Below are 138,958 nucleotides of genomic sequence, written 5' to 3'. Positions count from 1 at the left end.
GGTGGGCTGCGGAAACCGCTGAGCTGGCCGCCCGCCCTGCGGCTGGCAGGACAGATTCCTCACAAGTTGCTGAGTTGGGAGAGCTGGGGAAGACTCAGGGAGGGGGAGAAACTAAAGGGCATCTCTGGGGGACAGTTCTCTGGCCTGGCCTGGAAGCCTCTCTGGCCCAGTGACACCTACCACCTCTACCAGGCTCCCCACTTCCTTTCTGTGTGTCCAACTGGTGAGGACCTGGGGGGCCAGGTCAGCCGCCGCATGCGTGGAGGCTCACAGGGCTTCAGTCCTTCTATGGCCTGGCTGGCTCAGCATGTCTCCAGAGGGAGAGGGGGTCACAGGCCGCAGGTGTAGGCCACAGTGTCTGGAGCTGTCCTGGAGCGGCTCTTGCGGGTTTGATGGCAGGACCACTGGAGGAGTGAAGGGTGGCTGACTGGGGTACGATTGGGGCTAAGCACTGACTGTAGACTGAGGTGCCCCCTCCTCACCCCATGGCAGCTGCTGCCTCCCAGGGGCCAGGACACAAGGCACAGTGAAGACCCACGCAGGAAGAGGCAGAAACCAGGCTTCCAATTGGAGCCCAGGTGGGAGACAGACCCTTGCAGTATTGTGTCAAGGAGAAGCCCTTCCATGCAGCTCCAGAAGGCTCTCTTGGTTTGTTTTGTGTGGAGAATTCAAACCCAGGGCCCTCTGCATGCTAGGCCAGGACTCTACACTGGAGCTACACCTCTAGCCCTTTTTTGTTTTGTTTTGGAGACGGAGTCTTCCCTCTACTACATTTGCCCAGAACTCCCTCTTCCTGCCTTTGCCTCCTGCCTCTGGGTTCCCAGGCTAAGGCAGACAATTGTCCCCAGGTGTGTCCTGACCGGGAGTTAGAATGACAAACATATTGCATCATGCCTTCCTGTTTCACTGGGTGGGCCAATGGCTCACTCCTATAATCCTAGGCACTCAGGAGGCTGAGATCTGAGGATCACAGTTCAAAGTCAGCCCAGACAGGAAAGTCCGTGAGACTCCTATTTCCAAGTAACCACCAAAAAGCTGGAAGTGGAACTGTGGCTCAAGTGGTAGAGTGCTAGCTTTGAGGGGGAAAAAAAAAGCTCATGAATAGCACCCAGGCCTTGAGTTCAAGTCCTCAGGACCAGCACAAAGAAAGAAAAAGAATTGCCTTGCTTAGTGGCTCACAACTTTGGGTTGTATGCATCAAACAAATGACAAAAATAGAGACTAGGGCGGAGTGCTTGCCTAGCATGGGCAAGGCCCTAGGTTTCATCTCAGTACGGGAGGAAAAAAAGACAAAAATAAATGGAGGCGGAGGAGGTGTCTGATGAGAAACCATATCCTGGCCTGTTGTTCATAGAAAACCTGGCAATCTCAAATGCCAATTCTGCAAGAGGCTAGGGGCATGATCCTCTGTTGATGGGCAGAGCATTCTGGAGAACCCTGGGTTTTCCAGAACCCCAATGTTGGCAATAAAACTCTTACCATCCATGAGCCCCAGCGGGCAGCATGGCGCTTGAATGCTGTCGCATGCTGAGTGAATGGCAAATGGGTTGGAGGTCTGGTCTGTGGACCCCATGTCCAGGGCTATTTCTTGGACATCTAGGGTCCCTGGGAGAGATGAGGCCATCCTTGCTGGTGGCTGCAGGACTGTGGCTGGGACTGAAGGCTTCCTGCCTGAGGGGACAAGGATCTGGAGCTGTCTTCTTCCTCAGTTTCCCCAGTCCCTCCAAGCCCCCTCTAGAGTCAGGCTCCAGGCTGTTATTTCAAATGCTGCCTCCTGCCTGACTGCCAGTTCCCTCTGGGAACGCTCTGTACCCCGGGCTGCCAGCAACCCTGCATGACAATTCTCTGGTGCCAGGAGGGAGGGGGGCCACATGTTCCCCATATGCCACCAGGGGGGAGGCTGCTCACTGAGCAGCTGAGCTGGCCTCTCTGCCTCTTCCTCCTTCTCTCACAGCACACACTTCCCTGTCTTCCTCTTTGTCCTCCATTCCCAATCAAGCAGGAGGCAAGGGGTGTGTGTGTGTGTGTGTGTGTGTGTGTGTGTGTGTGTGTAGGGGGGGTTCTGGCATGTGCAGAACGCTCCAAACACACATGCCCCAGAATCAAATGAACAGAACAGGTTCCACCCTCTTCCAGGAACCCCAGGGATAGGTAAAAGGAGTGTCTGGCCCTCTGTCTCTCCATTCTATCAGCTGTTCACCATCTCTCCCTGCTGCCCCTTCCTTCCAGTCTTTCCTCATCTCTCCATCTGCTCTGATCTCCTTGTGAACTGAGGTCTATGTGTTGGTCACTTCATCCCAATGCGACAGTGGTGAGGGGGCCAGCAGGAAGCAGTCAGCCCCCCTGGAAGGACTGCTGTCCTGAGTGGGGCTGAGTCTGAGGGAGCCCAGCCCTCTCTCGCTCTCCTTGCCTAGGTTAATTCCCACCATGTCACAAAACAGCAAGAAGGCTTCCATCTGAGTTGCCGTGGGCAATATCTCCCCCCTCACACACAGCCCAACACCAGAACATAGACAGTGGCTGTGCATTGAGGGTCGAGCCAGGTTTATGACCGCAGAGGAGACTACAAATAGTAACCAACCAGCCCAGCATGGACAGGGACCCACACACAAGTGAGAACCAACAAGGAGTCTCCCCTATCTGTAAGCTCTAAAGAGTGTCCTGCTTTCACCCAGCCTCTCCTGACCCGATCTCCACCTGAGCCTGGAAAAGAGCTTGGAGGTGTTCAGAATCTGGGGAGGTCAGGGGTGGAGGGGAGCATGACTGTGATCTCAGTGTGATCAGATCAGACCTGAAGCCTGCTTTCCTTGTCCCAGGCCATGGAGGAATCTGAGAAAGGAGAAGGAAAACTGAGGGGCCGACTAATGAGAACTAATGTCTAAGGAGTGCAAGGATCTAGTCGTACTCTCTAGGGTGGGTGCACTGTTACCCCCATTTTGTGGATAGGGAAGGTGATTTGGGAGGCTGAACATTTTCCCCAGAGTTTCTAGCTGGCAAGCACCAGGCTGAGGCTGGAGTTGAGGCAGTGGGATTCCGGGCACCTAGCACTGAAGAGACAGCACGCCCTACCGATTTTCTACCTACATTTCACTAGGCCCAGGGGAGCCTGACCCCCCCCCCCCGGGGTGGATGGGGTGGGAACCTCTGGGGATGGGGAAAGGTTGGAGCTGTGGGCACCAGGCCTGGCCTATTGTCTCTGAGCCTGGAGGAATTGTTTGAAAATGAAGCTCCTCACTGCACAGAAAGCCTGGCTCTGCCACCAGCATGTCCAGGTGACCTGTGACACAGGAAGGGATTGTTTTGCTCTTAGAGACTTGCTTTCTACCTGTAAAGTGGGTACAATGATACCTAGAATGGCTTCCTTTCTGGGAGGTGAGGGGCAGGAATAAGCCAGGACCAAGGTTGTGTGTGCAGAGCCTCCTCTAAGAAGTGCAAGAAGTTTGCAAGAAGCATCTGGATGAGGGGGAGGGCAGGAATGCAGCGAGAGAGAAGGAAATGGGAGAGCCCTATTTCCCATGGTCATGTGGGGGACTGGACCCCTGAACTTTGTCATAGGGTTGCCCATACTAGCAGCCCCAGAAAACAAAAGCCCAGCTTGGGGTTTCCCTGCCCACCGCTGTGTCCCTGCGGTGGGTGTAGGGACAGAAGAGGATCACTTGTGTGGCAGCTAACCATTATGTGACAAGTCCCATGTTGCAATGGGCCCCTTCTCCAGGTGGGAAGATGGAGGCTCAGAGAGAGGACCCAGCTGGGATGGGTGGGTTGGAACCTGAGCTTCAATGTGTATGCTTCAGAGTGTGTGTGTGTGTGTGTGTGTGTGTGTGTGTGTGTGCACGTGCGTGTGTATGCACATGCCAGATTGTTTTCTGCCTTTTGCTTTCCAAGTGCACCTTACTCGGGATCACCTATGAGGAGCCCCCTTTGCCCAGTGAGGGCTGGTGAATCTAATCACTCTGAATGGCCCCATCTCACACGATGTGAGTGTCCTCACACACAGAAGTGCCTAGGATGTGGTTTAGTTTAGAATAGATGACACAATTGGCCTAAGTGGAGGCATTGGAATCCAGCTCCTAGTAATCCAGAACTAGTAATGACGGGCACAACTCAGGGGCCGTGGTCACTGGCAGAAAGTGACCCCCACGGATGCCCAGGCTCTATGACACAGCCTGGGATGGATGGATGGAGGAGCAGGAAGACACTGACACTATAGGAGAGGTACCAGGATACTGGAGTCAGCAGACATGGCTGGAGCAATGTCCTTTCCACCGCCATATGAGGAAATTTGTGCCAGTGTCTCTAGAAGGTGTGATTGCTTTGATGGCTAGAGGGTGCCCCAAATCGCCAAGCCTTCTCACCACCACCCCATATTTTTTTTATTAATTGAACATACATTTTTTTACAAGGTGTTGTGCAAAAAGGGTACAATTACATAGTAGGGCAGTGTGTACATTTCTTGTATATCTTACGTCCTGCTTTTCTATCCCTTGTCTAGGTCAGGTAGACATATATACAATATACAATGTATCAAGAACATATACAGTATTCACAGACTTGGTCTCTATTGTCTCTCCGTCTCCCTTTGTTAACAGTCATATATAAGGGAGATCATGCCCCTTTGTTTTCTGTGTTCTAGGCTTGTCTCACTCAACATTATTTGTTCGAGTTCTGACCATTTCCCTGCGAATAACAATATTTCACCATTCCTAATCGCTATGTAGTATTCCATCGTGTATAAGTACCATATTTTTTGGATCCATTCGTCTGTGGAGGGGCATCTGGGTTGTTTCCATATTTTGGCTATTGTGAATTGTGCCGTGATAAACATGGAAGTACAAATATCTTTTTGATATCTTGGGTTTTGCTGTTTAGGATAGATGCCTAGGAGACCACCAGCCCATATTTGTCTTCACAAGGAACCAGGGAAATGGGAAGCTGGGCTCCCCACATACCTCCCAGCCTGGTGGCTTCTGTATCCTGTGCTGACCAGGTGTCCCAGGCACCTTCTGACTAAGCTGTAACTTGTGACAGATTGATGCATAGATGAGTTTGGTTAGGGCTGGATCTCGGGCCTTCCTCCACAGCATGTTCTGCCTGTGTGTGTATCAGCCGACCCATAAACCCACCTCAGAGAAAAACACCAAGTTCTTTCCTTCTGCCCTCCACCTGTTTGAGGGCAGACAATGCCCTCCAGCCATGGGGATCCACTAAGTGGACCCTTCCACAGCCTGAGTTTGGCATCAGCAGGGGTATCAGAGCCTGGGCACAGGGCAGGAGAGAGGAAAGAGCAAGAACCCCCATCCACCCCAGCTGTTCAAACATCCAGGCCCCCTTCCTGCTTCCTTCCCAAGCCCAGAGTCAGCACGGAGGCCTGGCTGCTGGCCATCCTGGCTCCCCAGCCCCTGCAGTAAACACCTTGTGGAGGCTTCCTCTCTCAGTCGGGGGGGGGTGGTGGTGGTGGTGGGGTTCCTCCTAAACTCCCACACTGGAGGGGAGGTACGGTAACAGCCATGGAGAGTCACTGTGTTTGAGAAGTGCAAGGAACAGAATGAATGCCTTTGTGGAACTCAGAGGTGCAGGCTCTGCTGTCCCTGGGACTCCTTTTCTGAGTGGCACACACTTGAAGCTCTTCCCCACCCCTGTCCTATGGAAATGACCTCTCTCTCTCTCTCTCTCTCTCTCTCTCTCTCTCTCTCTCTCTCTCTCTCTCCCCTCCTCTCTGTCTCTCTCCCCACTTCTGTCTCTGTGTGTGTGTCTCTGTCTTTGTCTCTCTGTCTGTCTGTCTGTCTCTCTCTGTGTCTGTCAGTTTTGAATTCGGAGCTTGGGCACTGTCCCTGAGCTCCTTTTGCTCAAGGCTAGCTTCCTTCCACTTTGAGCCACAGATCCACTTGCAGTTTTCTGGCAGTTAATTGGAGATAAGTTTCACGGACTTTCCTGTCCGGGGTTGATTTTGAACTGTGTTCCTTAGATGTCAGCCTTCGAGTAGCTTTGGTGACTGGTTCTTTTGGGGACACATGATCTGATTCCTGTTGGTCACCCTCATTGGCAGGCCACCCCACCCCTCTTGCTCATGTTCCCACCTGTTCCCTGCATGGCGTGGCCCCCTCTGTCTCCTAGCCAGTGCCTGAATTCTGCCCACTCTCAAGGCTCTGCCAACTGAGCCATGCCACGAACTGCTGCTTTCAGATTTTTTTGTTTGCCAGACATGAGGCTTGAACTCGGGGTCTGGGCACTCTCGCTGAGCTTCTTTTGCTCAAGGCGAGCACTCTACCACTTGAGCCCTAGCGTCATTCCCGGCCTTTTCTGTTTATATGGAATTAAGGAATCAAATCTAGGGCTTCATGCATGCTAGGCAAGCACTCTACCACTAAGCCACATTCCCAGCCCTGCTTTCATATTTTATTTATTTATTTATTTATTTTGGCCAGTCCTGGGCCTTGGACTCAGGGCCTGAGCACTGTCCCTGGCTTCTTCCCGCTCAAGGCTAGCACTCTGCCACTTGAGCCACAGCGCCGCTTCTGGCCGTTTTCTGTATATGTGGTGCTGGGGAATCGAACCTAGGGCCTCGTGTATCCGAGGCAGGCACTCTTGCCACTAGGCTATATCCCCAGCCCCTGCTTTCAGATTTTTGAGGTAATTTTTTCTCTTTTCTTTCTTTATTTTTAAATTTAATTTATTTATTAATTGAACACAAATTTTTTTAATTTATTTGTTTATTAATTGAACACAAATTTCTTGACAAGGTGTTGTACAAAAAGGGTACAGTTACATAGTAGGGCAGTGTGTACATTTCTTGTGATATCTTACGTCCTGTTTTTCTATCTCTTCTCTAGGTCCAGTAGACATATATACAATATCCAATGTATCAAGAACATATACAGTAGCCACGTGGCCACACCCAAGAAAGTTCGCCTAGGGCTTTAAATGTAATGTCGATATTAGACCATATGTCGGCAGTAGTCTTATATGAACATACATACCTAGCTTTTGAGCTATTGTATTCTGCTGAGAGGTCAATTTTTGACCTTTATATGTTGAGTAATTGTTTGGTTTTAGTTACATACTGTTGGGTCGCTGCCCCAATTCTGTGGGGAATACTATTTGACAAACAGTTTTTGGTTTCACAGACTTGGTCTCTACTGTCTCTCCGTCTCCCTTTCTTAACAGTCATATATCAGGGAGATCATGCCCCTTTGTTTTCTGTGTTCTAGGCTTGTCTCGCTCAACATTATTTGTTTGAGTTCTGACCATTTCCCTGCCAATAACAATATTTCACCATTCCTAATCGCTATGTAGTATTCCATTGTGTATAAGTACCATATTTTTTGGATCCATTCATCTGTAGAGGGGCATCTGGGTTGTTTCCATATTTTGGCTATTGAAGTAATTTTTTATAACTATTTCTATTTTAATTTCTTTCTGGTCAGATAACATTTTGTTTGTCTTAAATGCTTTCACATGTATTGTTTAGGAACCAGAGTATCTTGGTAGCTATCCTATGCACATTTGTTTTCTGGTGTTGTGGGGTAGAGTATTTCATAAGTATCAGTTAGATCACATGAGTCTGTCTTGTTCAAGATGTCAATATGTATCCTCATTTTCTGTCAACTTCTTTTTGTGAGTTCTCAAGAAAGAATCAATTAAATCTCTGATTGTAATTATGGATTTGTCTATTTCTCTTTGTGATTCTGTCACTTTTGCTTCATGTAGATGGCAAAAACATTTAGGAGCATTGAATCTTTTTATCATTATGAAATAATCCTCACTATATTTTGGCTTAATCTTTGCTCTAAAATCCATCTTTCTTTTGATTATGTTAGCCAGTGGGGGTTTGCTTTTTTTTGGTAATACTTTTACTTTTAATTTACTTGTCTTTATATTTTCAAGCAACATATAATTAGATCGTGGCTATTCAACCTAAAAACCTCTTCCTTTTAGTTGTGATGGTTATGCCACTCACATTTAGTGTGGTTATTGGTATAAATGAGTTTAAATCTAACATCTCACTGCTTATGTTTTGTGTGTATCATATGTTCTAGTTTTCTTCTTTTCCTGCTTCCTTTTCAGTTACATATTTTTATCTTATTTCTTGTCTTGTCAACTATAACCTTTTGTTGTGTTATTTTTATAGTGTTCACTTTAGGATATATAGTTACACATTTTTGGTCTTTCTGAAAGTTATATAAAACTATATTATGTGTATAAAATGTGTACAACGGTATATGCTTCTGTATCTCCTGCCTTTGTGCCATTTTTTGTTACACATTTTACTTCTACACATATTCTCACAAACCGTTATTTTTGTCTTAAATAGTAGATTATCTTTTGAACGTATTTAAATAATGATAAAATAAATTTTATGTGCTCACTCACTGTACATTTTATGCCCTTTATTACTTTGTATAGAGCTGGATTCTCATCTGCTATCATTTTCTGCCTTAGAAGGGCATCATTTAATATTTCTTGTAATTTAGACTTACCAGATTTGAAATGTGTTGGCTTTTATGTGTGTGAAAAGACTTTTCTACCTGTGTTTAAGAGATGGTTTTCCTTGGTAAAGATTTCTAGATTCCCAGACTTCAAAATTGTTTTTCCTTTGCCTTCATATTTTCGATGTGCTGTCACCTTTGCCTTATTCTCCTGTGCTGACTGGTGGTGTGTGTGTGTGTGTGTGTGTGTGTGTGTGTGTGTGTGTGTGTGTGTGTTTCTAGCTGCTTCTGAGGTTTTTGGTTTCTCTCACTGGTTTTAAGCCATTTGATCATTATTGTGGATGGGTGTCATTTTCTTCATGTTTTCTGTGCACATTTATAGTTTTCATGTATAGTTTTCTTTTCCCTGTGTCTGCCCTTTCTCACCTCAGTTTGAATTAAATGGAGTTGAACTTCACTGAAAATCGTCCTCCAAAGCGAAAACGAGCAATAAAAACAACACAAAATAATAATAACGTTAACTCTGATGTGCAGAACTCCAGGACTGGCGATGCCTTTTTGGGGTGCTTCCTTCTCTGTGGGGCTCTGCCCTGTTGGCACAGTATCTCTGTGGCTGCTTACGGACCACTCACAAAACAAGGTCTGATTCTGTGGGTGTATTGAATTTCTCTTGTCTTATTGGTGAGAAGATTTATATTTTCTATATATCCTCTTAGTTGTTCTCTTTAATAATTTATCATTCTTACTTAACAAAAGCAAGGTCAATATAATTTTACTGTCCTGCCAAATACAAGGATCTCATAATACTTTTATTCCTTTTTGCTCTCCTTCTGACATCTTGCTACCCACTGCCCATGTTAATTTCACCCTGCTGTACCTTCTCCATATTAGGTTGCCTTACTACTGTGTTAATGTAACAGGGTGTCATGTTGAGGATTTAACCCCGTATATACCATTTTCTTTGCCCAGCATTCTTTCTTGACTCTCAAGCCTTCATCTGAGCTCTTTTCCTTTCTGCCTAGAGTCCATTAAAACTCATATTTACTTAGATATAATGTATCTATTTGAATTGTTAGTCCAGTGCTTTGGCAGTTTTGCAGTTTTACAACTATGACCACAATCAGCTTTAGGACATTTTCATTAACCCAACTAGAAACTCCTTAACCATCAGTTGCTCCTTGTGGCCTCCCAAATCCACCTCCCTTCCCATATTCAACAACCACTAAATTACTTCCTGTCTGTATAGATTTTGCTATCTGGACATCTCACGTAAATAGAATTATACAATAGAGAGTGTTTGTTGACTGGCTTCCTTCACCTAACACAATGTTCGCAAGGTTCATCATGTTATGGCATGCACTTAGTACTTCATTCCTTTTGATCGCCAAGTAATATTCCATTGTGTGAATATACCACATTTTACAGCCAAAGGACATTGGGTTTTGTCCACATTTTGGTTATGATGAAGTTGCGTGTATACATTTTTATGTTTATGGATGTCTCTTTCTCATTTCTCTTGGGTATTTTTCAAGGAATGGAATTGTTGGGTGATAGGATTCCATGTTTGGGAAATTGCCAAATGGATTTCAAAGTGGTTGCGATGCTCACCAGGAATGGATGACAATTCTAATCTTTCCATAGATTTGCCACAACTTAATATTCTCTTTTCCTTCTTAGTTCTCCTTCCTCTTTTAGTTATGTCTGTCCTAAGGGGGTGTTAGGATCTCTCACAGTAGTTTTTGATTTCCATTTTCCCTATGGCTAATGATGTTGAGTGTGCTTTCCTGTGTCCATTGCCCCTTTGTTTATCTTCTTTGAAGAATTTCTCTTTAGACTGGACACCACTGGCTCAGGCCTGTAATCCTAGCTACTTAAGAGGCTGAGATCATAGTTCAAAGCCATCCTGGGCAAAAAAAAACATCCTAGATACTCCATTTCCAATTAACCAGCAAAATGCCAGACTGGAGGTGTGGCTCAAGCAGTAGAACACCAGCTATGAGGTCAAAAGCTCAGCAAGAGCACAAGGGCTTGCTTTTAAGACTCAGTATTTGTCAGGTTGCCCATGAACTCATAATCCTCCTGCCTCAGCTTCCCAAATGCTAGAATTACACGTTGAACCCAGAGCCTTACAGTCTTGCTTTTCGTTTTTGCCTAACACGGGAGCTTTCCCACTTGGCATTTTTCTGGTGCCTTGGAGATGGAGTTTCTCAGACATTTCTACTCAGGCTAGCGTCAAACCAAGATCATCAGATCTCAACCTCCTGAGTAGCTAGGATTATAGGCATGACTCACTGTGCCCAGCTAGATTGAGTTCTTTATGTATATTAGAGTTACAACTGGTAAATTATCTGCACATTCTCCCTTTTCTACAGTTGTCTTTTCACTTTCTCAATAGTGTCTTTCAAAGCACATTCTTTCCTATGTTTTCCTTCACTTCTTGTGCTTTTGGCAGGATACTTAATCAGGAATGCTCTGCCTAGCTAGGGTCGCTAGGGTCTACACCTCTGTAAGGGAGTCTTAGTTTCTTGTAAGCATATTTCTCATTTCCAGTTCTCCCATTCTGGCTTAGGATCCATTGTAAGAGAATGTCAGTATGGGTACTAGGGAAAGGTCCAACTTCATCCTTTCCCATGTTGATACGCAGTGTTCCAGCACCATTTGTGGAAAAAGAATTTTCCCCCCCCTTGAATCATCTTGACACACTTTTCCAAGGATGCCAAACTGTCGGGTTTATTTCTGGGTTCTCAGTTCTGTGCCATTGGTCTGTCTCTCTCTTTGTGTTACCACATTGTCTTCTTCGCTTCAGCTTCGTAGTGGATTTCAAAATCAGGACGTGCGACTCCGCCTTCGTGCTTTCTCACAGTTTGTCTTCAGCTTTTCCTGGGTCCTTTAAATTCCCATATAAGCTTCAGGATCAGCTTGTCCGTTTCTGTAAAACAGCCTGCTGGGATCTTGATGGGAATTGCATTCAATTTGTAAATCAATTTGGAATGTATTACCATTTTAACAATATTAACTTTTCCTATTCATGAACAGGAGAAGTTTTTCCATTTATTTAAATTGCCTTTAATTTATGCCAATTGTATTTTATGGTTGTTTTAGAGTGCAAGTGTTACCCTTCTTTTGTTAAATGTATTCCTAAGTATTTTATTTTTTTGATTTTTGTTTTTTAGCTTGATCTTGGGGCCCAACCTTGCTGGGCAGGCACTCTGTCATTTGATGCTATAACTGCAACCTTGTTTCTCACTGGTGTGTGTGTGTGTGTGTGTGTGTGTGTGTGTGTGTGTGTGTGTGCCCTTGGTCTTGAACTTAAGGCCTGGACTCTGTCCCTGAGCTTGCCCAAGGCTAGAACACTACCACTTCAGCCACAGCTCCACTTTCAGCTTTTTTGGTTCACTTTTTTATTGTTGTTGGTCAGTCATGGGGCTTGAACTTGGGGCTTAGGCACTGTGCCTGAGCTTTTGTGGTCAAGGCTAGTGGTCTACCACTTTGAGCCACAACTCCACTTCCAGTTTTCTGGTGGTTAAGTGGTAATAACAGTCTTACAGACTTTCCTGCCCAGGTGGGTTTTGAACTGAGATCCCTCAGGACACCCTCCATCTTGGACCAGCCACATTCCTTGGCTACGATGATTTTTGTGTGGATGCTGGTGGCATGGGGAGGTGTGCGCCAGTCATATGAAATCCCCTGTGACAATTCCTTGCCATCCTGGGCACATGCCTGGGAAACACTGCTTGATAGCACCTGCTGCGGTCTCCCAGGTGATGGTGCAGTAGGGACGTGGATGGAGCAGGCATAGCAGGTACAGTGGTCATGGTAGGTATGGTGATCGTGGCAGGTACTCCATCATGTTCTGGTCTCCTGAGGAATCTTGGGGCAGCCAGCCTTTGCCTTCTGCATTCTTGCGTTTCCCATCCTAGAGGCTGGGGGGACTGGTTATTTTTCAAAGCTGCCCCTGTGTGAAGACTCCATCCAGGATGTAGCTCAGGAGCCACAGGCCTTTTGAAAGGGAGAGCCATCATGCTGTCTGTGGAGACCCAGACTGTTGGCCATGCTGAGGAAAGGAGGTCCTGACATCACAGCCAGGAGGATGCTGGGAATTTCCACCTATGGTGGCCCTGGGCCCCTCCCAGGCTGCACCTCATACTGGGATTGGCCCTGCCCTGGGGGAATGGCTGTAGTGGTCCCTAGTGAACCATGTCGCTGCATCCCAAGAGCAAGAGGAGCCATCCTGTTCCTTGGCTATCACCATTGCAGCATAGAACAAACCACTTTTCTTACAAATGGCCCCGGAGGAACCAGGAGTGAATACCAAGGCAAGCAGGGGCTGCAGGTCCCTATGTAAATGAGGTAATCTAAGTTATAGCTTGTGACTCCAGCCTCACTCCGGATCCTGAGGCAGGGTCTTCTTTTTAGATGAGTTCACAGAGGTAAAGGTGCCTGTCTCTGGCCACCTAGCTGGTGAGTGGAGGAGCCCAAGGGTGCTGCTGGCCAGCTCTTTCTCCAGCAGCTCAGTCTGGGGTGCGCCAGATCAGAAGGCTGGCAGTGCACGTGTGCCGAGCTGGCTGAGAGGACCTTCTGTGAGCGTCCCAGGGGATGGATGCCCTTCCCCCTCCCAGGATGTGTCATCCTCCCAGGGTCAGCCAAGGGTGAAGGGTAAGTGGGCTAGAGAGGGTGACGTCACCACAGCGGTTAGTAATGCTTTGGCAGGATCTGGAGCGCCTACCTTGGGAGGGGGCCGGAGACAGAGAAGCGGCAGCCAGGAGGCGGCCAAATGGGGACAAGGCTGGGCTCCCTGCCAGTAGCCCCTCGGACCCCACAGGCCTCAGGAGAGGGGAGCCCCCTTAGAACCTTGGAGGGGCCTTTGAAAAGTGATGACCCTATCAGACCAATTGCTGAATATTCCTTGGACTGTCTGTCTGTCTGATTGACTGACTGGCAAGCCTGCTGCCTGATGGATGGCTGACGGTTGGACTGACTTCTAGGATCAATACTTAAGAGGCCAGGAAGGCTGGGCTGAATCCCTGCCCTCCTGAGAGCTTGGGCTCCCTTCTTCTCTGATGCCATTTCTACTGAACACCCAGGTGAAATGGAAGGCAGGGAACATGCTCTGGTGCTAATCCAGCCCACCTGGCACAGGGTCAGGAGCTCTGGAGGGTGGGGGTGGGGGGGGTAGAGCTGAATTCTAAGCTTGAGGAGACAGATTTGCCCAATCACGACTGAAACCAGTGCCCTGGGTAGACTCACAGGGGGACAAGGGCACTACTTTATTCTTGTCTCCCAATGTCATGTGCTGAGTCCTCAAGAGGCAGACCTCCCCTGCCTCCACACCCCTAAATAAAAGTTCCCAGTCCCAAGAGTTTTCTGACCCCTATAAAGTGATACAAGTTCTTACGGGGGGAGGAGGCAGTTCTAGGACAGCGCCCCTCCATCCCCTTCCCCCGCCCCCGAAAAAGTTTCAAAGCCTCCATCCTGGTGGAAGTTGCTGGGTGTGGTGGTGTAGGGGCACACACCTGTCATCCCGGCTACCAGGGGAAACAAAACGGGAGGAATACTGAGCACCAGTGGCTCACATCTGCAGTCCTAGGCCTGGAGGTCAAGACCTGACACTGGTGGGCATGCAAGTGCACACACACACACACACACACACACACACACACACACACACGGCATGTGTCCTAGGAAAAATCACCAATGCAAAGACAATTGAAGGCATGGTTCAAGAGGCAGAATGCAAGCCAAACTCCAAACTCCAGGAGGGAAGAAGGGAGGGAGGGGGAGAGAAAGAGGTCATTAAAGGTGGCAAATGTAATAATGACAGCTTTGGGCTGTTTGAGTTCCCTTTCTGCCCACTTCAGGCAGTCAGCTGAGGAAGGCTCACATTTTCCTTCCTTGGCCTGGTCCTGCTTTCCTCAGGTTATTGTTTGCTGTTTGCAACCCTAGAGGCTTCTGGGAAGTGGCAGGGGAGAAGGGATCATGGAAAAGGAAGGGTTTCTCTTTCTGGTTCTGCTGGGGGGAGGGGTGACTTTGGGTGTTCCTATATGCCCCAACTTTAAGGGCCACGTGCCTCCAGAGGGGGTGGCTTCCCCTCCCCTCTGGCTTTCCATTTGTACCCCAAGAGACAGTGGTATTATCTCTGGAAATACTTAACCATAACCTGTGGTGCTGGAGGAGGAGGAAGAGGAGGAGGAGGAGGAGGAGGAGGAGGAGGGAGGAGGAGGAGGAGGAGGAGGAGGAGGAGGAGGAGGAGGAGGAGGAGGAGGAGGAGGAGGAAGAGGAGGAGGAGGAGGAAGAGGAGGAGGAGGAGGAGGAGGAGGAAGGAGGAAGAGGAGGAGGAAGGAGGAGAAGGAGGAGGAGGGAGGAGGAGGAGGAGGGAGGAGGGAGGAGGACAATGGCAATGACACAGGGCCATAGGGAACCAACATCAACTAGACATTTTCCACCATCCCCAAGCTCTTTTGTCTCTTGGCCTTCCAGGCCTGGCCTGCCCTACACAGAGCATGGGGAAAACTTTTCTTTTTGTTTTTGTTTTTGTTGCCAGTCCTGGGGCGTGGATTCAGGGCCTGAGCACTGTCCCTGGCTTCTTTTTGCTCAAGGCTAGCACTCTACCTCTTGAGCCACAGCGCCACTTCTGGCTTTTTTCTATATATGTGGTGCTGAGGAATTGAACCCAGGGCTTCATGTATACGAGGCGAGCACTTTACCACTAGGCCATATTCCCAGCCCATGGGGAACATTTCAAAATGACTTCAGTTTTACAAGCCCCAGATGCCTGGCTGCTGCAATCCTAGCAATCACCTCTGCAACCCTACTCAGTAGGCTGAGAGCTGAGGATCATGGTTCAAAGCTAGCCAGGGCAGGAAAATCTGTGAGACTCTAAGCTCCAGTTCATCACCAGAAAGCCAGGAGGAGAACTGTGACTCAAGTGGTAGAGGCCAGTCTTGAGTGAAAAAGTTAAGAAACACTGCTCCCAGGCCCTGAGTTCAAGCCCCATCCCCGCCCAAAAGGGCAACAGCTGTGGCAACGGAAGGAAGAAATACTCTGCCCAAATGCAGCCAAACGTGGAACTGGGTCCTGGCCTGGCCACTTAAATGATGTGGCCCTCGGGGTGGCCACCTCCTGCTCTGCAGCCTGTTTTGTCACCTATGAGGAGGGGACGATCCTGGCTCCCCCACTCTGGCTGAGAGGACCACAGGGAAGTAGCAAAGGCCAGGCACACAAAAGGGAAAGAACAGCCAGGAGACAGGCATGTAACCTGCCCTCCATAAACACTCGCTGAGGAAGGCAGAGGTGAAGTTAGAAAGGAATGAATTGTCAGCCCCCATGGTCGGCAGGATGTCATGGGCGCTTCTGTCTCTCCAGAAGCAGCCGGAACAAGGCCCTGGCCGAGGTGATGGAGAGCAGGGTGAGATGTGACGTAATTCCCAGGGAGCAAAAGTAGGCTGAGAACATTCTGAATGATGTCAGCTCCCGTGTCCAGAATACATTACACCCCTTAGTGCTGCCACTGTTGCTCTGACATTAAGCATCATCTGGAAGGAGACCAGCAAGTGAACATGGGAGGAGAGACTTAGGTCCTGTCTTGTCTCTGCCTCTGGCAGCTTGCTGGTTCATACAAGGCCACCATCTCCCCTAAGCCTCCGTTTCCTGGTCTTCAAGCTGAGCATCCAATAGCAAACTTCAGGCTTCTGGAAAGATCCAATGGGTCTGTCAAGGGTTCACAGATGGGCCAGGCATACAATTGGCCCTGAGCACTTGTTGCTTGAGGCCAACTGTTGTATCAATCAGCTGCTGCTATGTAACAATCCACCCCTAAGTTTCTGGCCTAGCAGAACCTTGGTTTATGCAGCCTATGCCTCAGTGCTTTGGTGGTTAAGGTGGTCTCTCTGGGGAGGCCAGCTGTGCCTAGACTGACTGCAGGAGCAAAGGGGCCCTGTAGGCTGGCTGCAGACAGCCAGGCCTTGGTAGAGGGTGAATGACCACTGCTTCCCATCCTCTGTCAGGCCCACCTGGCTTCTTCACACTCTGCCAGGGGTGTGCGTGTGTGAGGACGACTCAGGCTCAGGATGGGCACACTGTCCCCCCACTTTCAGTGTCCAGGAGTGTGCGTGTGTGAGGACTCAGGCTCAGGACAGGCACACTGTCCCCGATTTTCAGTGTCCAGGATGTCACAAGATCAGCCAGGAATCAGTCACAGCTCACCCTCACGTGCCACATAACTGTGCAGCAGGTGAACAAGTATGACATTTGTACAAACCTCTGAGCCCTGAAGCAGCCCTGTGGCAGGGGCAAGGCATCTGACTCCTAGGAAAGGGCTCTGCCTCAGTTACCCTGTCTGCCTCTGAAAGCAGCAAGAAGCACTTCACCCACATTCCTGGAGATCCAGCTGGCCAGGGTTCCTGCCCCTGGTTCTCAGGGAAGTCCTCGAAGTGTACTGTGGCCACCTCCCCTACCTCCTCCAATGGCTCCTCCAGGGGAGGAGAGTGAGCAGTTCTTGTTTGAATTCTTTTTCTTTTTTTCCCTTCCAGTACTGTAGGCCTTGCACTCACTCAGCTTGCTTACGAGACTGGTGCTCTATCAGTTGAGACATGCCCCCAGCCCTAGTTATTATTATTTTTGCTGGCTAATTGGAATTGGAGTCTAGAGAACTTTTCTGTTTGGGCTGGCTTCAAACCTAAATCCTCTTTCTGATCTCAGCCTCCTGAGTAGTTAGCAGGCCAGCCGCCAGTACTCAGCTTGAATTCACCTGGTAATTGGTTTCTCTGTCTGTTCCTGAACTTTAACCTCCCAGCCCATAGTTCCAGTTTTGCATCCCTTGCCTTGTTATCCCAGGCCCGGGGGATATCAGGTGACAGGAGACCCATTTCTTGGTCTTCCCCTATGCACATGCTGGCTACTAGACAGAGGCTTGGTCATCTGTCCTGTTCTCTGTCCCTCGCCTGGGGTATATTTCCTGGCTTACATCTGTGTTGGATGCAGTGTCTGTAACTAGACTGTAAGTTTCATGACAGCAGGGCCCCTGTACAATGTGAGCTTACAGTGCCTGGCATAGAGGCGGTGCCTATGAAATAGGGACCATCAACCAGTGGGTGGACACTTGTACTCAAATGAGTCAGAAAGGGCCCACTTTTCTCCTTTCCTGAACCAAGGTCTTCATCCCCACTGGCCTTGAGGCCTAGTAGAAAGGACAATGACCGAGCCACACAGTCCCGGTTTCTCTACAGAAGCAGCCCTCACTATATGAAGCTATCATGCCCTGTTGTACAGGTTGCTCACTGCCAGTTTCAAGGGGAGCCAACTGTTTAGACTACAATGTGAACAGCTCCCCCTGGGTGTGTGCAGTGGCGAGGGCTTGCAGGAAGCAGCTGGGCGAGTTCAACTTTTAGTGTTCACAACCATGGGGGATAAAGGAGCCCTTATCCATCCTGCCGTCCTGCTGAGCATGGGGCTCAAGGTTGACACGAGGTAAAGGGAAGAGGATGATGGTGACAGGAAGACATGCCTGGCTGTACCTGCTGGGGACTACGGTACCCTCTCCAGGGACTCCTCCCTCTTAGCCTGGCTCACTTGGTCCTGGCTGGCTCCTGTTCACAGACCTGCTCTCTCTCCTCTGTCCTGGCCCTCCTCTTTGCTGGCTCTCTGGTTGGGAGCCTGCTCTTCTGTGAAAGCCTTCTCTCTTCCTATTATACCTGCCCGATGGGGGTCCCCAATAGCTCCAGACCCTCCCCAGAGGCCTGTGTCCTCCACGAACCAAGACTCCAAGGTTTGGCTGCTAGATCTCAGGGTCCCTGTCCCTTTGTGACCCTGAGCTGGGCCCATCCAGGTGTGCTTTGCAGGGGTTGGAGGCAGGCCCTCACTGCTGTGAGCCTCCTCTAGCACCCGCTTCATCCCACACAGCCCAGCAGGCTGTGGGGGGGGGCCTCTCCAGCTCCCTCCTTCCACTCATCACCCCCACCTGCCCACCGGCACACTGCTAGAAGCTCCTTCCTGTCCCAGAGGCTGCTGGAGCAGGTGCGGGGGGCGGGGGGGATGATGTCACATGGGCAGCAGGGGACTGCTCTCTGCTCAGATCTCTCTGACCTTCCTCTGAGCAGATTCTCACCTAGGGCCCTATCCCAGAGGCCCAAGGCCCTCCGAGATTCTCCCACAGGCCTCATGCCTGTCCAGGGAAGGTGTAGAAGATTCCACAGGCACGAGGCCCCAGGAGACAGGCTGCTCCAGGAAGCAACTCAGCATACACAGAAGCTCTCCCTGTTGTTTTCCAGAGGAGGCCAGAGGCACCCGCTTGCTGTTCATCCTTACGAGCTGGGCTGTTCTGGTCTGATCCTGCAGGGGATCAGGGATGTGGAGGGAGGGGCCGAGTGATGAGCGAGCACTTCCTCCCCTTCCTGTTTGTCCCCCTCTGGTCCATTCTTCTACTTCCTTCCCCAGGATGGGCTGGAGCTGTCCCAGGGCCCCACAACAGCACTGGACTTTAGGTTATGTGCAATCAGCAGTTGGCAGTCGTGTGCGGATGAGTACCTCTGTGTGTGTGTGTGTGCGCGCGCGCGTGTGTGTGCGTGTGTCCAGGTGTGTGGGGTTCCTTATGAGCATTAGGACCCAGGGCCATGGGCTCCTAAGAGCCTAAGACTGGTCTATTCCATTCAGCACGCATGAGCTGGATGAAGGGATGACTGAATGACCCGAACTCAGTCCCCAGGCTCCAGAGCCCAGAGGACATTGGAATTTGCCCTGTGACAGTATGACAAAGAAAGGGCCACGTAAGGAAAATGAAATCCATCCATCTTTCCTGCCCCCCCCCCCAAATACTGTTCTGGGTTGTTTTTGTTTGCTTTTCTCCTTTAGGCTGGATGTCAATTAGAATGGAATGGACTACTAATTATTTGATATAAAGAAAAAAAGGAGCTGATGGAGGGAGGCCCTGGCTGGGATACCAGAGCTGGAACCCTAGGTGAATAGTTCCTTGGAAGGACCCCACAACTAGAAACAGGCTGGGTATCACATTTGGGGTACTTTCTCAGGGCAGGCCCCCAAAAGATAGGCTGACATTGGGTCTGATGTGCCCACCATAGCCCCATCTTGGTCACCCACAGCACAGTCTATATGCAAGAGATCTGGGGTCCTTCCTAGCTAAAAGTGGACAGAGCCTGGAGGCAGGGTGTGTGTGGGGGGGGGGTTAGGGTCTCTAGCACACGGAAGGGAGAAGGGAAATGTGGACACATATGCACATCAGGCTGATACCCCCAGGACTGCCCCCCCCCGCCACCATCATGCACCAACCTAGGGGCTAAAACAGAAACTTATCCACTAGTTGATGAAATTCCCCAACTCACTCCTCAGAGCTCTGTGCCACCCAATCAGCACACAAGGATCCTGCTGTTCCCATTGGTCAGCATCTATGTCCATCAGCCTCCCCAGTGGCACTGCCATTGACTCCCCAAGCAGTCCTGAGAGCCAGCTCTGCCTGGCCCAGGGAGAGGCATAGGCACCAAAAGGAAACCTTGTGCCCACTACCCACTAATGCCCATGAGCTGCTCCTCTGCCCAGTGTGTCCCTTGGCCTGGGCTCTAGCAGAAAAGAGGGCAACCTTTAAGTCACTATGTCCCTGCCTAGAAGGCCTAGCATGGGCTCCAAGTGCCCAGCAGCCCCAAGTGCCTTGGAAGAGGGGATCCTGGAAGCTGGCTAGGGACAGGTAAAGGTAACAGACAGCAGGGCCACTTTAGTGATTAAAAAAAAAGAGGTCTAGGTCCTTCCTGCTAGAACTTTCCAGGCCCAGAGGTGAGAGGAAGCTGAAGATGAGTTGCTATGAGAGTGAGATTTCATTAAAGTATGTCACAGGGCCTCACACTGGGGAGCCGGGAGGCCTTCAAAGGCACAAGTGTGGGCTTCCAATCCCAAAGGATGTCCTCTGTCTAGAACACTGCCATCTATCTCCCCCGCCCCATCCCCAATCTAATCTATCCCAAGGCATCTCTGGAGGGTAGGAAAGCTCCATCCACTTGGACCCCTCTTACTGCCTCCAGAGTCATCCTGCCCTACACATTCCTGGGTCCCATCTCCCTTGTGGCCTCTTGTAGAGCCTCAACCCGCACCCCATTCCCATGGGGTGGAGGCCGGAAGCCAATACCTTCAGCTTCAGTTGAGACGACCAGGTGCTAGACACCTTGCTGAACAATCTGCACAGCACACATCCCAAATGAGAGCCCCACACAGCCCTGTGCATATCCCCAAGTGTTCCGCAGAGGCTCAAGGGGTCAAGAGCTCTGTCAGGGCCCCCGTGGTCACAGAGCACCTAATCTCTGCTAAACTTTGTCCCATTTGTCACCCAAGCCCTTCCTCAGCGTCACGTCATCAGGGGCCTCTCTGAGGCCTGGGGACTTGGAATCCACTCTGTTGGGGCCAGGGGCCAGGGGCCAGGACCATCTGAGCTGAATCAGCCCCCATAGTTCCACATCCAGAGGATACCCTGCCTTCTAACTGTGGATGCAGGGCCAAGCCTGCCATAGGAAGCAGGTTTTGCCCTCACTCTGCTCATCCAGCTCCCTCCCCACCGCAAAGCATCCTGGGGCAGAAGCAGCAGTCCGCTCTGTGGCACAGAGTCAGCCTGGGACAAAGCCCTCCCGCTCTCCCACAAGCACTGCTTTGGCTTGTAGGGGAGGTAGGAAGGGTAGGGGTGGATGGCCCAGCCTACGTGGCCAGCTGGCAAGGGGAGGAATCCGGCTGCCTACTTGTGTTGAAAAAGCCACCTCCCCTCAGTGTTTCACTGTCCAGATGGTGAGAAGACCCCTCTCAGGGCGCAGGGGTGCAGGAAACAACATGCTGGCCAGGCTTGTCCAGGACAATGGCTACCTAAAACCAACTGCCACACAAAATCCTGGCCCCATGACTTCCCGCTCAGTCCCTGGCTTTGCAGTTCCTCCAGAGTTAACAGTTTGGGCTTTGAGACCTCTGCCAACACAAGGCCAAGCTACTTTGTGTTTTTCTTTTCTTTTTTTTTTTTTTTTTTGGTCTAATGACTTCTGTTGCTTCCAACATGAAGGCTGTCATGGTTTGTGTTAGTACACAAGTGGGTAATGAGAGTGTCTTGAGTGAGTCCAGCTAGCCACACTTTTCAGTACCCTCTAGGGTGGCAGAGCTATATAACTATATAACTGACAAAGACATTTCTTTGTTTTGTTTTTGTTTTGTTTTTTTGCTGTGGCTAGTAGGAAGCTCAGAGGCCACAACTGTCCAACAGAACACAGAGCGCTCTTAGATGAAGACTGCTTTCACTTCACGTTCCTATAAACTGATTGATGGTGCTGAGCTGAGAAGGAGTGAAGCCACAATGAGTGATGTGGGCCATTATGTATGGCCAGGTGCGTGTGGGCTAAGAAAATGGGAACGGTGATCACTGATGTCTGCTGGGAGCACAGCCATGGGGAATGCTCTCTGTGCGCTGCAAGCATTTGCCATCCCTAAGGTGAGTTACCTTGTGGACAGCTCAGCCGTGTTGTCTTCTCCCAAGCTTGTACTTCCACATCAGTCCTGTTTCCCTGTGGTGTTTTATATGTTAATTTATGTGCTTGCTCTGTGGAGCAAGTTAAGTTATGGATCAAATAAGCTGATGGGGTTCTGCTAGGAGCCCCTTAGCTCTGGGTGAGCAGCTGGAGGGAGGAGCCCAGGCTCCTCCTCCTTCAGGGCTGGGTGGTACAGCAGGCCTGATTTCAGCCACAGAAAGATACCTGCAGAATGCCAGTTTCACGGGACTCCCCTGAAGTAAAGGGGTGCCACTCCTCTTAGCCCATGACTAGGCCCACATCTCATATCTCTTTGGGGCCAGTCTGGAGCTACATCTCAACAGGACCTGGAGATCTAAAGCCATGTGACCCAGGAATCACTTCAGAGGGCTGCTAGAAGGCAAACTCCTTGTTTCCTTCCCAGCTCTGCTGGGCCAGAGTCCTGGGGTCCTGTGTGCACTGTGGGCTCTGCACTGTGGCCCAGACTCTGTCTGAGGTGCCTGGAATAGCAGGGAAATCTCTGGGCTCCTCAGGCCTCCTTGGCTGAGGCCGTTCTGCCCCCTAGTGTTCACCATGGAAACAACTCGGTCTGCAGGGTCAGCAAAGGTGAGAGGAGACTTTGGGGTGACACTTGTCCACCTAGCTGTCCCCCACCCTGCCTTCCACCCTACTAAGTACTGGGGAAAATCTTCCTGTCGCATGTCCGAAGCCTGAGCCTATGAACCCCCCCACCCCCCAGCTTCTGCCCAGGCCCAGGCCCTGACAAGCAGGACATGTCCCAGGGAAAGCTTAGAGGAGGAAGCCCTGAGTTCTGCACAGTAGACGCAGCTTGATCTGAATGGAATGGAAACATGTCCTCCTGGGGGCTTCAGATGGGAAGAATCCACGTTTATCCTGAGGCTTTCTCCAGCCCCACCCTGGGGGCCTTCTGGACACTAACCCCTGGTGGCAGATTGACCCCTGGACGGAGACCATCAGCACCTGTCACCGCACAGCATGGCTCCAGGCACCTCAGAGCCCAGGGCCTGGTCCTTCAAGCAGGCCGGATGCAGGGGCTGCCCTGAGGGCAGGGCTAGGGCTAGCCGAAAGGCCCTCACCCCTGACATTTTACAGTAGCTGCAGCCTCTCTGCTCACACCCTCCCAGCCGTGGCCCCTCCTGGAGGCAGCACCCCTCCACCTCAGGCTGATTGTTACAAACTTTTTTAATAGCCTTCCAATGGCGAGGGTGCATACAGAGCTGAGGCGCTCTCCGCCCGCTATGTGACACAGCCTCACCCGCCACCCACAGCCCGAGAGACGGGGGACAGTTGCTGTGAATGGCCAGTCCACTTTCTTCTCCCCAGTCCCTGAACAGCTCAGAATCCTGGAGGATGCAGGGCCAGCTCTGTGCCATGCCCTGAGGGACCAGTGTCCCTCTGCCCATGTGGCACTCGCTAGGTCCTTCCCACAGTGTGGCCCCCGCGGAGCCTGGAGGGGCTGCCTCGGGCCCTGGAAAGGGATGCAGTCCACCCTCTCCGCTACCTTCCATAAAAACGTGAGAAGACAAAAGGTAGAAGCATTATGGTAGGCATAAGTTGACCCACCCAGTGGGCAGCCCCCCACTCCTACAGTCCCAGGGGCTTATCTGAGCCTCCACCCATTTTCAATACATCTTCCGCTTCCCTCCGCATGGCGTCCCGGGCAGGGGCAGAGACACCACAGGGAGCCGTTCTCGTTGCTAAGAGAGCCTTAGCGGGCAGACAGCACAGGGGCCACAGAACCACCAGGGCTCGTGGTTGGCAGCAGGGGAGAAGGGTCCAGGCCACAGAAAGCTACCCCCACATCCAGCCAGCCCAGGACAGGCAGGGAGCCTTGGCAGTGAGGTGGGAGATGGGCCTGGGGGGGGCGGGGACCCCCCTGGGAGGTCGGGGTGGGAGGTGGGGACGTAGGAGAGCAGCCTCAGTACTTGGGGACCTTGCTGTAGTCTTCCGAGTGGATGCCTCGGCATAAGCAGATGGAAAGGAACATTCCGAGGAGCTAGGAGGGAAGAGACTGAGGGTCGGGATGCTGGCTCGGCTGGCCAGCTTTACCCCCACTGGCCTCCCGCCTGGCCCCTGCCCACCATGGACACCAACCCCTGGGCCTGCATTCAGATCAAGCAGAGCCTCAACTGTGCCATGAACAAGGAGGAGCCCAGGCTGAGGGCAGATAGGCACATAGGACTCCCGGTCAAGGGACACCCCTGTTCAACAGCCTTGGGCTTCTGAGGATGGAGAAGGGGAAGGGCAGAGGGGTAGGGGGCAGTACAGACCTCAATGACCGCGATGCCTACGCACACGCCCAGGATGACGCCAAGGTTCTCCTGCAGCCATTCCTGCACCTTCTTCATGCAGCCCTGCAAGGGAGCACAGGGCTGTGTCACCCACATGGCGTGGAGATGCCCCCGAGGGCTCTGGTCCCACAGCCAGCACGGGCCGGCCACAAACATACCGTGCTGTACACAGGCCACTGGTCGGGGTCATTGCTGCTCTGTGTGCTGTTGCCCTGGAGATGGCAGAAGCCCTTCCTCACTGAGAGGTCCTTGTCCCCCGGCGTGTCCTCACAGGAGCAGGGGTAGGTGATCCCTGATTGATTCATGAGCTCCTCATTCTCTGTCCAGTTGTAGGCGCTGACCCAGCCGCAGCATTTCACCTGGAAGGGAGGAGACTGGCAGATGGGTCCACTGCCTACAGCACCTCAGCGGGCCACCCACCCAAGCCAGAGCCCTGGACCTGCCCACCCAGACCTGGCACTTCCCACCAAACTACTGGCATTAGATTGTAGGCTTCATTTTGGCTCTGTGAACAAAAAGGGACTTAAAGCAGCTTTGGGGGAAAATACCATAAACCACAAAAAGTAAAAGTAAGCTGGGCGGCTCACACCTGTAATCCTAGCTACTCGGGAGGCTGAGCTCTGAGGATCACGGTTCAAAGCCAGCCAGGGCAGGAAAGTCCATGATCTCTAGTTAACCACCAGAAAATTGGAAGTGGAGCTGTTGTTCAAAGTGGATAGAGTGCTAGCCTTAAGCAAAAGAGTTCAGGGACAGCACTCAGGCCCTGAGTTCAAGCACCATTACTGACTAGACTAATCTTTTTTTAAAGTAAAAGTAAAAATCAGGACAATGAAAGGCCAGAGGAAAGTTCAAGTTGAATGACTACACAGGTGTACAGGATAGGAGGTAAATGGCTGAGTGTGTGTTTTGGGATCAAGCTGGTGGATTTAACCCCCAGCCCTCCCACTGTGTCCAAGGTCCGAGCCTCAGCTTCCTTATCTGCAAAAACAAACAGTGACAACCACGGTTCCTAACGTGCAGGGATTGCATGAGGGTCCACTAAGAACTCAGTCTAGACTCTACACTGAGCACATGTAGGAGTTGAGATCTGGCTCTGAGCTTCCTGTTTGGCAGAGTGAAAGGGGGAGGTGTGGTCAGTTCTGCTGCTGTGCAGGGGGAAAAAGCTCTTATCCAGAGGGAATGATGCCTTTCAGGGCTGTGGTCACAGCTGCTCTCCTGGCCTGGAGGATGAGGGAGACTCAATGAGACAGCTCGGGTGAACTACCAGGGTCAGTTCCCAGCTGCTTCCTGGTCATGGAGGATGCCAATCCCCAAAAAGACCAGCAGGGGGCGTGAAAGACACATGCAGGACAGCTGAGCACCAGGCAGCTGGATCCCGGATTTAGATTCTCCTCCTGCCACTCTTGGGCTGTTTCCTCTGTCAGGAGAGTACAGCTGGCACTTCTGGGGGTGTGGTAACATAGAGGTCTGCAGAGTTCCGGGCAGGAAGAGGCTGCTGGACCTAAGTTGGGCCAGGCAGCCCTCTGCAGCTCCTCTACCTCCCCAGGGCCCCCATGGGACCTGTGGTCAGTCCCTGGCCAGCCGGCTGGGGTACCAGGGAGGGGGCTGTTGGGAGACCCCGTCCCCAGCAGGAACGCCCTCTTAATACTCGACTCTGTGTCCCCTACTCTGCCAAGTAGGGAAGAGTGGAGCACGCATGCCTGCCCCGCGGTGCCTAGCCTTACCTGGGCCTGCACGTAGTCCCAGGCCTCCTGCAGGCTGTCGGTGCTGTTGGAGTCATACTTCTGGATGAGATCTATCACCACGTTGCTCGCCTCCTGCTTCAGCTGCAGAGAGGAGCAGCAGGAGGGTCAGGGTGGGAGGTGAGCAACCCTAGCTGACCCCCCCTCCCCGCCCCGTCCCCATGCTTGGCCATCCACATGCCCAGCAACACCAGGGTTCATGAGGCTGCCCCCAGCCTCCCCCAGCCTTCCCTGCGGGACTGCCTAGAGGGACGGGAGGACCATGGCCAGTCATGGCTGCTAGGCAGTGGTTCTGAGGCTGGGAAACTGTGAGGAGGGCTTCCTCCAGCACCCATGGCGGCCTTGAGTATCCTATCTCTTCCCTTGGTTTGGCCCCTCAGCCCAGCTCAACACTGCCCTGAGTCACCCTGTAAAACCAGGGCTGGGGATAGTTCTCCTCTCAGCATCTCCCCTCTTAGGAAAGCTCCTAGTGATTTTTTGTTTTTCTTAAGGAAAAAAAAAAAAAAAAGAAGCCAGATGCTGGTCCCACACCTGTATTCCTAGCTACTTAGGAGGCTGAGATCTGGGGATCTTGGTTCAAAGTCAGCTTGGGCAGGAAAGTCTGTGAGACTCTTATCTCCAATGAGCTACCTGAAAGCCAGAAGTAGTGCTGTGGCTCAAAGTGGTAGAGCGCTAGCCTTGAGCAAAAGAGCTCAGGGACAGTGCCCAGGCCCTGAGTTCAAGCCCCATGACTAACCAACAAAACAAAACAACAAGCACACAGAGAGCTCTATTTAAAATGTGTCCTGGAGGTTGACATCAGGGCCTCACACATGCTAGGTGAGCCTCTAGCTTTATTTCTAGCCCTTCTGTTGGTACTTTACTTTTGGTCTCAACTACCTTTGGCCAGGCTGGCTTCAAACTCTAGATCATCCTGCCTCCACTTCTCATGTAGTTGGGATTAAAAGTATGACCTACAAGGCCTGGCTGAGTTCCACAATTTATATGGCTTTCTTGTCTTGTAATCACAACCCTGAAAGAGGCATTTTATTAAGTGCATGTCATACAAAGGGGCGATGGCAGGCATTATCTAGATTCTCACAGCAGACCAGTGATGTAGGACTTGACCCCATCCCCTCATTTCAGAGTTGCAGAAGACAGGGCCAGAGAGGTTAATTAAGTCAGCCAGAGTCACACAGCCAACATGGGGAAGAACAGAGGTCTGGATGAACGCTTGTCTCATCTCAGGACCCCAGTGTTCACCCAGGAAGCTTGTCAGCATCCACGTCACAAGGCCACCCCTTGAAGTAGATCGGTGAAGACTGAGGCTCAGCTCAGCCAGGTGGAGTGTAGTCACAGGGGCCTATGTGGTCCATCTGCAGCTCTTGAGTCTCAGTTGACCATCTTGGCTATACACCAGTGAGTCCTGTGAGTGGCGGACCCCTGGGGATACATTCAAAGGAGGGGTTCCCTGATGCGTTTGGGCAGAGCCGCCTCTTCGCGCCTTCTTCACCCACTGGCTCGGCACCAGCAGCCCTGGGCTTCTATTTATACCCCCGTGCCGTTGCCATGGCAGCTGGACTCCCCAGTCTCCCAGACAGGCCCCCAGACAGGAGAAGGTGAGGAGGCTGGTGGTTTCCACAGTGGTGGGTGGTTTCTGTAGAAACACCACAGCGTCTTGCAGTTCAGAATGGGGCTGAGGCACAGCAGTCAGGGCTGCTAGGACAGGGGCTCTGGGGCTGGCCTGGCTGGAGCCTCTGCTTGGGATGCCAAGTGCCCGGGGAGGTCATCTGGCAGCCAGAGAGCCTAGGAGGGAGGAGCAGGGATGGGCCTGTCACATGCCCTTCTCCCCTCCCCACCTCTGTGAGGTGGCCACCCCAGTCACCCCCTGTGGCTGGGCAGATGCTGCGGGGCTGCCTGGCACCACACTTCCTTCCACTAGGGCTGTTCATGAGGTCCTGAGCTCACCTTGGGCTCTGCTGAGACCCAAGAGGAGACCAAGAGAGGGGAGAAGGGCCCAGGGGAAGGGGAACGGAGTGCCTGCCGGGGGCTGAGGACCTAGATCTGACTAAGCCTCTAGCAAGGCCCCTCCAGCATGGCAGCCACTTCTCCAGGGTTGCCCTGTCTCATGGAATCCAGAGCCCTGCCCAGGACAGGTGCAGGAGACCCCTCCCCCATGGCCACATGAGAACCTGGGGTCGTCTTCTAGGGTCCCCTCGGCTTGCTCCTTCTGTTAGGGCCCCAAATGTGATGTCACCCATCCATGCTTTCCCAGGACATCAAATCAGACTCAGTGTAGGACCCTGTGTTGGAAGCCAGCCCTGGTCCTGGGCCCCGTCATGACTTCCAGCAGGGGAAACAGAGGCTCTGAGACCTGGAACAAGCTCTCACGGTCATAGGTCCAGCAAGGTGACCGAGGTCACTGGGGCCTCTTTGGAGGCTATTCTCAGTCCCGCCCTCCCTCTGTGCGGCCTCTGCCACTCCAACCACCATGCCACTCTGCCATGTCACAGGCCCAAGGGAGAGGGGCCGAGCCACCAAGGACAGGACCTCCAAAACCAGGAGCTGCAATGCATCCTTCCTCCTTTCCAATGGTACTGTGGCCACAGGCTAACATCCAGCCTGAACCCAAGTGTGTGCAGCCTCCGGGGCATGAATCCCTCTCCTGCCTTTCCTGCCCTTCCCACAGTACCTATTTGCAATCTCCCTGTGACCCCAGGCTTCCCCCGGGGCTTTGCTGTTTTGCCACCCAGGGGTCACAGGAACCTAGAGTCAGACCAGGAAGATCCATGGCGCAAGCGTGAGAACTTCCTGGGAACCCCAGGCTGCTTAAATGGCCCCTGGCCACAGGAAACAAAGCAGTGCTTTGCATAAGAGCGCAGCACAGGGGCTGGGGGCTTGGAGACGAGTTGTGACTTCTTCTGTCAACTGGGTTTGGTAGCGTCCACCCTCCTACCCCTCCCCCCAGCTGTGGAAAACAGGTCTCCCTTCCCCAGGATAGCCTGATGGGGCTCGGCCAGACCTCTCCCTGGCCCCTCTAGTGCTCTAGGATGGGATGCACCTCTGAATAGGGGCAACTCAAGTTCAAGGGTGGTGGGTCCACATCAGCCTGCTCTTTCCCCGCTGCTAGCTATCTGCTGGCTGGGGGCAGCTGCCAGGGCGGAGGCCTGGGCCCTGAGTTTTTCTAGAAAGCCCTCCTGCAATCTACACAAAGGGCTCCAGCAGTGTCATAGGAGCTGTGTCATGTCATGAGTTGCATCACGTCATGTCCCAGCCATTGTCACCCCCTCCCCTGGGAACCTGGACTGTGGGTCATCTGGCCCCCTACCTGGCCAGGCTGGTGAGTCAGGGCGTTCCCATCGCAGTGGCCGGCAGCACACAGAGACCTGCTCTGTGCCCCAGGGGGAACCGGGCCTATTTCCCCAGGCCACACACTGCATGTACACACATGACGGTGGGCTTTGGCAGGCGGGGGATCCCTAGTTCTCTTGACCAACCACCAGCCCCACCCTGGTGGCCACAGGAGCCCGTTCTCCTCCAGGCCATCCACCCCAGGCCCTCTGCTGGTACCCCTTGGCCACACCTGCTGGGGTGGTTCGCAAGGCTCGAATATGGCCACCATGCCACCCAGCCTGGCACCCTGCCCATCATCAGAAATGGTGCACATCCCCTGCCATCCCCTTCTGACCCTCTGCTGCCCCAAGGGGTGAGAACCCCAGGCTCACAGCTGGCAAGGGGCCTACATATACAGCTCAGAAGGGCAGGGCCACTTCTCAAAAGTTACATGGCACCATTGTCAGAGTTGTTCCACAAGCCAGGGTTCCTAAATCTCAGACCTGGGCTCTGCCTTCCCAAGGAAGGAGGGGGATAAACAACATGGAGAGGAGACAGGGATGGCTTCCTGATCCAGTGAGGGGAAGTCTGTCTCTCCAGAGGAAAAGATTGACTCTAGCTGGCCATTTCCGTTCCCACCTCTTCTGGCCACAGCAGTGTCGATGCTGCGCCTGATGCTGTGGCCACCATCTTGTGACCATGGGGTGACTGGCAAGCTGCCAGAAAACCACCACAGTGAGGGTGATGAACACGCAGCCAGAGTCAAGGTCTCAGGCCTCCCAGATCAGAGTTTTCGGTAAGTTAACAATGAATATTTTTAAGAGTTGAAGCCATAGGATTCCCGGTTTTCTGTTCCCAACACATCAACGCTTTCCTCAGAAAGGACTAAGGTTTTATTAATAGTGTCACTCCTGGGCCTCATGTGTGGCTGAGTGGCTCCAAGCTGCCTTTGTCACAACGTGACAAGGACCTACGAAGTACCTACTGTGCTATGTTAACTCCTATGACTGTCCTCAGTTTACTGATGGTGAAACAGGCTGAGAGGGAAGTGGCAAGAGCCAGGCCCGGAAGCAACTCCAACTACAGGGCTGCCTTGCCCTTGGATGGGAGGCCTGGGGGCCTGTCCCTGTCACCTGCCATGTCTGTGACCACAGAGAAGCTTCTTGCCCATCCCCCAAGCCCAGAGCCAGTGCCCAGCGGCAGGTCCAGCCAAGGCACTCAGACTTACCTTGCCCGAGTTGAAGTAGATGAGGGTCCCTGTGGTCACCTGGGCTATGAGGATCAGCAGGAGGAAGGTGAAATACTGCAAAGAGAGGGGCAGGGTCATCCAGGTTACACTTGGCAGGTGTGTGTTGTGTGTGTGTATGCATATGTGTGTGCATGGGTGTATGTGTGTGTGATAGCCTGGGGCACCCGGGCAGAGGGATTCACACTCACAAGGCCCAACAGACTCTAGGCAGAGATGTGTGTGTACATGTGTGTTTTGTGTTTGTTGTGTGTGTTCTGTGTGTGTAGTGTGTTATGTATGTGTAGTGTTATGTGTGTTATACGTATTGTGTGCATATTTTGTATGTGTTGTATGTCATATATGTGATATGTGTATGTTGAGTGTGTGATATGTGTGCTGTGTATGCTGTATGTGTTGTGTGTGCGTGTGTGTGCTATGTGTATGTGTGTGTGGTGTGTGTGTGTGCACGTGTGTGCATATGTGGCAGGCCAGGGCACCCTGGCTGGTGGACAGAGACTCACCAGGCCCAGCAGGCAGCGGACCTCGTTGACAGCGCCAATGCAGCCCAGGAAGCCCATGACCATGGTGAGGGCGCCCACGCCCAGGAAGATGTAGGCCCCCACCTGCATGGTGCTGGAGGAATTTTCTAGAAGGCAGGAGAAGGGGACATCAGGGTTATTAACAAATATCAGAGGCCACAGAGCCCTGGTGGTGAGGAGACCCAACCAACAGCCTGGGTCTGCTCTCCTCAGAGCAGTGGGGAGTTCACACCCCAGCAGGTCCCCTGACTTGGCCCTGTATGGGGTGGCAGCCCACCCCTACCCAGCCAAGGCCAGCTCTGCTGGCCTCAGGAGCCTGGACAACCTGTTGCTCATCATTGACTCTCAGCCCCCAAAACGTAAAGTTCAGGAGGCTGGAGCCTTGGCTTGTCCCTGCCAATTGCAGAGCCACCCCAGGGAGGTGCTGTAAGCACCACCGGCAGGTTGGCTCTGTGCTGGCCATAAGCCACTGACTGACATTGATTCCAGGCTGGTTTTTGCCCACTGGCCTGCTGGTTCTTTCCTGGCTCCTCACTGAGCCTAAGGACTCTGCAGCCCCCAGTTCTGACACAGCCCTGCTTAGCAGGCACCAGCAGGACTACCCCACAAAATGGAAACAGGCTCAGAGAGGCCCTCGGCAGGTGTCAGAACTGAGATCTGGAAACTGCCCTCTGATGCCAGCCCTGCCGCCTGGCCCCACACGGACGCAGGCATTGATGCCTGGTCACCCCATGAGCCGTCCCCCTTCTCTGGGGCACCCACCTTGCACTGGGCCTGGCGCCCTGGGCTGAGGATGCAGAATGAGGGGGGCACTGAGTGGATGGCAATCTTTCTGGTGAAGGGCTGTGGCCACCGTGGGGCAGGGAGGGAGGGGGCTGACAGGGTCAGGGAATGAGCATTCTGGGCAGGGGGTATTTTCAGGGGCCAGAGGGAGAAGCAAGCTTTACTTTCCCGTGTGTTTGGGGAGCGCTGCCAGCTCTGAGCATGGAATTCGGTGTTTGGAGCCTGGCCTCTGTTGGCTGCCATCTCCCTGCCGCTGCCTCCTGGACGCTCTCAGATCTGTGTCAGAGCCTGAGCGCCTGGGAACCACCTGGGGGTGTTTGAAGGCGCACTGGCATGCAGGCCCCACCCAGGCCAATGGACTAGGTTCCTGGGGGAGGGTGGTGCTTGGGCGTCCAGTAGCCTTTCAGGTCAGGCCAAGCCCGGGGTGGGGGGGGGGGAGGGCAGGGCAGGGTGCAGCTGGCATGCTGTGGGTGGGCCTCCAGACTTTGCCCAGGGCACAGTGCCTGCTGGGTGTGGTGAGCCCCGGGTCTGATGGGACTCAGGAGGGTGTATCCTGAGCTGGGAGAGCACCCGGAAGGAAAGCAGCCCCTAACCCAGAAGGCAAGGCTGTGTAGGGGGAGGGGGGAGGGGAGAGGGGATTAGCCTCCCTTGTGGCCTAGCCCAGGACCAGAGCAGCAGGTGTGACAACCACCCTCCTGCCCCCCCATTTCTGTATCCTAGCAAAGTTCCGTTTCATTTCCATTTGCAGCTGTCAGGGGCCAGGGGCCAGCAGCTGCCCGGTAGGAAGTGAGCCACAACCAGGAGAAGCGGGGTTGGGAGGAGGGGGTGTTCCCAGCTGCTCCCCAGCTTTGCAAGGGTGAGAGAAAAGGTCTTTGCAATGGGGTTCACCCTGACTGCCACAGGCTGCCTTTATGACTGAGGTCTCTGGTTTGAGTCCCATACCTGCCAGTCAGCTGCTGTGTGAACTTAGTGACTCAGCGTCTCTGAACCTGTGTGTCCAATTGTGGGGCAGGAATAAGGCAGTGTCTACCCTACAGGGCTACTGCAGGCTTAAGGCGGTGCATGGAGGTGAACTGCAGGGTGTGTGACAAGTGTGATGCATGGTGGCTGAAATCTTCCTTATCAACACACATGCCCCAAACAGCCACCAAAGCTGGGCGCTGGTGGCTCATGCCTATAATCCTAGTTACTCAGGAGCTGAGATCTGAAGATCATGGTTCAAAGCCAGCCGGGGCATGAAAGTCCATGGGACTCTCATCTCCCATTAACCACCAACAAAGCTGGAACAGCACTGTGGCTCAAGTGGCACAGTACTAGCCTTGAGCTATAAAGCTCAGGGACAGCACTTGGGCCCCAAGTTCAGGCCCTAGAATCGACACCAACACCCAGTCTACCTCCTGGCTGGCTCCGACATCTCTCTGAAATGGGGAGGGAACGAATGTCGGTCACATTTTACTGCACAAAGGCAGACGGGGAATGTGAGAGGCCTAAGGCCGGGGAAGGGAAGGCGCTGGATGAGGAGAATGAGCCCCCCCTCCCCCCGCCATTACCCAGCAATCTCTGCACAACAGTGGCTTTGTTACGGGGGAGGAGCCAGCTTCCTAGAAACCCTTGCGAGGGACTCATTTGCTGTGGTCAGCAGAAGAAGCTGGCCATGTCCCCAGGGTGGCTGGGGCAGGGACAGGCCCTGAACTGATGTCCTTATGGGAGCAGCTGTGCCTGCACTCTCCCCCTCCCCCTAGGGGCTTCGAGCATCCCAGGCTGGGGAAACAGATGTCTGCTTACGCAGGACAGAGATGAAATTGGTCCTGTCCGCCAGGATCCACACCCCGAAGCCCAGGATCACAGCACCCAGGATCTGGAAGGAGAGGGAGCAATTAGTAGGGGGAAGGCAGGAAGAGGTACAAGGGGGACACCCAGGGAGCTGCCTCCAGCCCAGGGAAGCCAAGATGGTCTCTGGTCCCAAATGTGAGCACACTGGAACACAGGAGCAGATGTGGGAGGTCCTGGCTGCTTCCCAGCCCTATGTGATCACAGGGAGCCTACCGGGGCCACTCCTGACAAGGGGAACCCTTCCTCTTTTGTCTTTTGGCCCATCCTGTACTCTTGCCCTTATTCCAGCCCAGCTCGGGGTTGGGGTTTGGGGGACCCCAGCACTTCCTTAACCTGCCCCATGTGGGGAAGACCCTGCATGAACTTGAATATCACAGTCTGGCTTGGTCTGGTCATCGGCTCTCAGCAGGGAGGCCACCCTAAGTATCTCTGTTCTGTCACCTCCACTGCAGCCTGGCCTAGAGGAACTGTCATCCCTACGGGGCCCAAGTCCTTCTGGGTTTGATTCTCTGCGGGACTGGGAACTCAGAGAGCAGGGCTGGGGGCAGGCTGTGGCCCAGAAGCCTTATGGCATCAGATCTGGAGTGGAAGGAGGAACAAGGAGCCACTCAACTATGCCAGTGCAGGGCTAGGAAGAGGGTGACTGAGGCAAAGAGGAAGGGGCCCCAGGCTCTTGCCTTCCCTCTACATCCCCAACCTGAGCTCAGTCTCTAGGTAGAACCAAGATCAGCCACTCCATCGAAGGCACAGGTTCCCTTTGAGGGTATAGTGGGCCTATGTCTTTTTCAATAACCTCTGTTATTGGGCCTGGACAGAGCCCATCTGGTGAATGAGCCACATGGAGGGCCCCACTTTCACAGCCAGCCGGTAGTTGCTGGTCAAGTCCAAGGTCAGGAGCTTCCCTGGGGCAGGGAAGGGCCAGCAATAGACCCAGGACCTCCAGCAGCCTCCTTCTGTGGTTTCTTTCTTTCTTTCTTTCTTTCTTTCTTTCTTTCTTTCTTTCTTTCTTTCTTTCTTTCTTTCTTTCTTTTTTGCCATTCCTGGGCCTTGGACTCAGGGCCTGAGCACTGTCCCTGGCTTCCTTTTGCTCAATGCTCGCACTCTGCCACTTGAGCCACAGCACCACTTCTGGCCGTTTTCCATATATGTGGTACTGGGGAATTGAACCCAGGGCTTCATGTATAGGAGGCAAGCTCTCTTGCCACTAGGCCATATTCCCAGTCCCTCCTTCTGTGGATTCTAAAGATGGCTGGGTGCCTGATCCCACTCCACAGACCCCACTCCCCTTGTGGCACAAAGGCTGGCCCGTCCTCAGACCCCTGAGGGTTGTCCTCACTCCACACTCCCAGGCAGGGCAGCAGAGAGAAGAGCACCTCCAACATGGGGTTGTGGGGAGGACAGAAAATCTCCCTCTGGGAAAAAGAATTCCAAGTAGAAACACCGGATGACTCAGCTGGGTTGCCAAGAGGAACACAGATAGGGAAGTCTCCAGCCACACTGCAGGCTGATGACCGCTGCCCGACCAAGAGGTGTGACTGGTTCAGCCACAGCCTGTGGCATAGCAGGAAGGAGGCTGGCCTGCCAGGCATGGAATGCCTTTCTCTGTGAATGGAGACTAGGCCATGGGGTACTTATTACAGTCATCAACCCCCGCCCTGCCCAAGTTCCATATGGTCCTGACTAGGAGTTGGATGCTCATGGCCAGACTCCCCTCCTCAGAGAGCCAGAGTATCTGTGCCTCTAGATTCTTTTGTGCCTAAGAGAAGCATCTAAGCTGGGTGCTGGTGGCTGATGCCTATAATCCTAGCTACTTAGGAGGCTGAGATCCAGAGGATCACCCTTCAAAGCCAGTCCAAGCAGAGAAGTCTGTGACACTCCCTCTCCCAAATAACCAGCAGAAAGCTGGGACTGGGGTGTGGCTTAGAGGGTAGAGGGCCAAGAAAAAAACAAAAAAAAAAAGAAAGCTGCCCAGCAGCCATGGGGGCTTGTGGGGTCAGGAGGGAAGGCGGAACACGCTGAGTATGTGCACACGCATGTGTGAGCATGGGAAGCCACCAGCATGAGTTTCAAAATGCAAATCCACCCAAGTGTGCATAAAGCCATTGTCCTGAGTGGCTGTGTGGCCAGTGTCCCCATGAGTCCTTTGACCTCTCCCCCGCGCTGGCCTTGTCCCCCTTCCCCCATTGCTAGAAACTCTTGTCCCACCCACATGCCAGCCTTTGTTGACCTCCCCGACAGGTCTTTGGCCTGTCCCTTGCATCCTTCTCTTGTATCCCTTCCCAGAGATCTGGCCAGCCAGAGGGGCTGCCAGGCAAGCTGAGAACTGCACGTCCCTACAAGTCCAACACTGATCTCAAGAGCTGATTTCTTCTGCTCTCAGAAATATCAGTATAAAGTCTGTGTATTGTAAAAGACAGGATTGGATGATCATAAGCATTCTATTTTATAACCAGTTTTTTCCTCCCCACTCAAGATTGGGGCTCTATCACTTGAACTGGAGTTCCACTTTCAGCTTTTTGGTGGATCATTAGAGATAAAAGTCTCATGGACTTTCCTACCTTTCAAATCACAATCCCTAGATCTCAGCCTCTTGAGTTGTTAGGGTTACCAATGTGCCCGGCTTTAAAGCCTGGTTCTTAAAGTTTAGGCTGAACAAACAATATGAAACAACCCGAGCCCCAGTGGTACTCTAGGTCCACAGAACCTGGAGAAGGCCTCTCCAGACCAATTACACCCCCAACACAGGCACACACACGCACAGAACTTACACATGCACACATGAGCATGCTCACACACATACAGCTCCTGCATGTAGGTGCACACATGCACACTCAAATCTACACATGCACCTGCACACACACCCTCATCCTCACAGCTCCAAGGCAGGGGTCAGCTATGCCAGGCCAGAGGGAAACCCACAGCCTCAGTTGTGCCACGAAGTCCACATCTGGAGAACCTATGGTCAGGTGACCTAGTGGGTGTCAGAGGGGGTTCTGGGGGAGGAGGGATGGGTCCTCACTATGCTGTGTCCAGCGGTGGGGGCTTCTCTTCTTGTCGAAGGCGGAAGGGGACGGGCTAAAGCCAGCTGTCCCTCTTAAAGGCACAGCTGTCCCCAACACCTGGCCTCGCGATCAGTCTCTGTGAGCTCAGGGGTGGATACATGGGCAGTTGAGAACCAGAATTATAGTAGGTGAGTTCTTCACATGGATGGGGGAGGGCACGCTAGAGAGAGGGGTACCCCGGCAGCCTGGGCAGAGGGCTCCAGGAATGAGCAGGCTAGGAGAAGGACAAAGTGCCTTGCCAGGACCCAGCCAGGTCAGTCTGTCCTGGGCCTCCAGCTCCCACACACTGCCACCATGTCCCTGTACCCCCATCCTGGAGGCTCTCAGGCAGGGAGGCCCTAGGAAGAAGACTTTGTTGGAGGTAGGCAGACAGCTCCAGCCATACTTACGAAGAAGAGCAAGTTGAAGAGGAAGAGGAAGTATTTGGTGACTTTGATGCAAGCTGTCCCCATTCTGCAGGTTCCAGTGCTCCCTAGAGGAAAAAAGGCGGGTAGGTCAGAGAAGTGGGGTGGAGACATGTGGGGGGGCGGGGCTGGGGGGGCAGGACAGGTAGCCAGTGCTGTGAGTCCCCCAGCCCCAAAGTCATCTCTGTTCACTTGTGAGCTAGCCAAGTGAACGCAACCATCCGTGCTTTGTGGGATGCTGAGGTCCAGAGAGGTTGGACGACTGCCCAAAGCCACATAGCTGGGAAGTTAGGTCTTCTGGGCTGTTTATGGGGTTGTGGCTGGAGGGAAGTGCTATGTGGGGAACCCCCTTGCCTGCACAAACTCAGGAGGCACTGGCTGAAGCTACAAGACCAGGAAGTTAGTGGGTGACTGATGAAAACCCAGAGGGGAGGACGAGACTTGTTCCGGCTTTGCATGCAGCTCCATAGGCCAGGGCTGAGGCTCTAAGAGCTGGTGGGGCAAAGAGACTGAGTCTTCCTCCCACCCATTATAAAAGGAGTGAGCATGCATTCTAAAACATCTAAGCAGGCAGAAAACACAAATCAAAAGCAACCATTTTTTTCTCCAAGATAAAGGTTACCAAAATTTTACCTTTTAAGTCACTAACTTCCTGAGTGTGTTTGCATAAGGAACACTTTTGAACAAAACTGAGCTGAGCTTACGCGGTAGTGAAGGCTTTGTTATTTTGTTTTGTTTTATTTTAGTGTTGGTACTGGGGTTTGAACTCAGGGCCAAGGGTACTATCTCTCTAACCCCTAAAAACCCCAGCCTCACTTCTGGCTTTCTGCTGTTCAATCAGGGATAAGAGTCGCATGGACTTTCCTGTCTTGATCCTCAGCTCCCAGCCTACTCAGTTCCTGGATTATAGCTGTGAGCCCTGGAGCTGGGCTGTAGTGAGGTTCTGTTAGCCTTCTGTTTTCATTCTTCAATATGCTGTTTACAGGGGCTGTGAACCCCTGAATCCTGTGTGCTCAGTGAGCTTTCTTCCACATCACTTGCACATTACATGGTGTCCACCCAGTTGATCACTAGTTCTTAGGAACATCTTTGCGGGGGGGGTCACAAACTTGGCTAGAAAATTTATATATAGGTAGCAGTTTGCAAATAATTTCTGGGGGTTCATGAACCCCACCAAACCTATCCCAGAACCCTAATGAATTCAGGTTAGAATTCCAGGTATAGACCAACCAACAAAGTACCTAACCAATAGTCTAAGATGGGCCCACTCTGTGTCCAAGTTTTCAGTCACCCTGATTGACAGGAGCTGTGCTTCTGAGATGGCACAGCTGTGCCTGGCCCCAGGAGTGTGGGGTGGGTGGCAGGGTACACTCACTGTCCTCATGTCCTCCGGAGCCCAGACAGGCCCTAGGGTGTACAGTGAGCCAGTTCTGGGCAGCTGGGTTGAGACAGCTGGCCTGGGACAGCTGCATGGACAGAGCTGGGGGTGAGGGGGTGGACAGGCACTAGGCCCAGTGTATCCCTCTGCCCTGTGGAAGGGAGTGGTGGGCAGTGCAGGAGGAGGGAGGGGAGGCCTGGGGGTGCTCACACCCCTTCTTCCTCTGGATTTCCCACCCTGTCCAGAGGCCTACGCCCTTTTCTAGATGTGCTCTTCCCTACTGGCCCAGAAGAGCTGGGCCCCCACCCCCACACCTCCACACCTCCCGTGACTGGGATGGGCCTGAGTTGATGGAAAGCCCTGAGGTTCACTTCAGTGCTGTCACAGATGCAAAGGGCAAGTTTGGGGGGATAGTGTGAAGTGAAGCTTCCCTAAGGAGAGAAAGGCTGCCTTTTCAGGCGGTGGTGAACCCCTCCCGTGGCGCAGACGCCAGGCCTGAATTAAGGAATGCCTGTGGAGGGTTCTAGGGATACCAGGACTGAAGCTGGGGACTGAGAACTACAGATGACAGGGACCAGGAGCCAGGGATCCTCCACCCCACTAAGGAGACAACAAGGATCCCCATGTCACAGAGGCAGGGAGCTGAGATGCCCTCCTCCAGCCTGGGGTGGGGGGCGCTGCTGGCTCCCAACAATAGCTCTCACCCCCCCCCCCCACACCCCCATGTCTCCATCACAGCATCTGACAATGCCACTGGCTCCTCATAAGCTCCAGGCCAAATCACCAAGGCAGGAAAAATGAAGAGCCAGGCCAGGCAGCTTTGCTCTCCTGCCAGGAACCAGCTTTATTTGGGCCTGGCTGGGTCTTCCAGATCCCAGAGGCCGAGAGCGAATCTCACTTCACCTAGAACTCCATCAGTCCCTTAGCTAGAACCACTTGCCCCTCTACTCTGGAAAAGGGAGGGGACAGCCTCACCTTTGGGAACCCCATTGCAGGCCTGTTGTTCAGTTCCAGAACCTTACCCGGTCGACTCTCACATCCTCTGGGCAGATGAAAGCTCCAGGGTAGGAAAAGTAGGGAGGCCCAAGAAATAACAGCTTTAGGGAAGACTGGGTTAGATATGGGGCCTGCCAAGGACCAAGACATGGCTCCTCTCAGACCTGAGCCCCTTCACTCCTCCAAGTAGCCCACAAAATGGGATAATCTCATCCTGGGGTACTTGAGGCTCAGTCAGGCTGTAGCTTGCCCACATCACGCAGCTTGAAAGTGATCTTGGACCCAGAGCCCACATTTGACCCACTACAAAGAGCTCCCTTCTGGGAGGAGCCCAGACCATAAAGGCATCTGTGAGGAGGGCCAGATTACTTCCTCTAGTTGGCAGACGGAAGCTGCAGGCCCAGCTGCCAGCCGGCAAATACAGAGAGGAAGCTGCAAACTGTGGGCAAGTGGTTAAGAGCAGAGCCCACCATGATGTTGACAAATCTGACTGAGAATGGACGCTGAGCCTCATGGTACCGTCATATAATCACACAAAATGGGCTCATTTTGAGCCCTGTGCAAAAGCGGTGCTTGCACACTCATGGCCTCTACTGGAAAAGACATGGATACTCAGCTCCCCCACCCCCCCACCCCTTTGCAATGAAAACCACACCTGGGGCTGCCTTTGGCTTGGTTTGGCTTCAGGGCTAGTCTGCATCTGATTAACAAGCCCTATGAGACAGAGGACCCCTCCCCCCAGCTGGTGACTCAGGTAATGGTGAGGCCCTAGGTGACCGCTCTGAGGAGCTCTGGTTTGGAAGGCAAGGAAGAAGCTAGGAAAGCTCAAGACTGAGGCCCCATCTTCAGTGACCTCTGCCTGCAGGCAGGTCATTCATCCTGCCCACTCACCCAATACTCCACACCTAGACTGGCCTCCAGCAGATTATACAGGAACTGGGCTAAGTAAGCCATTCTATATCCCAGGGAGGCAATAGCTGTAGATAAGGTCAGTGCCCAGGCCTCCTAGCTCCAACCACTCAATCCCATGCAAGAGGCAGAGTTCACACAGTGAAGTAAGAGCATGGTAGCTCTTGACTGGCAGGTAGCTCAGCCTATTAGGACAGGCCTGGTGCTGAGAACCAGACGGGGGTCCATGGACAGCACCAATGAAGCTGGACAAGTCCAGGACACTAAGTCAGAGTGATCAGAGTGCACTGTGACAGAGCAGGGGATGGGGGACATTTTCTTCCTAAAGCAAAAGACAGGCAGCTCCCTCAAGGGCCCCAAGCTGAGGCCTTATGGGTGATGGAGTTAAGGTACCAACTTCAGAGCACCCACACCTGCAGGAGAGTCTGAATTGCATTCCAAAGGCTTGGGGTTTTATTCAAGCCCCACCCTCCCATGCTGAAGGGGGAAGCAGCATTCCTGTCCAGGATGTGGAAATAAGAGTTAAGAGAGCAAGGACCACGGCCTGAGGACCTGTCCTGCTCACACCCACTTCCTGTACAGCTTGTGAGCTAAGAACAAATTTGTGTCTGTGTAGTCATCCTGGAAGTTGAACTCAGGGCCTGGGCACTGTCCCTGAAATGGGTTTTTTGTTTTTTGAGTTTTTTTGCTTAAGGCTAGTATTCTACTACTGAACCAAACCTCCAGTTCTGGCTTTTTGATGGTTAATTGGAGATAAGAATCTCACAGACTTTCCAGCCCAGCCTGGCTTCCAACCACAATCCTCAGATCTCAGCTTCCTGAGTAGCTAGGATTACACATACGGCCACCAGCATCATATTTTTTTTTAAATTTTTAAATAGTTCAATAAAGCCAAAGAGGAGATTTTCTAGCATATGAAAATGACATAAAAAGTCAAATTTCTGTGTCCATCCATGAAGCTGTTAGGGCACACAGCCACACCCACTGGCCTGATGAACAAGTCTCTTTACAGCTGGCCTGGCAAGGGAATCAATGGTGGAGCACACAAGAGGGACAGGACAGCCGTGGGATGGGATCCCGGGGTGAGCGTGGGAGCAGGCCTGGCAGCAGAAACTGACTGCCACCCAGAGAGGGGAGCCACGGGACCCCGGACCATGGTCCAGATCCCAATTCTGCCAACGCACGGCCACAGGGAAGACCTCATCTCACTGCCTGCCTGCCTGCCTGGAAGGGATGAGGTCAGTGCCAGGCACCTGCAAGGCTCCGCGGCCAGAGCTAGGCTTCACACGGGTACCGATTCAGATGGCACTGGTGGAAAAGTAAGAGGCAGGGGGTGAGCTGTCCCCTGTTGTCTCTCTTGTGTACTCTGTCTTCTTCAGAGGGCTATCCATGGCCTGTTAGGCCAAATAAGTTTGTATAGTGGAACTAAAGTACTAATATACTATGAACTTCTACTCATCTTTTTTAAAATTTATTTATTAATTGAACACAAATTTTTTGACAAGGTGTTGTGCAAAAAGGGCACAGTTACATAGTAGGGCAGTGTGTACATTTCTTGTGATATCTTATACCCTGTTTTTCTTTCCCTTCCCTAGGTCAGGTAGACATATATACAATACACAATGTATCAAGAACATATACAGTATCCACGTGGCCAAGCCCAAGAAAACTTGCCTAGGGCTTTAAATGTAATGTCGATATTAGACAATATGTCGACAGTAGTCTTATGTGAACTTACATACATAGCTTTTGAGCTATTGTATTCCACTGAGAGGTCAATTTTTGACCTTTATATGTTGTCTACTCATCTTTTAATATGTCAGATTTTACCTGCTCCAAGAAACTATCAACAGCCAGCCTTGTCACCAACACCACACCTCCTCCACCCCACCCCGTGGTGGCCCTAGATATGGAAGCACTCTAGCACCAGACTGCTCTCTAGCTGTGTCACCCTGGACAGTGACTCAACCTCTCTGAGCCTCATTTCTAGTGGCCCATGCCTGTAATCCTAGCTACTCAGGAAGCTGCGCTCTGAGGATCCCAGTCCAAAGCCAGTGGGGGCAGGAAAGTGTGAGACTCTTATCTCCAATAAGCTACTCAGAAAAAGTCAGAAGTGGTGCTGTTGCTCAAGTGGAAGAGCTCTAGCCTTGGGTAAAATAAGCTCAGGGACAGCTCAGGCCCTGAGTTCAAGATCCAGGACTGGCAAAAAAAAAAATAATTTAAAAATGATAATAAATAGGGCTGGGAATGTGGCTTAGCGGTAGAGTGCTTGCCTTACATGCATGAAGCCCTGGGTTCGACTCCCTCAGCACCACAGACAGAAAAAGCTGGAGTGGTGCTGTGGCTCAAGTGGCAGAGTGCTAGCCTTGACAAAAAGAAGCCAGGGACAGTGCTCAGGCTCTGCGTCAAGCCCCAGGGATGGCAAAAAAAAAAAAAAAGATAATAAATAATGAAGTAGGAACCCAACAAATGGTGTGGAACAAAATGTTAGATGAGGATAGATGTATAGATGGATACTGAGAGTGGATGGATGGATAAATGGAAGGAAAGCAGGCAGAGAGAGAGGGAAGGAGGGATAGAGGGAGGAAAGAAGGAAAAAAGAGAGAAGGAAGAAGGAAAGGACAAAAAGGAAGGAGGGAAGGAGGGGGGAAGGAAAGAGAGAAGGGAAGAGAAAAGGAAGGGAGGAATGCAAGGAAGGATGGAAGGAAAAGAAGAAAGAAGGAAGGCGGAAGGGAGGGAAAGAGGGAGGGAGGATGGCAGAAGGATGTCATCTTCCCACCTTCCCTGGGGCCCCTGGGCACAGGAGGTGGGGTTGGGAAGGGCTGGTGTCTGCCCTGCCTGTGTTGTCCCTCCCCAGTGGGTTTGCAGGATTGGGCAGCTTGCTGTGTCCCTTTCCTGGAAAGGGGGGACGTGGGGGTAGCTCCCTAGCCTGACCCAAGCACCCACATGCTTCTGAATAGTCTCAGGGGGACCAGGCATAGGAGGACCACAGTGTCTTCAGATCTAGAGTGGGACAGGCCGTCCACAGGCAGCTGCCCTCCCCGGACCTGCTCCCTTCTCACCTGTGTGATGCGGGGCTTGGACTGGAACAGTGTTTCCCCAGCAGCTTCTCAGAGATGAGTGTGGAAGCAGGAGGCTCTGTGGAGAACAAACGGCTCTGCTGTTACCTGGGCTAGGAGCAGCCAGGCTCCTCCCTGAGAGTCTCAGTGCCTCAGACCATCCCCGCCCCAGACGCCAGTGGTGTGGCCAGCGGTAAACAGAGCCTGAGTCATTCCCAAACACGTGCAAAATGCCCAGCAGCTCCAACACCACGTGAAATGCCTCTTAGGAAGCACCAAATCAAAGCATCCCCTTTGTGGGGCTCTGGCATGCACTAAGCTCTAAGTGCTGCAGGATCCAGAGAAGGAGAGGAAATGGCTCCTCCATCCATCAAGTGCTCAAAGGAAACCCCTGGGAGCCACAAGGCCTCTTCCAACCCTCTGTTCACCAACAGCCTCCTACCTAGGTTAGAACAGAGTCTGGCCGGGCCCTGCTTAGACCCCTGCCCTTGTCAATCCCTTAGCCACATGGCAGGAAGGACTGCAGAATACAACCCACAGCTTGTCCTTCTTGGCCTGCAACCCTCCAACGAGAATGCAGCTAAGCATGTGGGAGCTACACAATCCAAGCTCCTGTGTGGCTGGCAGGGCCCTGGATGGCTTGCTCTGCCCCTCTCCTGTCCTTCTTACTTGGGTCACCTCAGGCCCCTTAGCCATACTCATCAATCTCTTTTCTATTTTCCCAGTACACCTGGCCCTTGCTCACCCAAGGACCTTTGTAGTTTCCATTCTCTCCCAGAATTTCTCTCCCTAGGTACAGAACTAACCTCAGAGTTCAAATCCCTCCCTAATAGGATTCTTTAGAAAAACAAACACAGCAGATGTGCAGGCTGATGTTTCCACCCAGTATGTCGAAGGCCCGGAGAGCCGACCTAGGTCTGCCAAAGGTCTGTCTTCCCTATTGCAAGGCTCCAGGGCTCCAGGCTTCAGCTGCCCAGCGGGACCATGTGGGTACTCTCAGGGACTGGCACATGGCCCATATGACCACTGATCCTGATTTCTCTGTGCTGCAGCCTACAGGGGTGGTTGGGGGGGGGGGTCTCTAAGCTCTCCAGGGGACTGCAAGTGTTAAGACTCACTGACAAGACTCACTGTTCTACCCCACCTTCCTCAAAGCTCACTCCCTTCAGGCCATTTCCCCTAGGGCAATGTCACTAGGCCCTGGTTGAGATCACTGCAGGTTGAGGGGCCAGAGATAGCTAGTGATAGCAGGCAGTCAGCTGGGGCTGAGCATGAAAGAGAGGGCTTGGAGACTTCCGTCCACAGCTCTGCCTTCCACAGGAGGCTGTCCCTGCTCCCAGTGTCCCTGCATGAAGAGGCCACACGGGCCACATCCTGCCAGCCTGTGGCACCTCACCTCAGGAACTCAGCATCCCCTACCTGTAAAATGAGCTCCACGGTGGGTGGGTGATGACCAGGGCTACAGGAGTGGGTGTATGAGAGGTGCCTGGTATCAGCAAGTCTCAAATAAAAGAGACAGACTGGGATGTGGTGACTACGGAAGGTGGGGATGTCCTATTGAGAGTCAGATGCCCTATGAAGGTTGGCTGAATCCTCTCAGTGTCCAGCCTGGAGCCCCAGGAGACCCTACCACTCCTGGGAGAGGCTGGGCCACCTGGAGAAGAAGGCCTCTACCCTTGGCTCAGGAGGGACCTCAGGGCCACCCTGAGGTCAAAGGTACCCCAGCTCCCTAAGTACAGCAATCCTTCCACCTGGGAGAAAGCAGGAGGGATAGCCTAGGGCCTTGCTCTGGAAACCTTGCCCTGGGCACAACACCTGAGGGTGGGTGGCTGGCTGGCACTCATCTTCAGCGCCTGGACTTTGTCCTGTTCACTCACAAAAAGAGGCCACTGTGCTATTTGTTTTCAGGTTTGACAGGTGATGTGTTTCCTGAAAGCCCTGCTGACTGGGGCTGGCAGTTTAACCTCCTGCCATCTCATTTTCCAATCTCTGGTTGGATGTTTAGTTGTGGTTTAGGACAGAATGGGTTTGTCAGAAGCCCGTGTAAAAGGGCAATGGCCAGGCCAGATGCCAATGGACACTTTCCCTAGCTAGCTGAGACAGAGGCGGGCACAGGGCCAGGCTGAACTACCAGGCCCAACCAGTTTATTGCTCAGGGGCGACCTCAAAGATGACAGCATGCACCAGGCACTGGTGGCTCACGTCTATAATCCTAGCTATTCAAGAGGATCTGAGGACTGCAGTTCAAAGCTAGCCTGGGCAGGGAAGTCTGTGAGACTCTTATCTCCAATTAACCACAGAAGTGGAGCTGTGGCTTAAGTGGCAGAACATCAGCTTTGAGTGAGAAAGTTAAGGAACAGCACCTCAGGCCCTGAGTTCAAGTTCCCAGTACTGGCGAGGAGGAGGAGAAGGAGGAGAAGGAGGAGGAGGAGGAGGAGGAGGAGGAGGAGGAGGAGGAGGAGGAGGAGGAGGAGGAGGAGGAGGAGGAGGAGGAGACAGGAAAGGAGAGGAGGGGGAAAGAGACAATGCTCTCCTCAGGTGACAGGCTGAAAGGGTCAGAGGCCTTGAGGATTAGCCCTGCTAGAGCCCAGAGTGCCATCCTGAGTGACAGCCCCTCATACCTATCACGAGCTACCCCCAAGCTGGACACAGGAAATGGATGGACAGATTGCACCCAGTCCACCAGAAGCACCCAGGCTGGAACTTATGTGAAAATGAGCAATTGCACACCAGGAGTGTGGCAATGCCAGCCGCTGAGGGACAAGCTGGCCTCCAGGTTCCAGTTCCTCAGTGACAAAAGCTGCCTCTCCTCTGCACACTGTTGTCCTTGCCAGCCAGGGTGCTAAGCACTTTGGCTCCCTTCTTGGGAGCCATTTTACAGTTGAAGAAACTGAAACTAGATAGGCAAAGAAACTTGCCCAAGGTTATAGAGCCCATAGGCCAGAGTGGAATCCCAATAGTCTGACCCACAACCCATCTTGCCCAGAGCCTGCAGTTTACATGATAAGGAACTGAAATAATCCTCCAAACTTGTAGCCCAGACTGCAAACCCACCCACCAGAACATGTTCTAGGTGCATGACAGACAGCGAGGGGGCAGCTCACAGGACCCTCCCAGGACCTGGCTGGTGGGGCCATATGGCTGGGCCACAGTCGGGGTTCCCAGACTGGGTGTGGGCTCTGAGCAGGCAATAGGGAGAGAGAGGAGACTTGAATCAGGGATCCCTGGTGGCCGCAGGAGTCCTTTCAGCCAGTGTCTCTTTCCCAGGGCCTGAGCTCAGGAAGGAAGGGAGAGACAGGTATAATGCCCCTTCCTCCACACAGCCCTCCCAGACCACTCTCCTCCACAGACCTGAGGGAGCACTGCCTGTCTACCCTAAGTACTTTGGCCTGAGGGCTTAGGACAGACACACAGACAGATGTAGGTTCTGTATGCCCTTCCCCACAGCCAAGTGTCTTTGCTGAGCCTCAGCTCCCACATCTGGGGAGCAGGCCTAGCCTTCTGGCCTCCCAAGGTGCAGGTACCTGTACTTCCCTAAGTGTGAGAACTTAATTATGGCTCTTGTAGCATGGGGTAGGAGATGGACAGGCTAAGGGGGACACTGTGCTACCTGTATACACAGGCATCAAGTGCCTCCAGGACCCTCAGGTGAGCAGAGGGCTGGGCAGGGGGAGAGGACACAAATCTGTGTCACCAAGAATTTGGCAGGAGGTCTTTCTGGGTGACAGTGCCAGGCCACCAGCCCAGGCTGGGAAGAAAGAGCAGGGCAGGGCCCCCTTGCCTATCTCTGCCTTCCTGCAGTTCTGTACCTCTGCCTGTGGGGTCCTTGGAGCCTTTCCTCTTCCCTTGCTCTAAAAGCAGTGCTCCAACCTGCATAGGGTCTGTGGACGCCCAGAGCGTGGGACCCCAGGCCGGTCACCCCTCCGCAGAGCAGGTACTTGGTAGTGGCAATCTGGGCCCTCAGGTCTACGTACAAGGAGGGAGGACCATCAGCCCAGACAGTTCTCTCTTTCCACTACTCACTATCTCAACCTCAGTTTACCTATCTGTGGAGAGGGGACTAGCTCCCCACCCCCCAGCCCTCAGGCAATCAGTCCCTCTCCTGATGGAGGGTCAGCCCTCTAGGAGGCAAAGCATGCATTGGCCCAGGGTCTGGTGGTAGGGTGAAAGGTTGTGGGGATCCTGGCAGCAGGCCTTGGTGACCCCTTGCTGTAGGAGGTGTCTGAAGAGGGAGAGGCTCTTTGTACAATCAAGGGAAATGGGTTGATGACTATCAGCGTGAGAAGGTTCTGGACCTAATGGAACTGGGCAGAGGGGACCATGCAGACAGCCAGGCAGATAGGAGAGGTGCCAGGGGCTCCCAGGAGGAGTTTGCCCCCAGTGAACCCTGAGTGCCAGGCCTGAGACATGTGTTGACACCTTGGTCTCAGGGCCTCATGCCTGGGCAGCTTGGCTCTGCCTCATGGGAAGAGTGGCTTGGGTGGGAAGAAAAGAGCTGGCATTTCTGAAGGAGGAGGGATGTATTCCAGAGCTGTGCTGCAAGTGGCCAGGCTCAGGGTCCTGTGGTGGAGCCCTCAAGGCTCCTTGCATTCCCACCCTTGCTCATCCAACTTGCCAGAGACCTCTTGGGGCTGATCACCTCTGAGCCCCACAATAGCAAGTGTGAGGACCCCCCCTCCCCTGGGAGCACAGATCTGGAAACAGTCTGAGAGAGGCCCAGGCAGAGGCCCAGACTAGCATGAGAACACTGATCCCAGCCCTTGGCCCAGAACACCCCTCCTACAGCAGATAAAGTCAGGCCTGAGGCCAAGGCCCAACCAGACAGGGCCTCAGAGGCGTTGGGGTGGGTGAGGCAGGATGCAGGCTCTGCCCATTGCAGGGAAGGGAGCAATAGGCATTTCCACCAGGTGGGAGGGGCTGACCCTTGCAGGATGTTTTTTTTTTTTTTTTTTCTCTCTGCAAACCTCACAAGTCATGGGTGAAGATGAGTGCCTCACTCAAAGTCATGAGCCGGTGTGAAAGTCACTGGTCCTCCATCCCTGCAGGCCCTGTGGGCTCTGAGCCCTGTGGGCAGGCCTAGCCCAGAGCTCACTAAATGAGTTGGCCAGTATGCCCTCCACACAGCATGGCACACAAAAGAGTTGTCTGGCCCCAGGGAAGCTATGGACAGAAGGTGGCCTGGCACAGAAGAAGACAGGTCACAGAGGGGAGGAGAGAACACAAGCGTGGCTGCAGGGCGCAGACATCAATGATGTTCTCACCAAAGCCTGAGAGTCTGGAAAATTCTGCACAGGCTCCATGAGAAGGCTGAGGTGGGAGGGGCCCTGGTCTGACTTCCTCCCCCTACTCCCATCAGGGCTCTCAAACCCCAGGGTCTGGGCAGGGGTCCTGACTCAGAGTGAAGATTCCAGTTCAGCTTGTCCTGGATCCTTAGGCCCCTTACATCCACAACCCCAGAGCCTAATGTGGTCCCTGCGGCGGATGGCAGAGTTCTCCCTGCTCCTCTAGGAGGTGGTACAGAGGATAAGCAGGCTGGGATGGGACAGGTGATCTCAAAGGAGAAGTCCTGCTCTAGCACCTCCCAATTGGGAACCCAGGACAAATCCCTCGCTGCCCTATCAGCCTGTGAGATGGGGTTATGCAATGACACTCTCCAACTGGAAAGATCAAGGGGCTGAAATGGAGGAAGTCACCACTGGCAACAGCTGGACAGCACAAGGGGTCATTAGCAGAGATGGGAACAGGGGTACCTCAATGGGGACATCCTTCCCCAGGTCCATGCCAGGCAGCAGCACAGAAAGATTTGAATCTGGTCTCCAGAAGACCAGGTAGGACCCCGAGTCCAAAGAGAACCCTGCCTGTGCGGCTGCCCTGTCTGCATCATACAGGGCAGGGCACAGACTGCATGCACTCTCCTATCCCAGTCCCTTTCAGATCAAGACTAGCCTGGGAACTTGGGATTGAAAGCTCAGATCTGCCCCCCTCCTAGCAAGGGTCATAGCTCCTAGAGCCTCAGTTTTCTTGCCTGTGAAATGGGGGCGAGGGCTAATGACCACCACTTGTGGAGAGGTGACCTGGTATCATGGCTGCCTTCATAGATCTTGCCAGGGCTTGGCCCAGACTTGATGTTCCCCCTCTCTCTGCTGGACCTGCCAGGCAGGGCCCAGGCTTAACAGGAGAAAGTTTCCGGCTTCCCGGAAAACCTGTCCAGAACAATGACTGGGAACAGAAACTGACTGGAGAATACGAGACTCAGAAGATCACATTACTGAGCAGTCAGCAAGACTCTGGCTCAGAGTTGCCGTGGGGGGGGGGGGGGCTGCCTTCCCAAGCCCTCACTGAGTCTCCTGGGGTGGGCACAGTGGTTGGTATCTCTGTGTCCGGCAAACCAATGGGGTAGATACTGGGGCAGGGTGAGGGTAGGGGCTCAATGGTGCCAGGGTTCCAGAGTAAGGGCTCCAGCAGATGCCCAGAGCACTCCTGGACACAGCGGGTTGCCTGAAAGAGCCTCAGTTTACTTTCTGTAAAATGAGCTGGTGACACCCAATTGTCATCCTGTGCATTGAGTTCCCATTCATTCAAATCCCTTTCAGGGGACTGGGAGCAGAGAGGCAAGTTCAGGCTTCATGAAGTGTGCTGACATGACACAGGGCTGGCCAGGCCCCCACCCCACACCACAGCCCTGAAGCTCCTGAGATCTGGAGTTGTTAGAAATGACCCCACACCCTCAGAACCGAAACTAGGGGTGAGGCCGACACTGCCCTGCATGTCAGAACCCACCTCCTACTCCACACAGGCTTCCTCCCACGACCTCATCTCCCCTGTCCCTTGGTTTCCAGAAGCTATGGGAGGAAGGAGTCATTGTGGGGACAGGTCATTAAATAGTAAAGAGATCCCATGATTAGTTAATGATACCACAGGCCCCCAGAGAGGAGAGGAATGGGGGTGGTCAGAGGGTCAAGAGAAAAGCTCCTCCATCTATCTTTCTCTTACACATACTCATGTGCACACACGCATACCTTACTCCCATGGGTCTACTGTGCAAGGACAGATGCTTCCCCTCCCTGAAGTGGGCTAAAATTTAGAGGTGTTGGCTGCCAGATACCCAAAGCAAGCTTTTCCTTGGGAATCCGGTCCCCGGACCTTGCAGACCACCTGACTGGAAAGCCACCTGTAGGCATTCAGTTCATGGTGCTTAGGAGAATTAGGTACAAGAATAAGACCAAGTGGCTACTGATAAAACGTCAAATGGCCTCAGGTCATTTGGCGTAGCAGGCTAGACTTCAGCAGGTCACTGAGAGTTGTATTCGCTGCCGGCTGGGAAGCAGGCCGGCACGCTCCTCCCTCGGCACACCTCAGGATCCCAATCTGAGCTGCTGCTGCTTCTTGGAGTGTGTGTGTATGTGTGTGTGTGTGGGGGGGGGGGTGTTGTTGTTATTAAGCTCCAAACACCAAACTGTTGACAGTGGTGTTTATCTCTGAGTGATTATTTCCTTCTGAGTGTCTGTTCTTTGCTTGAAAAATTTTTTTTTCCCACAAAAATCTTTCTTCAATAACTAAAAGGCTTTGGCTTCAGAGTTTGTTTTGTTTAGTCGTTTTTGCCATTTGGTTCAGATGAACACGAGAGGTTTTGTTTTGTTTTGTTTTCTGGTCCTAGGGCTTGAATTCAGGGTCTGGGCACTGTCCCTGGGCTTTTTTTTTTTTTTCTCAAAGCTAACACTCTACCCCTTGAGCCACACCTCCATTTCCAACGTTTTGGTGGTTAATTGTTGATAAGAGTCCCACGGACTTGCCTGCCTGCACTGGCTTGGAACCATGATCTTCAGATCTCAGCCTCATGAGCAGCTGGGATTATAGGCATGAGCCAGCAGAGCCAGGACTCAGTGCTGTTGTTTTTGACAGAAATATCTTTTCTCTGTCAGATCCCAGCTCCATGCTGTGGCCCCAGCAGTGTGCTGTCATCTATGCAGCCTACACAATCCCAACAAGCATGGTCAGGATGAGAAAATACAGCCTGTATACCCTATTTTCTAAGAGCCAGATTTGTCCAGAGATGAAAGGGGTGAGCTCTCCGAGCCTTAGGGTAAACAAGCAGTGGCTAGGTGCTGCTCATGGGCTTAGACAGTACAGGTAGATGAGATCCTGAGACTCAAGACACAAGCTGGCCCCAGCTCTGCCCTCAACTCACCCATGTCCAGGCTGGGCTCAGACAGGCTCATCGGGAAGGATGACCACAGCAGCTGGCCACAGAACTCCAGCAGCCCAGGCAAGCCCCTTCATGCCTCATTAGGAACCTTGGCTCTGAAGAGGAAGACTCTTGGTTCCTTCTTCCAGAGCTGCAGCAGGAACAGCCGTCGTTTTCCTGCTTACCAACCTCTGGTGTTTACTGATGGCACACACCCTCCCTGCCACTAGACATTTCACCAGCATCTTTTCATTTAGCCCCCCTGGAAACCAGAGCTCTGGTTGCTGTCAAATGGGCTTCATGGGGAGCAGACACTGTGAGTAGAACTAGCTAGAGCCTAGGTCTGATGGACATGGATGCCCTGGCAGCAAGAACCCCTAGCTGCCTTGCCTACTTGTAATTTACATGAAATCTGAGAACCTCAGCACCATGCTGTGCTGGCTCCTGGCCAAAGAGGAACCCTCCGCTCACCTTGGGACAGAGAAAGGGGACCAGAGGGACTCAAAAGCCCAGAATCTGAAACACTTTCTCCCTGCCCTATTTCTCTGTGTGCAGAGGTCAGGGGTCAGGGAGGTAGACTGTCCAGGTGACAGAAGATGACCCAAGTATTGGATTTAAGACCTCAGAGAAATCACCCTGCCACCCACCCAACGAATGTCTAAGTCCTCTATAAATGGCACCGCTTTACAGAGCCCATTGCAACAGCATGCCAGTAGCCTGCCTCCTAAGACAGTAAGTGGGAGGATTTCCAACTACAGTACTATAATTAGTGGTATTATCATCAGCCACAACAAGTTAACATTTATTGAGTGCTTGCAGAATACCAGGAGTCATCTGAAGGGCCCGGTATATGTCTGCAAGGGAACACATAATCCTCTCCCCATTAATTTCCCGGGGGAGGGACCTCTAACAGGTAAACACCTCTAGCCTTGCCCCGCCCCCTTCACTCCCTGGACCCAAGGCCTTATCTGATTGGCTCCCTTGGGAGACACACTGAGCATGCTCAGCAGCCCCACCAGCTTGTCAGCAGGGAAGCTGGCTAGGCACCAGGAAAAGGCTTTTTCCAGGCCATTAGCTGTTCTGGCTACCTGTTCCTGCAGGAAGGCAGGTTCCTGTCTGGCTCTGTGTCCAGAGAGGTGACTCTGTCAGTACCAAGGCAGGCCATCCACAAGTCCTCTGGGCTCCACCTCTAAAGCCGCAACCTCCAGTGGGGCTGTTCAGCAAGAACTATCTTTAACATGCGTTAACCCACTGACGTGGCAGTGGAACCTCCTGAGTCCATGGTGGGCCCACCGAGGCTTACAGAGATGATTAAGCTGTGGGTTTCAGATACTGTGGAAAAGCTTTCTGCACCCTGAACTCGGGGTGGGTCCACCCCTGCAAGGCTGGATTAAACTTTCACTGGTATCTGAGCCACTCCCTAAAGTCTCATGAAGCTCCACAAGCTCAAGAGCACAGCAAACCAACACTGCATGCTCCTTTGAAAATGCAGGATCTATTAACACCAGAAAGCTCCAGAGAACCCCAAGTCTATACAATACACACACACACACACACACACACACACACACACACACACACACACATATTTGGCTAAAGATGAGAGTTTTTAGAACTCTGTTGTATGAGTATATTCATTTTTTCCTTAGGTATAAAAATTTGGGTTTGCCACTGAGGGTTCTAAAAACAAGGGAAAGTAAATAGATAATGAATGCTTTTGATCTCATATACATAACTGTCCATTGCAGTATGTGTATTTACCCATGCTTATCTACATTGGCACCTTGTTGAGTGGGGGAAGAGGGGGGCAGCTCTGCCATTCAGTGCCAGCAGAGCCTTTCTTGCTGGAGCTGGGACCAGCCAGCACCATCTTCCTTCTAGGCTGCAACAGGTAAAAGAGAGGCCAGCACTCAGAAGCTCTTAGCCTGGGCAAAACCCCAGAGAGGGCCCACAGTGCAAAAGCGAGAAGTGGGGGGGAGGGAAGGGGGAGGAGGAAGAGGGAGAGGGTCACTGCAGGATAGCAGTTAAGAATTTGGCAGCTCAAGAAGGGCTGTAACTTGCCCCCAGGGAAAGAATGAGCCTGGGACTTGAATCCAGGTGCTTAGTCTGTAGTCTCAAGCTCAAAAGTTTACCTAAGTCCCTGCTTCTCTCTAACAGCAATGGCCCTGAGCACTGGGGCACATAAAGCACTATGTATAGGGCACTGGCCTGGGTGCTTCACAAGCAGTGGTAACTCTTGTATCAGTGTCAAGTAGCCCTGTCAGGTAAAGACAGCTGTCCCTGGGGACCCACAGATGTTCACCCCCTTTACAGAAAATAGTATAATACTTGCACATAACTTCCATTTAACCTATGTATCTTATCATCCCTAACCAGTTACACTACCTGATACAATGTAAATGCTCTGCTAACAGTTGTTACACTGCACTGTTTAGGAAAGAAAAAGTGTGTATATGCCTTTATTGGGGCTTGAACTCAGGGCCAGAGCACTGTCCTTTAGGTTTTGGTGTGTGTGTGTGTGTGTGTGTGTGTGTGTGTGTGTGTGTGTGTTTTCTTTTTGCTCAAGGCTGGTGCTCTACCACTTGAGCCACACCTCCACTTCAGGCTTTTTGATGGTTAATTGGAGATCAGAGTGTCACAGGCTTTTCTGCATGGGCTAGCTTTGAACCTTAATCCTTAGATCTCAGCCTCCTTAGTAGCTAGGATTACAGTTGTGAGCCACAGTGTGCCCAGCAAGAATAACAACTTTAAAGCCCCCATATGCAGTATAGACAAAGTCTTTCTCCAAATCTCTTTGAGCTGTGGTTGGCTGAATCTGCAGGTACGAGACTGGATGATAACAAAGGACAATGATCCCAGCCTCCCTGCTCCTACAGCTGCTGACACTATAAAGCGGGGTTAAGCTCAGTGCCACATCCATCTGGGAAGTGGCCCCCTCAGAAAGTACCCTCCGTGTGATCTTAGAGGCCACAATCTTGCCTAGGGTCCCTTTCTCATTCTCCCTGCCCAGGTCCAGCTGGACTCCCAGACAGGATGCTAAAGCAGAGAAGAAATCAGCCTGGAGGTTACCTTACCTGGCTAAGGTCCCTCAACAGCTCTGCAATAGAGCAGGACCTGAGTCCAGGCCCCCAACACCAGACTCCAGCCCTGTCCACTCCCTTATCTGTGTTTGGCCCTAAGAGCCTAAACTCAGAGCTCTGAAAGACTCCCTTACTAGGACATCCCTTAATCAGCAGGGAAAGCCAGAAGCAGCACCTCAAGGGGGCATAGAAGCCTCACTGCTGTGTGAGATGTCAGTGGGAGCACCCCAAGCTGTCCCTAGGTGGTGTGCAAGGATGGGTCCAACAAGGGCTCCCTGAACGGCACCAGCCCATTCGCTGGGCCCAAGCCCCAGCATGCACAAGCCCTGTCCACAGAAAACTGCTGATGGAGAGATGCCTTTTCTGGCTGAGTCAGGGTTCACAGAAGGCTGTAGTGGCCCCTGGTAGGGCTGGAGGAAGGAAGTCTCATGGTTCCCCTCTCTGTAGGATAAAGGCCAGGCATCACAGGGCAAGTAGAAGCCCTAACTACAGGGTCCCGGTCAGGCAGCTTCTGTCTCCTCTCTGGGCCCCAGTGCAGGAGGAGGCCAGCCAGGCCTACAGGGAAGACTGGGGGCATCCATGCTCTAATTCCTAGCTACCCATTTGCTAAGGTTTATTGAGCATTGAGTGACTCTGCGTTGTGCCAGGTACCAGCTCAGGTTCCCTACAGGATTATCCCACATTCATTCTACCACCATTTCCTGAGTGTCTACCATGGGCCAGGCCTGGAGGATACTGAAATGGACAAGAAGGCATTTGCCCAGGAGGGCTCAGGAAGTGCCCTAGGCCATGAAACCACACAGGACCAAAGAGGAAGGCCCTCAGGACAGGCAGAGAAGAGGGGCATGGGAGACAGCCATGATCTCAGACCTACTTCATCTATACAGCTTGGAGTGATGCTGCGGAGAAGACAGCCACCCACCGCCCAGGTAGAACAGATGGGGGATCACAGAAGGCACAGAAGGTACACTGAGGCTAGTCCCTTGGGACCTGGTACAGGCCAGCCAGATGGAGACACGCTTCATGGAGGCTTTCTGTCAGAGCTTCACACCTGTCCATGGCATAGCTAGGAACTGCCAGAGGCAGGACTCTAGCTTCCGATGGCCATGCTGTAACATGTGTTGTGATGGCCATGCTGTAACATGTGTTGTGCCATCCCCCTAGGCTTCCTGCTTCTGGAGCAGACAAAATGAAAAGTGGAAGGAGATGGGACAAGTACTCTTTGACCCATTCTTTGTTGAGGATGTAGTGTGCACACACAGGTACACATGCACACACAGGCATGCATTTGAACATGTGTCCTATTTTCAAAGGCAACATCCCAGTTTCAGAAAACCCTTAGCTAAATAAAGAATGAGCCACTAGCAGGGCAGGGAAGGGAGGCTCAGAGAGGAGAAGGAACGTAGCTAAAGTCACACAGCATACAAACAGCAGAGCTAGGACTACTGGCAAGACCAGAACCCAGGCCTCTTGGTTCTCCTCAGCCACTTGTCCACGTCAGCAGAAAGTTAAGTGCGTCATCTGCTGACAGGAAACTCACTGGTGCTGGGGGAATCCCAGGGGTGAGTCAGGAACAAGCCAACCCTGCCATCCCCCCAGGACAACAGCTGGGCCCAAAGGGCGGGATGCTGGGCTCCCTGCTCAAGGCAGCATCTGGGGCAGGGGAAGGAGGAAAGCCACACATCCCACACCACATGTCCCCTGTTTACCTCTGGGCTTCCCCTCCAGGCAGTACAGACCAGGTTGGGGCGTGGGGGAGCCTCAGGCAAGGCAGTTCCTGCTGAGATTAAACGGGGCCTCCCACCACCACTCCAAGCCCCATCCTGCTTTACAAAGGGGCCCAGACCAAGCAGCTTCACAGAGAGAAGCCAACTCCTGGCTGTTTGATGCTCTTGATTAAATCAGAACCACCCCCGAGCTTCCCATGGGACAGAGGAAGTGGGCATAGCAGACAGGGCCAAGGCCAAGCCAGGGGAGCCAGCAGGCCTCGACCATCCAAAGCTGAAGCAGTACTCAGGGCCTAGATCTGTTCAGCAATGGAAATAGCTCTTCTGGCCCTCAGAGGACAGGCCCGGGTCCCTGCACTGGAGGAGGATGGCCAGCCAATGAGAGCTTCCTCTTGTAAAGTCTAGGCCTCAAAAGAGGGGCTGCCACTGCCTAGCAGAAATTCCACAGAAATCCACAGAACCCAAATTCACCTAGCTTGTAGGAAACTTGTACCAAGGCTGGCTGGCTGCTGCCAGAGATGACATGTGGCTAACTGGGCTGGGCGGGGTCTTTGGCCACTTTCCCAAGCCCCTGCTGGGGTGGGGTAGGGAAGACTGGCTGAGGAATAGAAGGAAAAGCAGGGCATGGCTGGAAGGCTGGTCCTCCTCATCACCGCTGCTCCTCCTCGCTCAGAGGGTGCACCCCCCTCCCCCCACCCTATGGCTGGAGTCTCCTCCTCCATGCCCAGCTGCAGTCATCTCTAGAGCCACCAAGATCCTTCATTCTGCATCACCACAGCCATTGATCCTCCACCCCAGCATAGCTGGCAGACTTTCTTTCCTGTAGTGCCACTCTGCTTAGAATCCTTCACCTGCTCCCCTTTCTACAGCTCGGGTCTCGAGGCCTCACCGTGGCACTTAAAACCTTCCAGCAGCCTCGATCCCACCAGTCCCTCATGCTTGGCTGGCCATCTAGGCAGTCCCAAACTTCAGTCACCAATCAACACAGCCATTTCCTGAGAGATCCTGGGGCAGGCACTGAGCTCCTTGCCTTTGTCCAAGCATTTTCCACTTCCTGAAACGCCATCTATGCTCTGGCTACCATCACTTTCCAATCCATAAGGCCTTGGAGATCCCCCTAAGGCTTTTCCTTCATGTATCTTATGTCAGAGTCCCTGCTATCCCCATCCCATACAGCTGTGGGACAGAGCTGTGATAGGAAGGCTCTGGTTAGATGTTCATTAAGTACAGATGGCAGTCAACATCTCCTTCCCCCCACCACAGGCACTACCTAGCAATTTTCCTCTTTCCCTGTACACACCAGACCTTCATTCTCCCACACACACCCCTTCCCCGCCCTTTGGGCCTGGGTGCTGCCCCTGAGTTCCTTTTTGCTCAAGGCCGGTGCTCTACCAATTGAGCCATAGCACCACTTCTGGCTTTTTCTGTGATTAAGTAGAGATAAGAGTCTTGCATACTTTTCTGCCTGACTTTGAACTGCAATCCTCAGATCTCAACCTCCTGAGTGGTGTGAGCCAACCGCACCCAGACCAGACCCTCTTCTGCTGCTATAATGCTTGATCCAAACCCAACCTGGACTGGGAAGCCCAGGCAGAAAATCCTGGTCAAGTCTCATCCCTCACACTGCACTCTGGTTTCTCAAGGGTTTCCCTACTTCTGAATACCCCCCCACACACACACACTCCCCATCACAGTCTCCTTCACATGGTACAGCCTTTTCCAGCTGGTTCCACAACAAATGACTCATCTCTCCAGAAGGGGTAGAGATTTTAGAATGCAAGTGTCCTTTGTGCTCAGCCCTGCCCAGCAGATAGTGAGTGCCCACATGGCCCCTCACCTGCACACCAAACCACACATTTGTTACAATAGCTGGATTCTAGCCCCTTGGTCGGTACAGACCTTGGAAATGTCTCCAGCAGTAGTCTAGTGGGGATGCGTGGAAATCAGGACCAAAATGAAGCCACCCCAGCTAGTGCATCCATATAACCCCCAGCCCTGTCTTGTGTGTTGTAGGTGCTCATGAAGCAGTTTGGGCTTAACCCTCTCCTACCTTAACCCAAACGACAGAAAACTCTACCACTCTTCAGTCTAGGTGTCACACTCAAAGTGATCAAAGTGGCAGGTATCAACTTCTGTGCTCTCCTGGGGTCTGTGAGGGGTGTATATCTGCAGTCAGCTTTCAGCCCTTCATCCCTGCCCATCAGGTAGTGAGCTGTCATGTATTGAGGCCTCTGGACACTGGCACCTTGCTGGGCACAGTGTATACATTAAAGCCCAACAAGCCCCTTGACCACAGGCAGTACTGGGATCCCAGTTAAAGCGATCCAGCACACAGCACCCAAGGCCAGGCAGGGACAGGAGTTTTCTGTTCATGAAACGAACCCTGGGTATATCTCAAGAGCCTCAGGGTCTACACTTGACTGGGCCCCAACTTTGATGGGGTTTTCCCTTCTCTTCCCCCATTCACCTCTTCCAGCTCATCTGCAAAGGTCCTGCTGTTTCCCATGTCAAGTCTCAGTGGGCCCAGCCCCACTGAGCTCTTCTCCAGATTTTAGGGAGGAGGGAAAGATGGAAACTTTCTTATTGCTTTGAGTTCCCCTTCCCAGAGTTCCGAGGCTTCAGTCCCAGGCTGCAAGTGGGAACTTTTTTTTCCTTTTTGCTAGGCTCTCACTACGTACGTAGTCCAGGTTGATCCTCAAACTAGTCATCCTTCTGCCTCGACCTCCCCAGTGAATAGTGCTCCCATCCGGCTCCAGTGCGACTTAGGAGGGGTTAAAAAAAAAAAAAAAGCAGCTTTCCATGGTCTCATTTTGCAAGAAGAGAAACCCGAGTGAAACAACAACGCCACCAGCAATCTAAATACCTGTGGCCTAATGCAGGGCTCTCACCTGCCAGATCTCACCTTCCGGGATTTGGGTAAGAAAGCACAAACAGGATCCTGGGGTTACCTGGATGAACTTGTTCCTACTGGAACCTGAGCGCTCCTGAGCCAGGGGTGGGGACGGCCCGGAACCAGAGCCAGAGCGCGGAGGGGGGTTGGGTCCGGACGCAGAGGCTGAGACTCCCCACCGCACACCCACTGTCACCCGTGGCGAGAAATCGGCCCCAGCGGGCTGCAAAGCTCACTTTGCGTCGGGCTGTCCCGCCGGCCCTCCACCGGGTCCTGTCTCACCTGCTGGCTCTACTTTCTCCTCCGCGCGGCGAGCAGGCAAGTCGGCGTTCCCCGCTGGCGTCCCGGTCCGACGGCGCCGCTCAAGGCTCTGCCACTCCGCCGCCGGCCCCCGCCCGGGACGCAACGGCCTCACCCAGGCCCCGCCCCTCGGCTGGGGATGCCCCGCCCCCGACACACCCCCTTCGCTGTCCTGTCAGCCCCGCCCTTGACTCTGCTGGAGATAGCTCGGTTCTCAGGCCAGGACAGGCCACGCCCACTGAGGGGTGGCTTCTGGGCTGTAACCCAGCCGGCCTGTAGGCAGAAGAGGCCACGCCCCCTCCTCTCAGATAAAGCGGCCACGCCCCCTGTCCCCAAGGAGAAGAGGCCCCGCCCCCTGGCCCGCCTTGCTAGGGCCAGGATCCAGTATCCCCAGCCCGCTTCCCTGCAGGTCACTCCTGGGCCCCCGTCCACGGTGCACCCCCGTAAGTCTAGCCCCCAAGTCTGCTCACTCACAGCCCAGCTTAGAAGCTTGGTCCCTCTGGGGCCTCCCTCACCCTTCCGGGTTCCCAGCTCCTTTTTCCTGGGGTGTGTGTGTGGGGGGTACCGTGGGCTCTCTCGGGCCAGGCAGGCCCCTCCCCGCGAGTTCCCAGCACCTCCCTAATCCTGGTCTCCCTGGCAACCTCTGCCTGCCCTGGGCCGCTGGCCTGGGCCCCCCACGTCGGCATTCCAGGGCGGATGTATCCGGGTGCCACCCGGGATGGGCTCCGGCGTAGGAGCGAGGGGCCTTCCAAGTCGGGGCTTCGACCGGGAGGCCGCCGGGCACAGGCGCCGCCGGGATCTGAACTCTTGCCCACCGCCCCCCCCCCCCCCCCGGCCCCCGGGTCCGGGCTCTGTGCCAGGCGCTGTGAAAGCACTGACCCTGGAATTCACACCGCCCACCAGGTACTCATGGTGCGCCCATTTTACAGATGCGCAACCTAAGGAGAAGTTGTGGGCTCATTCTCACACTGGAATCCAGCCCCCAAGCCCTGAATCACAGGCTTGACGCTGCCCCGGCTTGCCTGGACTGGCCCCTGCAGAAGCGGCCCAGAGCAGCCAGTTGTGGTAGAGCAGGCAGGGGAGGGAGGAGGACGGGGGAAGGACAGGGTGTGAGCAGGAGGGGCAGGCCTGCCCCTCCTGAGATGTAGCCTAGAAATAAAGTGCAGCAGCATTAAAAGTTCACCAGGTGGCTGTAGGGGCCCAGCCTGAATGCCAGCCCTCAGCACTCCCAGGCTCGGCCTGGTTACCAGGAGGATGACCAGGGCCCATGAACCTGCACAGCTGACAGAGCTCTTTGGCCCCATTATCTCCCTGGTATCTCACAACAGCCTCATTGTGGGGAGGGAATGACTCTGCCTGCTTTGCATGGTTGGGAGAGGGCAGAGAACTGGATCTCAGCCCAGTGCTCCAAGCTTGGTTGGTCCTGACTCAGTGTGGTCACCATTCCTGGGGGAACTTAGGAACTTGACTTTGGGGACCGTATCAGACCTACTGAGTGAGAAATTGCAGCATTTTTTTTAAACCAAAGCTTCTAGGTGATTCAGAATCACATGAATGCCTGGTAAAGACATTGCAATGCGCTGAGAACTCACCTCAGCCTAGGTTCCCTACTGGTGGTTTTGTTACCTACTCCAAGCAAATTTTTCCACCTTTCCAGTATGAGCCATTAAAGAGCAAGTACACTAATGATAATGCCAGTCCTGAGGGCAGCTGTTGGGAATTCAATGCGATGGCATTTGTGAAGGGCTTGGCCCACTGCCTGGTCTGCCCATGCCCAGTGGGTGTTCTTTTTCCAGCAAAAATTCTCTCTCTCTTTTTTATAAATAGAATTCCCATGCCAAGTTGGGGAAGTGGACCCAAGAAATCCCTTGGCCAGTGTCTCCCTGGCTTGTCCTCACAGAGGGACATCTTCTATTTTGTAAGATTACAGGTGGCTCACACCTGTAATCCCAGCTACTCAGGAGACTGAAATGTGAAAGTCAAGATTCAAAGCCAGTCCTAGCAGAAAAGTTATTGAGACCCATCTCCAATTAATCACCAAAAAGCCAGAAGGGGGTGTGGCTCAAGTGGTAGAATGCCAGCCTTGGGCAGCAGAAGCCAAACAAAGTGTGAGTCCCTGGGTTCAAGTCCCATTATTGGTATTCACACACACACACACACACACACACACACTCACACACACACATAGAGGCTAAGGTTGTATCAAAGTCCCAGGGTTAGGAACTACGCTTTGAGAAGCTCTGAGCTCTTCTGTCTTGACCTGAGTTTTAGCTTCCCACTCTACACAGCCCTTGCACAATGGATACAAAATGCCCTCCTCACCCACCCTGCACCATGTCACCCTCCCCTCTACCCTGCCATGCTGAAGGTGTTGGTGATGGTGACTACAGTTGGCCAAACAGCTGGATCCTATTAGTTCCCCACTCGCCCGAAGTCCATCTGCTGCCCCTTCCTGTCTGCCACTCAGAATTAGAGACAGAGGCAGCTGGGGCAGCTTTGGGAATACTTCCCCCCCTTCTCTCATATACACACACGCACACACACACACACATACACACACACATGATCCTCTGCAGCCCCCCTGGAAGAGGGACTCAAGACTGGTCAGCCCACCTGGAACTCACATTTGGGTCACTCAAGTGATCATGCATACTTGCAACAGTCCAAATAAAAGCCCACACACCCTCTGTCTGACACTTATTAAACTGTAAAAATATTTGTCAGACTTGGGGCTTGAACTCAGGCCTCACTTGCTAGGCAGGTGCCTTGCCTTGCCACCGAGCCAGGCGTCCAGCCTCTGGCCCTTTATAACCATCAAGAAGGCTAGGTATACTGTTTAGGGTTCCTGCAGTTCTGGGCAGGAGTGTGGTAGCTGGAGAGGTCAGCCTGACCCCAGCCTGCACCCACACACCTGCTTCTTTTCCTGTCCCATCCCTGCCCCATGTCAGAAGTAGCCACGGACTCAGGATGTGACTACTCACAGGCCCACAATCGGTCCACATGACTGGCTCATAGCCAGTGCTTGGTCCACTGAGGCTTGAACTCAGGGCCTCAAGCTCTCTTCGCTTTTTTCACTCAAGGCTAGCACTCTACTACTTGAGCCACATCTCCACTACTGGTTTTTTGGTAGTTAACTGGAAGTAAGAATCTCATGGACTTTCCTGCCCAAGTTTGGCTTTGAACCCCAATCCTCAGATCTCAACCTCTGGAGTAGCAGAGTAGCTAGGATTACAGGTGTGAGCCACCAGTATCAGGTAGAAAAGTTCAACAAAACAACTTGGGGACATTCAAACCCTAACCAAACTGTAGCAGCCATGTTAAATAAAAATAGCCCACAAGTCTGCTATTTGGGGGTGGTCTCCGTGCTGAAGGCTTATTCTCAGTGTAGTGTAAGCTGGTGCCCTTGGGATTGGGGTCCATGTTCACAACTGCACTAGCCTGGCCCTCCAGCCATCAGCCCAGCTAATGCTATCGACCACCAGCCTTACTTCTCCATGAGGCCTCCTCAGGCAGCTTGAGCTTCCTGACAACAAAGCTGCTGTGCTTTAGAGCAGGAGAGAGGTCACAGTGTGTGCCCTCTTTCAGCTTCACTTTGGGAGTCAGGTGTAGCCGCCTCCTCCCCATCTGCTGCGGAGGAATCCAGAGGCTCAGAGAACTTTTCTGTCTCCCTCTGAGTGGGGGCGTGGCCTCTTTGGAGCACTTGACAAACTTAGTCCTTTAGTTGCTTCTTTCACAACGTTGGTGCTTGGGAAACGGCTCAGTGATGTCCCTCTACCCACAGTTAACAGTCACATCTGCCTTCATTCTCTTTTGGTGGCACCACTTTAGCTGTAAGGGGGAAGATGTTGGATACCTGGAGCAGTCATGAACGCACTCCACCATCTGTGAGTTTGTGAATAATTGATATGGATGCATTCTTTTACTGGTGGCTTTGTAAATGATGAGCCATACATGAAAACAAAAATATTTTTAAAGATCAGATTAAAAAGGATTATCCACAATATTCATATGTATGTATAGTAAGTACAAAGCCTCCTGAGTAGCTATGAGTACAGGAGTGCCTGGCTACTGTGGTTTCTGTTATCCGGAGCTATCCACATTGTGTGTTCATGGAAGAAGTCTGGGACTGGGAAAGCAGGATCAGAGGAGGACACCCTCACCCTTCACCCCTGCCCTCTCATCAGCTTTCTTTCCCTGTCTCCGTGAGCCCCAGAGATGATCAAGGAAGCTCTGGAAGGGGAGCAGACGTGATGCCCTTGCCCCTGCCACTGCACAAAGCCTGAGCATGAGGGGTTATTGGGATGGGGATGCTGATGCCCCTCTTTCCCTACACAGAAGACAATATCAAAGCTCAGAGGCTTGCAATGAGAAAGGTGTGAGTTTGTAGACAGCATTTAAGAACGGAGAGATTTCACATTGAAAAATAATGATGTGAACTTTATTAATTTTTTTAATTCCAGTCCTGAGGCTTGAACCCGGGGCCTAAGCACTGTCCCTGAGCTCCCCACCCCCACCCCAAAGGTTGGTGCTCTACCACTTGAGCCACAGCTCAACTTCTGGTTTTGTTGTTGTTGTTTTTTTTTGGGGGGGGGGGCGGTGGTGGTAGTTTATTGGAGATAAGAGTCTTATGGACTTTCCTGCTCAGGCTGTCTTTGAGACATGATCCTCAGATCTCAGCCTCCTGAGAACTAGGAGTACAGGTGAGAGCCACCGAAGACTGGACTGACACGTGAATGTTTTGATGGGCATTCTGACAGGATCGTCCCTGGCTAGACCTGGGCTGTGGCTGCCCTCAATGGCGCATCACTCACCCTCCGGCTGTCCACTGTCCCCACCACTCCTGTCTGGTTTCCCTCGTTCCTGGGACCTGTGTGCTTCCTACCGGCACTTGAGTTTGCACTCCACACAAAGAACATTCTGAGCAGCCACTGTTCCATTGCAGATCCTAGAAGGAAGATAGACAAAACTACGGACTCCTTTCTCTAAAATAAAGCCTCTATCGCCCCCTGGTGTCCACTGTGCTCAGTGCAGCCAATGTGGCGCCAGGGGCCAGACCTGGCTAAGGTGTGGGTCTTCACCTGTCAGTCTCAGGTTAACTCTCCCTGGCCAGGGGACTAGGAGAGGACAGACACCCAGGTCCCCACACTGGGTTCCAACTGCAGACACTCTACTCCGTTCAGACAAGAATGCTGGGGCTGGGGACTGCCAAAGGGGCAGAGCCAGGGAAACCACTCTATCAGCCCTGGGCAGGGCCAGGGGTGAGATGATCACTCAGCAGCTCAGCAAACCCACCTGAGTCATTGGAAGGAGGGTCCTGGGCAGGCTGGGTCAGGGCCAGGAAAAGCCTAGAACCACATTGTAGCACCACCGGCCTCATGATCTCCAACTGCTGCCCCACCTCCCAGGAAGGCAGCTTTGCAAACTAGGGAAACCACAGCAGAGCCAAGCGTTGCCCATCACAGCCTGTGAGGCCTGGGAAGCCTGGAAGGAGCTGGCGCCCGGCACCGCCTGCAGCTTGGCTCCACGGAAGCAGGGGCGGGGGGCGGCGGCAAAGTTCCCTGCCTACTTTGGGAGGAAGATGGAGGTGGCCCTGTAGGAAGCTCTTTAACCTGGCCCCTCCCCTTTGCTCCGTGATGTGACAGCCAGATTTCCAATCCCAGCCAGGATCTGTTGGGCAATTCCTAGACACACATATCCATCTTGGCATCCCCCTCGTCTTTAGAGCCACGCGGAACCCCTCTCCCCTCAGCTGCTTCACCTCTATGCACATCCCCGCCCACCCTGGGGTCCCCCTCCCAGAGCTCCCACACCACCCCTCCCAGAGATCGCACCCCACCCCATCCCTGAGCCCTGGCATCTCTGTCTCCTCCACTGGAACATTCTGTTTCTTTTGCTGTCTGCTCCTTCCACCCCATTCCAGGTCACCTCACCACCTTCCCGGACTCCAGGCATCGCCTGCAGGCTTGTTCTCCCTCGGCTCCATGGCCGCTCCTGCTACTCATGGCCCAAAGTGCCAGCTGTGTGGCACATGTGGTCTGACTCCGATTGCACCTCTCATTCCTCTCCACCCAAGCTTCTGTTCTACTTTTTCTTTCTTTTTAATTTTGAACGGTTATTATGCAGGTGATATACAGAGGGGAGTTACAGTTACATCAGTCAGATAATGAGTACATTTCTCTTTGGATCTTTTTTGTAGGCCTGAGACTGCGACTGGAACTTGATACCTGACACTCTCATTGGCTAGTGCTCTGCCAACTGAGTCATACCTCCAACCCTTCAGCTGCAATTTTTGTTCCTTAAATGTGCTCATCCCTTTTCCACCTCAGGACCTTTGCATATGCTGTTCCCCCATCAGAGACACTGTCCTTAGTGGCTATATAAGGATTCAAACCAGTGCATCTGGCTCTGAGGTTTCTGCTCTTCATTGGTGCCAGCATTGCTCTGTGCCCCAGAATACTGACCGCGCTCATGGCATTCTTTCTCAATTTCCCCCACTCTCAGGTGAGTTCTGTGGGCAGGACCTGATCTCCTCGAGTCCCACCAAAGTCAGCACAGACTAGGGGTTCTACACACATTCAGAACGAACCAACTGGCTCCCACAACAACATGAAGATGCATCTCACTGCCCCCCCCCACCTTGGTGAGGAAATGAAAGACTAAGCTGTGGTTACCTGGTCTCCATGGTAACAACAGGTCCCCTTCCTCTATCTTCCAGTCCTCTATGACTGCGGCCCCACCCCTTCAGCCCCCAGCCTCTGGCTCCAGTCACCCCTGCTCCCACCACCCCACCAGGAGGTGCCTACTGATGGATCAGTGGACTATACACTCTCATTCCTGAGATTCTCAGTGTGAACTGGAGATAACGATGATGCCCGCCTCCCAAGAGCTTTTGGGGGGAAATAAGTGAGCTGGTTGTGGGGCAGAGCACTCAGGCCTAGGCCTGGCAGTGTACTCGCTCAGTAAGCATTGGCTGGTATTGAAAATCATGTAGCCATTCACTTCCAGTGAGTCAAAGGAAAACCCGAAAACTATGACTTTGCATTGTAGTCATTGTTACAGGCCTCACTCCGCTCTTGGGGTAGAAGGTCTTGTGGGGGGGAGGTCAATATTGTTCATTGTTTTGGATTCCCCCAAAGTCATGGCTGGCACATACATAATAGACCTTCAATAAATGGCACTCAAGGGAAGGAGACCAGGGAAGGGCCAGGCCCATGGCATGTCATGGCCTCTAATGGCCAGTAGGTGTCGCCCTTGTCCCTGCAACAGGCCCCCCCAGTGCCCGCTGTGCAGGCTGCAGGGGAGGCGCTGGGAGAGGTGAGGGGTATGGAGGGATGGGGGTGGGGGTGTGTCCACTGGTCCACCTTCCCCCGGGAAAGAGCACCCCACACTCTCCAGCAACTGAAGCCTGCCGTCTTGAGGCGTGGCTTCCAGTCCCAGCTAGCGACACCAGAAGGTTCCACACTGCTCTGAGCTTCCATTTCCGCATCTGCGCATTGGGCCTTGGCTGTGACTGTAGGTCAGCGGTCATCCTCCAGCCTGACAACCCAGGGTGGAAGGAGCTGGAAGCTCCTGTTTCCACTCCCAAGCCCCCAGCTGTGTGACCTAGAGAGAAACACGTTCCTGCTCCCACCCTCTGCCTCTTTATCCCTCACAGAGGTAATAGCATCCCATAACAGCAGTTGACTGGGACAATACACACACACACACACACACACACACACACACACACACACCTTGCATAGTATATGTTATGGTTGGAGCCTTTTTTTTTTTTTCAGGTGCTCCTAGAGGAAGAAATGGAAGCTTCTCTTCTTTCCTGCCAGGTGCTGGTCCCTTTGCCGTGGCATCAAATGCCCAGCTGTCCCTGGGCATGACACCCTTGCCTCTGCATGCAGATCTAGGGACCCCCCCCCCCCACCACCCGCCCCTTCCTCCTCAGCCATCTTCGTTCTCCGGTATTGTGGGTAGCATTTTCTGGAAACTGTTGGGGCAGTTCAGGCTTGCCGCTTTTCAGCTTCAGGTCAAGTACACAGGTGGCCGTGTGCTGCACAACCAAAGAAAAGCCGGCCACACAGAATGATTACAGCCCCCAGTGGGTCCAGCCTGGGACTGAAAGGGCTGATTTGCGGCCCTGTCCGCTGTGCCCTGCCCAGCCCCTTCTGTAGTGGCCAGAACTCTGCCATCTTCTGGCCATTTTGGGGAATTGCCTCTGCTCTTGCCAGTTTGTACACTGGCCAAAAAAGGGAAGCCACCTCCAGTCCCTTGCTTGCTCTGTCTCAGGGCTCCATGCTTGGCCATCTCATCTGGTGAGGTATTCTCTGCCTCTCATTGAGAGGCAAGACTGGACAAAGAAGTGCCTTGTATGAAGACCAGCCTGACAGTGCTGCGTCTCCATTTCTGGGCCTTGGGCACCCCCCCAGCCCAGCTCCTTCTGGAGAGAGGGTTTGGAGTGAGGTGTGCCTTTTCCTGGGTGCCATCGGGTGACTTGGAAGGGCCCAAAGGCCCAGCAGCACCCTGCACAGAGTCCTCCAGCCAGAGGCTTGCTCTTGGTCAGGCCAGGGAGGAGGGGCTCAGTCAGAAGCTGCTGTGTCTGCGTCTACAACCCCAGTCACACGCTCCAGCCCTTCCCTGCCAACTGCAGCCTCCAGACACCTGTCGGATGATCTCCCCTCTGGCTTCTCTCCTGCTTACTGTTCCCTGACCTACTGGTTGTTCAACTTTCCAGCACAGTCCTGCCTCGGGGCCTTTGAATGTGTTGCTCTGTTTCTCAGGTATGCCTGCTGTGTTAAGAGACTTGATCTCTAGTTCCTGGCTACTGGGAGGCAGGTGGAACTTGAAGAAGCGGGGCCTGGTGGGAGGTCTTAAGCTACTGGGGTAGTGGCTGGGAAGGGGCTAGTGAGACCCTACCCCTTCTTCTTCCTCTCTCTTGCTTTCTGACAGTGAGATGAGCTGTTTTTCTCTACCGTGATCTGCTGCCTGCCGCAGATCCAAACGGACAGAGCCAGTCAATCCAGTGGAAATCCCAGAGCTGTGACCCAGAACAACCTTTTTTCTCTCCACAAGTCGACTGTCTCGGATGTTTATTATAGTGACGGAAAACTGACAGACATGATGCCTTCCCTTCCTACCTCTTCTCAGACTCCCAGGGCAGCTTCCCTGGCCTGTTGGGTTAGACAGTGACCCTGCTCCCATTTTCTTTCACCTATAAAGCCCAGGGGATGGACAGGATCAGGCCTCCAGTTTGACCTATGGTGAAGTGGAGGCTCAGAGGCAGAGCCAGAAATGCCTGCAAGGTCACCCGGCAAGTCTCAAGGGCAAGGGGAATGCTCACCTCTGGGTCTTCTGAATCTCAGTATGGCTCTCTATTGTCTGGACTTTAAATCTCCATAGGCTCAATGCTGCCTGGGCCTGCTGCTCCACAGGTGAACTGACCCCACTGCTACTTCTAGCTTCTTTTTTTTTTTGCTCGTTAATTGGGATTAAGAAGAGATGGCTTTTTGTCTGTGCTGAGGTTGGCTTCCAATCAAGATCCTCAGATCTCAACCTCCTGAGTAGCTATGAGTACAGCCGTGAGCCACTTGGAGCCTAGTAGGGAGAGGGTGTTTTTGTTGTTGTTGTTGTTGTTTTTTTTCAGGAAAGCCAATGCCACTTAAAGGCGTGACTACTTTGGGGTCAGGGAAGGGAGACCTGGGGGATGGGGGGATGGGGGTGGGGAACCAGGAGGTTGGAAAGAGCCTGGGTGCAGGGCATGAACACAGAATCAGGACAGGGCTGGGAGTGGAGGGTACATGTATGGGCTCCGTATGCCAGGCACTGCCCAGTAGCTCCTGTTCTTCCCGACTCAAGAATTTAGAATTCACCTATAAGAGCCTTTGAGATGTGGAAGCTTATGCTGCCATGGTGGCTGTATCATCCCCAAGGGACTCTGGACTGGAGCTGAGCCTCAATTTCCCCCCTGCAGAATGGAAGAATGGCTGTGCCCAGCCTGTGATGTACAATACTCCAGAAGTCAAATGAAACTGTCCTCATTTCCCTTGTAGTTTTCTGATTATGTGGGCCATTCTGGTTTCTTCACCCCCAGGCTCTGCCGCTTCCTGGGGTCACCTAAGGACAGAACTTATGGCCCCACCCTCCCAGACACCTGGGGGCTGACAGGGTCTCAGAAGCCTGGCCTCAGGGCTGTGCAGGAACATGGGGAAGCATTCACCCCCTCACTTTCTTACTCTCCTAGGGACCCCGGGGCCCTCAGGGCTGTGGAGTGGGTGTGCCCATGGCAGTAGTCACTGAAAGTCTCACTGTGCTGGCTCTTTTGAGTGTCGGGGTGGCATGAAGAAGAGAGGTGCTTTCATCAATTGGATGGGGAAAGCAAAGGACATGGTGTTAGCTACCCAGGCCAGAGGTACTTTAGTCACCAGGACTGGAAGCATAGGTGAGCAGGAAGAAGGATGAGACAGGCTAAGGGAGTGCAGGCTAGGCTGCAAAGCCCACCATCCCTCCCATGAGGGAGGAGCTGCTAGGACTCCCATGTCCTGCCTGAGGCCATTGCTCTGTGCCTAGCATGACGGTTCCCTTCCATTGACATCAGAGCTGGGAAACTGCACCAGGAGCGGGGACCTCCAGGCATGTGGGTGGGATATGCTACTTAAGTTGGCCAGACATGTCACAGAACACCACGCTGGGTTGCCTGAGGCAGAGGGGGAGGCTGCTGTAATGCTGGACCCAGATGGGGCTGGAGGAGATGCTGACCTCCCAGGGGATGGGAAGAGAAGGGCTTGATTCCTCTAGCGGTCCATTTTGTTTAGGGAGCCCAGCAGCTGAGTAGTGGTAGAGATGGACTCAGCATCACAGGTTGTCCAGGACTGCCTGCAGTCATGGAAGGGGTACAGAGTCCTGGGTCCCCCCTGGACCCTCGCTAAGATGCAGCACTAAGCAGCTCTCCTGGTCATTATCGTCCTTCTCCCTACCTAAAGCTTCCATGATGGTCCAGGGGGACAGATTTGTTTTCTCTGCTGGTTAAAGGATTAAAAGGCAGTAAAGTGTTTAAAGCAGACAGCAAGTTTATTTAAAAGTGCAAATAAAGGATAATAATGAAATAGACTCTCCATGGAGAGGAGCCCCCACGGATGGAGTCTAATAGACTCCTCTGATAGGGTGATGATTATAATTTGGAGCTTCTCCCCTGGGCTCTGTGCTGATGGAGTGAGGGTTTGTGCCTGCTCTGACCTGGTCCTGTCATTGGCTGAGCTGGAACCCAGGGCATTGTGGGTGGAAGTATTGGAAAGGGATCCCAGGGAATTATGGGAAGAAACATTGGGAAGGGAGCCCAGGGCATTATGGGAGGAAGTGTTAGGAAGGGAACTCAGGGCATTACAGGAACAAGGATGGGTCGCGTGTTGCCTGCCATGTGTTATGTCTGTACTTTTTGGTATCCCTGTGCAGCTGAGGAGCTCTCCTCTCTCTCACCACCATGCCACTGACTCTTGGGCAGTCCAGGATCTTGCACATCTGCAGGTACAGCCCACAGACCCCGTCCCCTCACATTCAGTCAATCCCCTTTCTCTCCTGGGAGTCCAGATCCACAGGAACCACAACCAGAGCACAGTGAGCCAGGTTTGTGGCAGCTTCTGGTTTCTGGGCCTGGACTCTACCAACTTGGCCTAAAAGAGGGCACAATGGCCTTAGCAGGAGGTCTCAGTGGACAGATGTATAGAGCAGATGAATGAGAGATGAAATGGAAGCTCTGGGACCCAGGAGGCAGAGCCCACCTGGTGTGGTTCAGTGAATAAAATGTTCCCAGGATATGTGGTAGCTATCCTGGCCCTCAGGGAAAGTGATACAGTTCAGACATGACTGGTCAAGGTGGGGGCCCATTCTCCTGTGGGGAAAAGAAAGGAGGACATCTGTGATAGGGTCCTTCCCCATATTCATCCCTCTTTCCATCAGCCTGAGCATTCTGATTGGAGGGGCTCAGTGCCTAATGGAACACCCTTTCATGACTCTGGGGGGGGGGTTGCAAGTGTGCGTGCGTGCGTGTGTGCGCGCGTGCGTGCACACACACACACACACACTTGCCTATACTAGGACTTAGATGCAGGCCTCTTTCTCTTACTTGGCTTTTTTCTTTCTTCTCAAGGTTGGTGCTCTACCACTTGAGCCACTTCTGGCTTCAAATGGTGATCCTTAGATCTCCTTAGATCCTGAGTAGATAGGATTACAGGCACGAGCCATTAGTGTCTTGGCCCCTGCCTGGCATTTGGGAGACATTTTCAAGTCAGGAATAAATTAGGTGTGGACCGGAAGTCACACAGAAACGAGCTGGGAGGCATTGAGCTAGTACTTTAATTTCTTTCTTTCTTTTTTTTTTTTTTTTTTTTTTTTTGGCCAGTCCTGGGGACTGGACTCTGGGCCTGAGCACTGTCCCTGGCTTCTTTTTGCTCAAGGCTAGCACTCTGCCACTTGAGCCACAGCACCACTTCTGGCCATTTTCTGTATATGTGGTGCTGGGGAATCGAACCCAGGGCCTCATGTATATGAGACAGGCACTCTTGCCACTAGGCCATATCCCCAGCCCCAAGTAGTACTTTAATTTCTTTGAGAGTCCCTAGAATAAGAATACTTTTCCCGATACTTAGGTTGCTAGGTGTCAACCCATCCCCTTCCTTTGCCTATAGGATTCATCCCCTTCATTTACCTATAGGATTCATAGCCAGGATCCTGTAGCCTCCTTCTCAACCCCCAGTGGTAACAGACTTTACAAAAGGAGCAAGTGGTCACCCATGCCCAGGGCTGGGAATTGATGAAGAAAAAGAAGCACGAAGAAGAATTGTCTCTTTCCTGAAGCAACCAAAAGACCAAGGTGACTTGAGTCCAGGTATTTGCAAGCTCAGATATTTCCCAGTCCACCCTACTATCTGCCTCATGGAATGAATTGTAGACTTTAGACTCAAAAAAACTCAGAGATGCTGACCCAGACAGGCTAGCAAGGGTATAGTAGTGGGTTGGGGGAGGCAGGGGAGCAGGCTGAGGTGGGTGGGGCCTGGAGAGGGGGTTAGGCATTCCTTAAGGAGGACATTCTGCAGAAGGAAGGCCTGTGCTACACTCCTGAGTGGCTCAAGATGAGGCTGGGACTGCTGGAGTAGGGTGGGCCGGGCAAGGGCAAGGATTTGGTCCCGTGATGCAGAGAAAAGCAGTGATTTCTCCTTTGCCTTGGAGGTGGGGGGCAAGCTGAACGCCAGCTGTCAGAAAGGCTCCTGCATTCTTCTGGGAGTCTTCAGCCCAGAACTTGGAGCCTCAGAAAAGTTGGACTCCTTATCCCTTTGAGACAGCCAAAGAATCAGGGCCTTTCATCCTAGAAAAGAAAACTTCCCCTCCAGCCCTGCCACTTGATTGAATTCAGCAGGGCTTTTTATTTCTAATTCAGGAAGTGTCCTGACAATAAAGACATCATCAATATATTAACTCACCTCTTCAAGATTTCAAGCACATCCTAGGGGGAGTTTTCCAAATGGAAAACACCACCAGAGGACTGGCCAACAGTGTGGTCCTGGCTATTGCTGCTTTTACGGCTGGACTCTCAGAAGGGGCTGCTGGGCGAGGGGTGGGGGGCTGGGGGTGGTGGAAGTGGGAGCTGAGTGACAAGTGCACAGGCCAAAGCTGGGCAGGGCAAACTCCTGCGGTGAGGACAAGTCCCCGCCATCAGGCAGTCATTTACTTCCATGTGCTTCGGCAGAAGTTGTAAGAACTTGCAGCCAGCAATGGCAATGTTAGAAATCTTGGCCATGCTTTTAATCCAATGGCCACCCCCCTAGGAAGGCATTGCAAGCTGGATGCTGGTGACTCAGGCCTGTAATCCTGGCTACTCAGGAGGATGAGATCTGAGGATTGCAGTTCAAAGCCAGCCCAGGGCAAGAAAGTCTATGAGACTATTATCTCCAAGTAGCCACCAAAAAGCTGGAAGGGGAGCTGTGGCTCAACTGGTAGAGTGCTAGCCTAGAGTGAAAAAGCTAAGAGCTCTGAGTTCAAGCCCCAATACTGGTACAAAAAGAAAAGAAGAGAAAGAAAGAGAAGGAAGGAAGGAAGGAAGGAAGGAAGGAAGGAAGGAAGGAAGGAAGGAAGGAAGGAAGGAAGGAGGGAAGGAAGGAAAGAGAGATGAAGGAAGAAAAAGAGGAAGGAAGAGGGAGGGCAGGGAATGAGGAAGGAAGGAAGGACATTTTAGCGCATCCGGCTCTTAGAATCCCCAGTCCTCAAGACACCTCTGTGCACAGGATGTGCTAGGATTTATCTGTAGGCCTTGCTCAAGTCTGGCGAGGCAGCTAGCTGCTGCAAGAGGCACAGTGAGCCCTCCAGCCCACTGTGAGGTACAGACATGAGTCACAGGTTTCAATGGAGGAAGAGCTGGGGCAGGAGGGGGGGGCACAATCATCACAGAGTCATGGACTGAGCATGGCTTGGCCTGACTCAGCCCAGGTTCTGCCTGGGGTTCCAGTGATGTGGATACTGTCATCATTTGAGGGGAGGAGTGTGGCTCCCAGAGCTGGCCCCTCTTGCTTCAGGGTGCCCCTCACCACTGTAGGCCATGGGCTGTCTTTGGGAAGGAGGGTCCCTGAGATTGTTTTCTTGGAGGTGGTCTCATTCCCTTGTCATAGGGTGCCATTGGTCCCTCCTGCCCTTCCTGCATTCCCAGGTGGCTGCAGAGAGAATAGCTCAGAACCGAGACATGTGCAGTGAGGAGATGGGAGGCCAGGCCTTTCTCCTGCCTTTTAAATTCATTTGTGGGTGCAAGTAAGGAGTCAGTACTTTCTAAGAAAGGCAGTTTCTGAGTCCCTGCTACATGAATAGGTGACTGGCTACATGGGGGTGATAGAGTCAGGGTAGTAGCAAAGACTCTGGCCCAAACCCCTTTGTGCAGGGGAGGGGAGGAGTCACACGAGGGATGAGGCCCCAGCTCTGGCTGTCTCTGATCTCCAGCTCACACCTCCTTCACCTTCAGCATCAAAGCCATACCGATTTCCTAGTGGGAATTTCCACCTCCATTCATCGAACAGATTCCTACAGAGAATCTTCTAGAAGCCAAGGCTTGTGGTTTTTATTTTTAATTTTTTTCTTGAGTAATGAAAGCAGCAAGCACAAGGAAAGAAGAAAGCAGTCCCCAGCCCGCTTCCCTATCACCCCAAGGCCCCGGCTCTTACCAGGGGGTGTTCAGCTTCAAATTCTTCCTCACCCACAAGGAACAGCCCCCCTCCCCTCCCTAGAACCTTGATAGGTGGGAGGAAGTGCAGGTGAGCACTTGTAGGGCCTGCCCTTCATTCCTCCCCACCCCCACCTCTAGCCTCTGCCCTACAACTTTATGGTTTCAGCTTGGTCTGGGACAGGCCAGGGGCAAGCGAGCCCCCAGGGAGCCTGGATCTGCTTCAGGAGGGGGCAGGAGGAGGGAGGCACGCAGAGGTGTGTTTTGAAATCTGCTTCCTTTTGGCCACGCTTGAACTTCCAAGCTGCCTGGTTTGACTGACAGGCGGGAAGGGAGCGCTGACTCCCCGTGGAGCCCTGGGGCAGAGATGGAGGGGCTCTGCAGGGGCTCAGGCTGCATCCTCGGCCTCCAGCTCTCAGGGCCTGGGGGAGGGGGCTCTCTGGGCCTACGGAGGCCAGTGTGGGGATGGGGGTCTTGAAGGCAGACACAGAACCCAGATTCATAGCAGGTCTGAGCCCCTTGGCATCCATCTGCAGGCGGGTGGGGGTGTCAAACCCCACCAAGAACAAGGTAAGTATCCTTTACTGCACTCCTGTTCATTCATGGAATCTGCTGATGACACGCGCCCCAGAGCTGCCATTTGTGGGCCTCCTCTCAGCGTTATCTCCTGCTCTTCCATTCCTACCAAACTCCTTACCCAGAATCCCTTGCACCTCCGTGTTCCTGGCAGCCTGGGCCAATAGAAATGACTGACTGGGGGTGAGAGGCAAGGGAGGAACCCGGGTACTTCTGTCCCGTTATCTTCCACTTTGGTGGCCCCCAGAGCCATAGCTAAGGGTGACCTCCCTGCCTCCAGCTCTAAAGGACAACCCGTGCCTCATGGCTTCTCCAGCTGGTGCCAGGCAGGCCCCTCAGGCTTTCCAACCCCTTAGGAACAAGCGCCTATATTAAGCACCCTCTGCTGAAACCCCGGGTAGGAGCTCTGCTGTCTCACTGGATCCTGACTCTCAGTGGCCTCAGTCACTTGTTGAGGACTTTGTCCTGAGTCAGGTAGAGAACAGCCGTAGTGGTGTGAACACAGAGGGCAGTGGGTACAGTGAGCAGGTCTGCAAGTGCGGACAGAGCCCACACGGGGGTGGGGGTGGGGGCTGCGCTCACCTTGGTCCGCAGAGCAGAGTCTGCAGGCAGTGAGCAAGCAACCTCTGTACACTGTTCCCCAACCTCAAAGCCATTCGGAGGCTCCTATTTCCACTGCTGGGAGGGGGAATAAAGGATGGCATGTCTGAGCACTTGCCTCAGTCCCCAGCACTCCCAACTGCCCAGTCCCAAGCAGCGTGGCTGTGCCTAGGACCCTGCCTGCTCCACATTGCCTACTGCCTGCAGCTGGCAGTTTGCAGAGGGAATTATCCTGGAGAGGGACAGTGATGTCCCCAGGGTCACGGAGCCAGGGGACACAGGTCACCTTATCCTGGTATCTGGCCCAGAGCTGCCTCTGCCTTGTGAAAGCTTCCTCTGTGCCAAGGCTCAGCTGCAGATTTAGCATCTCCCTCCTCCCTTGGCCACTTCTCTGTGGGTCACAGCTGAGGCACTACCAGAAACCACAGCGCTGGGCCTCAGGCCAGAGCCCGCCCCCTCAAGACCCCCTTTCCCATGGCCAACATCCTTACATGGCTGTCCTGAGGCTGGGCTGTGAGCCTGGGCCATAGCTCTCTGGATGTGGGGAGCAGCACCTGTAGCCAGCCCTGGGGGTTTGAGAGGGGCCAGGCAGTGGTAGAGAGCAGAGAGGCAGGACTCCAGGACATCTGGGCTGGGGAATGGTGTCAAACACCCATTCAGCAGGTGAGGGCCTGGGTGTGCCTGGCCTTGAGAGTTCCCAGGAGAAGCTGAGGCCTCAGAAAATGGTGAGCTGGGCTGGGAATTGGTGTGTGTGGTGGGGGGGGGGGAGCAGCCATCTCATGTAGATGGGGGAACTGAGGCGGAGAGGAAGATGGTTTGTTCATGCAAGGGCCCCCTGACTTTCTTCCTTACCTTTCCTAGATGAGAGCCAATCAAAAATCAGGTAGGCTCTGTGTGTGTGTGTGTGTGTGTGTGTGTGTGTGTGTGTGTGTGTGTGTATGTGCACACATGCATGCTTGTGCTTGCTTGTGTGTCTATTGTCCCTTAGCTTTTTCACTCAAGGCTAGTACTCTGTGCCTTGAGCCACAGCCTCACTTCTGGCTTTTTGGTGGTACTTTGTGCCTAGGCTGGCTTTGAACCATGATCCTCAGATCTCTACTTCCTATAGCTTGGATTACAGGCATGAGCAACTAGTGCCTGGCCAGAAATAAATTCCTTAACATCCCAAATACTTTAGCTTAAAAAGCCAGGTGGAAGGAGGCAGTCCGTCCCAGGCTACGGCAGCCAGATTTCTGAAATTAAATGCTGCATCTGCCTGAAACACTTTCTGTCCTTTCCTATGTCCTTCAGCCCACCTTTTTTTTGGGGGGGGGGTGAAGGGAGGACATCACTCATTCTTCTTCATTATTTATTCATTCATTTCTTCATTTCTCACTAAGCCAGTACTCATTGAGTAAGTGCAGTATGCCAGATGCCAGAGGCTGAGAGAAATGGTCATAAACCAAGTAGTATGAAGCCTCATACCAGATACTCATGCAGGACAGAGGCTAGGGATTCACAGTGTGGTATTTTAGATTTAGGGGGCCAAGATAGTCACTTGCAAGGGGTGACAGGTGACTTTTGACAGCATGAATTATTTTCCCAAGGTTACATTTCATGTCTGGCAGGCTTTCGGGGCTCTTACTCCATGAAAATGAAATAGCTACCTGTGTTAATGAAGTATTCCAATACTTATAATAATGTACACAGTGGGTGCTGTGCTCACAGTAGGTGAAGGCGTGACTGAATACTGAATGAATGACAGACAGAGGCTGGGAATCTTTGCAGGTTCCAGTGTTGATGATGGCTCTGCCCCAGTGAGATTGCAGATAGGCCTGCCAGCCTCCCTCCCAGAGCCCCACTTCCCTAAGGGTCTGAGCGTATTAACCCCTCAAAGGAGAGTAAAAGACCCTAGAGGTAGTAGGATGTAGAGGCAAAGAGGGGGCCATCTTGCATTGCTCTGTCCCCTTCCCAGCCAGCTTAGGTGGTGAGAGAAGACAGCCATCGGGTTGGGAATCTAGATAGGAGGTGAAGTGTGTTGGCAACTCCACCCACCAGCTTGGTGGTGTGGTAAGCCTAGGGGGTCAGGGTAAGTGAGTCCTGGCTCAGTATAGCTCAGCTGGCTGGCTTCCAGGATTTTATTCCACCAAAGAAAGGTCCTTTTTGGGTAGGGCATGTTGGAGAAGACTTTGCGGGTCTTCAGGGCAGGAGATGAGGGGGAAAAGGAACCCCAATGCACTGTTGGTGAGAATGTATACTGGTACAACTGCTCTGGACAGCAATCTGGAGGGTCCTCAAAGAAACTGAACATAAAGCTTCTCTATAGCCCAGCCATACCACTTCTGGGCATCTACCCAGAACATCACAAGCCAGGACACCATAAAGACACTTGCATATCCATGTTCATTGCTACACTATCCACAATAGCCAAGTTGTGGAAACAGCCCAGATGCCCTACAATAGATGAATGGAACCAAAAAAATGTGGTACCTATATACAATGGAATTTTACACAGCCATTAGAAAGAATAATATTATGTCATTTGCAGGGAAACGAATGGGCCTAGAACAAATCATGTTAAGTGAGGTAAGCCAAGCTCAGAGAGACAAATGGTGCATGTTTTCTCTTATATGCAGAAGCCAGATCTAATATACACTGGGACATGATAAATTGTACAGGACTCTAGGTGTTCACACACAGTGAGCCCAAAAGAGGATACTCTTAGAAGAGGAACAGAAAGGCACAAGGCCTATATGCATCTGATCATACAAAATAATATTTATCTAAATGACCTCAAGGAAAAGGAAAAAAATATTTTTTCTTTTTTGCTGTTTTTTTTTCATTTTCTTTTTGTCTTGTTTGTTCATCTGTCTGTCTTTGGGAGGGTAAGATGGGCACAGAAATGGAGGGACAAGGGCTGAGCAAATAAAGCAGTTACACTATGTTGAAAATGAACTGTGCAATTTGTAAGTGGGGATGGGAGAGAAAAACTGGATGAGAGTGAGGGAAGGGTGACATTGTCCAAAGAGAAATGTACTCTTCTCCTGACCTATGTAACCATAACCCCTCTCTCTGTATATCACCTTTATAATAATAATTAAAAATTTAAAAAAAAGGCCAGGTGGCAGTGGCTCATGCCTATAATCTTAGCTACGCAGAAGGCTGAGATCTGAGGATCATGGTTCAAAGCCAGCCTGGGCAAGAATGTCCATGAGATTCTTATCTCCAATGAACCCCCAGAAAGCCAGAAGTGGCACAGTGGGTCAAAGTAGTACAGTGCTAGCCTTGAGCACAAAAGCTCAAGGACAGCACCCAAGCCCTGAGTTCAAGCCCCACAACTGACCAAAAAATAGGAAATAAGAGAGAAAGAGAGAGAGAGAGAGAGAGAGAGAGAGAGAGAGAGAGAGAGAGAGAGAGAGAGAGAGAACAAAGGGCGAGAGAAAGAAAGAAGGGAAGAAAGAAAGAAAAGATGACCCAGGAATTCTGCCTCTGTTCCCCAGTGGGAAAGGCCAGATACCCAGGCACAATGTCCCACTATCATTCCTGAGAGAGGAGGTGTAGGGACATCCTGGGGGGGGGGCAGGGAGAAAGGATGGGGCACTACAGAGCCATTGCCTATCCACGAGACTCTGACAGGCGGTGACTCCTCTCTGCACCCCAATGTTTCCAGTGTATAACATGGGGGTGATCATCTTCTACTGACCTCCCAGCATGGCTGTGGGAATCAAGAGGAGGGGAGTGCACATGAAGCCACAATCTTAGATGAAGACAGATGCGGGATGATAGACTCAGAAAAAGGGCAAGAAGAAGAGGGGGAAATGTCCACATTTATTGGTTCCCCCTGTGGCAGTGTTCAGCTACACAAGTCAAGCACTTATGTGCTTTGGAGTCAGAGAGATCTGAGTTTGAATCTTGGTGAAGGATTCTCTGAGCCTCAGTTTTCATGCCTATAAAATGGAGGAACAATTGGGTGCTGGTGGCTCACACCTGTCATACTAACTACTCAGGAGTCTGAGAAATGAGGAGCAAGGTTTGAAGCCAGACCTTGCAGGAAAGTCTGTGAGCCTCTTATCTCTAGTTAGCCACCAAAACATCAGAGGCATGACTTAAGCGGCAGAACACCTGCCTGAAGTGCAAAAAAAAAAAAGCTAAGGGACAGTGCTTAGGTGCTGAGTTCAAGCCCCAGTACTAGCACACATAACAAAGGATGAGCCCAGCAAATAGTAAAATATGGACGGAGTACGGCCTCTGGCACACAGTAAAACCCTAGCAAACAGTATTGCTAATATCACAAGATTTCAGATGTCAAGTTGAAGGAAAATGGCTTCCCTGCCTCACTAGACCTCAAACTTACCACCAGGTAAGACCAATTATCAGATGATTGTGGGAGAGATTACTGGAGACAAAAAAAAAAAAAAGGAAGAAGGAGTTCCTGATGCCCAGGTGGAGCAGGGGTGCAAGGAAGGAAGCATTTAATGGTGGGAAATGGGTCCAGGCTGAAGGGGTGGTTGGGACTTCTGGGTCACTGGACACTCTAGGCAGAGGGATCTGCTTGGGTCATGGCTGATGGCTGAAGAAGGGAGTCGAGATGGGTAAACAGTAGGTTTTAGAGGGCCATAGAGGGTGTTAACAGGAGACACCTAGTCCCCCCTGCCTCGAGTTCTCAGTGACTAGACCTAAGGAAGGACACTGGCTTCCTAACTCTCTGTGTGTGACCCGGAGTCACCCCCCCCCCCATTGTGCCCAGCCTACTTCCCCCTCCATCACACAGGGTGCAAATCCAGTGGGGGCCAGCTAGGCCGACATCAAACCCTCCCCAGGCCTTGAACAAAGCCATAAATCCCCAGGCTGGACTGCAGGCGGTGTGACCGCTCTGCACACGTCCCAGTGGCCGGACAGAGGCTGGCCTCTCTGGCTGGTGGTGATGGGGGCCTCCCCACCCCCTGACACCCCATCACTCATCCCCTTCACCCCACCTCCCCCTGCCTTCTGCAGCAGCCCATCCATCTTGGCCCAAGACTTTCAAGTCCAGCCCGAGGCCCCTCTGCTTAGTGTTAAGATGAGCCTGGCTCACGCGGACTGTTCTTATTTATCTTTCGGTTGGTCCCTCTGCGGCCATCACTCTGCAGGGCGGCCCAGGTTCTCAGGACAGGATTCAGAATGCGGTCCTCCTCCGCCTTCCCTTTCCCAGCTCCACCTGGCAAAGCCCAGAGAAGGCCTGCAGTCCAGGCAGGGGTAGATTTATCTTCATCACGGGCTGCTGTCTCTTGCAAACTTCACTGAAACCCTGGGGAGCATTACCGGCTGTGTTGTGGAAACTGAGGCAAAGAGGGAGAGTGGGAGAGGGCTGCTAGGCTTTCAACTATCCTGGCTGCCTCTTTCAGATATAAATAGTCACACTGTGCGTTGTGGGGCCAGGAAATCTCCCCCAAGCAAGGCCCAGCCACAGCATGCCTAGACCCAGGCAGGAGAGGGGAACTTAGGGTTGGGATTTAGTGAGCATTGGTGACTAAAGTTTATGTCCCCACCCCAAATTCATCTATTAAAGCCCTAACCCCCAATGTGATGGTATTGGGAGACAAGACCTTTGAGTGATAGTATGCCTAGGAGAAAAGAAGAGGCCCAGAGTGTTTGTCCCCTGCCCATCAGAGTGTGGGGATACAGGGGAATGGAACCTAGCCACAGGCCAGGAAGAGACCCTCACGGGACACACACACACACACACACACACAGACACACACACACACACACACACACACACACACACACACACACACACACACACCCTCCTGGAACCACAGGGGACACAGCCAGGGAGCTCGATGGAGGACCACTTGTATGATCACCATTACTCTTAGGGGATGCCCAAAGAGCCAAGAGCAGTGGATTAAATCCCATTACCCCACAGTAGAATGCCCCAGGCATGCTGCTCCATGCTGGAGTGTCAGGGTTTCCCTCAGCCCAGTGTGGAAATGATGATTGTCATCCAGCATGACCTGCTGGTGTTAAAACAAGGTTTATTTAAAAATCTTGGGAAGCTGGGTGCCGGTGGCTCATGCCTATAATCCTAGGGAGCCAGGAGCATCAAGGTTTGAAGCCAGCCTGGTGGGGTGGGGGGGGACTCTTACCTCCAATCAACCATCAGAAAACCGGAAGTGATGCTATGGCTCAAAGTGATAGAGTGCTAGCCTTGAGCAAAAGAAGCTCAGGGACCGTGCCCAGGCCCCTAGTTCAAGCTCCCCCTTCCCCCCTCCCCCCCCCACCCCGAAAGAGTTCGCACTGGCCCAGGCCAGGCCAGGCCTCTGGTCTGGAGGGTGAGGAGAACTGAGGAGAGAGAAGCCCGTGCTGGCCCTGAAGCCATGCAGAGTGGGAACCCCACCCAGCTCTGCTGCCTGCCGCCAGGAAGTCCTGAGTGAGTCCAGCCCCTCACTTGACACCTGGGTAGGGAGCAGGTGAAGAGCAACTCTCTAGGCCAGGAGGTTCCTGTGTGGGGCTATTCAGGTGTGAAGTCTGGGGCTTATTGTTATGAAAGTCCCAGGTGGCCAAGATGGAGTGGAAATTTCTAGAACGCTGTCCCCATCTGGGGGAATCTCCTCCTTCACAGAAGATGGGCTAGAGGTGCTGGAGTCTTGACTCTGATTATCATCACTTCGACCTTGGGAAGAGGAAGAAGAGAAGGAGAAGGAAGGAACCACCAGCTCATGGGGATGGCTGGCACCCAGGTGCTCTTCCACATCTATAAAATGGGGGGAGGGGGATCTTAGGATTCTAATGACCACCTTCCCATGCTGGGCAGGACATACACTTCTCTGACTTGCTTCTCACCCAGAGATTATAGCTTCCTGTGTCAGCAAAGAGAGATCTCTGTGACTGCTTCCTGAGGCCCAGAGGAGGAAAGAGACTCACTTGAGATCACACAGGCCATGTGTTCCAGAGTCATAGAGAACAACTGGGCACCTGACCTTGGCCCAGAGCTTGCCCCCTAGACAACGCTGTGACTGTACACAGTCTGGTTGTTGAATGACTGAATAAACATTTGTTGTGAAGCACCAGACTTCTTCTCCTTTTCTTCCTTCTCTCCTTCCTCATTCTTCTTTCTCTCCTCCCCTCCTCCTCCTCTCCCTCCCTCCCTCTTTCCCTCCCTCCCTCCTTCCTTTCTTCCTTTCTTGTCTTTCTACTCCTCCCCCCTTTTCCCTTTCTCTTTTTTTCTTCCTCTTCCATTTGTCTGCTTACCCCTAATGTCTGCTCTGGTCAGGTCCTGCCCTGTATCCTGTGGTATTATGGTGGACTGACCCTGTTCCTGATCTCTGGTGGTCCTCTGACAGGTATGCAGGGTCCTCCCATAAGGTCACAAGCCACACTGATCCCAGAAGTGCTCCAGCTTGACTCGCTCCCTTCCCTGCCACCAAGCCCAGGACATGAAGGAGTTAAAACACAGTGCAGGGCAGGCCTGGGGCTCAGGCTCAGCCACCAGCCAGGCACTTCTTCTGGGGGCTAGTTGTGTTTCTTTTCTCTTCCTCCTCACATTTTTTTAAAGAAACATATGTCACTCGCCATAACTCATGCACTTATTATAATCATGACCATATGCTTAATGGGATGTAATAAACCGCTGCTAACCTAGGCCCTGCTCGCCCATCTCCCCCGCGGCTCCCATTCTGCCGGCCAGTCTGCTGGCCATGGACGCACTTGAATGTTGTACAGAAGCCCTGACCCGAGGAAAGGGGAGAGAAGGGAGAGTGGACTCAGCTGTTCACTTTGTGATCCATTCATCCAACTCATTCCTGCATCCATTCACTAGCTATAGGCTGCCTACCCTGCACCAAGCACCAGAGAGGAAAGAGAGAGTAGACCAAGAGCCTGGAACTCCGTCCTCACAGAGCTGGTGGGGAAGGCCTCTATTTGGCCAAGACAGGAATTCAACCATTTATGACAGTTAGTTACCAAGAAGCCTAGATTGCAGGAGGTTCTATCAAGACTCAACTGGGCCTTGGAGAGTGGGTCGGGGTTTGCTTGATGTGTCGATGTGGAGCCAGCCCCCAGCACCCACTTTGTGAATGCTTTTCTATGAATGAATGGCTGATTGAAGGAATGAGTCAGTGAGTTATAGACATAGATCAGAAGAGGCTTTCCTGAAGATCAGAGACTCCATTTCAAAACAATGTTCCAAAATGGCACGCCTGGGAGGGTCCCATGAGGTTCATGAAAAGCACAATAGGACTCCTATTTATTATTTTTTATCATTTCATTATACAAATAAGATTAAAGATGGGTGCTAGTGGCCCATGCTTATCATCCTGGCTGCTCAGGAGGTTGAGATCTGAGAAATGGGGTTTGAAACCAGCAGGGCAGAAAAGTCCATAAGACTCTGATATCCGATTAACCAGCAAAAAGCCAGAAGTGGAGTTGTGGCTCAAGTGGTAGAGCACTGGTATCCTTGAGTAAAAGAAAAAAAAGTGAAAGAGGACCTGAGTTCAAGCCCTAGTACTGGCACACACACACACACACACACACACACACACACACACACACACACACGTAAAATTAAAATGTTCTGTGATGTCTTATATGCAGAGTTGTGGCATATGTAGGGACATGTGGAATGCACAAATAGCCATACCTACAGAGGTGTGGGACAACCCACATCTGGAGTGTGGCATGAACAGAAGGATTGGAGATTTTCTGTTGTAGCCTGCTTGGCTTGCTTGGCTGTCATATGAAGGGCCACTGACCTGGTGGGTTCCTCACTGCTTATCTATTTTTTGTTTGTGTTTTTGTGCTAGTCCTGGGGCTTAAACTCAGGGCCAGGGCTCAGTGGCTTAGCTTTTCTGCTCAAGGCACTCTACCACTTGAGCTCTACTTCTAGATTTCTGATGGTTATTTGGAGATAAAAGTTTCGCAAGCTTTCTTCCCTGGGCTGGCTTTGAACTGTAATCCTCAGATGTTAGTCTCCTGAGTAGGTATGATTACAGATATGAGCCACCAGTGTCTGGCACAAATTGGCATTTTATCTATATATTTTATAATTTATAATATTACTTCTTTCTCCGGGTGCTGGTGGCCCACATGTGTAATCCTAGCTAACTCAGGAGGTTGAGATCTGAGGATCATGGTTTGAAGCCATCTCAGGCAGGAAAATGTGTGAGACTCTTTTTTCCAATTAACCATCAGAAAGCTGTAAGCAGTGGGCTCAAAGTGGTAGAGTGCTTGCCTTGAGCACAAAAGCTCAGGGACAGCACCCAGGCCCTGAGTTTAAACCATATAACTGACAAAATAATAATTAATAATAAATAATTTACTTATATATCAACTCCACAGGGAAGCAGCTTTGTTTGCTCCCTATGACAGGCAAAGGGTCTATGGAAATACGTGGTGCCTAGCAGGTGCTCATGAAAGGCATATTGGATGAATGAAGAGTGGTCTTGTAAGCTCCGGAGTAAGGGGAGTGCCCTGGGCCTAAGGAAAGACCAGCCAGGATGGTGAAGCCACAGCCCTGAGGGCCTGGGAGAACCTGGCAGCAGTGAGTTTGGATTCATTTTGTACAGCAGTGAGAACAAATGAAGTGTTTAATGAAGCTGGACTTATTAATTAAAACATAGCTTCCTTTAGCTGGGTACGATGGCTCACCCCTGTCTGTAATCCTAGCTACTCAGGAGGCTGAGATCTGAGGATCACAGTTCAAAGCCTGTCTGGGCAGGAAAGGCTGTGAGACTGGTCTTCACTTAGCCAGCAAAAAACAAACACTAAAACACCCCTCTCCCCAACAACAACAACAATAGAAATACATCTGTGGCTCAAGTGGTAGAATGCCAGCCTTGAGCAGGGACAGTACTTGGTACTAGCATGGAAAAATAAAACCGAATTCCCCCTGTATATTCAGGCACAGTAATGGGAGGTGTTTTTTTTTCCTCACTCTGGAATTGGGGGAATTTAGGGACAATCGTGCAGGGTTGTGGGGAAACCCGTAACCCCAACCTCAGTCTCATCTGTCCTCCTTCTTTGCCTCCTCTGACCCCCCAAGCATCTTTCTCAGATCCCTTTGGTTAAGAAAAAAACCCACAGAAAGAAATAAACACAGGGCCGGTGGGGGCAGTCGGGGCGGTGGGGCCAGTGGGGGTGGATGAAACCCTCGTCTGCCCATATCCAGCCTGCCATGAGTTTTATATCTGTTCCCTGCGTGTCTCCCCGGCTCCCGGGTGTGTGAGGAGAGGGCCCGGCCCTGATTTATGCTGCTGACAGAAAATCTAATGAATTGAAGACATAAAAGCATAACAAGGCTCCCCTGGGACGGATCTGTTCTGGATGCGGGCATCTGAGAGGGGCGTAAGGCCGTGCTGACAGCCCTGTGTCCGTGACAGATGTGGCCCTGGGTGCTAGGCCGGGGGCACTCGCGCTGGAGCTCAGAGCCTCCGAAACCTCCCAGCCTTGTAGCAAAAGGGGCTTAAGGCAAATCCAAAGCGGAGATTTCAAGCATGTGGGGGCAGACAGCGCGGCTTTCATCGCTTAGAGAAGGATGCCCGGAGGATGGAAGGCAGATGACAGGATACGATGAGCTTGGGACTGAAAGTGACCCTACACAAGCCCTGCTAGAATATAAAACTGGGTGGCACCAGGTCAGGAATTGACCTGTTCTGTAGATAACTGAGCACGGTGGTGCAAACCTTTAATCCCAGCTATTTAGGAAGTGGAGGCAGGAGGATCGGGGCTTCAAGGGCAACCCCAGCGAAGATAGTATTGAGACCCTATTTCAACAATACTGTGAAGCTCATTGCTGTCACCCTTGCTACTTAGGAGGCAGAGATTCGAGGATTACATAAAAATGGGTTCAGCATAAAAATTCATGAAGCTCTATCTCAGCTAATGTCCTGGCACCACGAAACATACATTATTGCCAGTAACGTAGTGAAGCATAAGTAAGAAGATCACAGTCAGGCTGGCCCAGGTATAAGGTGAGACCCTACCTTGAAAAATAGACAACAGAAAAAAGGGCTGGAGGCATGGCTTAAGTGGTAGAGCAACTGCCTTGCACGTGTATGGCCCTGATTTCAATCCCCAGTACTGAAAAAGCAGGACCCTGTATTAAATCCCCAGAACTAAAAAATAAAAACAAATTTAAGAAGTCCAAGATAGATTTTGCCAAAAAGAGAAAAATAGCTACGTAGGGCTGGAGGAAACTAGAGAGTGTCTACACTGTACATAAAAGAGCAGGGCGCACTCGCTCCAATCAGCCAGCTCATTGTCAGAACCGAACACGGGCCTGGGAAAAATGGTGGGACATGAGCAGTTGTCCTGCTGGCAAAGTCAGAGCTGGGCCCTTCCTTTGTGGGGATTTCCTTGGAAAAAAGGCTGCTAGTTAGAATAAAAGAGCTTGGGTGATGCTGGCTGGACCCGCCTATGGGCCACCCTCTTCGAGACCTTGAATGAGAGGCCACTCAGGATCCTGACTAAAGTATTTGTTTGCTTGTTTGATTTTGGCCATAGGGCTTGAGCTCAAGGCTAGCACTCTACCACTTGGAGCCACAGCGCCACTTCCCGTTTTCTGGTGGCTAATTGGCTATAAGAGTCTCACAGACTTTCCTCCCCCCTTCAAACCAAGACCCTCAGAATTCATGATCCTCATTTGCCACTAATAGACTGCACAGAGCCTGTGAACAGAGGCTCACGAGATGTGTTTGACAAACTGGAGGTGGCGGATACAAGGCATGCGTGGAGTCACTGATGCAGGCAGGTGGCCACACATCAGGTGGGCCTGACACACCTGGCTGAGGAGACCCTTTGTCTGAGGGCCACCAGGAGCTGTAGAGGCATCCAAACTGGACTGGACAGGTCAGATCTTTATGTTAGAAATGCCCTCTGAAATGTTCAACATCCCTGGTAGTAAAGGAAATGCAAATAAAAACAACCCTGAGATACTACTTCACTCCAATTAGAATGGCCTATACTCTGAACTCAGACAACAACAAATGCTGGAGGGGATGCAAGGAAAGAGGAACCCTTCTCCATTGTTGGTGGGAGTGCAAATTAGTACAACCACTTTGGAGAACAGTATGGAGGTTTCTCAAAAAGCTCAATATAGACCTACCCTATGACCCAGCCATACCACTCCTAGGCATCTATCCTAAACACCAAGTCCCAAGATATCAAAAAGACATTTGTACTTCCATGTTTATCGTGGCCCAATTCACAATAGCCAAAATATGGAAACAACCCAGATGCCCCTCCACAGATGAATGGATCCAAAAAATATGGTACCTATACACAATGGAATACTACATAGCAATTAGGAATGTTGAAATATTGTTATTCGCAGGGAAATGGTCAGAACTTGACCAAATAATGTTGAGCGAGACAAGCCTAGAACACAGAAAACAAAGGGGCATGATCTCCCTGATATATGACTGTTAAGAAAGGGAGACGGAGAGACAGTAGAGACCAGGTCTGTGAAACCAAAAACTGCTTGTCAAATGGTATTTCCCACAGGATTGGGGTAGTGACCCAACAGTATGTAACTAAAGCCAAACAACTACTCAACATATAAAGGTCAAAAATTGACCTCTCAGTGGAATACAATAGCTCAAAAGCTATGTATGTACATTCATATAAGACTACTGTCAACATATTGTCTAAAATCGACATTACATTTAAAGCCCTAGGCGAATTTTCTTGGGCTTGGCCACGTGGATACTGTATATGTTCTTGATACATTGTGTATTGTATATATGTCTACCTGACCTAAAGAAGGGAAAGAAAAACAGGGTGTAAGATATCACAAGAAATGTACACACTGCCCTACTATGTAACTGTACCCTTTTTGCACAATACCTTGTCAAAAAATTGTATTCAATTAATAAATAAATTAAATAAAACAAAAAGAAATGCCCTCTGGCTGTAGTGTGGACAGTGAGTATCAGGAGCCGTTGTGGTGATTAGGTGTGACTGTCCCGATACTCCAGGAGAGGGAGTGTGGCTTTGAGCTGAGCTGGAGGAGGAGAGGTACCTGTAACAGATGGGCAGATTTCTCTAACATTGGCTGGACACCGTCTCAACAGTTGACATCTGTGCACCAGGGCTCCTCGTGGTGTGCCACAGAATGAATGTGCAACGTGCACAGAGGTTGTGGCGTGGCCATCAAGCTGTCCAGCGGACCGGACTTGCCATCATCACTGTCGTCCTCTGTCTCTTGGTCATGGGTATGGTGACTTTCTCATTTGTTTCAGCCATGAGTTAGACTTGCCCTGTGGGAGCCCCCTCCAAGAATTCTTGGCCTATTTAAGGGGCTCCCTACCTCAAAAAGGTTTCACCAATGGTCTGGCATGAAACACCTGTGCCAATGAGTGGATAGACTAGCCTGGCCAATTAATATTTCCTATGTTTTTCTTTTTGAAAGAAGGGGACAATTCCATCTCTTTTGGTGATTTAATTTTGCTTAAGATGAGAAGATCAGATGTCCTGTCATCACACAGAAGACACTGCAGCATTGTCACACCCTCTGACCAGTGCCATCTTTCACTGGGAAAGAAAGGTCCCAGATGTTTCAGGGGGGCACTGGGTGCTCAGCTGAGAGTTGGTATTGGGATGAAGGAGAATTGGGGTGTCTGGGTATCAGCTGCAGGGAGGATGTGAAGGATGGAGCCCCATTGTGTGCCTTCCTGTGGGCCCGGGCTTTGCCTGCCTCTTTATGATGGGATGAAGGCTCAAAGAGCCTGGCTCTCAACACTAAGGCAGAAACTAATGTACATGGCTGGCTTGATGCAGAATTCCCAACTGGTCACTCAGAGATTTGAACAAGACCTTGTTGTGACCAGAGAAAGGAAAAAAACAACAACTAAACAAAACTAAAACCCAAACCAAACTTTCCCACCTAAGGTCAGTCTTTGGGTACAGAATGCCTCCAGCATCAGCCCAGGGGTGTCCCCTCTCCCCCACACAGCAGAGCCACCAGCAGCTCTGTGAGCCCAGAGGGCAGGAGTGTCTGTACCTGTCACATCCCACCTCCCGGCCGGCTTGCCCAGCTCCTGCAGCTCCAGGACAGAGTCCTGAAAGGCCCCCTTGGGATTCTCTGATGTCCTCTTTCTTATCTGGCTGGGGGTGGGGGATGGGGATTGCTAGGCCACATCTGGAATTAAGAACCCAAATCCCAGAATAGTGCTTTATTGACAGGAGATGAAAGCCCTGGGCAGAGACCCCCACCCTCCCCTTCTCTTGGCACTGCTTTACGAGGTGAGATGCACTCAGGCTCCTCTGCCCAGCCCACTGCGCTCCTCCTCTTGCCCCCTCTCTGCTCTCCCACCTTGGGGGAGGGAGGGTGGGCACCTGACCCAGGAAGGCTGGGCCTTCTGCCCAGACCTCTTTTTCTACCCTGGCCCTGGGAACTGGAACTTGGGAGCTGTCTATCAACAGACCCCAAACCAATAGAAAGGGTTCCCATGCAGAATGTTCTCCATTTGGACCCAGGGTTGGAGAGTAACTACCCCCAGGGGGACCAGACAAGCCTGGCCAGTGGTGACAAGCAGCAGAGACAGCAGCGTGGAGAGGCTGGGGGCGAAGGGAGGAGGTTGACCAACAGGGCTTCAAACACATGCATCGGTTACTATGGTCCAAGGCTTGAGAAGGCAGAAGTCCAAAATAGGTTCTTCTGGACTCCAACTAAGCTGCAAGAGAGGCTGAATTTCTGCTAACATTGCAGGCACACTCCATCCCTGTGCATGAGAGGGCAGTGGTCAGGGTCCCTGTCATCCCACGATACCTCCTGCCATACTTGCACTGGGGATCATGGACACAGGCTTCTTCTTGGAGCCATTTTCCACATGTTGCTGGACCACAGGCTGCTGTCCAGGCCTGGCTGTCCTGGGAGGTCAGACCTCCTCCCCCACCTCCCCCAGGATGTTTGTCTCCTCACTCTCTCCAGATCTTCCCCAGATACCATGCAGACACAGTCTCTGTTGTGGGACAGTTTCCTCCTAACGTGGCCTTTCCCAGATCCTTCTATAACCCCCTCTTCCATTGATCCAGCTTTTTACCTACTGGAAGGGTGCCCTAGATGAATCCCAGGGCTTTTGCTCTTCTTCAGGGGCTGGTACATGCCCCTTGCTCTGTGTGTGTGTGTGTGTGTGTGTGTGTGTGTGTGTGTGTGTGTGTGTGTGTGTGTGTGTGTGTGTACCAGGAGCTACTTAAAGAAAAAGCCACACTGACTGGCAGGCAGCAGGTAGGGAGGGTCAAAAGGCTAAGTGTTAGAAAACAGAGGAATTAAGATGTCACTTGCTTGCTGGTCAGGGTCTCAAAGTGGCTGGCAGCACAGGGCTCCACAGAGGCAGTATCAGAGAATGGATTCTCAAGGACTGTGGCCTGGAGCCAGGCCGTGGGACCCAGTCACTGGCTACTATTCTGAGGTGACAGGTCAACTGACTCTAGAATTTCCCATGAGCAACTGCTCTGCACTAGGAATGGCCCAAAGATGTTTTTTTACAGTAGGTTAAAGCAGTCTCCTATCATATTGAGTCTGGTTTTGCTTAGTTACTTCTTTAAGTCCTTTTTCTTTTTGTTTGTGCTGGTACTGGGGCTTGAACTCAGGGCTGAGGTACTTCAGCCTTTTCTGCTCAGGGCTGGCACTTTACCACTTGAGTGCCGGCTCTACTTTAGGCTTTTTACTAGTTAGTTGGAGATTAAGTCTCTTGTGTTTGTCTGCCTGGGCTGGCTTTGAGCCAGGATCCTTAGCTCTCAGCCTCCTGAAGGCTAGGATTATAGGCGTTCATGGGCCACCAGTTTCCCAGTGAAGCTTTGATTGGTTTGCACCTCAGAGCACTCAGAACTGTGTTCTAATGGGAGCACCTCCACAGGGACAGCAAAGTCCCGGAGCTGTCCCCAGCTAGTCCCGTGGCGAGCTGCAGGGCTTAAGAGTCTCTGGCCCATGGAAGCCACGGAGCAGAGGGTGCATGCCATGTCAGCTTACATGGTACCCGCGTATGTGTGTGCTGTGTGCTGGGCATTCTCAGCCCTGTGGAAGAACAGTCTTATTTATCATTTCTGAAGTATTTTTCTTTGCAGGATTCTTCTGAGCATTTTGTCATTCAAGCCTAGCCTCCACACCAGGCCTCATCCTTTTCAAAACCTCCAGGGCATTACACAGGGTAGGGAAAGGGAAATTACTTGGGCCCCACCTCCACCAGTGCCTGTGCCCATCTTCCAGACAGATGGGGGAGGGGGCTCATTATCATTATTTCCAAGCCACTGAACACTGTGGCCACAGGTGTGAGTTCTCAGCTCTGCATCCCCAAGTTGGCTACCTTGGACATGCCCTCCATCTACCTTTGCCTCAGTTTCCCCTTTAGGCACATGAAGATATGAACAGAATCTGTTTCTGAGACAACACCTACCTTTCAGGGATTTTAGCCACTTTACAGATATACAGACTGAGGATCATGTCACTACACCAGTGACTCGCTGATTCCGAGAGAATAGCCAGAGTCCGCCTTGTCATCTCCAAAGCTCAAATTTGTCTGGGTGTTAGTGGCTCACTTCTATGGTCCCAGCTACTTAGGAGGCTGAGATCTGAAGATCCACGTTCCAAGTTAGCCTGGGCAGAAAAGTCTGTGAGGGTCTTATCTCCTATTACACAGCAAAAGGCTGGGAATGGAGGTGTGACTCAAGTGGTAAAACAGCAGCCTTGAGTGGAAAGGCTATGGGACAGCACCCAGGCCCTGAATTCAAGTCCCAGTACCAGCACACACAGACAGACAGACAGACAGACAGACACACACACACACACACACACACACACAACAAAGCATTTAAATTCCCTATAAACTACCCTTCCCTCTCAGCTGGGCACAGGAGTGCTGACCTCCCAGCATTCTTTCCCATCCTCCTCTATCCTCTTCTAGTGCCATGTCAGTGGGGTCGCCTTCTGTTCATGCTTTCCTGGCTCATTCCACTAGATAGACATGCAAAGACTTGACATGGGGAACATGTGGCATGTGGCACACAGGGGTAGCTTGGCCAGCTCAGGCCTGGCAGGGAGGCTGGGGTGGAAATGGGAAGGTGTGAATGGAAACAGCTGGCCCTGCTGGCAGGTGTATTCCATGGCTCAGGATGCTGTAACGGTGTACCAGCAACCTGGTGGCAGAGACAGTTGAAATTCATTGTCTCACAGTTTGTGGAGATCAGCCATCCAAGCTCGAGGTGCCTGTACAGCAGGCTTGGTCCTTTCTGAGAGCTTCAAGGGAGCCATTCCCCCACCTCCCCTGGCTTCTGGGGCTTTGCTGACCTTCGGTGGCATCCTTGGCTCATGGCAGCTCACCCCATCTCTTCCTCCCGATTCACTTGGCTTCTCCCTGCAGGCGTGTCTATGCAGGAATTCACCTCTCTCCTCCATTTTGTGGCTTGAACTCAGGGCCTGTGTGCTGTCCCTTAGTTTGTTCACTCAAGTCTGGTGCTCTGCCACATGAGCTGCAGTTCTACTTTTGGCTTTTTGGTGCTTAATTGGATATAAGAGTTTCACAGACTTTCCAAAGCCAGCCAGGGCTGGCTTTGAACTCTGATCCTCAGATGTCAGCTCCTGAGTAGTTAGGAATCCAGATGTGAATTACTGGCACCTGGCTAGTAACTCCCTTCTCGGTGGGGACAGAAAGGACACTGGTGGACACTTCCCATCCTGCAGTACTGGGTGGGAACTAGGACCTCAACATGGAAATGGAGGGCAGAGTTTGCCTACTCTTAGAAGGGCACTGCCTTGGACTCTTGGCAAAGCTGGGTAGAGTCCTTAGACCAAAGGCGGGTCTTGAAAGCAGAGCCGCTGGGACCTGCTGAGGGACTGGATGTGGGGAGCGGGAGGACACATTCGGACTGCAGCTTCTAGCTTGAAGAAGAGGGCAAGGTCAGTAGGGGGTTGAGAAGCCTGCTTGGGGTAAGAAGTCAAGAGCAAGGTTTTGTAGCCAGCTGGGGCAGACACATCTGGTGTTTGCCCCCCGCTTACCTCGAGGGCCCACCTTGTCCTGGGCTGGAGGAAGCAGGCCCTAATGAGAGGCAGCTGTGGTGAGGCGGTCGGCTCCCATTTGTTCTGCTTTCACCATCAAAGGCCCGAGCAGTGCTGGCCAGCCCTGGAGGCCACGGCCATCCATCTTGGAGACGACACTGCTGCCGAGAAGCCAAGTCCCCATGGCCGGTGCCTGCTTCCTCAGTGAGGAGCCCCCTACTCATTCCTCAACAGAGCTTCCTGGATGCTGCCTTAGGAACTTCCCCCACCTTGCCCTTGTTCTCCCCTCTCCCCACCCCGCCACCCCCAGGCCGGGTGCAATCTCAATCAGACATTTCAGCTGAGGATGACGACAGACCCATGGGGTGCCACTAATCGTCCCTAGGAAGCCCCTAAATGTGCCATGTTCTATTTAATAGCAAAGAAAGGGGAGCCATTTTTACAGAAGTTCTGATACTTTCTCCCCCGTGTTAAAGCCTGGACCAGCCTCAAAACAGTTCATCCACAAACAGAAGAAACAATGCCAGTCTCCCTTTCTATTTTATTTTGTTGTGCCAGTACTGGGTCTTGAATTGAGGGCCTGAGTTGCTCTCCCTTAGCTTTTTCAACCAAGGCTAGTACTCTACCATTTGAGCTACACTTCTACTTCTAGCTTTTTGCTGGCTAATTAGAGAAAAGAATCTCACAGAGTTTCCTGCCCAGGCTCTCCTCAGAACTCAGCCTCCTGAGTAGGATTACAGGCATGTGCCACTGGTGCCTGGCACTATCTCACTTTATGAGATGGTCTCTGAGTGGAAGGTAGTAGGTGATCTTAGCACACTGCATGTCTCTAGCAAGTTCTTTAAGTTATTATTACTAGTGCTGCTATTATTGTTATTTGAGGGGGGTCACTGATTGTATTAAAGTTTTATATTTAAATTGCTCACATTAACCAAACAACAAAGACCCAAGCTGTTTATGTGGATCTTCTTCAAAATGTTTGCATGACACATAGAAATATGTGTGTAAGATAAATGGAAATTAATGGTATGATACATCCTCAGAATGAGTAGTAAGAACATTGTCAAATTGGGTGCTTATATCTCACACCTGTAATCCTAGCTACTCAGGATACTGAGATCTGAGAATCATGATTCAAAGCCAGCCCTTATAGGAAAGTCTGTGAGACTCTTACCTCCAATTAATCAGCAAAAACCTAGAAGTAGATACGTGGCTCATATGGTACAGCATTGGCCTTGATTAAAAAAGCTAAGGGACACAGACCCTGAGTTCAAGTCCCAGTCCTGGCACCAAAAAAGAAAAGAAAAGAACATGTCAGGTATACATGTGCTAGTACAGAAAGCTTAACAGATGACGTCAGCCAACATGATTTTTTTTTTATTAATTGGACATACATTTTTTTACAAGGTGTTGTGCAAAGAGGGTGCAGTTACATAGTAGGGCAGTGTGTACATTTCTTGTCATATCTTACGACCTGTTTTTCTATCCCTTGTCTAGGTCAGGTTGACATAGATGCAATATACAATATATCAAGAACATATACAGTATTCACAGACTTGGTCTCTACTGTCTCTCCGTCTCCCTTTGTTAACAGTCATATATCAGGGAGATCATGCCCCTTTGTTTTCTGTGTTCTAGGCTTGTCTCGCTCAACATTATTTGTTCGAGTTCTGACCATTTCCCTGCGAATAACAATACTTCACTATTCCTAATCACTATGTAGTATTCCATTGTGTATAAGTACCATATTTTTTGGATCCATTCGTCTGTGGAGGGGCATCTGGGTTGTTTCCATATTTTGGCTATTGTGAATTGGGCCACGATAAACATGGAAGTACAAATGTCTTTTTGATATCTTGGGACTTGCTGTTTAGGATAGATGCCTAGGAGTGGTATGGCTGGGTCATAGGGTAGGTCTATATTGAGCTTTTTGAGAAACCTCCATACTGTTCTCCAAAGTGGTTGTACTAATTTGCACTCCCACCAACAATGGAGAAGGGTTCCTCTTTCCTTGCATCCCCTCCAGCATTTGTTGTTGTCTGAGTTCAGAGTATAGGCCATTCTAACTGGGGTGAGGTGGTATCTCAGGGTTGTTTTTATTTGCATTTCCTTTACTAGCAGGGATGTTGAGCATTTCCTCATATGTTTCTTTGCCATTTTTATATCTTCTCTTGTGAAGTCTCTCTTTAGGTCTTTTGCCCATTTCCTAATAGGTTTATTGGGCTTGGAGGGGCTTAGTTTTTTGAGTTCTCTGTAGATGACTGATATCAGGCCTTTGTCTGTTGCTGTGCTGGTAAATATCCTTTCCCATATCGTTGGCTGTCTTTCTATTTTGGTGGCTATGTCCTTAGCTGTGCAGAAACTTTTTAATTTGTAGTAGTCCCATTTGTCAAGTCTTTCCCGTATTTGTTGTGCCCCTGGGACTCTATTCAGGAAGTTCCTTCCTGTGCCTATAAGTTCTAGTGTCTTTCCTACTCTGTCCTTCAGTAGTTTCAAGGATTCAGGTCTGATCTTGAGGTCCTTGATCCATTTTGAGTTGATCTTGGTGCATGGTGATAGGCTTGGGTCTACTTTGAGTTTTCTGCATATGGCTGCCCAGTTCTCCCAGCACCAGTAGTTGAAGAGGCTATGTTTATTCCATTGTATGTCTTTAGCTCCTTTGTCGAATATCAGTTGGCTGTAAGAGTGCGGTTTTATTTCTGGGTCTTCAATTTTAATCCATTGGTCTTCCGATCTGTTTTTATACCAATACCATGCTGTTTTTGTTATGATGGCCTTGTAGTAGAGCTTGAAGTCTGGAATTGTGATACCTACTGCACTGCTTTTTTTGCCTAGAATTGCTTTGGCTATTCTAGGTTTTTTGCTGTTCCATATGAATTTATGGATTGGTTTCTCTATTTCAGTGAAGAATGTGGCTGGGATTTTGATAGGTATTGCATTGAATTTGTATAACAATAGCCAACATGAATTTTAATCTCAGCTCTCAGTTTACTCGCTGCATGACTTTCAGTAGGTGATTCCACCTCTCTGACACTTTCCGCCAGGGCTAGGATGAAAATGTTCGTGCAAAGGGAAGATAATATGACAGTTCTCTTCCCTCCCATTCCCTCCCTCCACCCCCCATGGTATCTGCAGTTTCGCTTTGGTCGTCAAATATCAAATACACTCTGGAAATATTAGATGGAAAAAATTCTAGGAATAAGCAATTACACATTTGCAATGGCTAGTTCTCAGTGGCATGATAAAAAAAAAACCTCCTACCACTGTGTCCTACCCAAGATGCAAGACATCCTTTGCTCCAGTGTATCTGAGCTGTATACACTACCCATCTGTTAGGCACTCAGCCATTACGGCAAGTGTCATGGAACCCTAGCACCGGGTTATCAATGGCCCCCACGTGCCACTGTAGTGATATGGGCTGCCCCTGTTCTATTATTAGCATTGTTGTTATTCTCTCATAGCTGACAATCAGGCCTTGTCCACAAGATGTTTGTGACCTGGGCCCTGGGGACCTAGGCAGCTGTTATCTCACAGAGAAAAAGACATTTGAAGACACGATCAAGGACTTTGACATGAAAGATCTTTCTGGGTTCCCTTACGAGGGGAAGTGGGAAGGCCCAGGTCAGGGAGGTGCTAGGATGGTGGAGGCAGAGGTTGGAATGATGCACTCAGAAGGTGAAGGAAGAAGGAATGCAGCTCCTTTACTCTACAGTGGGTCCTGCGGTCCTCGGCAGTGAGGTGAAGGATCCTGTGTCAACACCTAAGACCGTGAAATCCAGAATCACGTGCAGCCTCCATCTCTGCCACTGTGCGGCTCCGTCCAAGTGCCAATCATGTGAGACTACTGGGGAGCAGAGGACAGGTGGGCAGCGTCCTTTGGCTGTCAGGTTGGCTGTCACGGTTATCTTGTGAGGGAGGGAGAGCCGTTTATGGGTATTGAACACACACTGGGGAGATTGTCACGCTTTGTGTCCATTTTCATAAGCCCTGGATCCACATTGAATTCCTCAGAGCTCCTTGTCCCCATATCTTCCAGATTTTCTCCTCCCAGGCAACCCTCAAGCCCTTCACCAATGCCCAAGTCCATTTAGATTCACCATTGCCCAGGAGTCTGTACAGATTCTATCCCTGAATTGCTTTTCTTTCCATACAAGGTGGGTGGCTCATTCCCTGCTCAATGCTGCCCGCATGGAGGGCTGCCCTTCACCGCTGTTTCTCAGGCCTGGGTCTGAGTTGAGCCTTGAGCAGTTGTGAGGTATTGCAGCTTGCCCCACACAGCCAGCAAACCTACCTCTGAGCTTCACCTTCTGTCCGTTGCTTTGCAAGGGCCCTACCCATGGATGGAACACATGTCCCACATATTCCATCATCTCTGTCATGTGTCAAGGAAAGATGGCAGTGGAACAGTGACAGGTCATGTGCCCTTGGGGCTGTCTGTTCCCTCTGGGTTCTTCTGGGCACATCCAAATGGATGGCTCTCCCATTCTATGTGAGCTCTGCCAGCAGTGGGCAGTTAGGGCTGCATGGAAACTCGGAGTCCCACGATCAGGTGTTCTGTAACCATCAGGGCACAGTATCACCCCAAGAGTTAGTTTGGAAAGGTGCACAATTTCCCACTGCAGCCCGCATGACTTTATTCAGAACTGGAGTCTGTGCTGAGATTCTGCACACAGAGGAGTTGTGGGAAGGCTATGGGGATATTTTCCCTGACTTGGAAAGTTCCAGTACTGTAACAGGCTGCAAGATGCAAGGAAAAGCACACCCTGCACTGCCCTCTGGGCGTGCTACAACTCAGTTCCCACCCCAGAGCCTGGCTCAGAGCAGACAGCTTTTCATGTCACTTGATACAGCTTTCAGTCAGGTTCAGAGCCACCTGGCTGCAGAGCTTAATCTGCTCTTTATCCCAGTACAGACTCACTGCAGGCTTTTCCTTCTCCTTACCGCTCTTTCCACAAGGATAACCGGCTTCCCCCGCAGCCTAAGATTCTGGCCTCATGGAACTGATCCCTTTGTGCAGGCTCTGGAATTCAGGAGATGAGTAATGAGGCAGCTGCCACAGCCAAGTGGGCATAACGAGGCCCTGGAGGACCTCTGGTTTGAAAATGCCAATTTTGCTGAATGGATCTTGCCTGTCATTACACTGCGGTCCATGGCTGGGATTTCTTATTTTGAAAATTGGTTCTAGCTTTTGCCATAACCTTCAACCACATGGTGCAGGCTCCTTGCCTAAGCTGGCCTGTTCCTTAGTGGGATTTCCAGGCCACTGAGGTAGCCCATCACATGTATACCATAATTTAGTCAATTTGCTTATATATGCATGTATCCCTGTATGTATTGTCTCATATATATATATATATATATATATGAGGCATATATATATATGATCTACTATCCACATAGGACAGTAAACATGCCTAGCAAGGACAAGGTCATAAGTTCAAACCTCATTATGGGAAAAAAAAGAATTAACTTTTCATTCAAAATTGCCTATTGCCTTCACTTCCCTCTCCCTTAGGAAAGGAGTATTTATTTACAATTTTTGTTATGTTTACAGTTACATGAGTCAGATAAGGAGTCTATCTCTTTTTGAACAATGTCACCTCTTCCCTCCCTCTCTCCCAGTTTTTCCCTCCCATCTGCACCCACAAGTTGTAAAGTTCATTTTCAACATGGTGTTTAGTGAGTACCGTTGCTGCATTTGTTTCTGCTTTTCTCCTCCGTTTCTGTGCCTCCCCTTACACTTCCACAGACAGGACTAACAAAGAAAAGAAAAAAACATCAAAAAAGAAAAAAAAGCCTCCTTTTTTCATTTTCTGGAATTCAGGAAAGGAGTATTTAAATTTCAACTATCTGGCCATTTTTGGAGTTTCACACCTTGCATAACTCTCAGGTGCTGGCCTGTTAAAAGTGGACATGCCTTTCTCCCACTAGTCTTTCTATTGGCAGTTAGGCTGTGTGGTATATTTGGTTTCATTTATCTATTTGCCAACCCCTCAAGGTCCTTGTGCTTGCCCCGCTTGTTCACTCAGCTAGTGCTCTACCACTTGAGCCATGCCTCCCAGCCCAGACCTTTGCCAGTTATTTGAGAGCTGGAGCCTTCTGGACTTTTCTGCCTGGTGTAGCTTTGAACTATGACCTTCCAGGTCTCAACTTGATCCCCTGAATAGTTAGTTCTGGTTACAGGTATGAGTTACCAGTGCCTGGATTACCATTTATTTTATACACATAAATTCTTGAAACTCCAAAGAATGAAATGACCATTGCTTTAAACATAAAGTAAAGTCCTGGCCTCCAGGACTAATAATGGAAAGTCAGGGACAGCCATGCCATGAACGCAAATGGGGCCAGAGGGATCCTTCGCAAGGTGCTTCTGGAAACAAAATGTTAAGTCTATCTTCATTCAAGAAGAGGACTGTGAGAAACCCCAAGTTGGGTTGGGTGGGGACACCTAAGACTTGGGTCTGCTTGCTCTGAGTCACAGCAGATTAGGCCAATGGCAAAGGCCCTTCTTGAGAAAAAGGTAGGAGAATGTGGTTGCTACAGTGTCTATTAAGAGCTCTCAAGTTCTCCACACTGAGGATGGAACTTGGGGGAGAAGCACTGTGGATGGAGAAACCCAGAGGCCTGCCTCTTTCCATAGCTCTGGGCCTCAATCTCCCTATCTGTATAATGCAGCCAAGAGCTTCCTAACCACTTCCAGCATGGCTGCTCAGAGGGATGGAAGCAGGACTCTGAACCAGGCCAAAGGGCCCGGGTGGGTGCAGAAGCAACTGCAAGAATGTGATCCAGGCAGCTGGGGGAAGATCCTGGGGGACATGCTCTCCCCAGAACTCCTTCAAGGCACAGTGGGTAGGGATGGAGAGAGAAGAAGGCTTCAGGGGATTCCATAAGAAGGCTTTTCTTTTTTTTTTTTTTTACACTATCAATGTTTTCTATTACGTTTTTCTTCAATAACAGTTTTTAATTATCCAGGCGCCCTCTGCTCTGACCATCTAATTTAAGTTTTCGTATGTTGCCAGTAAAAAGAAAAAAAACAACAAAAAATTCTAGCGTTGGCTTTATAGTCTTAGGGGAAAAAAAAATATATATATATATATATATATATATATATATATATATATATTGGAATGTGAGAAAGGTAGCATAAAGGGGGAAATAAATTGTCCATACACTAATGAGGGTAGGCTACCTACTATTCACAAACATCCACCAAATGATAGTGTCTTCACACAATAGAAGATGGCTTTGACCCATGTTAATGGGACATGGCCTTGCTCTTGATGATGTAGAGATTCAGGGTCCTTATGTCTATGGTCCATCATACTCAATGACCCTGGATGCTTAGTTTCTAGCCAGAAGTGGGAAAAAGACAGAAGGGGTGTGGCTCAGGTTCAAGGTCCTGCAAATACAGGGCCCTGAGTTCAAACCCTTGCATCCATGCCAAAATGCAAGCACAGGAATTGACAGGTAAAGGTTGTGGGGATCATTTAAATGGTCAGAACTGAAAGTGTGTTATTCCTGTTGGCATTCCTCTGGTCAGAGTTTAGAATTCACAACCATGCCTAGCTGCAAGGGAGTCTGGGAAAATGTAGTCCAGTTGTGTGTCCAAAAGAAGAGGGAAGATTCTAGTGAACATACCACAGTATTCATCACTCCTGAGCTCTGGCACCCTGGGAAAGCCACTAATTCCATTTTGAGGGATGTCCTCCCATTTTTTTTCTGGTACCCACGTGTCATGTGATGAAGGGTTAGCTGGTCTTTGCTTCTATTTCCTGGGAGGTAGCTTCAGAATTTCCCAGGTGACCTCAAAGGCCCTGATATTCATGGTGGATCTCCAGTCTGTGTTCCACATTTTATGCTCATGGGATGGCTCAAGGTGGGGTTGGCCATACCAGAAAGGCCAATCAGGTGACTGGATATCTGGGATATTGGGTTACTTCATCCTTATCCAACCTCTGCAAAGAAGAGGGATGAGATTCAGCTCAACCACACAGCTGTGACACCATAAATCACGCACGTCACAAAGCCTCCATACATCTCTGGACACTCGGTTCAGGTGAGAGCTCCTGGTGGAGAGGCTCTCTGTCAAAATTGGGAAGAATGCTTTCCTAAAGTAATGGAAGCTTTGCATCTGAACCCCTGCTGACTTCACCCAAGACATCTCTTCTCAGTAGTAGTCTTTTGCTATAATAAACTATAATTGCAACCACAGTACTTTCCAACATTCTGCGAATCTTCCTGGTGAACTAGCAAATGTGAGAGAGTCCACAGGGATCTGCAAGTTGATCTGGTGTGATGTGGGGGTACTCTTGTGATGGAGTCTTTCCTTGACCTACAAAGTCTGGACCAAATCAGCACAGACAGATGTACAGACAGACTCACATGCACACCTATGCAAATACACTTACACTGTAAACTGCATTTAATAGAATGCTTTTCTGGCTTGATTATGCTTTACTGATGTCTTTCCAAGAAGTTGATCCAAACTCCCAGTGACTATAGCAACCTAGCCAGAATTTTAGGGTTCTGCTTGCTTTCTCAAGCTGCAGACAAGAGGGAACGGCTCAACCTTAGGCTTGTACCCTTGTGTGGTTCCCAATCCTACACCTGGCCTGTCTCTGACAATATTCAGAAGCAGTCTAAATGAAGACGTGAGGGGTTAAACAGCTTAAGTGAGGAGAGAGGTCAGTACACTGGAGCCTGGGGGTGGGGTCACAGCTGGGTGTCCAAAGGCAGAACTGTGACACTGGGACAGTCCAGGCCATGGATGCGGGCTAGGCTGGAGCAATGGTCCCACCCAGGCTTCAGCCTACAAGGACTTGACAGAGAGGCAGCGAGCATCCACCAACCTGGCTGCCACATACAACCTGAAGCCAACCAGAGACATTCTCTTCCCAGGGGTTCTCATTCTCTAGCACCTATCAAAATCACCTGGGGAGTCTATGCAGTAGGCAGATGCCCAGGCACTCTCTTGAGGGTCATTGCTGGGGAGGGATTGGGACCCGTGAACCCACTGTCACTGCAGGCACCACAAGTGATCCTGATTCAGATGGCCTTTGGTCAATTTCTTGTGCTCTTCTGTGTTCTGGGCTCAGAGAGGGTAGGTGGATTTCTAATGTCACATGAGGGGAGGATGAAGACTCAGGTGAAAGGATAGCTCAAGTAAGTTAGCGAGGTCAGGGCTGGTCACTATATACAGGGTGGGTGACAACTGGAAAAGCCCCAGGAAGGATATCAACAGAGAAGATGAGTTCATGTTAGGATTCCATTAACCATCATTCCTTTGGGCCTTGAAGATTATGTGTGCACGTGCATACTGATAGTGGGGCTTGAACTCAGGGCCTTACACTCTCCTTTAATTATTTTGTTCAAGTATGGTGCTCTACCACTTGAGCTACACCTCTACTTCTGTCTGATTAATGGGTGATAAAATAGTCTCTTACATTTGTGTGCCTGGGCTGACTTTAAATGGTGATCCTCAGCTCCCAGCCACCAGCGTAGACAGGATTACAGGCATGACTACAGGCACTGGGCTATAGAGGCTTCTTAAATGGTTGCCAGGAGCACGTTGGCCACACCTACCTGACTTCTGGCATCTTCCAGTAGACTGGTGGCTAAGCAGGTGCATGTGCCCTGGGCGGAGGCCCTGGTGGGTGCAAACCACAGCTGATCTTCCCTGCTCTACACTCTTAGGCCTGGGGAACCCTAGCCTGGGTGGAATCTAGGCTGTGCCTCTCTCTGCTCTGTGGCTTTGGGCAATCCACACATTCACTTCATTGCTCTAAGGCTCAGTTTCCTCATTTGTAAAACACAGATTGCACTGGCACCTGACACCTGTTTTCACTGAGTTGATGGGAAACTCTAGAATAGTTTGTCTTCAGTCTAGATCCTAGGTCCTGACCTTGAGGTTCTGCCCAACTTTGACAAGGCCCACAGGGACCCACCATTACTTAAAATCACCCCACCCTTCCTCTCGGGGACTGAAGTGAGAATCAGCTCTAAGCAGCGGTTTGTCTCTCCAGGCCTCTTAGCCCAAGGCATCTGTGTCCAGAGCCCAGGGCGTGGGCACCGCAGACACAGAAGCCTTGTCATCCCAGTAGGGGTGACATTCTTCTCTGTTCTTGGCATCTGGAAAACTCATCCCGGCTGCCCTTTCTTCTCCTTAGGAAACAAGAACAAAGGCGACTCCTCTCCTGGGGATGCCTGCCCTCACCCCACAGGAATGGCAGGGGAGGGTTCTACCCCCTTCCTCATGCTAACCACAGCGGCTGCCCTTCCATCTCTCTCCTTCCTTCTCCAGCTGGCGGGTTTGGCAGGGTGGAGGGCCCTGGGAATACTCTGGAGCCGGCAGACAGTGCCCCAGGCCTTGGCTGGGGCCTGGGCTCAGGATGCTCCTGTGGGGCTCCGCTCCAGTTAGGATGTGCTGACGTGAGGTCTGGCGGTTTGGCGCTGGTGTGGTGGGCTGAGTTTCGAGGTGTCACAGATGGGGCTCTGTGTCTCCATGGATATCAGGCTGGCCTGGCCAAAGGAGAGACAGCCAGAGTTCAATGCCCAGGGTGGGAATTCAGGGTGGTAGGGATGTAGGGATGGTGACAAGGGTCCAGACTTAGAAGAAGCTGAAGCTATCGGCCTGGCCGTGCCTGCATGGGGCCGCTAGCCGATGTCTGCTCCTGTGCACCAGCAGCCAAGCGTCTGGTTGGAAATTGGAATTCTCCTCCCCTTGGCCAGCAGCCCCACCTCAGACCCTCGCAGCTCTTCCTCACAACTCCAGAAAGGCAGCTTTGTGGGAGGAAAGTTACAATCCAGATGAGTGAAAGGAAAGAGAGCAATCACCTTTAACTTACCATTTAGACAAAAATCACTCTTGGCATTGTATTGCATTTCCTCTCAGAAATATAAATATGTATAAGCAATAGAGCAGGGCAATTCAAACTGTGGTCTGCAGACCTGGGACCTAAGACAGGAGGAGGGAAAATGAGAAGCAACGTGGAGAAACTGCAACAGCAATTTAGCATCGCCACCATGTTCTTCTTATGTTCTGCAAAAATATGAACTTGCAGCAGACTGCAAGTGATCAATGGTGTATCATCCCGACTATGAGAAGCAATAGTACAGATATTGTAACGAAAGTGAAATTGTACTCTGAAGCTCTGTATCTCCTTTTCTTCCTTCCCTTCCTCCGTCCCACCCCCCTCCCTTCCTACTGTACTGGGACTTGAACGCCGGGTCTTGGTTTTGTTAGGAAGATGCTCTTCCACTTGAGCCATACCCCCCCCCCAGTCCTTTTGCTTTTTCATTTATTTTTTAGATAGAGTCTCATGCTTTTGCTTGTGTTGGCTTTGGCCTGAGATCGTCCTATCTCTACTTCCCTGGTAGCTGGGATTACTGGCATATGTCACCACACCTGGGTTCTATATCCTGTTTCATAACATGATTTCTGCCCAATCTGTCCCCCATGTCTCCCTTATTATGTCACAATGTATTTAATGGCTACTTATTTTCAGGATGCTGAGCAAGAATTTCATTCCCTGGTTCTTACATCGAAGGTTAAGATCATCTTGTTTCCAGAGGCATAACCAATATTGAGTGAATGTCCTCGTTCATTTTTTCAAAGAATTTAGTGTCTTTATTTTCTTCAGACAAGATTTAAGAAACAGAATTGCTGGGGCCAAAGAGGCATACTGTTCTAGGGTTTCAATCATGTGTTGCTAAAATGATATACAGAAAAGCCAACTCAATTCACACCTTCCCCAGACAGTGGAGAGTTCGGACATTTAAAACTGGATTCATCTGAGGGCCTAGTGCACAATGTAATCACCTTTCCTGATGACCGTCTTCCAAGCACCGGAGCTCGTAATCATGGTCCCCCCATTTGCAGTCTCTTCACCCTCAGTTCCTTTAGCCATTTTCCCTGTGAACCCAACAAACATCAGGGCCAGAATGCATAGAGCTCTCTGCAAGGAGACCACAATTTGGGTTTCCCCCAAACATTGGCTTTATGCAGGGTCCTGGTGGCTCACGCCTGTAATGCTATCTCAACACAGAAGGCTGAAATCTGAGGATCATGGTTTGATTCCAGCTTGTGCAGCAAAGTTTGTGAGGCTCTCATCTCCAATTAACCAGCAAAAAGCTGGAAGTGGAGCTGTGGCTTCAGTGATAGAGCACTAGCCTTGAACACATAAGTTCAGAAACAGCACCCTGGCTCTGAATTCAATCCCCAGAACTAGCATGAAAAGAAAGAAAGGAAGGAAGGGAGGGAGGGAGGGAGGAAGGGAGGGACGGAGGGAGGGAGGGAGGGAGGGAGGGAGGGAGAGAGAGAGAGAGAGAGAGAGAGAGAAAGAAAGAAAGAAAGAAAGAAAGAAAGAAAGAAAGAAAGAAAGAAAGAAAGAAAGAAAGAAAGAAAGAAAGAAAGAAAGAAAGAAGGAAAGAAAATATCCAGAATCTAGTCTGGTGCTGGTGGGTAGCTCATGCCTGTAATCATAGCTGAGGTCTGAGGATTGTAGTTTGAAGCCAGCTCAGGCAGGAAAGACTGTGAGACTTTAATTAACTAGCAAAAAGGCAGAAGTGGAGGTGTAGCTCAAGAGGCAGAGTTCCAGTCTTCATTGAAGCAAAGAGCAAACACCCTGGTCCTGGCACTAGGGTTCAAGACCTAATACCAGAACACACACACACACACACACACACACACACACACACACCACCACCACCACCACCACCACCACCACCACCACCACCAACAACAACAACAACAGCAACAACAACACACAAAATAGTGGATACAGAATAAGCCTAGGCAGTCATGAGGTTCCCGGGAGCTCTCTTGTAGTGCAGTCACTGCTGTTTGGCAAAGAAGGGGTAAAGACCACTTTCTGAGAACTTCATGGGCCTCTTGGAGCCTATGGCTGCTGACAAAAAGGACCCTGGCACTGTCATGAAAAAGTAGGGTTTGAAATTGGATTGAGACTGTCCTCTAACCACAAATACACTGACCAGTGTGACAAGTGCTTAGACATGCCGGTCTCTGTTTCCTTATCTGTAAAGTGGGTGACCCACTGAGGACATGAGGTGTTTGTAATCAGTCCCTGTGGATTTGTGTCCTTGTTCTGACACTCGCTGTCTGCTCATCTGAGCCTCTTGGTTTCTCTGAGTCTCCCTTTTGCTTCTGGTGAGTGGAAGCACAGAGCTCTGTAACCCACAGAACATTGGGTGGACAGCTTATTTACAGTGGGAAGAAGAAAACGAGTGAAAACAAAGATAGAATTCTTTAGAAGTCAATAGAAGAAGTTGGCCTGGCTGAATTCTATAGTTCCAAATTACATTTGTAGCAGGTTTAGGTCTTGCTGCTATCTTCCCTTTGCAAGGAAGAAAAGTGACTGGATTTGAGCCCCTGAGAAAGGAGTTCTGATCTATCATTTCTCTTGGGTCCCTCATTCTCCAAATAGTACATAGCAGATGAGAGATAAATGACCCTAGGAAATTCCATTGTGTTGGTTTTTCAAACCAGCAAGGAAGGACTCAGGATCCGCCAAGACTTTGCTGTGTTGTTTCTTATAACCTAAACTGTGGGGCCCATGATGCAAAAAATGATTCTACGGATGTTTTTGTTAGGTGGGTGTGACTTGCTCTGCTGGGAGTCTTTCAGAGAGGTCCTGGGACATCTCTTCTGTTCTGGGTCCACAATTCTGTCCCTGAAAGTCAGTCCTACTGCCTGCTGCCATGCTTCCTGCCATAGCACCTTTATCCATGTTCTTTCTCCTCCTTTTTGATGCTTTTGTGATCTGCTCTCTTACCATCATGCAAGCAGGCCCAGGCTACAAGCCCATTACCCACAATAACCTAGGCTCTGATGCTTTTTTCCTCTGAGGAGTGTTGGATTCCCAAAGGCCCCTTCCTCAAACATATCCATTTTAGCTAGATAGCCAGAAAGAAAGGGAGATGGTCAGACTTACTCATAGTAAGGTGTAAGTGGCTGCTCCCATGATACATTTCCAAGAGGTATTCATTTGTCTTTTATAAAAACAAGTCTCATTCACCTAAATTGGGTCTCTGACTGGTGGAATTTCTGGTACTGTAACAATGGGAGTAAATACATTCCAGACCAGCTGGAAGCTGTCCAGGGCTCCTCTTCCCTAAATAGAGCAAGGTTTTCTTCTTTCATTCCATGCTTTGCTTTAAAAAGAAAAGGAAAAGCCAACATGATATTGGAGGAGATAGGAAGAACCCAGCACCCTCTATGAACATCTCTTCACAAACATGCTAATGTTGAATCTCATCAAGTCTTTAACACTAGCTGTCTACTTCACAGGAGATACACGGCTTGTGGAGAAAGTTAAATGAAGTTAGCCCAGTGAGGGGCTGTGAAGTTGGCTCTATCCACAAGTCAGTCTGTCTCGGTCTATCACAAAAATACCACACATGGGGAGTGGTGATGTGTGTGTGTGTGTGTGTGTGTGTGTGTGTGTGTAAACAGCAGAAAGTAACTACAGTCCTGGAGTCTAAAGTCAAGCTCAGGGCCCTAGCAGGTTGGGCATCTGGTGAGGACCCCTTTCTGTTCAGATACAGCTGCCCCCTCTGTGTTCATTCCATACCTGGCTCATTTCACTTAGGGTGATGTTCCCAAAGGCCACGTTGAAGCAGATATGCAAATTTCATTACTCCAGATGGCCAATGCAGTCCGCTGTCCCTATGCTGCCACACTCGATCAGCTCTCTCTGATCACCTCTACCAGCTGTACCTGGAGCGGCTTTATCATTCAGCTGTGTGAGTGCTGCTCTTAGGAATGCAGGCATTCACAGTTGTGTGTCTCAGTTGTGTGTCTTGTTTTATTTAATTGTTTGGTGGTACTGGGGTTTGAACTCAGAGTCTCACACTTGTAGGCTGGCATAAGCCACACCTTCAGACCTATTTTCTATGATTATTTTTAAGAGAGAGAGAGAGAGAGAGAGAGAGTCTTGCTTCCTGCCCATGAAACACCTGAGCCCTTATTTATAATCTGCCTACTTCAGGCTGGGGTGACAGATGTCTGATGTCATCCTCTTGCGGGTTTTTATTTGTCCCAGCTAACCTTGAACTGCAGTTTCCCAAGTAGCTAGAATGACAGATGAGAGCCACTGGTGCCTGGCCACAAACTTTTTTTTGTGTTATGAAATTGTGTAAAACATTTTGGAGGATTTATGTGTTCTTTAAGCCCCATAATACACAAAACAGATACAAAGGAGGCCAGTGTCAATGTTCAGTTACTATGACAAAATACATAAGGTCATTTTATGAGGAAGAAAATCTTGCTCTGATTCATGGTTTCAACCCATGGTCAGCTGGACCCATAATTCTGAGCCATTGGTGAGGCAGAACAGCAAGGCAGGGCGAAGGAGCCATTCACTTGTGGTGGCAGGAAAGCAAAGAGTGTGGGACACACACACACACACACACACACACACACACACAAGACAAGGAAGAGCCAACATCCCTCTCTTCCTTTCAAGGTCACACCCCCAATTGTCTAACTTTCTTGTGCCAGGCTGCACCACTTCCAATAGCACCATAAGACTATTGAACAGGTCTTCAGCACATGGCTTTTGGGGTCCACTGGGATCCAAGATATAGCAGGGGTCACTGTGTTTGTGTGTAGAGTGGATCTCCATGTGTCTCCTTGTACCTTGTAGCAGCTCCCTAGATTGAAATATCTCCTGAATGCTCCATAAAAATTTAAGTCCGGTCCAGTACCTTGACATCTAGCTCCCAGAGGAATGAGGCACAAACTTGACTCCCACCCCCATATAGCAGCAACTGGTAGCACCCATTCACCTGTCTTTTTTTTTCAATTTTAATATCACTTTATTCTCCCAAGTAAATGAAATAATAAGTATTAAGCCTGAAGACTTTATCACTAACCATATCCCTAAATCCTGATATGTTCTCTATAATCCTATTTCAAATCTATGTCCAAAAGGAGCAAAACCTTGTTTAAGAGGCTAAGATCTGAGGATCCCAGTCCAAAGCTAGCCTGGGTAGACAAATCTGAGACTCTTATCTTCAATCAACCAGCAAAAAGCCAGAAGCAGACACATGGCTCAAATAGTAGAATGCCAGCCTTGAGTGGAAAAAAACAAAACAAAAACAAAAGCACAAGGCCCTGTATTCAAACCCCAGTCCTGGCACACACACAAAACAAAAAGAAGCAGAGCCAAGCCCACTGTACTCGTCCTTAACCTAAGATGTCCCTTAAGTGTAGAAAAACACATGGGTAGAACAATGTTTCTCACACTTTAATACACGTGGTTTGATTTGCGTAAGATTGGAGTTCATGTGTGAAAACCACACATTTGACGTACACATGTGACGTACTTGAAGCAATAGGATTGTGGGTGAAACACAGGAGTCTGTACCTTTAAAAGAACCCCAGGCAATTTAATGCACACAAGCCAGCTACTGTATCTTTAAAGACAATGATGGAGACCACACAATCATCAGGACTCTAAAAATGGTTTTGATTGACACAATCTATTATTACAAGGAAATCTAACCCAGAACCTCAAAACCCAAGGCAGATAAAAGTAGAGCAGCTCTTAAAAAATAAAAACAAAAAATTTGAAAAAGAAAAAAAAAAAAGGAGGTAGAGCTGGAGGCCATACACATTTGGGATCCTCTGGCATAGACTACAAGTCTGACTAGAAAGACAGCAAGGTCCTTAAAATGCATACTTCAAACCCAGATTCCTCCCAAGCCAATGCAGAGAGCAGAATTTCTCAGGTGACAGTGAGAAAAACAAACTGTGTTTAGATAATTCTACAAACCCCATCGCTCTCCATCAAGTCATTTTATTCTGAGCTAGTAAAATGGAAGCCATAGTATTGTTACATACATATAATAATGATTGTGATCATCTCTAGGATTCAGCAGCTATTTTTTTTTTTTTTTTGGCCAGTCCTGGGCTTTGGACTCAGGGCCTGAGCACTCTGGACTCAGGGCTAGCACTCTGCCACCTGAGCCACAGTGCCCTTTCTGGCCGTTTTCCATATATGTGGTTCTGGGGAATCGAACCAAGAGCTTCATGTGTAGGAGGCAAGCGCTTTTGCCACTAGGCCATATTCCCAGCCCTCAGCAGCTATTTTTTTCTACCAACCAAAGCAATCAAAATCGACATTCAAGTGTTATGGTCAATGAGCCATTTGATTTTTGGTATCAACCAAAACATAGGGGAGATAGTGTATCATAAGAACCTAAGTTTGTTTCTTTTTAGGATTATTCTGCTTGCTAAAAAAAAAGGTATAGTTTTCAAGAAATTCATAGACCTAAAATAAACCTCATGAGACAGGCTCAGTAACTCACCCCTGTATTACTGTAAGAGACATGGAGATCAAGAGGCTTGTATTTCAAGGCCAGTCTGGGGGGAGGAGGGCAAAGAAGTTCTAAAGACTCCATCTCAATTAAAAACCCAAGTGCTATGGTGCTCACCTGTCATCCCAGTTACAGTGGGAAGTATAAATAAGAGGATCGTAATCCAGGCCAACAAAAGCAAAAAGTGAAACCCTATCTCAAAAATAACCAGAGCAAAAAGAAGGGGGGCTGGAGGCATGGCTCAAGCTGTAGAGCACCCAGAAGGCCCTTAGTTCAAATCCCAGTATAAAGAATTTTTAAAATCAGACCTGAAGTATAATAGACACCACCACCTCTACTTCTAGTAGTCTCCCAGCCCTCTCTACCCCCGCTCTCTCACGGAAACAGATCCCTCCTCCCACCCTGCCTCCACTTACAGCTGTGTAGTGTCTTCCTCTTGCTCTTACAACAGACTTGGGAGGCTCAGCATGTGTTCTATGGTCCCCGCTGATGCTCTCTCCAGGGGCCCCTGCTCCCTCTAGCTTCTGCCCTTCTTCTGGGGGGGGGGCAGGGCCTTATGGTTGGGTATTTGCCTGGTCTGTGCATGGCAGGCTGCTTCTCCCAGCCCAAGTAACCCACCAAGATGTCACCTCCTCCAGGAAGCCTCTCTCACTGTGGGACTGAAGCAGCTGCATTCACACAACTCTGCTTGTCATCCTTTTGATCCTCAGAACTTTCTCAAAGAAGCCACTGTTTTTTTCCTTGCTCCTTGTAGCTTTTCTACCCTTTACCCATCAATGAGGAAGATGGAAAGCAGGGATCTTCTTCTCCTGTCTGCTGTCCTAAGCACACATTGTTATTTCATAGTGTACAAGTTTGTATGATCAGCCTCTGAGGATCTGTGTTCACAGTGCGATCCAGGCTCAGCCAACATTGTGTGTGTGTGTGTGTGTGTGTGTGTGTGTGTGTGTGTGTGTGTCTCCGGATCTCACATAAACAATAGAAACGTGGACTGGCTTCTGATGGGTGGTCCAATGAATGTTGCTTTCTTGTCACCATCACCAAGATGGGGGCGGGGAGTCAGTAGCAGAAGATGAACAAGAACAAACATGGCCCCCCTCCATGAGGGCGCCTCCCCAGCCAGGCAAAGGGCTGTGGGGCTCTACCAAGGGAAATGGGCCTACCTGGGAAGTGGCCCTTGCTTTAAGCAATTCCAGGAAACCTCCCAACATGTGGTATTGGTTGCTCAGGGAGGAGGCGAGGTTCCTGAGACAGGCAGCGCCTGCTTGTCTTGTGGTCCAGCTATTCTTGTGCCTTGGAATGCTTTTCTCCTGGTGCTGACAGCCACCACCTCTCCCTGGCGGTGCCAGGCCCCTGTGCCAGGCCTCTGGAGCCTCGCTCGGTGGGTGGCGAGGGCTTCCGCAGCCTCCCACCCACCTGGGCTCTGGTAGCAGTGTGCTGGGGGGATGCAGAACATGTGGCACTGGGGGCTCCGCTCTGGTGCTGCCTCCCCTCCCTAGTAAAAGCTGCCTGCTGGGGCCGGGACCACAGCTCACTTCTAATTGTGGGATAAACAGCACACCAAGCTGTTCTCCTCTGGGATGAGCTGGAGAGCCCAGGGCCACTGTCTGTCTGGCTGTAGTTTGAACTCAGGAGGTGAAGATCTTGACCATCTCAGTCCAGTCATGGGTGAGGCCATCTTCTCCCTCTGGTGCTTCCTCTGTAGCTTCCAGACTGATGATCTCCTCACCTCTTGTGTCTCTTCCTCTTCCAATACCCAGTCTATTATGGAATCTTCAAGAAACAGATTACTGATTCCCGTTTTTCACCCATTGTGTACTCGGCAAGGGTCATCATCAGCATCCTATTTGTGGTGTCATCACTATGGTTACCACTCACCACCTGTATCTTGTTTCCATGGTTACCACTCGCCATTGTCCTCCTCACTTTGAGGTAGGCCCTGTGGCGAAGCAGGTTACTTGTGAAGCAGTTACTCATCTTTTCATATGCAATGAGGGAATGGAGCTCAGAAAGATTAAGTGATTTTTCCACGTCACACAGCTAGGAAGGGACAGAGCTGAGATGCAAACCTGGTACCGGAGGCCTATGCAGTACCCACATGGCTTCTACTGGAAGAAGGTGAGAGACATGAATTGTGGAACTGGGCAAAGGCTGCTCACGCCTGTAACCCTAACTTCTCATGAGGTGGAGATCTGAGGAGGATCAAGGGTTAAAGCAGCCTGGGAAAGAAAAGTCCATGAAACTCTTCTCTAATCAACTAGCAAAAAGCTGGAAGTAGAGGTATGGCTCAAGTGGTAGAGCACCAGCCTTGAGCAGAAAAAGCCCCAAGTAAAAGTGCAGAGCACTGAGTTCAAGCTCTAGTACTGGCACATGTGTAAGCATACACACACACACACACACACACACACACACACACACACACACACACACACAGTTGGAGCTTTCCTGGTCCTAGCCTGCCAATTGCTTGCTTTGTGATGTTTGTCAAGTCACTTGACCTCTCAGAGTCTGTCTCCATTGTGATATGGGAGTAACACCAGGACTTCCCTCAAGGAGGAAGAAGAACAGGACACTACAGGGCCACAAAACGAAGTCACTTTGCTATGTATTCTTGGCTTCAAAGCTTGAGACCCTTCTGCCTCCAACTCTGGAGGGCTAGGTTTACGGGTGTGTGCTACCATTCCTGGTTGGAATAACTGTAAATGTATAGAAAAATCGAAAAGACGAGGTAGAGAATTTCCGCATGCTGGTGCTAGGTTCAGAAGCCGGCATTGGCATGGTGTTGTTCGATAAACCGCATGATTTCTTTGGATTTCCTCAGCTGTGTCCTCTGCTAGCATCCCATCTCAGATATCTCATTGTGTTTAGCCTGCTTGTCTTGAGGGGTGAATACGAGTTCACCAAGGAGCAGCTCTAGGCATTAGAGCTTGTGGACACAATGGAGCAGACAAGAGGCCACCTGGTGAGGCTGGAGGACATGCTGCCTTCCCCGAAATAAGACACAGGCCATGGAACCGCAAAAAGACACTTGTCATGTCTGCTGGTCCCAGACAGACTCCCTCCAACCATGTCCCAGAGAAAGATTGTGGGGAATCCAGGCTGCCTCCCACAAGCCTGACTGGAGACCTCTGGTGAGGGGTTTGCCAGTGGGCCTGATAAGCAGGAAACCCAGCCCAGCTCTGCAGATGGCGCCAGCAAGGTCTGCAGCCTCTGAGCTATCACAGTTTGTGAGCCTGGACTTACCCACCTGCTAGAAATTCCTGAGGTGGAGTGCTTGGTCTTGGGAGGTGCCGGCAGCATTCAGAAGGAGGGTGGACTCTGGTCAGGAAGTTTTAGTCTTCCTATTTTAGGAAGACCTCTCATCAGGATGTCCTGTTCAGGATTCTTCTCCCTTCCCTCCCTCTATCCCTGCCTGTCCTCACTGTGCGAGGTCCTACCGAGGGCATGGGGTTGGGCATCAGGCTTCCTCAGTTTCCCCTTTGTGCAAGAGGGCCAAAGCAATAGCAATAATAGTGTGTTTTCTTTAACACAGCCATGCTGGATAGAACCCTGAGACAGGCTTTGTGCCAGGCCTTGGGGTGCAGAGATGGCCCTTCCCAAAGCACCCTTCTCTTGGTAGCCCCTTCCTCTCCTTTGTGTTCTAGCTTGGCTTTTTCGCTCAAGGATGGAGCTCTACCTCTTGAGCCACACCTCCACTTCTGCCCACTCTCCATCTGAATTACAAAGCAAATCAATGTTTTATAGCCCTGGACAGTCCTATGGCTGATATGACTACCAAAATGTCAAGGCTTTAAACCATAACAGCAATTAATTATCTTGCAGTTCTGGAGGTCAGAATTTCAACATCAATCTCCCTAGCTAAAGTCAAGGTGTTCACTGATTTGGCCCCTCCTGGAGGGAGGCAAATGTGGCAAATGTTTCCTGGTCTGAAAGCTTCTAGAGGCTGCCCACATTCTTTAGCACATGACCCCTTCTTCCAGCCTCAAAGCCTGGAGCATCCTCTCACCTCTCTGACTTCTGTTCCTATCCTTACATGTCATTCTTCTTATAAAGGACTCCAGATAATCCAGGATCATTTCCTTTTCATAGGAACCTTAACTCAATCACATGTTCATGGTTTCTGGAGATAAGTGGATGTTTTAGGAGGGGCATTATTCAGCCTATCATGAGCTTTCTTAAAGTGGTTAGAACATAGGTTCAGAAAACACCTAGCAGGAGCCAAGCACTGGTGGCTCACACCTGTAAGCCTAGCTACTCAAGGAGGCTGAGATCTCATTGCGAGGGTTTAAAGGCAAGCCTGGGTAGAAAAGTCTATGAGACTTTTATCTCCATTTAACCACCAAAAAAGCCAGAAGTGGTAGTGTGTCTTCGGTGGTAGTGCACCAGAGAGTCTTCAGAGAAAAACCCAAGTAAAAATCATGAGGGCTTAAGTTCAAGTCCCAGTACTGGCACAAACAAAACAAAACCAGAAGCTGTAGAACTGGACTTGAAAACCATGCTCTGATGTTTCCTACTGTATGATCTCCTGTTACATAATCACTGTGTGCCTCAGTTTCCTCGTCTGTCAGATATGTCCATCAAATGCAGTTACATCAAGGGATGTTGAGAATTAAGGCTAATGTGGGGCTCTCAGTGTTATACAACATCGACAAAACTGCCTTTGACTGCTGTAAATAGAAAAGGAGCTACTCACAGAGCCACTCAGTTAAGCTAGGAATCTACCATCATAAAATTCCAGAACCACTCCACAAGCCATGATATGGAACCCAACCAGCAAAGCTTCCATATCTACCTCAGCCCTGTTCCCCAGTCCCCAGCCCCCCAACTCACCTGCTGCTCTCACATCAGCCAGAAAGCTAGACCCTTGCTGCTCTGCTCTAGAATCCAGGCCTTGGCAGATACATCTCATTGGCTAGCAAGTGGTCATGTGCCCACTTCTGGGTTGCAAAGGCCTCTGGGAAAGTATGAACCTGACTTTCTCAGTTGTTTGATGGAAAGCTGGCTCTTCTCCCTCTCCTGACTCAAATCATGAGGTGAGGGCTTCCCCCATATAAGAACAGATGGGCCCCCAAATCAAGTATGTGTTCAGAGCCAGCCAAGATGATTCGTTCAGGGTTTCTGCTGATGGCAGTGGCAAAATTGTCCCCATTTCCCCAGCACCGCAAAGGGGGGGCCGAGCTATGGTCTCATTGAGATTTGCCAGGACTTACTTCTCTGTCTCAGGCACTCTCCCCCAATGCCAGCCAAACCCTGAGGATGTCAACGAGTTCTGGGTGGCCATCAGTGAGTCCCTACTTGGACAGGGGAGTCCACATCGCTGACTAACTCTGTCAGCTTTTGTTGGATGGAGGAAAAGAGAAACTGGGAGAAAGAGAGCAGCGCACCACGGGGAAGGCGTCCGAAAGATGTTTTTAATGTACATCAGATTATGCAGCCAGCCAGGGGCCTCTGCCCAGCTCCCCGGCACGTTCCTGCTTGAAGACAGCTTGATGATTTGAAGGGAGCGGCGGTCAGATTGTATACCTGTCAACTGCCTCTCTGCACTTGCTGGGCCGCGGGGCTCTAATGAGGTCTGACACCTCGGGAATCCGGCGGGATGCAGGCCAGCCACAGAGGACAGGCAGGGGGTAGGGCAGGCTGCTCCAGCCATGGGGGCCTGCCTGGAATGTGGCCGAGGAGCATAGGGAGGGCCTAGCAGGCTCAGCTCCAAGTTATGCCTTGGCCATTTGCTGATAGGATCACAAGAAAGTCCCATTTCTCACTCTGAATCTGCCCCAGCACACATCCTCCACTGGCTCTGTGTGTGTGTGTGTGTGTGTGTGTGTGTGTGTGTGTGTGTGTGTGTGTGTATTACTGATCCTAGGACTTAAAGTCAGGGCCTCTAGTTCCTCAAAGCTGGTATTCTGCCACTTGAACCATGCCTCCACATCTGGCTTTTGGCTGTTTAATTGGAGATAAACGTGTTTAGGTTTTATCTGCCTAGGCTGGCTTTAAAACGGCACCCTCAGATCTCAGCTTCCTGACTAGGATTACAGGCGCAAAAATGGGTTTTAAACATCCCTTAGAGGCTTTTGGGGGAGAATCCAGGATTATGTGACAGAGCACCTAACCTGACGACACAATCCATGGTAATTATAAATATCATTATTATCACCATCATCACCAACACCCTGACTGGCCTGACAGCTACTTTCTGCCAAGTGTCTGCCACAGTTCCAACAAGTGCACACACAGCAATTATCCACCTGATTTCTTTGGTTTACCTCCATGAGGGAGTGCTGGCGGCATTTTATGTTTATGAAGAGGACTTTGCCAACCTGTTCTTATTATTACTGTTGAGGAAACTGAGGCACAAGAAGAGGAGGCAACTCACCCAGGGCTGAACTGTGTGTGGGTAGGGGAGGTTCATCAGCCAGGAAAGTGAAGGAGACATAAGGCCCCTGGGAGCCTGGGGCAGAGGCCATGAAGAATTCCTGCCTTGATGCTGGCCTTGCCCTTAGTGATCCCTAAGGCTCGAGTCCCAGGCATCTTAGATAAATGCAGAGATGAGGACCAGCCTGCAAGGGAGGGGAGCGGAAATGGGGGGCATCTGCCTTCATTCTGGAAAGCATGTGTATGCATGTGCTGAGTTTCAGGCAGGGCACTGAGGTGGCCAGGCAGGGTCCATGTGCCATTCAACACCTCCCCATGGTTTTGTTTCAAGACCAGCTTATTATAGCAGGCCTGGAGTAGAAGAGGCAAGGCATTTTCCCAGGCTGCACTTTGAGGGGATGGCAAGATAGGATTCTGGGAACATGGAGTCAAACAAACCACATATGGCTAAGGAATACAGGGGGTGCTTTGGGAGGGATTTACCCTCAGCCTTGGAGAGGAACAAGATTTACACAGACCAGGAGAGGGTATCCTGCAGCAAGCACTGCCCAGAATTTCTACATGGGGAAAGAGAGTCACTGAGCTCCTTCCAGAAAAGGCCTGGCCATGACTTTGCAGCAAACCAGCAGCTGCCCGAGTGTGGACACACACACACAGCCAGTGGACGATGTGTGCTGGGGCAGAAGCCCCTAACTCTCTGAGACTCTTGAGTTCTGAGGAACAATACTGGGCCTCGGTTTTCTCCTCTGAGAGGTGGGAATAGCATCTCATGCTGGGCACTAAGGATCACACGTGGTTCAAAACTAGCCTGGGCAAAAAAGTCCATGAGACTCTTATCTCCCATTACCCAGGCAAAAGTTGGAAGTAGAGCTGTGGCTCAAGTGGTAGAGCTCCAACTTTGAGTGAAAAAGCAAAGGGAGAACACCCAGGCCCTGAGTTCAAGCCCTAGGACAGACCTGTAAAACAAATAGCATCTTTCCCCTGAAGCTGCTGCAGGATCAAATGTGTCATGTGAATTAAATGACCTTGCCCTGTGTCAATTCGCCTGGTACATTCCAGCCAATCTACAAACATGCTCCTCTGCTCTTGCCTGCTGAGGTCCAAGCAGAATGCTGGAATTCTAAGGGATGTTTTAGGAGTCCCAAACAACACAAAAGTATTGATATTCCTATCACATCAGCACCCAGAACCATCCCACCCCACCCTCAGCAACCTCACTCCCAGCCAGGATTCAAGGTGGAATGTTTATAAAGAAAGCTAAGCTTGCCAATGGGCACTGGCCTTGGCACCTTGAAATTCAGTGGAATGAATGACAATACTGTCACTTAGCAGCCTGGGGCTGTCGCACCAGTGATTCTAGGCATAACACACACCTATCCTGATGCACTCTGAAGACCTTCCACAGGAGGCTTGATTTTTAGGTTGTCCCCCCGCCCCCCAGCCCTCCTAGGGTGGCCCTAGGGACAAAGTTGCTTCTCTTCCACAGGCTTATCCCAACCATGACAGCAGTCCTGTCTGCTTGCTTCTATGTTGGGGCTTTGCTGTTCAATTCTTTGAGGCCTGCTTACTCTTGGCAAGTTTCTACCCTGCCACAGGGTTCCCACCACGTCCCTCCCAGCCAGGAGGGACCATTAGACTCTCTGGCAGTGGTCTTACCTCACTGTGGCCAACTTAGTCACACTTCTTGGGACACCCAGGCTCTGGCTATGTGGCATGCCACTCGCCAGGCTTCCTGATTATAAGTGACAGAAAGCCAGCTGCATATAAGGATAGCAGAATAGAATGGAATGAACAGAATAAAATAGAATAGAATAGACTAACGGAACAATTGAATAGAACAATTGGTTAACACAATGGAGATTTTGGGGGTGGGAAAAGAAGTAAATGCAGGCTTCCAAGCCATTGGCAGTAATGGATTTATCCCTGCCATCCTGCCACCCCCAAGCCTGGCTTGGCACCCCATTCTTCTATTCTACAGAGAGACACATCTCCACACTTCCCCCCTCTATCCCCTCCCTCAGTGGGAAGAAAGCCAACTTCCTGCCTCCCCTGCCCACCCTGTATCTTTTTACCAGGGAAAGATTCTGATTGGCTCTGAGGGAACCCGTGTCTTCCTCTTTGACCAGTGCTGGGGGGGTCAAGAGGGCCATGAGCTGATTGGCCCAGGCCCTGAGGTAGGGTGTCCCATTGCCAGATTAATGCATCAAGGTTTATGCTCAGTGGGGAAATATTCCATACATGGGGTGTGTGAGGGAGCAGGGGGTGTGATGATACCTTAAGTTGTCCCAGGACAGTGTGGGCAAGGAGAGGCTGAGAAGGGAGGTAGCTGTAAAGTGAGGAGGGGCCCATGGAGGAAGCTGCATGGTAGGCAGAGCCACTCTGAAGCCAGTGTATATGTGAGGGATAACAGGAGTGGGGGTGGGAAGCAGGGCCTCCCATCTGCGTACAGTCAGTCTTCCTCTCCCTCTCCCCATAGTGACCTGGCAGCTGAGAAGTGGAAAAGCCTACACTGTCTGTCACTGGCGACCCTCACCATTCCCAGCCTCAGTTTCCCTGCCCTTAAAGGGAAAAAAATTTGGCATAGAAGAAGCCCCTCTCCCTGTCTCTATCCAGTCAGACCAACCTCTTCCTAGAACCCCTGATCTAGGAATGTGCTCCAGGATGCAGAAAAGCCTCCCTCCCCCCTCCTCCCCTACCCATGCCTCCTCTTGGCCAGCCAGCCATCTCTGCCCCGCCCTTCGCCTCTCCTTCCCCTTCCTCAGACTGCAAAGCACAGGCAGATGTGGGGCTGTCGTCCGCAATCAGGGGGCTCAGGTGAGGAATGGGGCCTGGCAGTCCTTGGCTTGTACTCCTTGCCTGAGCGCAATTTCCCCGTAATTACACTTCCTAACTTCTCGGCATCTGTGAAAGATCACCCTGTGACGCGGGAGCCCAGCTCTAGCTGGCTAGCTAGCTCACTGGCAGGAGGCAAGGCCTTCCTCCCTGGCTTATGGTCAGGTCACTTTCTCCTCTGGAGTAAACCCACACGCTCCACTCACACACTCCCCACCTCCCTTCACCCTGCTTTCTGACTGTGTCATATCCCCCCAAAGCCAAGCCCAGGCTTCCAGCCAATCAATCGCCCAGCCTGGAGGCTTCACACACACACACACACACACACACACACACACACACACACACACACACTCTTAATCTTCCCTGTCCCCACCTACCACTGCCTCCAAAAGCACAGTGGGCGACACTATCATGCCCTCTGTTGGTCACTCCAGGTACCCACACCCTTGCCCTAGGCCCTCCCCACAACCACTCCAGCTCCACCTTCTCCTACCACCACCAACAGCCATGTCCCCTGGTCACCACAGCCACCCAGTGACACAGACACAGATGCCAAGTAACTGCTACTTCGTGTTTATCCCCGAGCAGTGCCGATGCCACCTTATTCATGCCCCATGCCACATTCAACCCCAGCACCCCTGCAGCTGTGAACCCAGCTCCTTTTCCACTCTGAACCCCTGGACTCAGTGGGTATTTCCCACACTCCAACTTACACCACCTCTCCTGGGACCGCAGATCAAGACTCATGTTAACCAAGTCTTCTGGGTGTTCTGGAGGCTTTAAGAACCTGGGGCCTCAGAAATCCTGGGAAAGAAGCTACCGGGGCAGGGGCGGGGGGACTTGGTAGGGCAGGCCAAAATTGTTTCCAATGGGGCTGGGCGTATACATGGGGAAGATGAAACAGGACCAGAAGACACAGGGAGACCCAGTGCCCCAGTTACCTTTTTCCTGAAGACTGTCTGGGACCAAGTCAACAGGGAATATTTTCCAGTGTGGCAAGGGATGTCCCCAGATACCACATACATGACTTTGTGCACCCATTGCCTCTCACAACTGCTTACTAAAGGGGTCTGTTGAAAGAACAAAGCAAGACATAAAACTGGCAGTTGTCACCATGGGCCACCTTTCCAAAAGCTTGAATCCAAGCTGGCATCACTGGATTGAGCTCCAGTATGGATGAAAACAAAATGGCAGAAATCATCTTGAACATTTACCCTGGATCTACATCTCTGTGTTTCCTGCATAGTCAGTCAGCTCTGACCTGGACTTTTGCTGGCCTTGGAAAGATGCTGGATTCGACCAGAGAGGGGCTCTAGGAGAGGGGCCGGAAGTCTAGTAGTGAAGAATAGTGGCGCCAGGAGACCTCTGAAGCCAGAGCCAGTTCCTATCCTCAGGAGCAGAGAGGGGGCAGTTCCCATGACACATGCCCCTGGCCTGCACCCCCAGCGAGCACACACAATACAGCCACTTGTCTACTACACCAATGAGGCCACAGGGCCTTCCTTGCTCTGGGATGGATTGGAATGAGCCACTGGAGACCCATCTCTGGGAGTCTTTCCCACTGAGGTTGCCCATAGCAGGCTAAGGTCCTATCACAAGTCTCTGACCCTTCTCCTTGCCTAGAACATAGTCCTGAGCAGAAAAGACACTAACCTACTCACTACTCTTATTGTTAAAGCCAGGGAAGGTGAGGCCCCGTGAGGGGCTTCAGGTACTCAAATTCACAGTTGGGAATAGGACCCCAATGGTCCAGTGGGTCCAGTAGTCTGGAGTCACCTCTTTCCATCGTCCTCACCCTCATCCCATGAGGAAGGTCAATCCCTTCCTCTCTAAGATGTCTGTCTGGTACCCACAGCTCTGTTCTCTAGTCTCATCTCACAACTAGAGCAAATCTACCTTCATGTTCTAATGAGTTTAAAAGAAAATGCAAAACTTTCTATATAGTCCAGGTTGGCCTCCAACTTAAAATCCTTTTCTCCTCAGCCTCCCAAGTTCTAGGACTGTAAGTATGCTCCCTTGTGCTGGGCTTCTCGTGGGGTCCAGTCTTTTCCTGGAAGCCTGGGAATTTTCTTCCCAAAATTCCTAGCAGAGGGCCATTCCCACTCCCTCTTTGGAAAAAGCACCTGCCTCAGCTAATGGGCCAACTGGCAACATCTTTTCCCATGAAACTATCTAATCCTTGACTTAAAAGGGAACTGGGAAATTTAAAGGTAGAACCAAAGCAGACAGAAAAATGTAGCCACCTACTCCAGACCCTGCCCATTTCACCTCTGCACGCCCAGAAATCTGAGGGACTGGACAGGTAGGTGGTGGTCACAATGCCCTACATAATCAAAGGGACCATTGTGGGGGTGTCCCCTTCTTGAAGAAGGGTTTTTCTGACTGTGTGGGTAGATTTGGGTGGATCCTGAGGTCCTGAGAAAGTTCCTGATCCCACAGTAAGTGTCTGCCATATTGACCCTTTCTTCACTTGCTCAGAGGAGAAATGGAAACCCTGGCCTTTCTCTCCTGCCTGCTGCTACTGGCCAATAGAGAAAGATGCTAGACAGAAGGGAGGTATATACTCATCTCCTCCCTTCTTCCGTGGGCTTCTTCCTGGCTACGTTTGCAAAGAGTCAACCCAGTGATATAAGTCAGCTTATCCTAGAAGATTCCTTCCTTAAGTCCTGGCTCCTCAGCAGCTCACTCCCCTGGGTGACCCAGTGCCCAGCTGGCCACTGCCTGGGGGTTGGAGACAAAAGGGCCCCTCTGTGGATTAGGCCATGACCTGGGCTCACTGGAGCTTTTACGCATCTCTGCAATTCCTGCCTTTATCAGATTAGTTTTAATTAAGCAAATGAAAATCACATGGAGCCTGGGGTGGGGGTGGGGGGAGGAGGAAGTCCTAGGCTTTCTACAAAAGGATGGGGGTGGGGATGGAGAGGGCTGTTAGTGGAGGCACATGGGTGAATGCACACCCGTGTCTTCAAAGAAGAAATGTCCAGATATATCTACCTAGAAAAACACCAAGATGCCATCATTAACTTGGGAGTTTGGGGATCATCTATCAGGAAGGGATGTAGGGGGGTGGTGTTCACAGACTAGACGCCTCTGAATGTGGAAAGTGGTGCTGTCCAATAGGGACACATGGAAGCCTCAGATGTCACTTTTTTCAAGTTTTCAAGTAGCCACATTAATTCTTATTACAGAAATGAGTTCATTTAAGTGATTAATATGATTTTAATAAGGTTTCATGTATCCCAGTAGGTTCTGAGAATTCTTGTCGCAACATATAATCAATACGGAAATTTTTCTTGATCTATTTATGCTCTTTGTTTCACATGAAGTTGTCAACATCTGTTCATGTTGGACCAGCCACATGTCCCATGCTCTGCACACATACAGCTGCTGGCTGACATATTTAGGATGACCAGTGGTTCTGGTCTGTCCACACTATCTTCACTTCACCATTTCTCAGTCCCTTGTCCCAGAAAGCCACTCAAAATCCCAGGAAAATGGAGGCACAGCTCTAGGCCTTTCCCCCAGGATGATGTGGAGACATTTAAGCAGGATCAGGGTCTTTCATGGTTCTAAACTGGGGAATCCCTGATCTACGTTTCTAGGGTCCTGTTTGACCAGTAGAGAAAGCATAGCAATGAAGGAACTGGCACAAGGCCACATAGAGACTCTGCATTGGAACTTGGGCATCCTGACTTGAGGACACTCTGGGCCAGCCCCCAGAGTGGCGGGGGCGGGGGGTAGCCTGGTGAAGTGTGGCACACGTTTGTGGGTTCCAGAGTTTTGGCTGGGTGGCTAGTGATATGGTATCTATGGTATCGTAGGATGCCACACTGCCACACAGCAGGGCCGTGGGCCTGCTGGCTCACACTGGCAGCAGAGGCAACACCAAGCCAGAGGACGCAGCTCTCATACCATGTGAGAGACAGTTCCCTGTTTTGTGACTGCCTCACATACTGAGAAAGTTTCGTTCCCTTGCTCCCCTTCTGATGTGTCCTGGAAAAAGTCTTGGTTTGGGGCTAGGCTGTCTGGCAGTCACACTTACTGGTCTTTTGTTCTTTTGTTGTTGTTTTTGTGCCTATCCTGGGGCTTGAACTCACAGTCTGAGCACTGTCTCTGAGCTTCTGTGCTCATAGCGAGCACTCTACCACTTGAAACACAGCTCCACATCTGACTTTTTGATGATTACTGGAGCTAAGAATCTCACAGACTTTTCTGCCTGGATTGGCTTCCAATGCAAGTCTCAGATCTCAGCCTCTGAGTAGGCTAGGATTACAGGTGTGAGGCACCAGTGCCCAGCCTCGTCCCTGACTTTTTTTTTTTTTTAACAGAGACAGTACTTTGGGCTAATAGAGAATACACAGCCCTATGTTCTTAGAAATATCTTTCTAAATATTTATTTGGTTATTATTTATTCATAATGAAATTTTACTAGCTTACATTAATTATGTAAGGGAGAGTTTCATTATACATTTCTATGCATGTATACAATATATTCTCATCAAATTCACTCCCCGTATCTTTCTCCCTTATCTCCTCTCACTTCTTTGACCTCACTCATCCTTTGTTCACAAGGCCCCCTCCCACTAGTATACCCTCCAAGAGCCTGTTTTACTTCCCTGTCATTCATATTTTTAGTGTGTATTAACTACATCAAGGAGTCTCAGCATGGGATTTCAGGTATGCACATATTACATTTCAATAAGAATAACCCTCTCCATTGCTTTCTCCACCCCTCCAACCCCCCTATTGATCAACAACTTTCACTGAGATGCCTATGCCATCTTCATATGCAGTTGCGATATATTTAAAAAATTACTCCTAACTTTTCTAATTTTAAAACAATGATAGATTCACAAGAAGTTGCAAAGATAGCCCAGAGAGGTCTCAGGAAGGTACCTTTCACCCAGTTTCTCATTATGACATCTTAACATAGTGATAGAATAAAGCAAGGAAAGTGACATCACTGCAATGTGTGTGAGTCATGTCATTCTACTTCATCAGATGTTCATTCCTGTGACCACGACCACCATCAAGGCCTGCCTAGCTTTCAGTGACACTGTTCTGCTAAGTTTTACTACTGGATTCTCTTCATGCAATTGAAACGACTTTTTTTTTCCTATTTTGGGTAGGGATGTAGCGTTTCCTTGTAAAATAAATTTCCTTAAGTTAAAAAAAGATGAAGCAAGATGAGGAGGTTGGAGAATCTTTACCTAAATAATTAATCAGGTATGACAAAGCCTTGGACAGTCCCCCTGTCTGGGGATCTACAGAGCCCAGGCACGGTTTCAAGGGCTTTGCTGTATTCTATCACTTACCCTTCCCAAGAGACTGTGAAGGAAGTCCTGCCACTATCCCTGCGTAAGATACACTTGTAAAGTTCAGAACTTCCCATCTAGACTTCGTGTCCTGCACACATACCACCCTCCATCTACCCGCACAGAATTATCCACAATTTTAAAATATGTAGGAACTTTAAACATAACATTATTGACCTGATAAAAGTTTATATTTGACTTTTAAAAAATCCCAGACTAGGATCTGATAGTGTGGTGTTTAGGGGGCCTCCCAGTGATAGTAAAAGTCAGTCTTGTGTCCATACCCTGTTGTTTACCCTCTCAGAAAGAGAGGAGGGCTGTCAATCTCCTTGGTCTTGGTAGAAAGGACAGGCATCTTGTCCTGGAACCCCAGATCCAGGGTACCCCCAGAATCTCCTGCCTACCTTCTATGACCCTGGATGCTAAGTTATACCAGCGTTGTCCAGGTTAGCTATGCAAACATAGATTGAATCATGTTGCTGAAAAGGACTATAGATACTTCTCTCTGTTAAAGACCAGTCTGGGAAGCAGAAGGGCCTAAGGTCATGGTACAAGTAGAGGCGAAGGCAGAGGAAGGCCCCACCTACCCCAGAGGTGGGTCAGATTTCTGTGGATAATCTGCGTGCTTGATCTGCCTCTCCTTCTCACATCTGCTTCTTCTAAGCAGTGGATGTGAAATACTAGCTTGCACCCAAGGCCACCTTCAAAGACTGGATCCCAGACAGTTTGGAGAGGAGCTTTGGACTTCGATTTTAAACAGCACTGACCCTCTCCCGGCCCCATCCATACTCTCAGGTGAATCCAAAGAGGATGCCCAGGGTGGGGCTACAGCTGCAGCTTGCACTCTCATCCTGTCTGCACAGCACCCTCTGGCAGAGTGTCCTAGCATTGCTCGGACACCTGTGGGACTTACCTTTCTCTTGGGTGCATTTACCTATGGGCCTGGGTGACAGTGAGGCCTGGCTCCCCACAGCTGCTCAAGCCCCAGCACCCACCGGGCTTAGTCTGAGAATGCTGATGAGCGTCCATTACCACAGAAGGCCCTATAAAATGGATTATGGGGTGTTGCTGAATTTACAAGCCTGTTCTTGTAAAGCTGCCAGACGTGGGGTGGCCACAGGCCCTCTGGATAAAGGGAAGAAAGGAATTTTTCTCTCTGCCCAGTGCCACATAGCCAAGACTTCCCTGGGAACCGTTGTGACCTGGTTGCAAGAGCACTGGACTGCAAATGAGAAGACTCAGACCCAGGAGAGGCATGGCGGAGGGCCTGGGCTTCCCTGAGCCTCCACTTTCCCATCTGTGAAGTGGATCCTCTCCATTCCCAAGACAGTTGTGTGGTGATCTGAGTTCAGCCTTCAAGGCTGCAGAACTGTCTAGAACCACCTCCTACCGCTCCATCAGCAAATTGGGCTTTCAGAAGAGCCGGGTCTCTGCTCAGAGGGAGATGTGCTCTTCCTTGTCCCTGTCCCCATCTTGTCCTGGTTCCTGTGGTCCAAGTGTGGCTTCATAGACAGAGGGAATTATGAAAGGGCAGACATCCTGGACTAGACCTAAAGGAACTCCAGGCTTCCTTGGCACCTGGCCAGACCGGCATCCTGGTCACCCTCACCCATCGTCAGGCCTGGTTTGTGTCTGGAGCAAAGCTCCTGGCAGGCCAGCGTGGGCTGCTGTTCCTGCTCCCTGGGCCAGGCTGGGGCTCCCGGAGTGCCTCGCCTGATACCTGATCTTCAGGGCTCCTTTCCTGTGTGCTCCAAAGCTGAATTGTCTGTGTCAGGCCCTTCCGAAGTGATCAAACACAGCCCTGGAGCCCCGGGGAGTCTGGAAAATGTGAAGCACGCCTGGGCGTTTCTCATGACAGTAGGCCAGGCCACAGACCCGGCAGCCCCCAGAGAGGGGTGGAAGGGGTGGGAGGGCCAGGAGAGCCAGGAGGGGCAGCTCCCCATGGCAGCTGATGAATATTTCCAGTGCATGAGGCACCCTGGGGCAGGGTTGGGGGTTGAATCTTGGGGGCAAATGATCAGAGAAGCAGTCTGCTTCGAGGTGCCTCAGAGGAGGTGAGGACAGAGACTGGGACCTTAGAACAGGGGTGCAGTCAGGTGGCCATGGTGACAGGGTTCAGGTCATGGAGTCCTAAGACTAATGAGAGCCATCAACAGCAAGGCACAGGCCTTGAGCCACATCTGCTGAGCACTTCCTTTCAGTTCCCATCCCAGCTTTAGGACAATGGCTCTGCCCATCTTACAGAGAAAGAAACTGAGGTTCGGGCAGGTAACTGACCCTCCCAATAGTAAACGGCTAGGAAGTAAGGGTGCCAGGACTCACACCTAGCACCAAGGATTGTTGGGAAGGTAGCCTCATATTCCCAGTACAGAAGCATGTCCTGAGGAGGGAGAAAGAATGCCATCTTTTCTTTCTTTCTTTTTTCTTTTTTACTTTGGCCAGTTTCTGTTTCTAGCACCATGCCCGCCCCCCTCCTGATCCCCACGATGGATGTCTAGGGACACAATCTGGACAAGATCACCTACATGCAAACTTAAATAAGCAGCGTCAACAGGGACTCACCAATCATGCTGAGGAAGTACAACATAAAACAACCTCTTTTGAGACCTTGGCTCAGAATACGTTGCTTTGAGCCCCTTAGCAAGGGGCTCTGCCACAGCTTGGCTGGTCCTTGAGCAAAACTCCTGCCTTACAGGGTCACCTTGAGGGAGGCCCATGCCTGGCACTAAGTGAATGCTCAAGAAAAATCAGCTCTTATTGCTAGTGGGATGGATGAAAGGGAGTTGCAGAGGGCATAGGCTGAGGTACTAGAAGTATCCATGGGGTACAGTGTTAGGAGGTTTCCACAATGTTGGACCCTAGCAGAGGAGTGAGGTCGAATATACAATTTAGAAAGGGAGTGTAAGGAAGAGCCAAGTTCTAGGAAGGAGGCTGGGCCCAGACAGGGTCCCAATTTAGCCGGAAATATGGGGGTAGGGGAGCAGGGTGTCTAGGCAGAGGGGTTTCAGGATGAAAGCTCAGCTTATAGCAACTGGCCTGCCTTCCTTCCTTCCTTCCTTTCTTCCTTCCTTCCTTCCTTCCTTCTTTTCCCCTCTATTCTTCCCTCTTTTTCTCCCTCAAGGTTGGCACACTTCCACTTGAACCACAGCTCCACTTCTGGCTTTTTGGTGGTTATTTGGAGATAAGAGTTTATGGACTTTCCTGCCTGGGCTGGCTTTGGATTTCAATCCTCACATCTCAGGTTCCTGAGTAGTTAGGATTACAGGTGTGAGCTACCAGCACCCAGCTCTTCCCTCTTCTCCCTACCTGTGTCCATGTTTACAAGACAGCCTGTTGTCCTCAGGTGTTACTAACTTCTGGGGTTTGAGCTCTAGAGGCTTTTTCCTTAAGGTCAGCCAGATACCAAGAGCCATGACAGGCCTAATCCGGGTCCCTGTCCTCAGTGGCATATTGGAGGCAGTTCATACTGACTCATGGCACCTGACTGTTCTACTTTTAGAAATGTCACAAGCCACTGCCCCCAGTCATGGCTGAATATTACTCCATAAGAACATGCAAGTCAATCACTTGGATTAGAAGTGAAGGCAATAAGGAAAGCTTGCCATTCCCGGGCATTTACTCCATGCGGAGCACTCTCTCTGCCAGGAGGTGGTTTCCATCTGTGCCATTGCCTAGCCAAAGAACTAGCTGACAATGCCTGGCTGCACACCTCTATCCAACCCCACAGGCAGGAATGGCATCATCTCCACAGTTCGGAATTCAGCCCTGGTGGCAGCATAGCATTGGCTCTGGAGTTGGTTGTCACACTGACAGTAGGCCTGAGATGGAGACTCAAAGAGGCCAGAGCTCACTCTAAACTGGGGAGGGGGGATAAGATGAGGCCTTGGTGGAGGTGACTCTTTACTACTGGGATTTCCTCCCACCCCCCAGATCTCCAGGGTCTATTCTGGACCCATAGTTTCTCTACCCTTCCAACCATGTAGGCTCCACCCTCCATTGTCCAGGGCCCCTCCTGCCACTCAGAGACTCCTCCAAGCCTCCTCCCAGAGGCTCTGGGAAGGACCTGGAGGTCAGAGCCTTGGCGGGCCTCCTGTGCGCTGGTGGCTTTTATTGTAAGTCCCCAGAATCTCGGGGCTGCCTCACGCCTGGGCCTCAGAACCCACTGGGGAGCTGCCTGTTTATGGTAATGATGCCTGCTCAGGCTTTGATTCCTAGTTCAGACCCTGGGGCCACTTCTATGTCCCCATAAATTAAAGGCTGCTTGTATTCAGGGGGATTAAGCAACCCTGTGAAGCCCTGGGAACATTGGGACCTTCAGTGAGCGCAGCCAACAACCGGGCCTCCCAGATGCAGCCATGGGTGTGTTTGTATCCACACCCAGGCTGAGCCCCCTGGCTGATGTTGAAGAACTTTGGGGACCAGGTGGCAGCACGTTTGCTCCAGAGCCACACACTACACACACACACACACACACACACACACACACACACACACACACACAGCCATTCCTGGAGCCTGTTTCCTTTGTCACACTGAGGTCTTTGTCTAGGACATGCCCTGATGTACTAGGCAGATAGACTCCAAACTAAAGGAAAACCCCAAACTTTACCTTCCCAGGATTCAGCTCCAATTCAGCCAACCCAGAAGTATAAGGAACAAGGCCCAGTGTCTGCCTCTTAAGCTTTTTTTCCTGCCTCTTCCCACAGACGTTCTCCTCAAAGCCACCCTTGGCTGTCAGTGTGTGTGTGTGTGTGTGTGTGTGTGTGTGTGTGTGTGTGTGTGTAGATGGATCCCGGTTTTCAGATGGAGAAACTGAGGTTCTCTGGACCCATCAAGGCACCAGTTCTTGTGGCACTAGAAAGTCCCAGAAGTAAGCTACTAGTCTAGGGTGGCCTGTGGGGCAGTATGCTCCTGTGCCTCTTCTGGGTGAGGACCTGTGTGGGTAGAGCTCACCTCTTAGTCCTAAGAACCATTCTCAGAGATCCCCACCTCTTGGTTCTAAAGGATCTTGCCTTCTTTGCTTCTCATCAGCACTCAGCATCTATAAAATATTACAAAAAAAAGAATAGACTGTGTGTTAGGGAATGACCATCCAATTTCTTCTGACAGCCAGAACCAGAGGGAGGAAATTGACACTGGTGATTTTACTAAGGCCCTGACAACTCTAATTAATCTTCCCTCCTGTCCTGTGGAACAGGAGCCTCTAAAAGCTGTGCCCAGCCCAGTCGAGGTTTTGAAAGTGTAGACTGTTCTTCTCCCGGGTTCAAGGTGGGCAGTACAGGGAGCCTTGGGTCTGTGCGGCTACCATTTACATCTAGCAGTCCCTCTAGGCCTCCCCATCAACCCAGGCCACCCTCCACATCCTCTGTGGCTTCCCTAAGAAAGCAGTGGAACCCCCTGCCCCGCTTCCGAGGAGTTCACTGAGGCCCAGAGAGGCATCCCCACAGTCATTTGTACTTGGGAGAGTTTCCCCATCTCCACAGCAAGGACAGACACCACTTCCGAGTGGCCCACCATAAGCTCATCAAGAGGTGGATCACAGATAATGACATGGGAACTCAGAAGGTGAACTATGTCACCGGTGAGTACCAGAGCCAGAATTTGAACCCAGGAGGGCCAGAGGGCTCTGCTGCCCTTTCTTAGATGAGGACAATGCTAGCAGACTGGAGACAACTAGAAGGAGCTTTCCTCTGTGGAGGCAGAAAGAAGTTGAAGACTCTGCTTTTTTCCTTGCTGGGCCTCCCTTCCATTCTACCCCGTGGGTCCCTGACATCCTGTGAAGGAGGACAGTGTCAACCCTGTGCCACATGAAAGTCCTCTTGCTACTGTGGGAGCTGACTTCACACTCAGGGATGCCTTCCCACAGAAATATGTCAAAAAGTCAGTTTGATCTTGGCAGTGCTGTGTGTTCCCACAGCTGATTCTCACTGCCAGCCTGGCCTGGCCTCGCCTCTCTCCTCCTAGGCTCTGGACTGCAGCCTCTCAGTGGCTCAGGAGGCAGAACCCCATTCCAAGATTTTCCATTTGTTTCCATTAAACAGGCTGCCTCTGAGACATCCCCACTCTGGGAAGTGATAGTACCAAGGCCTTCACTCTCCTGGGATTTCCAGATAGGTTCCAGGGAGCAGCTGGTCAGAATTCAGGGTTGACCCCAATCTGGCATCACCCCCAGTAGTAGCTGCTTAAAGATGTCTCTGTGGCGGACATCTCCAGGTAACACGTGCACACAGGTCGGAGGTGGGGCCTTCTGCCACCCACCTCTAGTCTTGATCTTCAAGGCTGTTTGAAAGAAATCTATTTCCAGCCAGGGTAGAATTCAAATTCACATCTGCCTGCCTCAGTGGTGTTTCCCAAATACCCACAATACTCCCCCAGTCCAAATTCATCCTCATAAGCCTTACCTGCTTTATGGAGCTATGTGAAGGTTCAAAGTCCTTGTGTACACCAATGCCACCAGAGACACTCCCCTGCCAGCCTCTCGTTTCCATGCCTTACCTGTTTATCCAGAGTGAGGTTCCCAGTTACCTGAACCTTTGCAGCCAAGGCCTTCACATGTCACAATAGCAGGGCCAGCAAGAGCTGTGGCTAACGAAGTCTGCAAGATAGAAAGAAGGAAGTTACAACCTCAGGGCTACCATCTTGGCCTTCAGACATAGGGGAGGAGAAAACTGGCAGTCACTGTGAGAAAGACGATCCTGAAGAAACAGATGAGCCGGGCACTGTGCGTATGGCTTATGTATTATTTCTCAGTTGGTCTTGTAGCCCTTTGCCTGGGTACTCTGATCGCCCCGCCCTGACAGGCCTTCAGGTTCTGGTCTTCATGACAGCTATGCATCCCACCCTCCTCAGGAGATGTCCTTGGCCCAGCTGCTTCACAGAGGTGCAAGTGGCCACTTGCTTTTGGAACTTTGCTTGGGCAAGACCCATGTGCCCTTTCATTGGGAACTCTGAAGGGTTATTAGTAACCAAAAGCGTCCACAAGGCAAACTCAAGTGTGAACTATGCATCCATAAGCTCACTCATTTACTCGTCTGCATAATTCTCAAGTATCCATCTAGTCTCAGCTACTTTGCTAGACCCTGTGGGGTCCATGATAAAAGCAAAGATGTGGCCCTTGCCTTCAGAAGTTCAGTCTAATGGAAGAGCTAGAAGCCAGTGAAGGAATCACGCGTGAGTACAGAATGACTCTTGTGGCACTGCTTTGAAGGATGGGCACTTGATTTCATTTGGTTTAGTCTTGGAGAGCTTCCCTGAGAAAGCAAAGACCAAGCTGAGAACTCAAGAAAGAGTCAGCTAGGCCCAGAAAAGATGACAGATGTGCTGCTGTTCAGGCCAACACATAAACTTGTGCAAAGACATTGCTGCTGCAGGTGAGCATATAGAAATGGGGAAAACAGGCAGGCAGAGGGCTGAGTGTGGTCCAGATAGCAACTGGAGAGGAGGCAGAGGGCAGGCCATGCAGAGCTTCTCAGCCATGAGGATTGCAAGTTCTATGTTCAGTGCAATGGGGTTCATGCCCAGCAGCATGGGATGATCCAATATGTGCTCCTGTGGGACGCATACAATGAATGAATCTAGAGATTCAAGGCTCCATGGGGAAGGCCCTGAGAAAGGCAGCTGTCAGTAGCTGCTGCCCTTCCTGTGAGTGAACCCATTTCTAGGTTCTTAGACATTATGCTGACCTTATGAAAGGTTAGGGGAAATAGAAGTAGGTCTCGGAATTAGAACCTGGATCTCCTGTACCGCATTCAGATTTCTTTTCACTCTCTTGGCTGAGTGATGATCCCCACCGTGTGACCCTCACAACAGGACAGAAAGTTGTCACCATGCAGAGTTTACCTGTGGTTTGTCTGGAAGGAGACACTCAAGGAGGAGATGAAGCCAATGCAAAGGGTGGCTGGACTTGGTAAAATGTCATGATCCCTCGCTGGGTTGAAACCAAGTTGTTTTCCCCCCTTTTTTGTTTTCCAAATTAATTCAACATTCCAAGTAAATCCAGAGAGACTTCATTGGGGGCCCTTTCATGTGGATTAAAACTCATAAATTGCAATTTGCTGAGTTGCAGAAAGGCGAAGAATTGCACCCCACCTCCTCCCACTTGGCACTACCATGGAGGGCCTGGAAGAGAGAGAAAACTCTTGGGAATGCTCCCAAGTGAGTTTTAGGCTTCATGCGTCAGACACAGAGAAGACTATGGAAGAAGAACCACAGAATTTGGAAGGAGGGGAAATGGCCGGAGGTGGCTGCAGCTGATGTCACTGGGGAGAAAGCAAAAGCCCAAGCCAGTAGGACTGAGGAACTGGGGACCGTTTAGAGTCAATGAACTAAGGATGCAGGAAGGCTCCTTTCTCCACCCACCCCCCAGCCCCCAGCATGCTTCCTAGGGGATCTACATCTGAGAATGGAGTTTGGAAAAGCATATGAAGAACAAAGGCTTTGTGACTGATCTGAAAGGTATTCTTAAGAGAGGTGGGCCCATTGTTCCCAAGGAAGTACAAGACAGACCTTTCAGAAAATCCAATCCAACTGGGTGCTGTTGGCTCACACCTGTAATCCCAGCTACTCAGAAGGCTGAGATCTGAGGACTGAGGTTCTAAGCCAGCCCAGGCAGAAAAGTCCATGAGACTCATCTTCAATTAACCACCCCTGAACTGGAAGTGGAGCTTTGGCTCAGTGATAGAAAGCTAGCCTTTAGCACAAAAGCTGAAGACAGTGCCCAAACCCTGAGTTCAAGTGCCCAGAGACAGTGCCCAAACCCTGAGTTCAAGCCCGATGACTGACACACACACACAAAAGGAAAAGAAAATCCAATCCCAGTGAAGAATTATTTCTTATAGGTTCATTATCCCCAGATAGATAGATAGATAGATAGCCCAATTGATGCTGCTGGACCCATCTGTGCAGACTGGTGTGGGAAGTGGGGCTATGAAGAATAGATCTTAGATCGATTGTGAGATTCCTCATGAGATGCCTTGAGGGCACCTTGGGATACTATTATTTGTGTCTATTCCTGAATCTAGAATGATATGGAAGGTCATCAGGCAAGTGACATCAAGAAACAGAAGAGGTTTATACAACACTGAGGCTACTGATGTTCTGAGTATATTGCTTGAGAAGAGGATGTCAAGGATGTGAAGTTCTGCCCTGGAGTGGGCTGTTCATTCATGGAAGTTATATATAGTCTCCTGAGTACCTGGGGCAGAAGGATACTGGGAAGTAACATGAGTATCTTTCCATCGCTTCTTAGTCATCTAACTGTCAATGTGACTCTACTTGGAGTTAAGAGTAGGACTGAGGTCTGTATAAGAAAAGAGAGTGTGTACATCCAGAGAAAAGTGTTGGGAGAACACTGGACCCCCATCTGCATGCCAAGGAGAGAGGCCATAAAGGAAAGCAACCTTGCCCTCACCTTGATCTTGGCCTTCTTGCCTCCAAAAGTATGGGGAAATGGATGTAGTTAAATCACCTTGTCTCTGGTGTTGTTATGGCAATATGACTAGCAACTTAGAGCTTACAGAAGGGACTTTTATTCTCTGGAAAATCTCAATACATCTAAGGATTTGAGACGTTCCCACAGAACATCCCATGTGCCCTCAAAATACAGTCACAGGTGTAGCCTAGTGATGCAGTACTTGCCTAGTATGTATGGGTCCTCATATTTCACTCCCAGCATTGCATAAAAATCAACAAATAAACAACAAAATCTCAAAACATACATGCACAGGTAGTAGGGAAATAGTAATGATAGCCATCGCTCAAGAGCCATGTCTGGTCCCTAGCAGAAGGTGAAATTCCAGCTGTGTAATCTACATATCCCACAAGGGCTAAACCATTTTTCTCTTATGTAGAATTATTTCATTAATATCAGTAATTAGTGTTAGGTCTGCCCAGGAGAAATGGCCCCTTTCCTTGGCTCTCTTTCCATGCCCCTGGAAGTCCGTGTCCAGCACCTATAACCCAGGCAAATGACATGCCTTGGGGGCAGTGGGATGGGCCCCAGGCTCTGAGGTCACCTCCTCACTGCTCTGGCCACACCCCTCCCCACCCTCCCCTATATAATCTCTCCCCTCCTGCCAAAAGCTCTCTTGCCCTCCAGGCCTCCATCTTGTGTAGGCTGGCAGTTTGCTCTCTCTCTCTCTCTCTCTCTCTCTCTCTCTCTCTCTCTCTCTCTCTCTCTCTCTCTCTCTCTTCTCTCTCTCTCTTTCACACACACACACACACACACACACACACACACTCAATAAACCCTCTTCTCTGAACACATGGGAGTTTGCTTTCCACAACCCTTACTCAGATGACAAGAGCATCAGGAGTCGCTGGATTCCCTCTGTTTCTCTTTATGAGGGTCAATCCTCCTCCTGCCCCCGCCCCAACTTGGACCCAAACTGCTGAAGGAGGGAAACCCATTCCACCAAGCCAGACCTCACCTTTCCAATTGCTGGCCCCACATTTGCTAGTTTCCTGTCTACCTCCAGCGAGTGACCTACCTATGGCCCACTGTCTGTCTCTTTCAACCCCTCCCAACCCCCACATCCTCATAGACTCTGGGCCCCCTCCATATCCTCACTGAGTCTGCCTCCCACATCCTCAGGAACCACGCCCCTACCATTCTCACTGATAAATTTCCCTTTTCACATTTCTTTCTAATCTTACCCTGCTCTCCCACACCCCTTCTAGGGAGGGACCCACTTTCCAAATTCTGAGTCTCCCTGTTATTCTATGTTCCAAGAGTGCCAACACCTATCTTACTTTTGTCCTCACATGAATCGCCACTCTTGGCTCCCACCAGGACCTTTTTCTCTTCCCTCCAAATGTTGTTAATCCTTTCCATCTGGGAAATTTCCACAGTTACTATTGCTTGACACCATACTCCTTTCCTCATTAAACTTACAGATCCTACCCATTTTCCAAAATACCTTCAAACCCCATTTCTCTTCCACATAGGCAAGGTTTAAGACCCATCATCCTCTGCCTTGAACAACTTCTTCTCGGGCCTACTAACTCCCTCTTTAACACTTCCATCTTACCGGTGATTAAACCCAATGGAACCTGTTTCCTAATACATAACCTGCACATTATTAATGTTACAGTCCTTCCTATTCATCCACTAGTGCCTAATCTGCATCCTTTCACAAAGACCTTTCCTCCTGGGAAATTTCCCTACTAATGATCCAGTGACTCCACTAATGGACCATCTTCCTGCCCTAACTTTCCTTAGACATATGTTATACCAACATGCTGATGAATGCTTCCCCAAGCCTCACCAAGGCCCTTTCCCTTCTCCAATATTGCCTGGGGATCAAGTCTTTCTCAAGACCCTTAATCTGCCTTACATCCTAAGTGGCCCTCACTAGGCCCAGCTGACCACTCCCACTGCAGTTAAGCTCAATGGTCAGCCACAGTGGTTTCTTCTGTCAAGAGTATAAAAGGCTCCTACTCCCGCCCCTTCTATACTGATGATGGCTCCAAGGTACACTTGCTCTTCTTTGAGACCTACAAAGCCCATGCCTCATAAGACTTCAGATTTCATCCAATGACACATACTCACGTTCACCACCAAGGAACCATTACCACTACCTTCTCCTGAACTGGGCAACATCTCCACTTTCTACCCCTGATGTCCATGTCCCTTGTCAGCAGGAAAGTTGCCAGAGGAAGTCACTGTCCCTTTAGCACTATCAAAAGGCTGGAATGTTAGGTCTGCCCAGGAGAAATGGCCTCTTCCCTTGGTTCTCTCTCCATATACCCTGGCAGTCCCCCACCTGACACCTGTAATCCAGGCAACCGTCATGCCTGGGGGCAGTAGGAGGGCTCTCAGGTTCTAATTTCTTCAACTTCTGAGGAGGTCACCTCTACACCTGCTGTGGCCACATCCCCTCCTGACCCTCACCTATATAATCTTTCTACTGCCATAAGCTCTCTTGACCCATAGACCTCCATCTTGTGTAAGCACTCTCTCTCTCTCTCTCTCAATAAACCCTATGGGGGTTTCCTTTAGGCAACCCTTATAATTAGATTTTTGCCAGTATTAACTGGGTTTGATCTCAGGGTTTCATGCTTGCTAGGCAGAAACTCTAACACTTGAACTACTCTGTCATCCTTAGTACTTATTTTAAAATCATTTCCTCCTAACATTCTTATTTTTTTAAAGAAAAGAAACCAACCCTCAAATATCTTTTTGTTTTCTGTTATGTCACAGCCTTGATCAATTGGAAAGTTGAGTGGGCTGATTATGTTGTGTGTGTGTGTGTGTGTGTGTGTGTGTGTGTGCATGCACATGCATGTGCTAGTGTTGGGGTTTGAACTCAGAACCTGGGCACTGTCCCTGAGCTTTTGTGCTAGGGCTAGTGCTCTACCACTTGAGCCACAGCTCCACTCTTGCCTTTTTAATGGTAAATTGGAGATAAGAATCTCATGGACTTTTCTGCTTGGGCAGGCTTCAAACTCTGATCCTCAGGTCAAAGCCTTCTGAGCAGCTAAGAATGCAGGTGTGAGCTACTAGTGCCTGGCCATGATTATACATACATACATATACATATATATATATATTACTACACATTAAAGTCATTGTATAAGATTTACTCCTTTTAAAATCAGTCCAATGCAGAGGCTGGAAAGTGGCTCGCGGTAGAGTATCTGCTTAGCGTACACAACGTCTTGGGTTCAATCCCCAGTACTACTCCACCCACCCTCCCCCCAAAAAAAGTCTGAGGGAAACAACAAAGTTTTACAACCAATGAGCTCTGCAGCCATGAGGACATTGTGAGACCTCTCTGGGCTTTGATTTTCTCATCCACAGCTACATACAACAAAATCCACATCTCCCCAGCTGTGTGAATCAGGAAGGAGATGAGGCTCAGTAAGAGCCTATGGCAGAGCCTGGCTACTTTATGTCTCTTACCTAAGCAGTCAATGAACAGCAGTTGAGCCTTGTGCTCAGTGTGAGGATTCAAAGGGAATAATACAGACTATTATCTGGGCACTTGTTCTCACACCTATAATCCTAGGAGGCTGAGATATGAGGATGGAAATTCAAAGCCAGCCTGGGCAGACAAATCTGAGAGACTCTTATTTCCCATTGACTGGCAAAATACCGGAAGTACAGGTATGGCTCAAGTAGTA

The 138,958-nt window shown here is 51.0% G+C and overlaps 1 protein-coding gene and 1 long non-coding RNA gene across 3 annotated transcripts; one reads left to right on the top strand and one right to left on the bottom strand.

Moving 5' to 3' along the window:
- Positions 1 to 23,110: 23,110 nt before the first annotated feature.
- Cd82 (CD82 molecule) lies at positions 23,111 to 59,750 on the bottom strand. 2 transcript variants are annotated; one of them, XM_048360184.1, is made up of 10 exons: positions 59,647 to 59,694; positions 43,486 to 43,561; positions 37,126 to 37,208; positions 33,627 to 33,699; positions 31,041 to 31,165; positions 30,520 to 30,594; positions 25,962 to 26,063; positions 24,396 to 24,596; positions 24,217 to 24,300; positions 23,111 to 23,942 (listed from the first exon to the last, which is right to left on the bottom strand). In XM_048360184.1, exons 3-10 carry the CDS (start codon positions 37,186 to 37,188, stop codon positions 23,865 to 23,867), a joined length of 801 nt encoding a protein of 266 aa, XP_048216141.1. In that variant the 5' UTR covers positions 37,189 to 37,208; positions 43,486 to 43,561; positions 59,647 to 59,694; the 3' UTR covers positions 23,111 to 23,864. The 2 variants fall into 2 exon arrangements, with proteins under 2 accessions (XP_048216141.1, XP_048216142.1); XM_048360185.1 differs by lacking the exon at positions 43,486 to 43,561 and having other exon boundaries at positions 59,647 to 59,750.
- Positions 59,751 to 68,424: 8,674 nt separating this feature from the next.
- Positions 68,425 to 72,643, top strand: LOC125362304. The gene is made up of 3 exons (XR_007213055.1): positions 68,425 to 68,435; positions 71,104 to 71,274; positions 72,515 to 72,643. It is a non-coding gene; the product is annotated as an uncharacterized LOC125362304 (long non-coding RNA).
- The last annotated feature ends 66,315 nt before the right edge of the window (positions 72,644 to 138,958 follow it).

The sequence above is a fragment of the Perognathus longimembris genome, chromosome 13 (assembly GCF_023159225.1).
Source record: "Perognathus longimembris pacificus isolate PPM17 chromosome 13, ASM2315922v1, whole genome shotgun sequence".
NCBI classification, from domain to species: Eukaryota; Metazoa; Chordata; class Mammalia; order Rodentia; family Heteromyidae; genus Perognathus; species Perognathus longimembris.
This window is presented reverse-complemented; position numbering and strand designations above follow the sequence as displayed.

Bases quoted from the DNA above. Each gene is read 5' to 3' on its own strand.
- Cd82 (XM_048360185.1), bottom strand. From the start codon at position 37,188: ATGGGGACAGCTTGCATCAAAGTCACCAAATACTTCCTCTTCCTCTTC. The intron at 24,301-24,395 runs GTATGTTTGTGG...GCTCCCTTGCAG, and splicing joins AGTGGCCTGTGTACAGCACG to GGCTGCATGAAGAAGGTGCA. The intron at 23,943-24,216 runs GTCTGTACTGCC...CTTCCCTCCTAG, and splicing joins TAGGCATCGCGGTCATTGAG to CTCCTCGGAATGTTCCTTTC.